We start from the raw sequence: 107,488 nt of genomic DNA on the forward strand, positions 1-107,488 counted from the left end.
TAAGAGCAGCAGTGAACAAGTGCTATAGACAAGTTTCAGGTGTGTAAAGTCTAAGAAGCTAAGCATTAGTAAATTTTTTTGTATTTTTTTTTTTTGAGAGAGTACAGTTAGTGGTATAGCCAGAGAGGCTGTTACAGATTAGGAAGGAAAGTGGAGACTAAACAGTTGAGTTTTTAGTCGTTTCTTGAAGACAGCAAGTGACTCTGCTGTTCTGATGCAGTTAGGGAGTTCATTCCACCAACTGGGCAGATTGAATGCGAGAGTTCGGGAAAGTGATTTCTTCCCTCTTAGGGATGGAACAACGAGGCGACGTTCATTCACAGAACACAAGTTTCTGGAGGGCACATAGATCTGCAGAAGTGAGAGCAGATAAGAAGGAGCAAAGCCAGAGGTCGCTTTGTAAGCAAACATCACAGCTTTGAATTTGATGCGAGCAGCAACTGGCAGCCAGTGCAAACAGGTGAGTAGCGGAGTGACATGTGCTCTTTTGGGTTCATCAAAGACCACTCGTGCTGCTGCGTTCTGAAGCTGAAGCTTAGCATAGGCATTCTAGTAAATTGAAGCTGTGTCAGTCTTCAGAGTTGAAGTTCAGTTTAGTTCAGTTCAGTGTGGTTTCATTTTTACTGCTGAAAGTCCAAACACTGAAGAAGCAAATCCATCGAAGTGCAGCTCCACAAATCCCAAACCAAGCAAGCCAATGGTGACAGTGGTGAGAAACAAACTTCACCAATTGACGAAAGTGAAGGAAAAAACCTAGAGAGAAGCCAGGCTCAGATGGAACGATCATTTCTCCTCTGGCCAAACTTTCTGTGCAGAGCTGCAGTCTAGGGGCCAGAGGCTGGAAAACGCTGGACGTCCATCGTGGAGAAGCTGCAGGTGAGTACTGTAGGTCACCTGTGAGTGATCATACTGGCCCACAGGATCAATGCTAAGACTCATCTGTCACTAGGGTCTTTCAGGAATCAGTCTCATGCTCTCCACTCCTCCGTGACCACCACAGCATCTGCTCAGGATACGGCCAGGTCCAGGATTATGGGTATCTTGGCATCATTTCTTCACAGATCTTAGATCACATCAATAGCGCTGCACAATCTCTAGATGCCTCGGGATGAGTGTCCCCAGGTGAAAATGGAGATAAATAGAAAATAATTAGCGTAGCTGCTGTTTATAGTGTATTTAAACAAGAGATATTAAATATCAATGCAAAAATGAAGTGCTATAAATGAAAATGGTAGCTATATAAACAAACATGTAAAGCATATGAGTATTTATAACAAAATCTCTGATGCATTAAGACAGGAGGAGTGTGTCCTACAGGTGTTTTGTGAAAGGGAAAATTCAATTCATTTTGTCTTAAGCTTTTAGTTGTCTAGAAATGCTTCTTGATTTAAGAATTTTTATTATTTGGACTAGAAACAACACCAAAACTCTAAGAAAGTTGAGTACATGCAGACATGTTATGAGAAATCTTCTATCATCTTGCTATAACTGAACATTATTAGCAATATTAATCATGTACTACATGTAAATATCTTAATAATCTCTGTAATTTTGTCAAATACAATCTTATATACTAAATTCCCTCTGCTGTGTCATTTCCAGGTTGAGCGGCCAGTACGCTGTGGCATTCAGAGTTGGGAAGGAAAAATGTGAAGACCCCAACTATGGAGGACAGGAATTAATAACCGAGCAAGTGAAAGCAAAACTTCAGAACAATGAGGTTTATGTAAGTGATAACCTCATTGCTGCAAAGCCTATTAAAGAGGCACAAGATCATTCAGAGTTTCGCCTGAAGAATTACCTGAAGAACATCTTGAATGTGGAAAATCAGTGTGTGGTTTATTTCACTGTGAATTCACCCTGCTTAGATAAATGCATTTCAGAATCGGACAGGTTCAGCATTAAAGGCAACCTTAAAACATTGCAGAACTATAATGGGGTCAAAGCATTTGCGTTCAAATTGATCTGGAGAAAGGATGGAAAGCAGGAGGTGATAAACAAACTGAAGAAAACAGCACCTACTTTGCCTTATTACCAGTGTGAAAGAAACAAAGCTTCATGTGATCGCCTGTAAGAAGAGTAATGCTTATGCTGACAAGCAGCGCTTTCCTTATATAGTTGTTTAAGCTGAGGATTTTAAAAATTATCATAACATAATCTAAAAATGCATATACTGTCATGTTGCATACTTGTTTAAATGATGATCATTGTTAAACTAATGACTGCATGTGTGCTTACTGCTGAAGCTAATAAAGGACTTATTGAGCATCATTTGGGATTCAAATATGATCTCATTCAAAGCACTTTCATATGCTTTATGTATGTATCTGTCTAGCAAAGAATTAGACTAGATAATAAGATAAGTATGATTGTCTAGTTATCATGAACAATAATCATATTAATATTATTATGTTTTGTTACTATTTTTATTACTAATAATAACAATAATGGTATTAAATAAGACATATGCATGCATACAGTGCTCAGCATATTAATCATCCCCCCTCCCCCCACGAATTTCTTATTTAATTTAATATTTTCCATAGAGTGCTTTACAATATTGTATTTGTGCATGTACATTAGTTTAGTCAGTACTAAAGCCAAATCTGGAGCTTATCTAACAAATAACTTACAATAATATTTCAAAATGTATTATATAAATATGCTAAACTATTTGTTTTTATATAAAATTATACTAACCTAAACTATTGCATGTTTACACAGGATTTTACTCCTAACAATATACTAATTTAAAAAGGAATTATTACAATTTGTATAAAGTATTTCTATTAAATTTTTATATCCACGTATCTAGTTCAATAAGTATTATTTAAAATATATTACAAGTGTATTTTTCAACAAAACAGATCAAATGATGACTATATATATTCCCAGCAGCAAAGCAAATAGTGTTTTTATGATTATTATTATCATTCAAATGTAATATAATTATTTATATACATTTATCATTATCATCATTATTATTATTATTAATATTATAAATAATCTAATTAACATGCATGTATGTGTTTATAATAATTATTATTATCAAAACATTATTATTATTATTATTATTATTATTATTATTATTATTATTATTATTATTATTATTATTGTTAATATTATTATTATTATTAACAAACATTATTATTATTTTTTATTATTATTATTTTTATACAAATGTAATGTAATTAATATGCATGCATGTATTGTTTATTAATATTATTTATTATTATTCTACAATATAGTTAATTATTAACAAATAAATATTATTAATAATTTATCTCACTGACTCCAATGACCTTCAATATTATTTTAATTTGATAAACTTTTAATTAAAAATCCTTTAAGTTGCTGAGAAAACACCATTACCGAAAGCAGCATATCTTCACCTCTCATAGATATATACAATAGATATATACAGATATATACAGTTGAAGTCAATACAGTTATTAGCCTCCGTTGGAATGTTTAACAGAGCAAGAATATGTCTGGTAATAATTTTTCTTCTGGAGAAAGTCTTATTTGTTTTATTTCAGCTAGAATAAAATCAGTTTTTAATTTTTAAACACCATTTTAAGGTCATAATTATTAGCCCCTTTAAGCTATATATATTTTTTCGATAGTCTACAGAACAAACTATGGTTATACTATAATTTCCCTAATTAAACTAACCTGCCTAGTTAACCTAATCAACCTAATTAAGCCTTTAAATGTCACTTAAGCAGTTTAGAAGTGTCTTGATATCTTGATAAATATACAATAGATATAAATATCTATGTTCACCTCTCAGCTGTTATCGGTCTGGTTCTGTTCACTGTATTTTCTCCAGGTTGAGGCTGTCAATCAGAGCTGAACACATTGGTTTGAGCCAGTGTTGGATTCAGCTGCTGTTCATCCACACCTGCAGTGAGTCTCAATGCAGGTCAGGACCTCATTCATGGAGAATATTGGCTTCAAACAGCTGAAGAACAAACATTTCCCTGCAGCGTTTACTGTATTACCCCGAGGATAAGAGACTATGAAGGAGAGGAGTCAGGAATTCAGTCGATGGGTATAATTTACTTCACGGTGAGATGAGGACAAAATGGAAAAATGAGCGTGGAGTGCCGCAGGTGACTGTATTGAGCCGAGCCCCCTCTAAAATATGTCGATTCACTTCCCAAACAGCCTAATATCGACACATTGATTTTTAATTTTGTCTTATCTTCAATCATAAGAGTTTGGATGACAGAGATATAAGACCAAGCGAATACGTCACGGAGAATTTGGCGGCTTGTGAGCGCATGTATGCCGTATATGTTGCCTGTTGTATTGGGGAGTGAGCACAAGATGGCGGTAAACGATAGTTTATAATTCATTAGTCGTTAGGATTTACCTCTTCTATTAGTGTTAATATATTTTAAAACATTACTTGGAATGATCCCATATTAACTTTGTTAATATATTTAGCCTATTATATTTCTAATTTATTATCAAATTATTATGGATAGCCTATACATACTGTATATAGGCTTAGGTCTCAGAGCATTAATTATTATAATTCACATTATAATAGATTTTTTAGAGTGCATTACAATACTTTTTAATATAGTAATATGTTTTCTTTGTATTTTTTATATAATTTTTATTACTTATTTAAACAATATTTAAAATGGCCAAAACAAAGATGTTATATTCGTATATATTAGATATATAACGTCTCTATTTTAACAGTGTTAAATATTTTAATATATATAAAATCTTTATTTTAACCATTTTAATTACTGAATAAATACATATAAAAACAATCATGAAAATGTAATAATGTAGTGACATATGATATAATTTGTATATTTATTATCATGGACAATAAATCAATATATGTATTATATAACACAGTTATGTTGCCTTATATGAGGTATTGTGTTGAAATTTGGGGGAATACATATAAATCTAACTTACGATCCTTATGTACAGAAGAAAGTAATTAGAATGAAAGAAAATGTGGGGTATTTGGAGCGTACAAATTATTTATTTTTTAAATTGAAGATACTTAAGGTCAATGATTTGGTTAAATTTAAAACAGCACAATTTATGTTTAGAGCCAGGAATAAATTACTAGTTTTTTGAAGAAAGACAAGGGGGACATAATCTGAGAGAAGAACAGCATTTTAGGAGGTTGAAAACAAGGACAACTGTATGTGGTGTGAAATTATGGAACAGTCTACAACAGATTCTCAAACAATGTCAGGATATTAATCAATTTAAAAAGTTGTATAATAGATATAGTATTAAAGGAATATAATGAGGAAGGTGATTGATAAAGGATAAAATGAGGAAGGTATGATGAAATTTCAATTAATAGCTGTTTGCAATACTATGTTTTTATTTTGGGTCTATAATATAAAATGTAAATGTACAAATGGAACCAAACATATAATATGTCAAAGATGCCAAAAAGATAAAATATGTCTCATGCAAAGCTCATATGTCTCATGTAAAAAGAGATAAGTGAAAGAAATAGTTAAAATAGAGTTAAAATAATAGTTGAATGATGTGTGTAGTAATAGGATGGGGAAATAATAAGCTTGTGCTTCATTCCACTTCATTTTCGACCATGTTGAAATGTATTTTTTGTTAAAGAATGTTCATTTATGATATTTCTGTTTTTACCAAATAAATAAACAAAATCAAATCAAATATATGGATATAATAAAAATTATATCATATGTTACTATATTATTATATAATCTGTTTGGAATTTGTAAATAATACACAGAAATATTAATTAATTATTGAATTTATTAAATAAATATAAAATACGAAAAAAAAAAAAAAAAAAAAAAAAATAAAATATATATATATATATATATATATATATATATATATATATACACACACACATGTATGTATGTAAAGTTCAAACCTCTAAATGCCGTCTGAAATTTCTGAACAATTATCTCAGCCTCTTTTGTTTATGTTGAGATATTTCACCTTAAAAACCAGGAAAGGGACTTACTCTTTGCCATAAAAGTAATATTACTGAACATACACACAAGAGCCTGATAAAACTGCTCATTTTAGGGGAAAATTTCAGACGGCATTTAGAGGTTTTTGCATCTAAACTTTCATACAAATATATATATAATATATATAATATACAAATGATATCACATGTCACTATATTATTATACAATCTGTATGGAATTTGTAAATAATAAACATAAATATTAATCAAATAATGTATTTAATAATAATATTTGCAATTGTATTGAGCAATACGCAATTTTAAGCTATTTTAACACCTGCAAACACAACAAAAACATGACCAGTAATAATTTGAATCAATCCATCGACCGCTTCTAGCTTGATTGACCGTGACGTCAGTCCAGAATACCACGCCCCCTCCAGCAGTGCTCGCCGCCGTTGAGTGCGCGTCTCGTCAAGAGATCATCATCAGTCGCGCGGAGCAGCACGAGGAATAAACAGGAATAACGGAGACACAGTTATTTTACAGGACGAATGGCGCTCATGGCCGGGATTATTTACGCTATCACCTCGCTTTTCCTGGGGATTTGTGCAGGTCTGTCCGCTCCGAGGAGTCCTCCGGTGAATGAAGGTAAGAGGGCTTTGAATAAAGTGGAAAAGTTTAGGACGCAAAGTTAAACTCGGGCGCGCGCGTCCGTCTGTCCGTCCATGTGTTTATAACCATAACAAACACAATGTGTTAACAAAACACATACTTAAGTTATACTTGTAAGTAGTTTTTGTAATAAGGTTTTGGATAAAGTGGGTTTTGTAATAATAAGTTTGCTGCACCTGACGTGTAGGCTACTATTGAGGTAAAGTTGGTTTTATATTCGCACATTCTGACTTTCTCCTTAACTAAAGTTAACTTAATATAACTTAAAATAAATAAATCTTTGCTAATTATAAATAGGGAAATCATATGATCAAAGCACATTGTTCACAGTCAAATAAATAGTGCTAATGTTGTTTTCAAGTCATACTTAGATGAGATTTCAGACCCAATATTCAAAGTACCATGGTAAACAATACAGGGACCATGTCACAAGTTGTCACTGAACGAATGTGTGAATATAAAACCAACTTTACCTCAATTAGGCTACTCTCAGTCAGACAATTTCCAATTAACAACGTATAGCTAATTACTCTTCATACTTAACATGGAGATTGAGGTAAAGTTGGTTTTATATTTGCACATTTGCACTTTCTTCCTAATAATAATAATAATAATAATTCACAAAAATATTCTTAGCAAATTTAAATAGTGAAATCATACGATCAGCCAATGACTATCAATGTACAGCATTGTTTACAGTCATGTAAACACGGCAATGTTGTTTATTTACATGTGATTTTAGAATGAATATTCAAAGTACCATGGTAAACAATATAAATATTGTATCACTGAATGTGTAAATATAAAACCAAATTTACCCTTATTAAACAATATAGGGATAGAGGTAAAGTTGCTAATATATTCACACATTTGATCAGTGACACACTCCGTAGATTGTTTACCATGGTACTTTGAATATTCATTCTGAAATCACATGTAAGTCTGACTTCAAAACAACATTAGCACTTTTTAATTGACTGTAAACAGCATTTTACTTTGATAGACATTGGCTGATAATATGATTTCACTATGTAGAATTAGCAAACAATACTTTACTGAAATTATATTATCAAGGAGAAAGTCTGAATGTGTGAATCTAAAACCAAGTTTACCCCAGTAACACGGAGCATGTCACAAGTTGTCACTGAATGAAGGTGCGAATATAAAACCAACTTTACCTCAATAACACAGAAATACTCTAGATTTATTCACATTTTATTTTTTTGATATGTTATTAATTTACTCACTCTTCTTTTTTGTGTTTAATTAGTATTTATAATGTCAGATGTCTTTTTTACCTAAATGTGATCTGGATTCTGGACCCTAATAATTATTTTGCTTTCATAAAATTGCTAATTGTTGTTTTAATTTAGAAATATACACAAACTATGTATGATATTAAACATCATAACAAAGACTGATGGTGGTTTAGAATTAAGTTGAGCTTTTTTTTGGTCATTTAGACTACTTGAAGACAGCGTTTACCTAATTTTTTTGTATAAGCAGTGGGATTTTGCTTACATTTTGAGGTATTTGATAGTTCGCAAAGTATTTTTATTAATTAGCCATAGCTATTTTATTAATTAGCTATATTCCTATTCAGATAATGTTGTGTCAGCACTGTAAAAAGTGCTGGGATCCACACAATCAATCTGTGTTGGGGCAACATGAGGGAATTAAGTTAACTTATATTAGTTTATACAAATTTAAGTGGATTGAAGATAAAAAATTAAGTTGTCCCTAAAAAACTCAAGAATTGTGTCGTGTTCAGGTTATTTTAAATAAGTAGTTTGAACAAACAGCAAATGTGTTTTTTTTTTTTTTTGAGTGAGCTTTTGGCCACGGCTGCATCTGTTGTCATTATTTGTTTGAGAAAAGATGAGTTTTATCCATATGGTTGAGACTGTCAGGCTTTGGTGATCTCATTCACAAGTCCTCTGTGTTTTTCTCCTTCAGTCACGCTGCTGGATTCCAGATCAGTGCAAGGAGAGCTGGCATGGGTCGCCAGCCCGACTGAAGGAGGGGTGAGTCTCTGCGTCCCGCTTTCTCTAAACTGACCTCATTATTTTTCATGTATAGTTCTTCTAGCACAGTTTCATACTTTTAGAGAGATAGTGATAGAGCTGCACAATATGTTATTTCAGCATTGATATCGCAATGTGATCATTCGCAATAGTCACATCGCAGGATATGTAGTGTTAAAATTGTACCATTTTTACTTTTTAATACTGATTCATTTTATTGAGTTATTTTTACAACGACGACTACACAGTATTATTCACATTGGGTTATTCAATGACTGATTCTTGGAAAACAGTATAGCATTCTGTATTTAATTGTGTATCTTTCTGTTTATTGTATATATCTCTATTTGTAAATTTTATTATGCATTATGCAGACTAAAATGCTATGAGATATTCAAGTCTTCTGGTGAAATTGTATTCATATCGCAGTATATATCGCAAAACAGCTAAATATTGCAATGCTAGATTTTTCTGATATCATGCAGCCCTAGATAGTGATACAGTATCTATACAGTTACTAAAAAGTAGTAATGTTTACATATTATTTCAGGTTCATATAACTCATTGTCTTAATTATATTGTGTTTCTATGAAATGACAATATAAAAAAACATCACGTTTATTTAATGCAGATGTTTATTTAATTATACTTTTTAATAGGTTGTTTTCTGCTTTGATGGTGAGTTAGCCACACAAAGAGTGTAGGTGACTATTTGTTTTAATCTATTTTAATAATAACCTCATTAATACGTTTTTTATAGTTGTTATTTAATGAGTAATGCCATGTTTTTGCTCAGTGGGTTGTGTTTCAGCATTAAACTACAGTGGTACACTATTAAAAATGAAGAGTCTCTATTGGCGTTAATAGAAAAAAAACATGAAAAAACTTAGATGCATGATTTGCATTGAACAAAACTTGTTTTTTTTAAGAAAAAAAGTGGTTTAAAGTGTTCTTCACTCTTAAGATAAATAAAACTGAATAAAAAACTGTATAGAATACTGTATAGGTATAGAAGCTTGATGGGTGAAATTTGATAATTGTGACATAATCTCATAATTTATTTTTTCTTGAAATGTTAAGATTATATATCACTATATATTTAATTCAAGTTTATTTGTATAGCGCTTTTCACAATAATTATTGTTTCGAAGCAGCTTTACAAAAGGTGCACATTATTGCATTACAGTCAAAATCAGAAAACTTAAGGTTATTAGTAACCATAACTTTATTAGTTACTAGTAGGGCCAGACAGAATCTGCGGACATTTTTTTGCTATTTCTGCGGAGAATTTTGTAAAAAAATCTGCGGATTTATGCGGAATGATTTTGGGAGAATCATAACTAAAACTTTAATATATTACATAAGAAACATTAGCTTTTTACCTTTTAATGTTTGCAATGCAAATCCAATTAGATCCAATTTATTTGGTAAACAAAGCAAGTCTATCATATAATATATCTAGTAAAAGACAGAAAATATGACTTTACAAACTGTATTGTAACTAAATCATATGAACATTTTCATATTAGTCAATAATTTTACTTATTAATTTTACAAATTAATTGAAAAACTATAAATTTACACACATTTACATATGTAAATAAACAGAGTCAATGATGGGCTAAAAATCTGCAGAAATCTGCGGAATTCTGCGCGCGCAGATTCCGTGTGGGCCTAGTTACTAGTAATTTAAACTGGTCACGCTTTTAACGGTTAAAGTTATTATATATAAACGTAATTATCCTGCAGTTATATAGTATATAGGTTTTGTGGACGTTCAAGTGTAATATATACTGTATATGTAGACTACATAAATGTAACTAAACTGTAAATCTACAGTTGAAGTCAGAATTATTAGCCTCCCTGAATTATTAGCCCCCCTGTTTATTTTTTTCCCCAATTTCTGTTTAACGGAGAGAAGATTTTTACATTATAGTTTTAATAACTCATTTCTAATAACTAATTTATTTTATTTTTGCCATGATGACAGTAAATACTATTTGACTAGATATTTTTAAAGACACTTCTATACAGCTGAAGTGACATTTAAAGGCTTAATTAGGTTAATTAGGTTAACTAGGCAGGTTAGAGTAATTAGGCAAGTTATTGTATATCGATAGTTTGTTCTGTAGACTATCGAGAAAAAATATATAACTTAAAGGGGCTAATAATTTTGAATTTAAAATGTTTTTAAAAAAATTAAAAATAGCTTTGATTCTAGCAGAAATAAAACACATAAGACTTACTCCAGAAGAAAAAATATTATCAGACATACTGTGAAAATTTCCTTGCTCTGTTAAACATCATTTGGGAAATATTTAAAAAAGAAAAAATAAATCAAAGGGGGGCTAATAATTCTGACTTCAACTGTATGTACACTTGCAATCATTAATAAAAATAAATAAATTGCATACTTTAAACTAAGAATATGTGGGAAAAAGTCCACATACATTTTTTATATATATAAATACAAAGTTGATTAGTAAAGTAGTAGTAGTGAAATAGATTTTTATTTTACAATTTTTAGGGGAGCGCGGGGCACAAAGTAACTCTGGGTAAAATGTAACACAGAGTTTTAAGGTATTTGCTCAGGGTTGACTATGGCAGGCTTCCAAGGTTTTCACTTCAGTGTCGGCAGATGTCTTTCTGCCAATTATTGAAAAGGTTCGGCAAAATTTGGATGAAAAACACTAGAGAAACCATTTTTGCAGCATAAAGGTATTTTTTATTATAGTCAAAATAATTTTAATTAGAAAAATTTGTGAAAGTACATATGTAAAATCGTATATATTATGCATTATTCTAGGCTAAAAGATGAAACCATTTTGAAAGATGCAGAAAACACACAGTGACTGCCAGTTTTGAGGAAAACACAATTAAGCCACATTATTGGACACCAACTAAACTAACAAAATAATTTTTGAATTTTGAGTGAAATGTTTAATTTTTTTTAATAAAATGTTTTTTAATAGAAAATATTTTTTTTAATTGACAAAGATATATATATTTTATTGCTAATACTACAAATAAATGCATTGTACAATATTGGATAATAATCCAAATAAATCCAAATGTGTTTATCCAATAAATAAATAAACACACTGTGCTATGTAGAATAAAAATAAAGTCAAGTACTGAGGAAATATAGCGACTATTTAAAGTAAACTGGATTTAGATTAATTATCTGCCTTTTTAAGCACGTGTTACCACTAACCCTCTGTCTGTTACAACTTGCCCCGCAGGTGGGGTAAATAGTAAAATTTATACTCCTGGCATTTTTGGCAATACTGCACAGAAACCATAAGTCCAGCGAGCACACAACCAGTGCTCATTCGTAGGAGAGGCTTGTGTGTTGTTGGTAAAAAACAAATAGTTTGTCTAACCCCATTACTTTGTTCATTATTTAGCCAAAACCAAAAAGTGTTACTTTGTGCCCAGCTCTCCTCTGCTTTTTTCACAGAACTGTATGGAAAAAAAAATAACAACTGTGAAGGCCAGAATTGTGTGTCTTTGTCTCAAAATGATGATGAAAAAAGTCAGAATTGTAAGATGTAAACTGTTAAAAGTATGATGTAAAATTGAGTTTAAAGCTGCACAGAATTATTCGTTTATGTCTCTATTTTATTTTATTTATTTATTTTTTTAATGAGGAAAGTCACCATTACCTTTTTTCTTTCTTTCATTTTTTCCCCAACAGGCTAAGTTTCCTTCACATTTTAAGTTCAACTTTAATCAATTTTCAGAGTATTTCTATATATATATATATATGTTTTTCACCCCACATATGAAATCGTTTACATTGTCGATGCTGCCAGTGTTTTGATATTATAAGTTCAGCGTCCAAAAAGCTTCAAGTCACGTCTGAATACTCAACAAATGCGAATGAGATCACCCTGCCGCTCTCCACTTCTCTGGGATGTAAATTCGCAAAAGCTAGGTTACAGCGACGGGCGTCAAATTTCCTAAATAGTGCAGGGAGACAGAAATGCCCTTTGTTAGGAAACTCTATCCCTTTTCTCTCAAAAGAGGTAGGGGGGGAGAGACTTGGCAACCCGGAGGCAGAGAAAAGGTCTGTTTGAGTCTGTGTGTGTGTGAGAGGTCTTAGATGGAGAGGGTCAGCGGGTTCTGTCCGATAATGTATGCTCTCCTGCAGTGTTTTCGAGCCCCTCATCACCAATTAGCCGTTTAACATCTTCAGATCAGGTGGATCCAAATGACCACATCGGCGATTCAATAAAACGCACAGAATTCCCTTTCATTCTGGAGCAGCTCGGCTTCCTTTCGCATCCATCCAAGTCTCATTGAGCTCCTGAGTTCCTCTCCCTCTGTGATCTTCTCCGTGATGGACAGGCCTTTGGCACGGACGCTGGCCGGTTATTCAGGCTTTAATACGGCCAATTAGCTCTTTTCTCCTCTCGTCCCGCTATCGGTTGCTCCGGCGTCTTATCTCTGCTCTGCTCCGCTGGGCCTCTGCAGTTACACAGATGAAGGGACGAGCCCGAAACGGAGACAATCCCGATCCCTGATGGACGCCAGATCGCTGTCAGTCTTATTATCTCTCAAATGCTCAATTAGTTTTAGCGCACGGCCAATAATTCCTGGAGATTATTTAAAATAAATGGGTTTTGTGGGAGCGTGGATGCTTATATCAGAGGATCATTTTCTACTAGTCTATTAACATTGTATGTATGTGTTAATATTCTGAATTTGGGGTGGCATGGTGGCTCAGTGGTTAGCACTGTCGCCTCACAACAACAAGGTCGCTGGTTCAAGTCCCGGCTGGGTCAGTTGGCATTTCTGTCTGGAGTTTGCATATTCTCGCCGTGTTAGCGTGGGTTTTCTCCGGGTCCTCCGGTTTCGCCGACAGTCCAAACACATGCGCTATAGGTGAATTTAATTAACTAAATTGGGCATAGTTTGTGAGTGTATGGGTGTTTCCCAGTACTGGGTTGCACCTGGAAGGGCATCCGCTGCATAAAACACATGCTGGATCAGTTGGAGGTTCCTTCCGTCTGATAAATAAAGGCACTAAGCTGAAGGAAAATGAATGAATATTCAGAATTTACATGGCTGTGATTCTTGTGAGATTCTTAAAAGCTGTCAGAATGGGCTGTGTGGGAGCGTGCCTGCTGATATCAGAGGATAGACGTGGGACATATTACAATGGGATTATGCATGATTTTAGCGGACATCATTTAATACATGATAGATTTTTCTTTTTTTTTGCTCTCAGAAATTAAATTAACTTTTTTTTTTATGAATCGGTAGTTGAGATGTTCACATTTGTGAGTAACTTGATCTGGTAATTTATTCATTGTACATGCAGTTCAAGGACAAAGGACAAATTATTAAGGCAACGTTTGGAAGACATTTATTTATTCATTCATTTTCTTTTCGGCTTAGTCACATAATTTATCAGGGGTCGCCACAGCGGAATGAACCGCCAACTTATCCAGCATATGTTTTATGCAGTGGATGTCATTACAGCTGCAACCCATAACTAGGAGTGCGTTTGGAAGAATTAGCTGTTAATGTTTTTATAATGCTCACCAAGAAGACATTTTAATTTAATTTGAAAAGAGCAGATAAAAAAAGTAATTTGTTTGCGAACCAATTTGACTAAAAAACCCACAAAAACCCCACAAAAACTGTAATATTCTGAAATGTTATTAAAATTTAAACAAAACATTCCACTCTTTGCATACTATTTACTGGCAATCAAATAAACAAGAACAGATTTGTTTGTCATTAGACCTGATGAAAATGTTAAAGCAAATTATTCAAATAATATGATTAGAAGCTAATTATTTAAATGTTATTCAAATATTATAATGGTTCTGAAGGATGACGTGTCGCTGAAGCAAAAATTCAGTGTTGCATTGCAGGAATAAATTACATTTTAAAATATATTCAACAGTAACTCAATATATTCAACAATTTTTTTTCGACATACTGTTTTCAAATAACTGAGCGTAAATTGCTTCTTTGAGAAACATGTTAAAAACAAATCATTATTATTCTAAACTTTTATATTAAGGCTTTTTTTAAATATAGGCTCATTAAAAATATGTACTTCAGCCTACATTTTTGCAAAAACGTAAAGTAACGTAACACAACAAATTTTTGAATCCAGTTTTAAGGTAAAAGGAACACTAGGGGGCAGTATGACGCCAACAACATGTTATCGACAAAATATATATGTACAATTCTATGCACAACAACAAAAAAAGTATAAAAACAACTCAACTGTGTCTAGATTTGTAATCGAATATGTTTACTTCACCTATATGGTTGTGGTCAGTTTGCTAGGGAGCTCACCTTGTATTGTGGTTTACATGCTGTTTTTCCCAAACAAACAGCTTTCAAATAAATGCAACTATGGTAACCATAAAATGCTTCTTTTACAAACATGTTAAAAGCAAACCATTATTATTCTAAACTTTTATATTAAGGCTTTTTTAAAATAAAAGCTCATAAGAATTACGTTCAAAAACGTACTTCAATTAACATTGGACTGTGCTTTCAAGGTAAAAAGAACAGTAGGGGGCAGTGTGATGCCAACAACTTGTGTTCCTTTTCACACTAATGATACTTACAGGGATATGTTATTGACAAAATATGTGTGTGGAATTCTATGCACAACAACAAACAAAAATATATATCAAAACAACTCAACAGTGTCTAGATTTGTAATCACACATGTTTACGTCACCTAAATAGTCAACTTTTCTGACGTGGTCAGTTTGCTCGGTAACTCACCTTGTACTGTGGTTTACTTGTAATGCAGAGAGTTTTGGTTTGAGGCTGTTAAAACTTGGCTCCACAAAAAATATAATAATAATGTAAAATCAAGGTAAAACCATGTGGTCGCACTGCATTTTTCTCTTTTATTTGGTTTTGAAAACACTATTGGTTGGGTTCAGGGAAGGGTTTAGGCCAGTCGCTAGGGGATCTGTATGACAAGCCCCGCCTTCTGGTGAACATGTAAAAGAAGAATGTGTATCTAAAACGTAGTACAAAACATAAGCAAAGTAATGCATTTCACATTCGCAAAATGTAGACTGTGCCCTCTAATGGATTTGTCATCTGAAACGTGCAATAAAACTTAAACAGAGTAACGTATTTCAGGTTTTGGAGAAATGTTAGACTATTGGGCATGTAATTAAAACTTGCAAGTTGTTTTTATCTGCTTTAATAAAAGTCATCAGAGTTGATTAGAGGATGAGAACTCCAATCCAGTCCTATTAATTGCAATGCTGGTTTAGCAGACACTGAGACGTGTTGAGCTGTTCAACATTAATGACTGTATAGAGCTGTTATTGTATCTGAGGCATATAGGAGAAGAATAATGCTTAGTCTGGGGAAACTTCTACTCAAGCCCAGAAGAATGAGACAGATGTTATGCTTTAGATCTGCATTCACTCTACAGCTTCCCATTTTCACTCTGGATGACCTCATGTTTGTTTAGTTAAATGATTGATCGATTATTTTCAGCTTCTTAGGAGTCTGATGAGCTTCACGTTTTGTCATCCAGATGCCATCAGTTTTTATTTGGGACGCTCTGATGATGATTTTTCCAGCCAATTACTGTTTTCGAGTCATCCTAATTGCCTGAAAACATAGTGTTTTCATCACAATGCTTTCAAGATGTGATGTAATTGATTAAATGTGGTTAAGTTTACTTGCAATCACATAAACGAGCACAGTTGTGCTAATTTTAAAACAAACATTTTCATTAGACCTTATAAAAAATGTATACTGTGCACACTTGTACAAAACATCCATGTTAGGATACATGAGGTGATCCAAAGCTTTTAAGTGCCTCTTTAATATTTCCAATAACTTTTCGGCAATTCAAGTTACAAAAAAAAACAAAATATGGGTGAAATACTGTCTCATTGTCATTCAGCACAACAGATGTATTGATTTAGAAATTAAGCAAAGTAGTTATTATGACCTGTGCTTACAAATAATATGTAACATAATACGTTATCACATTAAATATGGTCAATAATGTCAAACTATAAAGATTTTAAATGACAATTAACTAATTAGTCAAATCATTTTTGTTTTCAGCAAACTTTATTACACTGTATAACATTTTAATGCTATTCCTTCTATATTCAATGCATTTTATAAAAACTATAGACATTTTACTGCTCAGAAAAAATTATAATTTCATTAAAAAAATTCATTCATGTTGTCCCAACACAAATCGATTAAGTTAACTTAACAAATTTAAGTTTATTGAACATAAAACAATTAAGTTGTGCCAAAAAAAATTAAAGAAGTGTGTTTTAGCTCATTTAAAATTGTTTTTAAATGTTTTGAAAGAGCTAATATATGCACATACTGCATCATTCAGTTTTTCCATTTGCATTTTTCATAGTCTTAGGGCCGCTTGATTATGGGAAAAATCATAATAACGTTTATTTTGGTCAAAATTGTAATCATGATTATTTAAAATGATTATCAGTGTCATATGATGCACACTTTCAATTTACGGTTACACATGCCTTTTCATTCTGAACTCTTTATGTTTGTTTATTACACAACAAGCACGTGTTTATGAAACATTATTATTTCATATTTGAGTAGGGCTACACAGTACTGGGAAAACATATTATATATTTAAGTGTTACGTTAATAATATTTCTTCCTATATAACTAACTTGCAATACGCGTTTTTATCAGCATTTAAAAAATAATAATTCATGTAATGAAACTAAAATAAACAGCTAATAGATATTGTTCTAAACTAATTAAATAAAAAAAAAACTATGTCAAGGTGCAAACATTTAAACCAGGGGTGTCCAAACTCTGTCGAGGGCCGGTGTTCTGCTAAGCTTAGTTCCAACCCCATTCGGACACACCTGGGCTAACTAATCAAGCTCTTACTAGGCTTTTCTAGAAACATCCTTGCAGGTGTGTTGAGGCAAGTTGATGCTAAAATCTGCTGGACACTGGATCTCCAGGACTGAGTTTGGACTCCCCTGCTTTAGACTTTGCAGCACCAGTGAATGACTGAAAACCTCAGCAGATATTCTGATTATTATTGGATTTTTATTTTTCACTCTTGTCTCATAGCATTAGTTTGTATTTTTGGCTCTAGGCTCACCTAACAACACCTACTGGAGAGATGGGGATAAACATAGTAAATGCCCCATATGATTGGTCAGATATGAATAAACAACCTATGAATGCAAATGCAGTACACAAATGCACTTACTTGCGATATAGATATTGATCACGATATGTTACGATCCCTAATTTAAATACAACTCGTAAACCGAAGACCGCGTAAAATAAATAAAGTGATCCAGCTAAATTATTTATTAACATTACAAAACCAGCAAAACAATCCAAAAGGACAAAAGATGGGGAGCCCAACAACATAATAAACAACAACCAAACAAACTTAAAGCAGGTTGGATCTCCCCACTCAAAACAAATATCAAGAGAAAAGCATAAAGGAGAACACAACAATAAAGCCATCAAAAACTGTGGTGACGTGGAGGAATGAGGGATCGCGAGGAGTCCGCTTCCATCTGTTTTAAAGGCCTGACACCACCAAATCATCCAATAGAAAACTGAAAAGGTCAATTGATCAATTGAAAGTAATAATTATGGGCAGGAGGGAACGCAACACGATAATAATCATTTTTCGATGTGCTGTGCAACCAAATATTTGATCCCATGTCAGTACCTGGATTGGAGAACACATGGGGAAAACTAGGTTGCTGCCAGACCAGCAGGGGGTGCTCAATCTGCAGTATGTGTCAGTCCTAACGCCCCAGTATATTGATGGGTACTCTATTCCGCTCAGTTAGTCTTTTGGATGAGACATTAAACCGAGGTACTGACTCTCTGTCGTTAAAATTCTCATCCTGACCAAGTTTGCCCACTGGCCTTTGTCCATCATGGCCTCCTAACCATCCCCATATGACAATTGGGTTAATCACTGTCTCCTCTCCACCAATCAGCTGGTGTGTGGTGTGCGTTCTGGCGCAATATGCTGTCATCCAGGTGGATACTGCACATTGGTGGTGGACGAGAAGGTTCCACCTCTAAAATGTTTAAAGCACTTTGAACATCCAGAAAAGTGCTATAGAAATGAATGGAATTATTATTATTATTATTATTATTATCGTTTAGACATGCAAATTCAGCATAAAGATGAATTTAAATGTCCTCATTTTGCTCGTCAATTATTTGCACACCCCTAGAAGGTCTTAAAATTCTTCCTGCTCATATCTTACGTTATTCTTTGTATCGTCTCATGCAGTGGGAAGAGGTGAGCATCATGGACGAGAAGAACATCCCCATCAGAACCTACCAGGTGTGCAACGTGATGGAGCCTAGTCAAAACAACTGGCTCAGGACTCACTGGATACAACGCGGAGCAGCCCAGCGAATCTACATTGAGATTAAATTCACCCTACGGGACTGCAACAGCCTTCCTGGTGTCATCGGCACATGCAAAGAGACCTTTAATCTCTACTACCTGGAGTCCGACTCCGATAATGAACGATATGCTCATGAGAGCCGTTTTTCCAAGATCGATACTGTGGCAGCGGACGAAAGCTTCACGCAGGTGGATATCGGCGATCGAATTATGAAACTGAACACTGAAGTTCGGGATGTTGGAGTTTTGAGCCGTGCTGGGTTTTATCTGGCCTTTCAGGATGTAGGAGCTTGCATCGCGCTGGTTTCAGTTCACGTCTTTTATAAAAAGTGTCCATTAGCCGTTAGGAACTTGGCGCAGTTTCCTGATACCGTGACTGGAGCGGATACGTCATCCCTGGTGGAGGTGCGAGGTTCATGTGTGGATCATTCGGAAGAGCAGGAGGTGCCCAAAATGTACTGTGGTGCAGATGGAGAGTGGCTGGTGCCCATTGGGAATTGTCTGTGTAACCCTGGATATGAGGAGCGGAACGAGCAGTGTCAAGGTAAGATGCTTTTGCTGATCTTGGGATAGTTTTAGTATAGTTTTTTCAGTTCTTGAGTTAGAATTTTACATTTAATTGTTGCTAATATTTGGTTTTTAAACTTACGAGACCTAAACATAAGTATTAATGTTTGTGACTTTTTTAACATTTAAAGGGCACGTATGATGATAATCATCTTTTGTAAGCTGTTTGGACAGAACTGTGTGTAGGTATAGTGTGTCCGCAGTCATATTGGGTTAATAGAAACACAAAGTCTCTTTTTTAAAAATTTCCTGATGTTAACATAGCATCCAAATCTCTCCCATTTTGAGGCCCACTGCAACGTGATGTAGGAGTGCGGTTTCCCCGCCCACCAAAATGATTGACAGTCGCGTATTAACATGTCTCTGTAGTAAGCGTGTAATCATATTAACAAGACAGGATGTGCGCAAAGCAACTGGGATTAAAAGATCTGTTCGGCTCTCTGTGATCATCAATCATCATTAAAGGTGATCAAGGAATGAGTTTTACAAGTATAAAACATTTTAAAACTGCATGTTTGTACTGAATTACAGTGATTTTACCGTCTTCATCACCACATCCGCGTGTCAGAACATTTATAAAAGAAGATGCTTCAATCCCGGTTTGTGGACATTAAATCAAGTTTATTTTGTACATCAACATAACGGATATCCATACAGCAGTGGATATTAATGTGTATCCTGTTATATTTGCCGTGCATAAACACAGTGCAAAGTTAAACACACAAATTGTGTGCTGTATGTGTGCCTGAATTTTGTAACGACATGTGACTCATCATTGCAGAAAGGCTTGAATTAACCCCACAACAAATACATACAATACTCATTGGTAAATTTCTTACTGTAGTATTTCTCACAAACGTTACGTGAGATCTGCTTCCTTCAAGTTTGTCACTGCGCTGTTTTTCTGACGCAGCCGGAGATTGAGCCATAACTCTAACAGGCACGTGGGAATGGTGGGTGGGGAAAACTATAATAAATAATCTGATGGGTGTTGAGCTGTAACTTTACAGACACATTCTGGAGACGCAAAAGACTTGTCTTAAATCTTGAAAAAAAGTGTAAAATAGGTGCTCTTTAATTTAATGTTTAATATTAAATTCGAATATTTGAATTGGGTGAAATTTTAGACCGGTATTGCTGAGCTGTAAAACTAGACTTTTTTTTTTTACAGATATATTTTTTTAATCAATATATATTTATTATTTTTCATATTTTTGCAATATGCAGAATCAAATCAATGCACAAGTAAACATTATTTTTTAACCACCCTTTCACCCCACTCCTTCCTGGACAGACCTTATTGCATTGAGCTATAACATTCAACATGGCAAAACAACAAACAAACAAACAGGGCAATAAAAACAGAACAATAATAAACAACAAATACTTAAATCAGTGACTACAGATTCAAAGTTACAGATAACTACAGATTCAGAACCCAAAGATTGAGTTCAGTTTAGAACTCTCCATACGACAAATGTGTTTAAATGGTTATATATTTAATAATAGAAGTATATAATAAATATGAATAGTATATTTATAAAAAATTCAATATTTGACCACAAGTAAAAGATAAAAAGAGCTAGTCTAACACACTTTTGTCATTTTCCCCCAATATTTTAGAGTATGTCCTTGTTAGTTTTTTAATATAAATATATACTTTATTAAAAATAATAATAATACCAATAATAATAATATAAATAATAATAACTATATGAAATAAATTTAGCTGGTTTCATTTGATGCACATTCCAGAATGAGACATCACATTGAACAAAAATATGAATATTTATATGAATGCATATGGCAATAATGGCAGAATAGTTCTGAAATTTTTTTTAATACTTTATAATATTTTTTGTTTTTCATTCATTCAATTGTACAAAGCAGTAAGAACAGTTTAACAAACTTAAAGCAGCGAGAACTAGTAAAAAATTTAATCTCTAATATTTGCTACTCATAGAAAAACTGTTTAATGTTTACAATGTACACCTTTTCCCATCACTAGACAAAAAGAAATAAAATGTCAAATATGTAATTAGTAAATAAATAAGTTTTGTCTTACAAAATCTTACTGCAACCTCATTTTGAGATATAAACTTTGAATTTAGCATATAGTTTTTTCAATCTTTGATGTTTTTTTTCTGTCAATTTTTGGCTAAAACGGGTTTGTAAAATACATATTTTATGTAATGAAGTAAAAGTTATTGGTTTATTATTTTCATAAACTTAAATGCGCATGAATTTTTCTTTTATTTTTCCTTCTGAATTTTTTTTACTTCATTCCAAGTGTTTTTTTTTTAAATGAGATCAAGCTTAAATAAATGAACCAAAACATTGAAGTTGAACATATCACTTTCACGTGGGGCCAACACTAAGGGATTATAAATGGTTCACTTAAGGGGATAGTTCACACAAATGTTCATTCAACGTTTATGAGTTTCTTATGTTGAACACAGAATTAAATATTCTGATGAGAGCTGCAAACCTGTAACCATTAACTTCCAGAGTATTTGTTTTTCTATTATGGTAGGAAATTGTTACAGGTTTTCAACATTCTTCACAACATCTTCTTTTCTGCTCAACAACAAGTAACAGGCCCATAGCCAGGGAGGGGGTTCAGGTGGTTCGAAATTCCCACCCCTTACTGACACAGATCCAGAATTCGTCCCACACATGAGCTTGTTTGTCCTATTTTGACTGCTATTTCATCATAAACAGTGAAAATAACCCATCGAAAAAAGTTTTAAGACCAAGTGGAATCCTCTGTTGGGTGTTGCTTTGTGACTTCATCTAATCAGATTTGGCCGGTGCACATAATTATTTTTCAACATCCACGTGTGCAAGAAAACATACAATCTGATGTAAGATAAGTCATCTTTCGCTACTGTATTGTTTTTAAATAGAGAAAACATTGTACAAGGGACTTTTATTCTAAATCTTGGACCTTATTCATGAAACAATAAATGACTAAAAAGGTGTGAAACACCAAAAGTGGCCCATATTAAAATGAATTTGAGTACTATTTTGGCTATTGTTGTTATCCATGAATTTTCAAATGTACTTTATTTGGTTATGATTACCATCCGACGATCTATTGCAGCTAAAATTGTGCTTAAACTGTCACTACAATGCAGTATTTAAATCTCATAATTAAAATACTAGCCTAAATGAGGCCTATAACATCAAAAACGTTCACTTTTTGAGAAAAAAAGAGCCACCCCTTTCACGAGGCTGGATACGGTCCTGAGAAAAGGGTGCGTAAATAAAGACGCATTTTCCATATTGAACTATCGCTTTAACTGAATGCTACACAACACTGTCCATCCATCAATCCATTCATCCATCTATTCATCCAATAGTCTTTCTTTTCTCACACAACCCTCTATCATCAGCTGCTAATAAGTGATTGGCTGATCACTGTTTGTGATTGTGTAATAAGAGGAGCTGCGATCGCTCGTCCCGTGAGAAACGTCACATAAGAAGCTGCTGATTACAAACACAGACCGAAGAAGTGGCTGTAAATCCACCAGTGCTTTCCTCAAAACTTCATCACAACCATACCAGTCGAGCTCTGGACTTTGTAATTAACAAATTTTTGGCAACTTCATGCCACATAATGGGACGTGACTCACTGCGAGGGAGAGAAAGAATGAGTCGAGGCATGTTATCAAGAGGCTAAAAATGGCAGAGTGTGATGAATGGAGCCGCGGAGGGGGGAGAAATGTAATTATCTTTAAAACTGACATCTCGGTTCTGTCGTAGATCAAGCCAAATAAGAGCCTGTGACAATAATAAATAGACGTCACGCAGATGTGTTGATGGAGGAAAGGGAAAGTTGGACTTCTGCTGTGTTGAGTGACTTCTGGACATGTGCTGCTATTTGTGGATGAGACGCTGTTCGAACACTCGATAGCGATGATGAGGGAAAAGCCGGTGCCACCCTTGACCTTTGGCCCGAGAGGTCACAGGTCAGAGGTCACGCTCTCGCTCAGGACTCAAGTGCAGTCATATGGAGCTGTTTCAGGTTTCTGATAGGTTTGCGATGAGTTGAGTTTGTTTTTTTTGAAGGAGAATTATGTTGCAGGAGGATTATTAGTTGGGCTTTCATGAATATTGATGGGATTTGAATCTGAATTCATTTAGACTGGAAACTGAATACTATGAATAGCATTTTTTGTGTGCGGCCTAGACAAATGTTGAGTGTTTGAAAGAACAGATACTGTACTTTAGGGCTGTACAATATATCATTCCAGCATTAATATCGCAATGTGTGCATTCTAGGCATGGGCCGGTATAAGATTCTGGTAGTATGATAACCTTGGATAAAAATATGGTTTCACGGTAACACGGTATTGTGATTACTAACCTTTTCCCCCACTGAACACAATATATTTTATTTTAAGAAACAGTTAAAATATTTTGGAACAGTAGTTTTTAATGTAGAGGGTCTTTTTCTGCTGGTGGTACTGTTTCCCTGAAAAAACAAACAAATAAAATAGTTGCAAAAAACATGTAAAACTAGGACTAACAAAAGTAGGTTTCGGACAAAGCTTGATGTAGCTGAAAATGTAGAGATGTAGAGAAAATCTGAGTGATTCACTTTTGTTCAGGCTGACCCAAGGATTCCAAAAATGTAAAGTGTTTGAGTCTACGAGAAACTGTGTTCGAATGGGGGCCAAAATGCAAAAATTTGTTTGTTTTTAGCGCTGTAGTGCCACCTATGGGCCGGAGTCTTTGGATCGGATTAGCAGTGAGGACTACTACCATCTGGCTATGTTTGAAGCCTCCAGGCCTTACGGTTTGGCCTGGTCAATAGCAATTATGGCAGAAGTTTCTCACTTGAACCCCTAAAAAAAAAAAAAAAACTTGCAGTATACCTTAGGAAAGGTATAACAGAAAATTCTGGCAGTTTTAAAACCATGACTTTTCCAATCCAAGGTAAACCTTGAAACCGGTTATCGCCCCATGCCTAGTGCATTCACAATAGTCACATCGAAAGATATACAATATTGTGTCTGGATTATAGTTGACCAGGAGCTGCAGAATTGCATTTAATTACTGTATTTATAACAGAATTTATACTATTTATTTAAAAAAAAAAGCAATTGTCTTGTTTCTAATCCTAATATATACATTTCAAACTTTAAACATTTACACTTTGACCTTCAATTACATAAAATAATGTAAACCTTTCAATTACTGAGATGCAAGACTTATGTATACTACACAAAACCTAGTCATAATCTAACACCAAAGATCTCACAAAGTCTGTTGGTCTGCTTAGATGGCTACTTGTCATAAAACACAAAAATTAGGCACAAAACATTGTTTTGAGCTATAATAATAATGCTTTAATTAAATGCAAAGCTGCCAGAAACAAAACAGCTGATATAGTATAGACAAACCTGTGCATTATTCAGTCACAAGATGGCGCCAAACAGTCAAAAATGCAAAGCTGACGGAAACGAAAACAGCTGATATAGTATAGACGAACCTGTACGTTATTCAGTCACAAGATGGCGCCAAACAGTCAAAAATGCAAAGCTGCAGAAAAGAAAACAGCTGATATAGTATAGACGAACCTGTGCGTTATTCAGTCACAAGATGGTGCCAAACAGTCAAAAATGCAAAGCTGACGGAAACGAAAACAGCTGATGGAGTATACACCAACCTGCACATTATTCAGACACAAGATGGCGTCAAACATTTAAAAACACAAAGCTGACAGAAACGAAAACAGCTGATATAGTATAGACGAACCTGTGCGTTATTCAGTCACATGATGGTGCCAAACAGTCAAAAATGCAAAGCTGACGGAAACAAAAACAGCTGATATAGTATAGACGAACCTGTACGTTATTCAGTCACAAGATGGCGCTAAACAGTCAAAAATGCAAAGCTGACAGAAACGAAAAAAGCTGATGGAGTATACACTAACCTGCACATTGTTCAGACACAAGATGGCGCCAAACATTAAAAAACACAAAGCTGACAGAAACAAAAACAGCTGATGGAGTATACTCTAACCTGCACATTATTCAGTCACAAGATGGCAACAAACATTAAAAAACACAAAGCTGACAGAAACAAAAACAGCTGATAGAGTATACACTAACCTGCGCACATAGTATATGGGTTTGAACATATTCAGTGACATTCAAGGGAACTCCCGGATAAGCCTGTGATATTTAGAGGTTGTTATCTGGGAATAACATACCTTTAAATATCACAACTGACCAATCAGAAGCGAATATAGACAGCTGTAAAAGTGACTTTAACATTATATGTTATTTATTTGTATGAATGCAGTGTTAAAGACTGCAATGCATAGTTTGTGTTGCATTACGTGTGAACAGTGTGTGTGTCTGTGCTGCAGTGGACACTATTGTTGAGCTGCGCTGGAGTCTCGGGGCTCTGTGAGAGTTTTGGGGCTTCACAGGGGTTTAGTGAAGAAAAGGTCTGAGCGGGTCAGAGGTCTGTGGCTCTTTCATCCATCTCTGACGCTCTGCTGACAGCTGGAGAGGAGAAATTTATGAAGACATCAACTCTCCTGACAGCTGGGCTTCCTCTCGCCTGCAGACTCTGATGCGTTCCTGCTCTCGGGACGGTGGACTGGAGAGAAGCTGCTGTTTGTGAAGGGGAGTTTATAACAGCATGTGCTTATAACAACACGCAGACACGTACAGAGAGAAAGAGAGGGAGCTTTACAGACTGAACTGTTTTAGACAAAAAAAAAATTAAGAATAAAGTTTAGCTCTCTACTTGGAAATTATAGTTTATTTTGAGGAAAACTGTGATCTGATTGAGTGTGATAGAATGCAACTAATCAACTAGGGAAAATAATAAAAATGTATATATTTGTCAATTCAACCTTTCAAAACAATTTCAGTACATTTTTGTTCTTGAGTATTCATAGAAAATTTAAAATCTTGATATTTTATGGCTGTTAGACTACAGAGAGCAAATAGAGATAGAGATTTCTTTTTATTTAATCTCCTTTTATTTAATCACCTTTTATTTCATCTATATCTCAGGTTCTTTATTGTGAAAACAGCACTAATACAAGTTTTTTCATCAAACTCATCCAAAACAAATGTGTTCTGTTAACTTTTAAAAAGTTACAAATTAATTTTAATTTATTCAATTATTATTATTTTTTTTTTTTACAAATGAAAATCTCTCAATAAATATTTATATATTTTATTCCATCCTATTCTATTTAGTTTTATTAATTTTAATTTCTCCAAAGGAGTTTTAGATTAGTTTTTAATAAAAAAAAAATTTAAAACTATTGTATTTTTAAATTTAATATTTTATTTTGTTTTATTTTATTTTGAGTTCTTATTGTAGTTTTCCCAGGTGTTTCCCGGTGTTCTCCTAAAATTGCTCAAATAAATGGTTTACTTAATGAAGAACGCGTGAATTTGTTTGCTGTCTTTTATTTTCTTTTAAAATTATTTTAACAGCAGTGCATATATGTTATGAAGCGGACAGGAGACAGAGGTAAGGAAACGTTAGGGTGTTTATTGAATGACAACAAGGAGCACATGAAGGATAGCCAGGAGGATCAGGAATGATGTTGGGGTCTTTTCCTCCGTGGCTGGGTAACAGGAATACACGAGGATGGACAGCACACACCAGATACAGCTGACAGAGGATGACACAGACTTGGAAGGACTGGAAGACAGGACGATTCGGGAGGACCAGGAAGACTAGGAGGAATACAAAGAGAACAGGTAAGTAAATCGTTTGTTTAGCTGAGGATGACTACGCTGAGTGGTCGCTCAGTTGTCCGCTTTCGTCGAGACGAGCCCGGACAATGAGCGACTGGAGTGCTGTGCTTTTATCTGGTGCTCGTGAATGTGATGCAGCTGTGTGCTCATTAGAAGTCAGGTGATGGTGATCTTCGTGAGTGGGGGTCGTGAGAGCCTGACCAATCCATGACAGTACCCCCCTCCCAGGGCCCGCTCCTGAGGGCCGACACCGCCGGCGCCGTGGTGGTCTCCCTCTGCCTCTAGGCGCTGGGAACTCAGGGTGGCTCTCATGAAACTCCACCATGAGACTAGGATCGAGAATATCAGCTCTGGGAACCCATGTCCTTTCTTCGGGGCCGTACCCTTCCCAGTCCACCAGGTACTCCAACTGGCCACCACGACGTCGGGAACGCAAGATCTCCTTCACTGCGTAGACGGCTCCTTCTTCTAGGAGCAGTGGAGGAGGGGGTTCCTCTTCGTGGTCAGGCTCTGTGGAGGGAAGAACAGGATCGTGATAGGGTTTCAGGAGTGATACGTGGAATGTAGGGTGAATACGGTAGTGAGAGGGTAATTGTAGTTTGTAGGTGACGGGGTTAACCTGTTCCACGATGGTGAAGGGACCAACAAATCGGGGACTTAACTTGCGAGAGGGCAGTCGCATGCGTATGTCCCGGGTGGATAGCCACACCTTTTGTCCGGGTGTGTATCTGGGTTCTTCAGACCTTCTCCTATCGGCGGTTACCTTGCTTCGACGGACTGCCCTCTGCAGATGTTGATGAGCCTCGTCCCAGACTCTCTCGCTCTCCCGGAACCAGTGATCCACTGCGGGGACATCAGATGGTTCGCCATCCCAGGGAAAGAGCGGTGGTTGGAAGCCCAGGACGCACTGGAATGGCGTGAGTCCGGTGGAGGGTTGCCGCAGTGAATTTTGGGCATATTCTGCCCAGCCCAAATACTGGCTCCAGGAGTTCTGGTGACCACTGCAGAAGGTCCTCAGGAACCGTCCCACCTCCTGAATCTTCCTCTCTGTCTGCCCGTTGGTTTGGGGATGATATCCAGAAGAGAGGCTGACGGCCACACCTAGGAGCTTGAAGAAGGCTTTCCATAGACGTGAGATGAACTGTGGACCTCTGTCCGACACAATATCTTCTGGAATACCAAATGACCTGAAGACTTGATTAAAGATATTGTCGGCAGTTTCAAAGGCTGTGGGAAGACCTTTCAGAGGGATTAGTTTGACAAACTTTGAGAATCTATCTACTATGACTAGAATACAGGTATTACCTTCTGACGAAGGGAGGTCAGTGATAAAGTCCACTCCTAGGTGTGACCAGGGACGGTTCGGAATCGGCAAGGGATGGAGCTTTCCAGCGGGTAGATGACGTGGGCTCTTGGATTGGGCACAGTCCTTACAGCCCTGAACATATTGCCTCACATCCCTTGCCATGTTTGGCCACCAGAATCGTTGGGATACTAGCGAGAGAGTATTGTTGATCCCTGGATGTCCAGTGCCTAGCGAGGTATGTAAGGAGTGGATCAGATCTACCCGGTGTTCAGGTGGTATGAACTGCCGATGAGGAGGGCATCCCGGCGGAGCAGGGGCTTCCGGAGTGGCAACGACTGGAGGAGCGTTCCAGGTGATCGGACAAATGGAGATGTGTTCGGGAAGAATCTTCGTTGGGAGTTCTTCATGATCGTGATGCTCGTGTAAACGAGAGAGAGCGTCTGCTCTTAGATTCTTGGGTCCTGGACGATAGGAAATGGAGAAATCAAAACGTGAGAAGAAAAGTGACCATCTGGCTTGACGTGGACATAGTCTCTTGGCCTCTTTGATGTATTGGAGGTTTTTGTGATCTGTGATCACCTGGAACGGATGTTTGGCTCCCTCCAACCAGTGACGCCACTCCTCCAAGGCTAGCTTGATTGCTAGAAGCTCCCTGTCTCCTATGCTGTAATTCTGCTCCGCCGGGCTCAACTTCCGAGAGAAATAGGCACAGGGATGCAGTCGGGGCGGTGTATCATGATGTTGAGATAATACTGCCCCGACGCCGGTGGTGGATGCGTCCACTTCCACCACGAAAGGAAGATTTGGGTCAGGATGAGTCAGGAGTGGGGCCCTTGTGAACTCCTTCTTAAGAAGGCGGAAGGCTGCGGCTGCTTCTTTGGTCCACTCCAGTCCTTTGGGTTTACCCTTGAGGAGATTAGTGAGAGGTGATGTAATCCTGCTGTAGTCCTTGATAAACCGTCTATAAAAGTTAGCAAACCCAAGAAACCTCTGGAGCTCCTTAATGGAAGTGGGTTCTGACCAGGATAGAACAGCCTCAATTTTCTTCCCATCCATACGTATACCGGTTTGGTCAATGATGTATCCCAAGAAATGAATCGACTTCTGGTGGAATGAGCATTTCTCCGCTTTGAGGTAGAGGTGATGTTCTCTCAATGTGTGTAGGACCTCCGCAACGTGTTGGCGATGTTCGGCCTCACTCCGGGAGTAAATGAGGATGTCATCTATGTACACTATTACACAGTGGTGAAGAAACTCCCGGAGGACTTCATGAATGAAGTTTTGGAATACGGAGGGGGCGTTGACCAGACCGTAAGGCATGACCTCATATTCATAGTGGCCAGTAGGGGTCACGAATGCTGTCTTCCATTGGTCCCCCTCACGTATTCTTATCAGATTATACGCGCTGCGGAGGTCCAATTTAGTGAAGACTTTAGCTTCTCGGAGCTGTTCCAAAGCGGCTGGTACCAGAGGAAGGGGATATCGGTATTTTACTGTACCGTTATTTAGGACCCTGTAGTCGATGCATGGACGCAGCCCTCCGTCCTTCTTGGCCACAAAGAAGAAGCTTGAGGCGGCTGGTGATTTTGAGTGACGTATGTACCCCTGACTCAGAGCCTCCCTTATGTAATCTTCCATTGCCTGATTCTCTGGAAGCGAGAGCGGGTAGATCCTACCTCTTGGCAACTGGGCATCTGGAACTAGGTCGATCGCGCAGTCCCATGGCCGATGCGGCGGTAGCTGGGAAGCTCTCTTGGGGCAGAAGACATCATGAAAGGAGCTGTACTCCTTAGGAATGTGGATAGACTGCTTCTCAGGAGGGCTCTCGACCGATGTTGCAAACAAAGAAATGGGGTTCCGACCTTGAAGAGGGAGATTTGGAAAACAGGCAGGTGTACATCCAGATCCCCATTTCTTTATCTCTCCTGTGCCCCAAGAGATGATGGGATCGTGCTTCACCAGCCACGGGCGCCCTAGAATGATGTCCATATTTGCACCCTCCAGAACCAGAAATTGAATCCTCTCTTGATGTAACAACCCCACTTGAAGAAGGATGTCTTCGCATTGTCGATGGATACGGGTCGAAGATCGAGTGCACTGGGTTATCGGTTGTATCTGGTATATATGCGAGGACGCCTCAGTACGGAGGTGGAGTTGACGACAGAGGGATTGGGAGATGAAGTTCCCTGCTGACCCGGAGTCGATGAGGGCTGTGACAAGGAGAGAAATAGAGGCAGTAGTTATTTGTACGGTGGTAGTAAGTGGTTTACATTGTTCAATATTCGTACTGAATACACTCACTGAAGTCCGAATGGGACGAAGGGGACACTCCATACGGGTGTGTCCACTGACACCGCAGTATAGACACAGACCCCGGGTCAGCCTCCTCTGTCGTTCCGCTGATGTCAGTCTTCCAGACTCTATTATCATGGGTTCTGGTTCTGGAGAGGCTGTTGACTCAGGCGATTGGAGGAGTGCAGACGAGGGGGTGATGGTGTCCTGTTGATAGGAACGGAGACGATCGGAACATCGGAGAGAATGTTGGATGAATCTCTCCAGACCCATTGTATCATCTAATGTGGCCAGTTGGATTCGGAGAGTGGGTTCCAAGCCGAGCCGGTACGTGGTCAACAACGATCTCTCATTCCATCCACTTGCAGCTGCTAGAGTGCGAAACCGGAGAGCATATTCCTGTGTAGATAGAGTACCTTGCTTTAGATGATACAGCTGCTCTCCAGCGGCTACTTCCCCATCAGAACGTCCAAACACCTCTTTGAAATACTCCGTGAAGGTAGTGATGGAATTCATGACCGGCCCGGCTTGGTTCCAGATCGTCTCAGCCCATTTAAGTGCAGGTCCAGAGAGTAGAGATACGATGTAGGCGATCTTCGACTTATCTGTGGGATATAGAGAAGGTTGCATTTCGAATATGAGGGAACATTGTAACAGAAAACCATTGCACTCCCCCGCTCCGCCTGAGTAGGGCGCTGGTCGGGCCATGGGACTGGAAGGAAGGGCCGAAGAAGAAACTGTGGAGGCGGAAGTGCTCGGTGCTGGTGGTGCGTTGGAAAGTGGAGCTGGTGGCTGTAGAATCCGCTTCAACTGGTCCACCAGCTCTTGAAGGTGATCGGGGGTGCTCATGTTGTCGTCGTTATGGGTCCGGGCTTCTGTTATGAAGCGGACAGGAGACAGAGGTAAGGAAACGTTAGGGTGTTTATTGAATGACAACAAGGAGCACATGAAGGATAGCCAGGAGGATCAGGAATGATGTTGGGGTCTTTTCCTCCGTGGCTGGGTAACAGGAATACACGAGGATGGACAGCACACACCAGATACAGCTGACAGAGGATGACACAGACTTGGAAGGACTGGAAGACAGGACGATTCGGGAGGACCAGGAAGACTAGGAGGAATACAAAGAGAACAGGTAAGTAAATCGTTTGTTTAGCTGAGGATGACTACGCTGAGTGGTCGCTCAGTTGTCCGCTTTCGTCGAGACGAGCCCGGACAATGAGCGACTGGAGTGCTGTGCTTTTATCTGGTGCTCGTGAATGTGATGCAGCTGTGTGCTCATTAGAAGTCAGGTGATGGTGATCTTCGTGAGTGGGGGTCGTGAGAGCCTGACCAATCCATGACAATATAATAAACCAATAATATTTTAATAAACTTTTGTTAATGTTAGTAAACATTGTTTGTTAATGTTTTATTGTCATTTTTAGGTACAATGAATATATATATAAAATATTTTATTTATTATTTTATTTACTATTATTATTTTATTTATTATTATTATTACAAAACTACAATAATAGTTGCAGTTAGGGCTGCAAAAGTAATCGAAAAAAGATCACAATCTCAATTCGACCCTACACACGAACTTAATTCAGCTTTTCTTGATATTCAGCCAATTATATTCTCAATGTCAGTAAAGAACCATGATGGCGATTGGACAAGTCTTCACATTGTTTTATATACAATGCTCAGCAACATGGACATCTCCAAATGGTGTGAAAAGTGTCACATACTGTATTTATAAGGTGTAATTCACAGAAAAATGTAATTTGTGTTTTCATGTATTGATGAAATAACACATGAGCTGACGCAGAGTCTGTTTACTACTGAGAGGATGCGTGAGTGCACACTCACTTTAGTGTCTACTTTAGTGTACAGAACCTGCATAGGCTGTGAATAACAGTAATAAAGTTGTAAATAATGTTCAGTTTGTTGCAAACCGAACTCAAAGTGACGGCAGCCATGACATGTGCTGCACTCGGCAGTAAAAGTGAAACCGAAAGCGTGCAAATCATTTAAATAATCATATCGCATTTTAGACTTATGATTACGACAAGCATTTAATATGTTTTTTTTCATCATGAACACAAAGTGCTGTGCATATTAATAAATGTTTAAACGTGTAAGTATAACTATTCTAGCCTATATAATTCAAGAGGGAATCTGATGTTGATAAATGTTTCATTTTCAAAGTGAAAATAGTCTAATAATGTTGTCAATGACAAATAACAAGCATGTGTCTCAAATATAACCATTCTACTCCATAATTAGGAATAGTATTCTGATGCTGTCAATTTGCTATGAATCAACAACCAGGATGTATTTAAAGTCTATACAAAATGTAGTACTTTAACTAACAGTAGACCCATACATAGGCCTAATATTAATGTTGTTTTACCATATGTTTGAGAAAAACAATAATAATAGGAGCATACTCTCATATTAATCTTTATTTTGCATCTACGGAATCGTGAGAGAATCGTGATCTTGATTTTTTAAGCAAAAAAAATTGAGATTCTCATTTTAGCCAGAATCGTGCAGCTCTAGTTTTAGTTCCTGTGTCCATTGACTTTAGCTCCTTTTTAAGTTTGAAGGCTCTAGTACACATTTTTGTTTGATCTTTTCCTCCAAAACTGTGAATGAGCAATCTATGAGCCATAAAATCTCCTCAAGGAAATGAAGGGACGGACAGCAGAGGAAGGAATCAATCTCTCTCACCTTTCCTTCATCGCTTTTCTTTTTTCTCTGGCCTTTTATTTGAGCTCAGGGAAAGTCAGACCTGTTTGGTGCTCCAGTTTTTCTGTGTCCTCTTTTTTTTTTTTCTCCCCTCTCTCTTTCTCCGACATGCTCGAATGGTTTAACCGCACACCAGGCTAAAAGGAGCGGGTCAGAGTTTACCAGAGGAAACACAGATAGAAAGAGTCCAGTGTGAGCGAGTGAACATCATTACTGAGGTGTTGAGAGCTGTTTCTGGTCTGGATGGTGTTCAGTTCCCTCCGTTCTTTATCTGCGATGCTTTCTCTCATCGCCAGCTCTCCCTTCTCTAAAAAGAGCGTGACAGAAGCGCGAGCGACGGCACCACCGTAACATTCATATAATGTTGCAGCTCGCTGACAGTGCCTTATATTAAGCAGACTTAATGGACTTTCTGGAAGTCTTACAGGGGAACGACAGGAGACGTATTGCCTCAGATGACCTGAGTTTTCCTCTCTCATTTCAGGCTGATTCTGCTCTCTTAAAGAGACAGTCCTGCCAAACATCGCATATTCATGAAGCTTGAAACAGGAGCACTGTTTAAAGTACTCAATCAAAACTAGCCATATTGATTTTGTTAGCTCACATTGCTAGTTTTGAGGTGAGCAATTCATCTGTGCATGTCATTACGGAAAAAAATAATAGTTTGCTCCTGTAATCTTTAATTGAAATCTGAATATGCAATTCCAGTTTGTTTTCAGTTAAATTCTCAGATAAGGGCTGTTTCTCAATATGCGTTCTTCAGCGGTCTTGCGTCCTCGTGTTCTCTTGTAACGTCATCATCAGCTGCCAAAGTTCAGTTCCAATACTCCAGACCGCAAGTAAGGAGGACACGTGAAACTTCCCGGATGTGTTCTTGATATCGAGGACGCATCGATGCAGATTTGAGCACAGATCTCGCTCTAGAAGTCCCAGAAGTCATTGCGACTAGAGGTGGGAAGCGCAGCATTTTATTTAGATTTATTATTAAAGTCCAGAGACATCACTTATTTACCTCAGGTAAACATTACCATAGACATCTTAATAAAGGAATAAACACATTAAGGGTGTTTGTTTGCTGAAATTCTGATAAAATCTGTCTTATTTATGTTTTGCAACGTATATTTATGTTTTTATGCATAGTATATATTTTGAAATGGGAAAAAACAATAAATCGTTGTATGAATGCTGTAATGTTTAATTAAGTTTCCATTAAAAAACACGTAAAGGTCACGTGACCATCAGGAAGAACGCAGCATCTCATTTTTCAAAGGACGCGTTCTCTGTCCTCGCGGTCTCCCGAGTTTATTCTTCTGAGGACACCTGGCAAGACCGGTCTCCACAAGAACGCAAGTCCGTTCTCTGCGTTCTTGGAATTGAGAAACAGCCATGGTCTGTCTGAGGTGCTGGGTGTGGCTAACATACTTAACCACGCCCCTCCTGCTATCAGTGTTGACAACAAACAAATGTTGAGCGGGAGGTGTCTGTTAGGTTGTAATAACTCTCCCCAAACTCTTTTCCACATCTTTCTGATTGAAACGCCTACTTTACTACATCCAATCAGCTCACAGTAGAAACAACAAGCCACGCCCACTGTTTTCTCATTTAATATTCCATTATAATCTAAATATTCCTTTTCTCTAGGAGCTGCATCACAATAGAAAAAATATTGCAGCTTCCAGTTCATGTGGACTTTAAAGGCCACCTAGGTTAGCTCTTTTTTCAGATTTAATATAAGTGTTTTGCGTCTCCAGAATGTGTCTGTAAAGTTTCAGCTCAAAACACCCATCAGATTTTTTATTATACCTTTTATTAAATTCCTTTTTATAAATTTTTGCACTGGGTGGCGGTTTTGGTGTACTGCTCCTTTAAGGCTAGTCCTCCCTGCCCACCGTTTCTACGTGCCTTTCTGCGTGCCTTAATCTCCTCCCTCGGCTGCGTCAGACAACAGACAGACTTAAAGGAAGCAGATCTCACGCAGCGTTTGTGAGAAATACTACAGTAAGAACTTTACCAATGAGCATTTGTTGTGCAGTTGCATCGATGAGTCATACAAATTTCATGCGCACGCACACACACACACACACAGACAGAGCGCTCGTTTAGCTTTGCACTCTTTTTGCATGCAAATGTGACAGGATACAGGTTAATCTCCACTGCTGTATGAATATCTGTTATATTAATGTACAAAATAAACCTGATTTAACGTCCACAAACCGGGATTGAAGCGTCTTCCTTAATAATTGTTCTGACACGCGGCTGTGCTGATGAAGTAAAGCTAAGCTAAATCGCTGTAATTCATTACACACATGCTCTGTTTTAAAACATTTTAAACATGTGAAACTCACTCTTGATCATATTTGATGATGATTGATGATCCTAGCGAACTGAACAGAACTTTTATTCTCAGTTGCTTTGCGCACGTCTGGCCTTGTGGATATGATTATACATGTGACTACCGGGACATGTTAATATGCGCAGCTGTCAATCAATTCGGTGTGCGGGGGGACCGCGCTCCTACGTCAAGTTGCGGTCGGTCTGATAACCGCTCCAATTGGTCCATCCTTTTTATGTTGCTAAATTGAAAGAAAAGGACTGGGTGTGTTTATATCACCCCAATATGACGGTCTATACACCATACATGCACATATGTCTGTCCAAACAGCTTGAAAAGTAGATTTTTACCATAGGTGCCCTTTAAAGTGCAAATTTTCAGTTTTTATTTGTATATAAAATATTGTAGTGATTATAAACTATTTATCTGTGCATATGCAGGCAACCTTTGTATATTCATGAAGCTCAAAATGGGGAATGTTTTGCAGTTTAAAGTCAACTTGAAATCTAAATGTTCAGTTCTTATTTGTATATAGAATATATTAGTGGTGGATTGTTGGGGTGGAATTCTGGGAGTTTTCAGGGAGACAGAACAATACGGGAGGTGGGCGGGAGATGGGTCTGAAACACAGGAGACTCCCGGGAAAAACGGGAGTGTTGGCAGGTATGGTCACAATACGAAAAAAACAAACAAAAAACGTTGCAGCTTCCAGTTCTTGTGGACTTAAAAATCGACTTGAAATCTACATTTTCAGGTCTTTTTGTTTATAAAATTTATTAGTGGTGTATTGTAAACAATTCATTTGCGCATTTTTGGCCAAATTTGCATATTCATGAAGCTCGAAACAGGGAATATTTTATACAGTTTAAAGTCGACTCAATACAAATTTTCAATTCTTATTTGTATATAAAATATTGTAGTGATTATTAAACGAATCATCTGCGCATGTGCGGCCAAACATCGCTTATTCATGAAGCTCAAAACAGGGAATGTTAATTTAAATTTACAAAGATGCCATAGGATGAAAATCTAGATATACCTAGGAATAGCTCAATAATAAGAATACATGGAAATGATATACAGTGAGTCTCAAACACCATTGTTCTCATGTAATTCCTGAGTGAATACCAGATAAATACAAAACTTATAATGTTTTATAACTCTTTGAAACTGACCCTTTTAGAATTTGATCCATTTATCCATTATTGTGCCATTTTGATGACTGTCGCTTTAAATTGAAATTTAAATATTGTGCTCTTTTCAAAAGAGGGCGGAGCTACAAATGCCTGTGTGTCAGCATAGTGGGAGATCCAAAATCAAGACTAACGTTCTATGCTAACGAGGGAGAGATGGTCACTAATGGGCGGGGCTTTCCCCTTCTGATGACACGTACAAATGGAGAATGTCAATCAAAGTGTTTCTTTATCAAGTGTGATTATAATAAATAAAATAAATCAATGTTTGCAATTAGAAGCTGCTTATATTCACACACTGCTGCCACACAACTGCGTTTAAACCCCTTATAAAAGTGATTTTTTGCATAATAGGTCCCCTTTAAAACTTATCGTAATCATCTGGCTTCAGAGAACTTGATATTTCATGCACAGCTCATTTCATGAGCACTTTTTTAGAGCACATTTGCATCTTTTTCCTCTCACCACCGGTGATTGGGATGTTTTGGAAAAAGTCTCTACAGCCATCACTACTCCAGTCATTTCCTATAATGTGGTTTTTGGCGTTGGGAGGACCAGTTGTAGTATTTTAACCATCAATCTGGAAGTTGCTGCATTGTTTTCTCTCACTCACTTTCCCTCTGCCTTTTGAATCGCTCTTTTATTTTCCATCAAGAGGGGGTTAAAAAAGACAGAGCGAGAGATAGACGTGCGCTAAGAGGAAGGAGGAACAACAAAAGACAGAAAGACAGCGAGAATAAAGGAGGCGAACGCAGAGAAAAACACATTTGTCAGCACACAGGGAAGGTCAGCGGCCTCTTCTCAGTCGACGGGCTGATGTCTAGAGAAAGAGAGAGCTTTTTTAGGTGCTCTTTGATTTCTTTTTCCCTCATCATTCACTTCACGTTCTCTTTAAACATGGCTTTGATGTGCTGACAGACGCCGTCTCTCTCTGTCTCTTCTTCTCTGTCTCTCGCCCTCCTCTAACAATGGACTGTGATTGCGAGGTTTTGAGTTGTAATCTTAAGCTCATCAAGCTGTAGGAGGAGTGTAGGTGGTCTTTTCTCAGTTTTAGGCCTCTTTGTGATGGAATGATGGGTGTGAAGAGGTGTTAAGAAAATAATGCATTGTGGGAAAGATGGATACTCATTTTCATACAATGCTTTTTTTTAATGGTGTCATAACTGAAACAGTGCAATGCATATGTTACAGTTTTTTTTTTTCCAACCGCTAACATTCATTCATTCATATTCTTTTCGGCTTAGTCCCTTAATAATCTAGGGTCGCCACAGCGGAATGAACCGCCAACTCATCCCGCACGTTTAACGCAGCGTATGCCCTTCCAGCTGCACCCATCTCTGGGAAACATCTATACACACTCATTCACACTCATACACTATGGACAATTTGGCTTACCCAATTCACCTGTACTGCATGTCTTTGGACTGTGGGGGAAACCGGAGCACCCGGAGAAAACCCATGCAGGGAGAACATGCAAACTCCAAATTGGAGCACAGAAACGCCAACTGACCCAGCCGAGGGTCGAACCAGCGACCTTTTTGCTATGAGGTGACAGCACTTCCTACTGCGCCACTGCGTTGCCCAACCGCTAACATGCTATGTGTAATACCAAAACCACAAATGTACACACAGTCAGCTAAACAGAAGTCTACACTGCACAAAATGCTTTGCTTATTTAGTCCAAATATCTAAACATTCTTAAATCAAGAAGCATTTCCTAGTCAAACAAAAAATGCTGTCTTGTTTTAAGAAATAATATGCCAAAATTAAGTCAGTTTTCCTTAAAACAAGCAAAATAATCTGCTAATGGGGTAAGGAAAATAATCTTGTTTTCCATTTGACATACTGTACATTTATTTTGCTTAGCCCATTGACAGATTATTCTGCTTGTTAGGTAAAATGTACTTAATTTTGGCATATTATGTCTTAAAACAAGACGATATGCTTGGCTTGTCTGGAAAATGCTGCTTGATTTAAGAAATTGTGGATATTTGGGCTAAAAACAAGACAAAACAAGCATTTTTGCAGTGTACTGTATGCGGTGCAAACACTGAATAATTTTTTTTGTAATTTTTGACAAACTCTTTTGTCATTTAAACTGTACAACAGCCAAAAAAAAACATTTTCAGCACTTATTTGCAGACTAACAAACTTGTAACAGACTTATATTCAATTTTTCAATTCACCTTTATTTGTATAGCGCTTTTACAATGTAGATTGTGTCAAAGCAGCTTCACATAAAAGGTCACAGTAAATTGGAACAGTGTAGTTCAGTTTGTAGTGTTTAAGTTCAGTTCAGTTTAGCTCAGTTCAGTGTGGTTTAATAATCACTACTGAGAGTCCAAACACTGAAGAGCAAATCCAACGATTCGCAGCTCTATAGATCCCGAACCATGCAAGCCAGTGGCGACAGCGGAGAGGGTACAACCACCTTTATGCTTCTCTATTGACCTTGAAAATATAATTGTAGAAATGCTAGATTAAGATTTTGTGGGGGGGTCGAATCGAGATTGTGATCTTTTTTCAATCAATCGTGCAGCATGTTTTGGCCAAAAAATGATAGCTTAGAACTGATTTTGTTAAGAAATATGTAAAGTACAACATTTGCAAAAAATTACACATACATCACAAATCATTTGCACATGTAAGACAGTGAAAATGTGTTCAATGTTAAATTACATACTGAGAAATTCTAAAACTAAGTGTCAAATCAACAATGTGCATTGGTTAAAACAACAGTACATTTGCTATCTCACATGCATAGTTATCTCTAATGCACGGGCATGAATGCTTGAGAACATACTGAATTCTGTAATTGTCTTCTGTTGTTGCGGTGAAATGGGATGTAAAACACACATAAATTCATTCCTGAACATGAAAACGAAGTAGCAAAGTTTCAAATTCAAAATAAGAGTTTAACATCATCATCATCATCATCACCATCATCATCATCATCATCATCATGTTCATGTGTTTGTGTTTGTACTGAAGGTGTGTGCATTTGTTTTCACAACAAACTGATAGAAATGTACTCAATTCTCTACTGTTCTCCCACTTCCTATTAACACGCACACACACAAGCACATACACGAGCACACACACATGCACAATGGAAGGTGTTGCAGCTCCAGACAGTCTGTCGTCCTGCATTTCCAGAGCTTTAGAAAAACAAACTAAAAATATACACTATTTTTCTTTTACCTTGACCCTAAAAGTCAAATGCAAACTTCATCAGCAATCATGTCTATGTATGAATGAACAGTTTGTGCAGTTTGTCAGAAATGGTTGTACTTGTAGAGCTGTGTGTTTATAGGTTTACCTGAGCTCTGTGCTTGTGTGTGTGTGTGAGTGTGCCTGGTATTCATCTCATTATAGTATAGCAATATCAGTCAGTTTTGACCTTGTGGGGACATTTTTTTGGTCCAAATTGCACAGAATGAAGTATTTTGTAAATGTCAAAATGCAGATTTATTTTCAGTGTGGGTTTAGGGGGACAAATATACAGTTTGTTTATAACTATATAACGTTGTATATAGTAATATACCTGTACATACACTTGTCAATTTGTATATTTGCATTCACTACTTACTTCTATTTTTTATAATATATTTATTATCTGTTTTTTGTCCTGTCTCTGTAATCCTGTTGCACTGTAGAAGCTCTGTCACCAAAACAAATTCCTTGTATGTGTGAATATACCTGGCAATAAAGCTCTGATAATTTAATATGTCTATGAGAAGTCCCCATAAAGATAGCTCTACAATTTTGTGTGTGCGCGCGTGTGTGTGTGTGTGTGTGTGTGTGTGTGTGTGTGTGTGCACCTGGTATTCATCACATTGTGGGGACCAAATTTCTCCTCAAGAGTTGTAATACCAGTCATTTTTCATCTTGTTTGGGACATTTTTCGGACCCCATGAGAAAAGCAGTGGATAAATTATTCAGAATTAAGTATTTTGAAAATGTAAAAGTACAGATTGTTTCCTGATTGTTGGGTTTAGAGTTTGGTTTGGGTTAAAGGGGAACAAAATACAGTTTGTACAGTATACAAATCAGTATGTATATGGGAAATCCCCATAAAGATAGCTTTGAGCAATTCCATGCAAATGTCAACCTTGCCATGAAAAAAATTAAGTTTTCAACAAAATACTGAAACCTTTCTCTGTTTTTTGTGTAAGCAAGTATTTTACAGTGCTTTAGACATACTCAATGTCTGTCAATGTTTTTAAACTATTTAATTTGATTTACCAAAGTCACACGGATGGCAATTTCACATCGGTCACATCTATAATGCAGAGATGTCCCATCCATAACAAAGCTTTTCCCCCTTAAATGCAAAAATATCAAATAAAATCAAATCAATCATGTTTGTTTTATAGAGAGCCAACTCTTATCCTGTTGATTAGCATTATTTTTGAGACACTGCTCGCTGCAGAGCCATTTGAGCTCCAGCGAGAGGGAGCTTGAGCTTTTGCTCCTCCTCCTGTAAGCTGTTTAATGCGTACACCCACCCCTAACCCCAACCCCCAGTGACATCACTCATAGAAGAAGTACTAGGAAGGAGGAGCTGGAGCTCAAGCTCCCCCTTGCTGGAGCTCAGCTCTGCCCAAGTGGCTCTGCAGTGAGCACCACTTGTTATTTTTTTGGGGTTGTGCAGTTTAATTAACAGAATTTTTACTAAGCGTGTTGTATACTGCAAACTCACAGACTGTTGTAGTCGCATCCATAACGCATGTTTATTTTCCTCATTTAAAGTACAAAACATATTTACAGATTGATATTTTTCTGATCTTATAACTCTGTGGTCAGTAGTTTTGGAAAATATAAACAAATGTTTCAATATAGGCGACGCAGTGGCACAGTAGGTAGTGCTGTTGCCCCACAGCAAGAGGGTCGCTGGTTCGAGCCTCAGCTGGGTCAGTTGGCGTTTCTGTGTGGAGTTTGTATGTTCTCCCTGCATTCGCGTGGGTTTCCTCCGGGTGCTCCGGTTTCCCCCACAGTCTAAAGACATGCGGTACAGGTGAATTGGGAGGGCTAAATTGTCCTTAGTGTTTGAGTGTGAGTGAGTGTGGATGTATGTTTCCCAGAGATGGGTTGTGGCTGGAAGGGCATCCACTGCGTAAAAAAGGGCATCCGCTGCGTAATCCGCTGGATAAATTGGCGGTTCATTCCGCTGTGGCGACCCCGGATTAATGAAGGGACTAAGCCGAAAAGAAAATGAATGAATGAATGAATGTTTCAATGTAATGTTAATATAAACTTTTTATATGAATTTATGTTTTGAGTTTTTACTGCAAATGTCACATCCATAACACTGGAACTGCTCCTCTACAATTGTGTGTGTGTGTGTGTGTGTGTGTGTGTGTGTGTATCTGGTATTCATCACGTTGTGGGCACCAAATGCCTCAAGTGTTGTAATACGTCTCATTTTTTACCTTTGTTTGGGACATTTTTAAGACCCCATGAGAAAAACAATGGATAAATCATTCAGAATTAAGTATTTGTGAAAGTACAGGTTGTTTGCTGTGATGGTTGGGTTTAGAGTTAGAGTTAGAATTGTGGTACAGGGGGACAGAATGTACAGTTTGTACAGTATATAAATCAATACCTCTATGGGACGTCCACTTTATAATAGCTCTACAATTGTGTGTGTGTAAGCGCACCTGGTATTTATCATGTTGTGGGGCCCAAATTTCTCATCAACTGTTGTAATACCAGTCATTCTTGACCTTGTTTGGGACGTTTATCGGACGCCATGAAAAACAAAATGACTCATAAAACCAGAATTAAGCATTTTGAAAATATAAAAGTATAGATTGTTTCCTTCGAGGATTGGGTTTAGGATTAGGATTTGAGTATAGTCGGCGCAATGGCATAGTGGTTAGCGCACTGACATATGGTGCAGTTGCACTTTAGGGCATCCCGAGTTCGAATCTGAGGACATTTCCCATCCCTACCCCCACACACATACTTCACTTCCTGTCTGAAATACTGTCTTATCAACTTATTAAAGGCAAAAAGGCCAAAAATATATATAAAAAAAAAAGGATTGGAGTATAAGGGGACAGAATATACAGTTTGTACAGTGTATAATTCAGTATGTCTATGAAAAGTCCCCATAAAGATAGCTCTACAATTGTGTGTGTGTGTGTGCGTGCACCTGGTATTCATCACGTTGTGGGGACCAAATTTTTCCTCAAGTCTTGTAATTCCAGTCTTTTTTGATCATCCAGAATTAAGTACTTTGAAAATGTAGAAGTACATATAGTTTCCTGTTAGTGTTGGGGTTAGGGGTAGGGTTGGTTGAAAAGGACACAATATACAGTATAAAAGTCATTGTCTATGGGAAGTCCCCATAAAAAACCCAATGTGTGTGTGCGTGCACTTGGTATTTATGACCTTGTGGGGACCAAGTCTCCAACTATTAAAATATATGGTAATTTTTACTTTGTTTGTGATATTTTATTGGACCCCATGAAGAAAACTGGATGTAAGAGGACAGAATATACAGTCTGACAAAATTATTATGTCCATGGGATGTCCTAATAAAACATGAAAACCCAACATGTGTGTGTTTGTGTGTACGTGCATGTTTGTCACTACAATCTCAACAAATCCACCATAAAATAAATGTGCGCATGGAACTCATTTGCATATCCTCCTGTGCCAAAACTTCCTGTATTAGAAAACACAGCCTCAACTTTTCACATTCAACAATACACGCAGACCTTGCCAAACACACACACTCGTCTCTCCAATCTCTCCATTCTTTTATACTCCACAGTGGTTGCCATTAAAACCCTGCGGTTTTATTAATTGCGTTTAGATTTTAAAGAGCCTACAGGGTGTATGTGATCCTGCCATTGATAAACGCACTGTAAACTTTGGGAAATTCCTCTCCCCGAATGGAGGAAGTCGGTGTACGTGTTCAGGAGAGCATGAAGTTCAGCTCGTTTCAGGAAGTCTTGCATCAATTCTTTTAAAAAGCTGGCAAATCTGTTATATTAAAACAACACACTTTGACACAATGATGCCATGACACGGTGGTTGCATAATGTATATTAATAAATAATTCAGCCGCAGCTTTGATGAAGTGAGCGATGTGTTCCTGTTGAGCAGTGCTGAGGAAAGGTCAAGCTCAGGTGACCTGGGTAATAATTCTCCCAAATTATATATGTTACATTGGGCTTGTGTTTGAAAGAGAACAGAATGTTGTTACTCACTGATAGTCTGTTATATTTTGGGGTGAAGTATTTATTGAGAATTTGACATTTGAAATTCTCTGGTTGTAGTAGTTGTAGTAGCAGAAGTTATTGTTGTTGTTGTTGTTGTAGTAGTAGTAGTAATATTCGTCATAATAATAATTATAATAATAGGTGACACGGTGGCTCAGTGGTTAGCACTGTCGCCTCACAGCAAGTAGGTCGCTGGTTCGAGTGCTAGCTGAGTCAGTTGGCATTTCTGTGTGGAGTTTGCATGTTCTGCGTTGGTGTGGGTTTCCTCCGGGTGCTCCGGTTTCCCCCACAGTCCAAAGACATGCGCTATAGGTGAATTGAATAAACTAAAATGTCCATAGTGTATGGATGTGTGTGAATAAGTGTTTGTGGATGTTTCCCAGTGATGGGTTGCAGCTGGAAGGGCATACGCGGATAAGTTGGCGGATCATTCCGCTGTGGTGGCTCCAGATTAATAAAGCAGTGTTTCCTCTACCATCATATTAGGGGGCGCCCCGCCCTTCCAACGGCTTTCCCCGCCCCCCTTGAAGTAAAGTTAATTGTATTTTATATATAGCGCCAGATCACAACTTATTTTAATAAACAAACTAAATAGCCATATGTAATATCTTATTTACACAACAGCGTGTCATTTCTGTCTCTACATTGTCGCACGATTAGAAATTTCTGCTCTTCGTGCATGGTGGAGTTCACAAAGACACTCTCAGCTGTATGGGAATGAGAGTGCACGCGCCACATCTCACGGGACCGAAGATGCACGTGCGCTCCCGTATATTATGCATAGCCTACAGCAGCCACAAAACAGGTAAATGGTGCACAGTAGCTAAAATAAATACAGATGCAGTGCGACCTGTTTAGTTTATTGGTGCGACTCGCGCAAGTGATGCTCTCTTGGTCACAAGTGCAGCCATTGTATCTAAAGTGTTTTGAGCTGCTGTGACGCGAGCGGAGCGTTCGCCCCTTTCTAGCGTCTTATTAGATTAGATTCAACTTTATTGTCATTACACATGTACAAGTACAAGGCAACGAAATGCGGTTTCGGTCTAACCAGCAGTGCAATAGCAGCAAGTGCAGGATACAGGTATAAGTTATAAAGTGCAGTTATAGAAAAACTATGGTAATATTTACAGATGGATGTACTATCAACATTATATACAGGTTGTATTAGCTATGAACAGATTTACAATAAATGAATATATGTACAGGTTGCTATTAGTAATCAGAAGTGTGCAGATAGATAAACATAATTACAAATGTATATGTACAGTGGGTGTGTACATAATTAGAAATGTCCATGTGCAGTGGGTATGTACAGTTCAAATAAGTGAATCAGTGCAATGTAGTGCAATGAATATGTGCAAATTTAAATGTGCAAATGTTAAATAGTGCAGTGATTGTGAGGAGTATAAATTAGAGGAGAGTGGGGGTGTATTACGGGGGTAAAAGAGTCAGTAGCCACATTTCCACTATCGGGCCAGTGTGACCCAATAGCCTGGGAGGTTGAGAAATGAGGCCGAAATTATGTCGCGTTTCCACTGTCGGGCTAGTTGCTCGCAGCGTGTCACGCAAACACCGCCCCCAAAACGTCCTCCGAATCAAACGTCACACAACCCGTCTCACAACCCGCCCACTTCAGCGGGAACAAAAAACTCAAATTATAACCACAAACACAACCTGGCATCACTACGAGAGCTGGAAGATGGAGAACACCGAAGCGATTGCTTTTTTACTGTTTGTGGTCTGTTGGTGTAAGGCCAGACAGCGATCCCTGGATAAGGACATTCGAGTTCGGTGGCATTTACTTCCAACACAGATTTTGGCTGCAAGGCGCAAAAGAGCAGCCGAGCGATGAGAACGACGTATACAATGACAACTTCTTCTTAGTTAGTTGATCAAGCGCGATAGCAAAACAAATGTAAGGGAAGAAAGCATCTTGTCTCCTCTTTACCTGACAGGAAAACTCCACCTTTGTACGTAACCCCGCCCCGAAGCCCCAGTTGGCCCTCCTTGGCCCAAGGTATTCGGCGGGCAGAAAAAGGCCGGACGCTGGCCCCAAGGAAGCCCCGCTTTGGCCTGATTACGCCCCGGAAGTGATAGTGGAAACGCGACTGGCCTTGGCTCGCCCTGGCTCGCTCGCTTTAGGCGCGATAGTGGAAACGCGGCTAGTGAGGTGCAGAGTTAAAAAGGGAGACCGCTCTGGGGAAAAAGCTGTTCCTTATCCAACCTTTTCTCCCGGAAGCTCTGCAAGTCTGCGAATTATACCGGCCCCATGATCCCCAAAAATGAGTTAAAATACTCGGAAATCATGGCGACGAGAGTGAATTAGCAACAGAACAGATCGCGAGAGGCACAGTGATGGTCTAAACATTACATTTGTTAGGTTAAATGAATTGAGCAGTAAAGATATCGCGAGTACAAATCCCGCACTCATTGAGAGATCTGCTGTCAAGAGTTGGAGATGAGCAGTATATTTGAATGGCCCTGCATGTATTTAGGCCTTTTTACATATAACAACTGAAAGTTCTGTGTTGATAATATTGCAAGTTCACTAAAAGCTGGTTGGAATTATTAGATGAATAAAACTTTTTGTGTTGGTGTCAGTCTGAACAGTCACGCTGCTCCGTCAACACCCCCACCCAAAAGCTGTAAACCTATGGGAAACACTGTAAAAGGACTAAGCCAAAAAGAAAATGAATGAATAAATGAATGTATAGTAAAGTCCACTTAAGGCAAGTCATTTCACTCGGCGGCCATCTTTGAAACGCCTCTCAGGCAGCATGCTCTGGTATTCTGTCTATGGAGAGAGGGGAAATTCTCCAAAATAGCTTGTCAAGCTTACGATTAGATTTCATTTTAGAAAACAACAATAAAATTAAACAACAACTGTCTCTTTAGTTTCATTTCGAAATGTTTGTATCACCAAATCTGCAGAAATTTTCATCTGGTCCGAGCCCCTCCCTCGGAGACTCGTCAGTCAATAGCGATTGCTGATTGGCTCTTGGACTAGAAGGCGGGGCTTCATTCGCCATGTTGACTGTTACACATTTCCCCATTCAAAACTATGCGAGTGACCCATGTCTTGTGTGTTCTATAGTCTTTGGTATAGTTAAAGTGATAGTTCACCCCATAATGAAAATACTGCCATCGTTTATTCACTCGACACTTGTTCTAAACCAATTTGACTTTCTTTTTTTTTTCTGTTGAACATAGAATAAGATATTTTGAAGAATGTTGGAGACCTGTAGTCACTGACTTCTATAGTAATTTTTTTACCTACTATGGAAGTCAATGTTTACATGTCAACAACATTATTCTAACAAACTTATGATGACAGTATTTGTGACGCAACAAATGATGAAGGAATTAGACTGTAAGTTTGTTAGAAGAATGTTGGAAACCTGTAACCATTGACTTCCATAGTACTACTGTATGTTTTACCTACTATGGAAGTCAATGGCTACATGTCAACAGTGTTCTTATAACAAACTCATGATGACAGAATTTGTGACGCAACAAATGAGGACAGAATTGGACTGTAAGTTTGTTAGAAGAATGTTGGAAACCTGTTGTCATTGACTTCCATAGTACTACTGTATGTTTTACCTACTATGGAAGTCAATGGCTACATGTCAACAACATTCTTCTAACAAACTCAGTCCAATTCTGTCATCATTTACTATTTACGAAAGCATCAAAATGATTAAAATAGCTTCAATCGTGGTCTGAAGATAAACCGAAGTCTGAGTCTTTAGATCAACATTAGTAAATGATTACAGGATTTCAATATTGAGTTAGACTAACACTTCTGGACACCATATGAGAACCCAAGCATCCAACATGACCATCAGGAGTTGAATGAGATTTGTTTTTGTCCAGGTTAATATTATTACTAGCTCGGAGGAGATGGACGGCTTCCTCTGAGAATGAGAGTGGAGTTAGTTAAGGTGAAGCGGGTTGGTTTTGAATGGGTTAGTGTTGTCGGCCTCAGGGTGGGTCAAGGTCAACATGTGGAGCGAGTGAGTGATCAATCAATGCGATCCGCCGCCCTCCGCATGTTTGTCATCAATCACACTGATGGAGCCGTCCTGTGTAATTGTTAATTAGTGACTGAAGCATGTAGAACAACAGATGCCAGACCGTGAGACAAGAAGCCAATTGATGTTTCTTTCGTTTGTGTGTGTGTGTGTGTTAGTGAAATCTTCCATGCCCTCAGGAGAGGAAACTGATCTTGATGTTTCTGTCTTAAATAAATCCTGGTCTTTTGCAAACTGTCATTAGCACGCACGCACACACGCACATTTATCTTGCTATTTCTTTTAAAGGAAGTCTTCCTATTGAGTTCTGTTATTCTGACAAGGATAGTGCTGTTACAGTAATACAGTATATACATGAATGTCCTTTTGTAGAGTAAAAAGCATTTGTTGCTTCATATTAGGGCTGCACAATATATCGTTTCAGCATCGATATCGCAATGTGCATCCGCAATTGTCGCATCACAGGACATGCAATGCTGCATTGGGATTATAGTTGATTACAGTGCATTTCGATAGTATTCATAGCGCTTCACTTTTTCCACATTTTTTTTATGTTACAGATTATGTGACTTATTCCAAAATGGATTATATTTGTTAAATTTTAAACCTGAGAAATCACATGTACATCAGTATTCACAGCCTTTGCCCAATACTTTGTTGATGCACATTTGGCAGCAATTACAGCCTCAAGTCTTTTTGAATATGATGCCACAAGCTTGGTACAGCTGTCTTTGGGAATTTTTGCCCATTCCTCTTTGCAGTACCTCTCAAGCTCTATCAGGTTGGATGGAAAGCAACGGTGTACAGCCATTTTCAGATCTCTCAGAGATGTTAAATAGGATTTGGGTCTGGGCTCTGGCTGGGCCACTTAAGGACATTCACTGAGTTGTTGTGAAGCCACTCCATTGATATTTTGGCGGTGTGCTTTGGGTCATTGTCCTGCTGGAAGATGAACCGTCATTCTAGTCTGAGGTCAAGAGTAGTCTGAAGCAGGTTTTCATTCAGAATGTATCTACATTGCTGCATTTATCTTCCCCTCTATCCTGACTAGTCTTCCAGTTCCTGCTGCTGAAAAACATCCCACACCATGATGCTACCACCACTTTTTTTAGTATAGTATTATCCTGGTGATGAGCGGTGCCTGGTTTTCTCCAAACGTAACGCCTGGCATTCACTCCAAAGAGTTCAATTTTAGTCTTATCAAACCAGAGAATTTAGTTTCTTTTGGTCTGAGAGTCCTTCAGATGCCTTTTAGCAAATTCCAGGCAGGGAGAGGCTTCCGTCTGGCCACTCTACCATACAGGCCTGATTGGTGGATTGGTTGTCCTTCTGTAAGGTTCTCCTCTCTCCGCAGAAGAATGCTGGAGCTCAGACAGAGTGACCATCAGGTTATTGATCACCTCCCTGACTAAGGCCCTTCTCCCCTGATCACTCAGCTTAGATAGCTGGCCAGCTTTAGGAAGAGTCCCGGTGTTTCCAAACTTCCACTTCCGGATGATGGAGGCCGCTGTGCTCATTGGAAGACAGGTGTATGCCTTTTCGAATCATGTCCAATCAGCTGAATTTACCTCAGGTGAACTCCAATTAAGCTGCTGAAATATCTCAAGTATGATCAGTGGAAACAGAATGTACCTGAGCTCAATTTTAAGCTCCACGGCAAAGGCTGTGAATACTTTTACATGTGATTTATTTATTTATAGGTTTTTTATTTTTAATAAATTAGCAACAATTTTAAATAATCTTTTTTCACATTGTCATTATGGGTATTGTGTGTAGAATGTTAAGGAAATAAATTTATTTAATTCATCTTGGAATAAGGCTGTTACATAAAAAACTGTGGAAAAAGTGAAGCGATATGAATACTTTCTGGATGCACTGAATAACCAACGCAGAGTTTAATCATAAAAGAGTAAAATATATATCTACTGCATGCATTTGTAAAGAGATAGTTCTCCCCAAAAATAACTTTTAAACCATTTTCATTTCACCCTTCACTTGTTTCAATCATCACAAGAAGATATTTTTATAACTCATAAATGTTTGAAACCAGTTAAGGGTGAGTAAATAGTGAGTAAGTCTTCATTTTTGGGTGAACTATCCCTTTAAGGCATGTGAACATTTCAATATTTAAGAGTTTAAATCATTTGGCTACAAGAAATTATAATGTTGTAACTTGCATAATGATTACATGATGCAGTGTTGATTATTCAATATCTGCACCTCACTATTGTTAGACTTAGGAGTCAGATTTTGATACAACTTCTGAGAATTGAGCACAGATGACTTTATGACAAACAAACACAGTGCATAATATAAAGACAAAATATGGCGGACGGTTGAGAACCCCTATGCTGGATTCAGTGACTGGCTCACGTCTCCCCTGCTGCTGTGAAGGATCTGTTGGCTTAGTGTGTGTGTGTGTGTGTGTGTGTGTGTGCGCAGTGATAGCCATCACGTACGCTCATTATAGTCATTATAAATATGCCAATCAAACGCAATACAATCTTACATCAACAACAAATGGCAAGCAAAACGTTGATAAGAACAAATAATCATCGTAGTTTACAAACAACCCAATGAGTTGTTTAGCACGTGTGCATTGCTGCTATTATGTTTACACATTTAAACACATTTCACACGTTTCCTGAGGCCATTTAAGCCAAAATACACAATGGCACTCTATCAAACATATCTACAATGATAAGAATATGGTTACTTACTGGGTTATTAACACACAGCAATACCTTACAAAGAAAGGATGAACTTTGAAGGAATAAACAATGTGAGAAAAGCTCTGTTATAGTTGACTGGACAAAAGTTCAACCCCAGCATGCTAAGTCAGGCAGTTCTGTAGAATTACGTAATCTATCGGCTTAAAGATATCGGCCTAATTTTGATATCGCACTGATAACGATAACATTAAAAATAGCATTTATCGGCCGATATCAATATGGCCGCCGATATATCGTGCATCCCTAATTGTTTTGCTTACTCCATTGGCAGATTATTGTGCTTGTTCTAGGTTAAGCTCACTTAGTTTTGGCATATTATTTCTGAAAAAATTACAATCTTTTTGCCTGTCTAGAAAATGCTTCTTGATTTAAGAACTTTTAGATATTTGGACTAGAAACAAGACCAAAAATCTAAGTAAGAAAAGCATTTTTTTTCGCCGTCTGCTGTAGAGTAGATCAAAGCAGAAAAGAAGAGAAAAGGCAGAGATGTTCAGGATGTTGTTTAATAAAACTACAAGATCCTCTGGAAGCATCTTCTGGCTGTCTCTCAGTGTGTGTTTGAAGGATTTCAGAAATGATCTGGCCACCCACTGATGCGACTCCTCCGTCTCTCAGCATCTCGCTAATGGAAAGACGTTGATTTGAGGGTCAGAAATGTGAGTGAAAAACCTGCTCTTCGTCCTGCGGATATCAGGCAATGCTGGAATGTGTGCTGGAAACCAAAGACACTTTTCTTTGTCTCCTTATCTGAGAGGCTCTTGTCACAGAGTCAGTGTCTGGACGTCTGTGCAGGGTTTTGTCCCTGTCGAGTTAAGATTAAATCCAGTGGGGAGAGTGAATGAGAGAGGTTTTCTTTTTCCTCTTTTTTCCGGCTATCTTCTGCACGTCTGGATCAATCTGAAGCCGAGATTAGAGTTTGATGCTGATAATCTGTTCGAGGGTCTGTTCGCATCTTTAGGATTAGCAGAGGAGCATCTGACAGACCAGTGAGGGTTTATTTTTCTGTCTGCTTTCTTGGGTTTTACTTTACTCTAGCAACATTTAACACTGCAAAACCTACTGTGTTGAGTTATAGAAGACTACTATAGTGGATGGAGTCTTTTGTGAAAGACTGAAATGCCATTTTTACTGGAAAAATCAAAAGCATTTGACAAACGGACTTTAAGGTGCCATATAGTGCATAGATTCAGTAAGTTCTGTTGTACATTGTACATAGAAGATACAGTAGATACAGTTGAAGTCAGAATTATTAGCCCCCCTTTTGATTTTATTCTTCTTTGCCCAGAAAATGGGTAACAAAATAAACAGGGAGGCTAATAATTCTGACTTCTATTGTATCTGGCTTATAGTCCAGAAATTCTCCAGAAAAACAACAACTTTATATGCTCATTTATTACACCATAAAATACCCCTATAGAATCAGAAGCTATAACTTGACCATATTTGGAAGGGTCATGAATAATAATGAGCTCTGTTCTGACACTGGTAGCTTAGTGCCTGCTCCCTCTCTCTCTCACACACCTCTGCACACACACACACACACTTACATAGACCTCCATTGTTTTTATATTAGGCTAATGTTTTTTATGGCCTCACAGAAACAAGTGCCAATACTAATAAAACATCTTCTGGCTTATTTCGAAGCATTTTAAATTATGTTTTTAAATGATTATTGTCTTCTTCTGTATATATGTGAGGACAACTGAGCCCACACAGCTAAACCTGTACACACATACACACACACACTAACACTGTGTGATGTTTTCTGAAATAAACTAAATGCTAAGTAATCATACTTCAAAAACAAAATATATATATATATATATATATATATATATATATATATATATATATATATATATATATATATATATATATATATATATATATATATATATATATATATATATTTATATATATATATATATATATATATTTATATATATATATTTATATATATATATATTTATATATATATATATATATATATATATATATATATATATATATATTTATATATATATATTTATATATATATATATATATATATATATATATATATATATATATATATATTTTTTTTTTTTTATTTATTTATTTAATTATTGTTATTATTATTATTATTTTTTTTTTGTGTATTTATTTATTATTATTTTTCAGCTTAAGGATCCTCCACATCAAAAGCTATTCCCTCACATCTAAGCATGCTATAGAGCTGAACAGTGCAGTGGCTTACTGTATAGCCAAAGAAAAGAAAGATAATTATGCCATTTCATGTTGTAAAGAAATCTGTATTTTTGAAACTATTTGTTACAACTCTTGATGGAAATATGTATGGGAAATTAAAAGGAGTAACATTGAGATGACCAAAAGAATAAACTAGTGGTAAAGGTGGCAAGCGAAACACAAAACAAGTTAGCATCACAGGAGATTTAATGCTCCCTCAAACCATATTTACAATATACACAAACAATAATAATATAATGATTATTTTGAAAAACCAAGACAAACGGGAGAGGGAACTGAATGTTGCGCTTGTAAATCAAAGAAATAATTCTAACAAGAACATTCCCCTAATCTCCTCCCAATCCTCTAAATAAGAAAATAACAATATGAAAAGAAAAGTCTTCATCGCAGATGCGCTCTGAACTTACTCTAGTTAAAAAACTAAATCACAAATTAGCACACTTCGCTAACTAGTGTGTCGACACATCAATAATCTTGTAGGCAAAGTATTTATGTCATGTGACTTACTATGCTGTTCCAGGTCTCCCTTATCTGCAAGTCATCGTGAATTTTGAGTGGAGCATTAGTAGGCTAAAAATGTGCAAGACATACGACATCTGTCGTGAACTCCGATATTACAAAACGACAGGACTTTAACAACAGACAATTCAAACAGGTCAGCATTAGTTAGTGATGTGACGTTGTGCGCCGAGGCTTCGAAGCATCAAAAAAAACGATACATCTGGCAGTGAAGCAGTGTACTGGAGCTTCATTCGTTTTGCCATCATCACATGATCAGTGACGTCCGAAGCTTCATTTTCACCTATACCCACGTGACCGCGTCGAATTTTTATTCAAAGGTTTAAAACCCCCATGGGTTAGTAAAGTGTATAGAGAGAGATTAGGCGTCTATAAGATACATTTCTACTGTTTCAAAGCACTGCACCGGTTCCATACACCAGTAATTAAACTAAAATACCATAGTAATTTATAGTAAAAAGGTTTTGAAGCATACTAAAGTGTATTAGCATATTTTTTACAACTATCTTTAAAAAAACACTGCATATCGTAGTATAGTGTTTAACGGAGGGCAGCTGGCAAGTGTAACCCAAAAGCATCACTCACATAGCTTCCTCTTTAGAGCAGGAATTGCAGGTTCAATCCCTGCTTAGAATGGGACTAGTTGGAATACGATAAATGTAAATACTTTTGAATACCTTGGTGTTTACTACAGTCATCAGTGGTGTAAAGTAATATACCTTATGTGTAAAAACTACAGTAATTGAGTAATTTTTTTATATTACTGTTGTTGTATTACTACATGAATGAGTTGGTCAGTTGTGAACATTTGACATTATTGCAACACAGTGCTTTCCCACACTTTAACCAGAAGAGGTCCTCATCGAGCACTGATTTAAAAAGCTTTGAGTAACGAATCTTTTTCCGATACAATTGAGTTGAGCGCTTCACTGGTTCAGAAAGCTTCGTTTCACCATCACTAGCATTAGTATCAGCTAAAAACATACGGACACCACCAAACAGACAACACGCCAAACGTCAAACAACAACAGCTGATCTCTTCTCGTTGACGCTTCAGATTTAAAGCTCTCTGCGCCGATCGTGATTAGCAAAGAGAATACAAATCATCATAGAGTTCATTATGATTGCCAGTCCTAACAGCCAATAGTACTCCAAATGTAGGCGGTACCTGTGAATATGACGGGTCGGGGAGAAAGAGAGAGAGATTCAGAGAGACAAAAAGAACAAACAGTGTACGGTTCGTAACACTATTGAAGACAGCAGGAGTTAATGATTTATTTTAATTATTTAGCCTGACATTTTTACTAGTGGTAATCATGAAATCGTGAAATTTATAGCCCATTTGTGGTGAATTAATGCTTTAATGGTGGAAATAAGTTATCAAAATGGCAAAATAAAGGTTTCATGGATGCTCATGAATGCACATCAAGTAATGAATTGGTCACACTTTACAATAAAGTTTCATTAGTTAACGTATTTACTAAAGTGAACTAATTCTGAACAATAATTGTACAGCATTTATTAATGAAATAAATGAATCAAAATTAATAAATGTCACTATAATACACTGTATTTATTACATATACCAGCAGGACAGTGACCTCATGTTCCCATCCTTTCTGTTTGCTCTCTGGAGTCTGATAGACGTTTATAGTAAAGTCTGAGGCATCTTTCATCCTCCTAGTTTTCATCCATACGCACACAGACGTCTAAACAGAGCAGGAGAGCTCTCCACGCATGCTTGTGTTTGCACGTAAATGAGTGATAAGGAAGATGGAAAACAGAGATGTGTTTCAGGAGTAGGAGGACACCGCTCTCCAGATTATTTAAACATCGCGCATTCTTTATTTATGATGCCAAAACATGTTTTACTCAGATGTGTGAGGCGGATCCTTAAGACATATGGACGGGAGAATAAAAGGTGACTGGTGCATGCTGGGAAAACACCCAGTATGCCTTATTCATCATCTTCGGGTTTCGCCTCCCTTTCCTGGCTCGGCTCTCTCTCCGTCATAAATGCATCAGTACATGGAAAACTGGAGGATTATCATATTCAATCATTGTCTGCTTATGCACTTTATAATCATTTCATAATGGAACCGTTTAATAATGTTTTATGATGGTTTGATTCATGCACATGGGGTTTCATAGGTATTTTGTTATCTCCATAACATATTCACTGCTTTACACAGAACTTAAAGGGAAAGCTCACCCAAAAATGAAGATGCACTCACTATTTATTTTAACCTTTATGAGTTTCCTTCTACTTTTTAAATACAGCCATGTCGCCCTGCAGTTCAAGACCAGTTACTAAATGAAGCTAAGCAGGGCTGAGCCTGGTCAGTACTTAGATGGGAGACCACATGGGAAAACTAGGTTGCTGTTGGAACTGGTGGAGACCTTCGGTCTGTGTGAGTCCTAATGCCCCACTAAAGTGAAGGGGACACCATACTGTCAGTGAGCGCCGTCTTTCGGATGAGATGTTAAACCGCGGTCCTGACTAGGGATGCAACGATTATAGATTTTGGTTGTACGATTATAGTCTAAGGAATAATCATGGTTTCACTATTATTATGCATTTCTTTGATTTTCTAAATTAGTAGTGATTGAAATCAATGATTTAAAAAATCCTTATATTTTACACTGAAAATGAATAAATAAAAATAAGAATAAATAAAAAATTGAAAAATTCTCTTTGTCTAATGCAGGACTTGAAATTAACTTTTTTTTTACTTGGTAGCACCGGTGCTCCCAACTTCAAAAGTTTAGGAGCACCATAAAAAATTTAGGAGCACCCAGCAAAAATGAATAAGCACCACTGCAACTTGCACATTAATGGATTTATTGTATTTAAAAAACATCATCAATCAGGACTAACATAAAACAGAAACAACTTACTAATTTTAATAACTTATAAAATAATAATTATAAAATATTAATGATGACGAAGATGACAATAATATCAGCAGTGAATTACATTTCTCATTATCATGCTGCCTTGAATGCGAGTTATCTGCTGTAAAAAGTCCTACTGTTACATTATAAAAACTAAAATTATGGTTTGCATCAAACTAAAATGAAGCATAAGAAATATATTTTTGCACTATTGTTTTAATATGCATGTCAATTTAATAAATAATATTTCTGCTACAAAACATAAACGTAAGACTATAATAAATCATTCAACTCAAGGCTGAAAGCTGCAAAGCAGTCATTATCAGTAACTAAATAGAAAAATAAAAATAAAAAACGGACAAAAGAAAGGAAGAAAAGTCTCACTTCTGTCACACTTTAAAGGTTTTGATTTAGGTTTGTGTCATTGTAAATGCTCAGTCTCGTTATGCGCTGATTTACATTTTTCCTTGTTTGTGGAAAAGCACGCGAGACTCAGCCGGCCCAATATATGAATGGGGCACAGCAGGATTCTCGCGATGACCACCGCCGCAGTACCGTTTCGTCGAGCTGCAGTTTCAGTTTAAACTTAGTAAAGTTGAGCTTCTTTGGCAATGATGTGTAAAGTGTTAGATTTTACATTTAGCGGCCATTTGCGCTGAACACACAGTGAATGCAACGCATCTAGATTCAGGCCATTAAACAACTGATCCACTACGAGTCTTTCAGTACTTCGAAAACACTCTCTCGGCTGGCGGATCAACATTCACCACATGATCGCGCTCATCAGCGCCATTAACTATAGGTAGATTTGCAAACCTGTGTACTTTTCATTGCGTCTTCCTCAAACTTCAGCTGTTTGCATTTCCTGCGGTCACAGAAGCTCCCGCTCCCTATGTGCGCCTGGAAATCATGAGCACGTTGCGTCGCGTCCCTCCCTTGGAAATGCAATAATCCAGTGAACGTTGTTACTAGTCTGGGTGTACAAACTAGCGCACAGTTGGCATAACTGTTGCCGCAGTTTTGTTCCGTGCAGAAACACGGTGTTGAGAAGCCTTTACGGTTAACTAACCGTGACAAATAAAAGCGCGGTTAATAGTGAAACCGGATAATCGTTGCATCCCTAGTCCTGACTCTTTGTGGTCATTAAAAATCCCATGGATTTTTCTTCTCTTCTTTTCTCTTCTTGTAAAGAGTAGGTGTATAACCCTGGTGTCCTGGCCAAATTTCCTCCATCGGCGCTTACGATCATGGCCTTTCAATCATCCCCATCCACTGAATTGGCTCTATCACCTATAGCTAGTGTGGTGAACGTTCTGGTTCCGTTGTCCTGCCGGCTGCCGTCGTATCATCCAAGTTGATGTTGCACATTTGTGGTGGTATGGAGAGAACACCCCTTATGATTGTGAAGCGCTTTGGGTGCATAGCCATACACAATAAATGCACTATATAAATTCACATTACATTACATTACAAAAGATGATATTTTGAAGAAAGCTTGAAACATGTAGCCATTAACTTCCATAACAAAAACTAATGCTATTGAAGTCTTACAAATGATGATACAATGATGAGTTGAGGGTTTACAATCTGATAAGAACCTTATAGCACCATGATAGACAGCATCTTTAGGTGCCATGAAATTTAGGGTGCTTTCACACCTTTAGATCGATTGTTTTGTTCTGAAACAGGGATTAAAATTGTTACAATGTTGCTCTTTGTTCTTGGTGTGGTTCGCTTTTACACGGCAAAGTTTGACCGAGTCCCACTCATCTGTCATGCATCCTTATTTTAATTTATGACAATGAGCAATAAGACATAAGCAAAAAGCTGCACTTTAATTTTGAATGGTGACACCCACAGACATAGTCACCAAATATATATCAGAGGTAAGACCTACATTTTGGCTAGAACTATGCACTATAGGCATTACGTTATAGAGAGAAATAACAGATAAACCAAGACTGCAGTTCGGTCAATTTTCTTAACGGATAAACAGCTCTCTGCTTTCTCTTTTGTATTTAAGATGAAATGCACATTTACTGGTAGAAATGATAACATCCCGCTCTACTCATCATTCTCTCTTCATAAAGTCATATATGCCTATTACATGTCCATAATACACTGATATAGCCTGGTTCGTTGGATCGTTTTGCTTTCTCACTACAATCGATCTGCTCCAGGGTTCATTTTAATTGAGCCGAGACCACCTCATTTAGGTGATCTCGGGCCGATTGTTTTGGCATGGTCCTAGTGCGATTGCTGAATTTACATATGCCAAATGAACTGCGCTAACAGGGGAAGCGCACCAGGTTCCAAAACAAAAGTTTAGGCATGAAAGCACCCTAAAATAAAATGTTTTAGATGTTAGTTTCAGTCTGTTAGTTTTAAGCTTATATATTAACTTGTGCTCTCAAAACAGTGACAAAATTCATGTTTAAAAGATGCAAAAGTAATATAAACATCTAATGCTTTTAGTTTGTTACTTCCGCCTAAATCGATCAACATTTTTTTTCATGTCACCTCATACCTTCAGTTTCTCATCAAATCTTCTGACCAATCGAATGCTCTCTAGTATCTTCATGTCCCGCCCCCTTGAAGACACTTGTCATTCGCTTTTCATTTGATGCACTTGATCTCAACCCTGCTCTCACTGGCAGAGCTGTGATAAAAAACAATGCTATTGGCTGTTATTGTGAAAGGGGAGGAGCTACTCTGTCCCACCCTCTCTTAACTTTTTCAGTTGAGATCACATCAAACATTGAATAAAAATGCACATTTCAAAGCACCACAGAACCTTTAAGAAGAAAAAAAGTGCAAATTGATTCAATGTTTTACCATAATCAAGTACAAATAATAAAATATAGCAGATTTTTGCCATCATTTACTCCCCTTTAACTTCCAAACCAGTTTGAGAAAATATTTTAAAGAATGCTGGAAACCTGTAACCATTGACATCCATAGTATGAAAAACAAATACTATTGAAGTTAATGGTTACAGGTTTCCAACATTCTTCAAAATGTCTTCTTTTCTGTTCAACAGAGAAGAGAAATCAGTTTGAAACAAGCCAAATGTAAAAAATAACATATTTCATTTTTGTGTGAACTATCCCTTTAAAATGACTTCTATTAAGTACTACAGTCTTCAGTAAAGCAATACAAATGTTAATTTCACTGTGACTCGTGTCTTTTCTCTGCTGCAGTGTGTAAGGTGGGCTACTACAGGTCTCTTTCCTCAGACGTGGGCTGTCGTAAATGTCCACTGCACAGTTACTCGGTGAAAGAAGGAGCCACTTCCTGCGATTGTGACAAAGGATATTACAGATCAGAGACGGATCCTGCTGCCATGCCTTGCACACGTGAGTTCAACACAAACACATGCGCCAATTTGAAGTGTGTGCATGTGCCAGTATAAGATTCTGATTGTATGATAACATAGCGTAAAAATGTCACGGTTTCACTTAATCACAGTATTATGATCACTGCTCTAAAATATGTCAATCTTTTTTAAATGTCTGGGTAAAAACTAATTTTTACCCATTGAACACTATATATTTTATACTAAGGTACATTGATAATATATTGGAACAGTAAAGATCTCAGGTTAAATAATTAAAGTAAATCACTGACTTCTGCGGTCTTCATTAGTTTCAGAAACACAGATTTCTTTACAACTTGGAAAGGCGTCTTTGGATATCTTTCTTTTCTGTGGATATAAAGTAAAGCCACTGCTCTGTTCAGCTCTGTAGCGTGCTTGGATGTTGTTCTATAAGTGATTTGTTTTTCAGATGTTTATTGAATCATGGACTGACCAGTAGCTTTTGATGTGGAGATACTGTTGCCCTAAAAAAACTAAATAAAATAGTCATAAAACATGTAAAAGAAAATGTAGGAATGGTATAACAGACACTGGACACTGCTACGATGATGGTTTTGCATCGGTGTTTAAAAAAATGATTCAATTACATTCCTTAATGTGGCCAGATATTGGGGTTTCTATTTAATGAGCAGATTTTTTTAAGTAAACAAATATTCATTTATTCATTCATTCATTTTCCTTCGGCTTAGTCTCTTTATTCATCAGGGGTCGCCACAGCGGAATGAACCGCCAACTTATCCAGCATATGTTTCACACAGTGGATGCTCTTCTAGCTGCCACCCAGTACTGAGAAACACCCATACACGCTCGTATTCACACACACACACACACACACACACACACACACACACACACACACACACACACACACACACACACACACACACACACACACACACACACACTACGGCTAATTTAGTTTATTCAATTCACCTGTAGCGCATGTGTTTGGACTGTGAAACTATCTGTAGTGTATGAGTGTAAATTAGTGTGTGTTTGGATGTTTCCCAGTGATGGGTTGCGGCTGGAAGGGCATCTGCTGCGTAAAACGTGCTGGATAAGTTGGCGGTTCATTCAACTGTGGCGACCCCGGATTAATAAAGGGACTAAGCCGATGGAACATGAATGAATGAATGAATGAATGAATGAATGAATGAATGAATGAATGCAAAAATCCTAATGATATGCAGTGCATGAGCATGTAATTATTTCTGTTTACGTCCTTGTATACGCAGCAGATGTTCCTCACATCAAATAAATGAATTTAAATGAGACAGTATCAGTCTTACTCTACCAGCTGTCTGTCTGTCCTCTCTCTTTCTCTCTCTCTCTCTCTCTCTCTCTCTCTCTCTCTTTTCCATACTAATGACCGGCTCTATCTCTTCACAGAACAGACGCTGTTTGTCCTCTCCTTCTGTTCTAGTTTTTTCTCTCCGTTCTTCTATCTCTTTCCTTCCATTCAACGAGGATGGAAAGTTTTAGAGTACATATAATACTACTAGCATAAGTACACAAACCAAGAAGAAAGAAAAGTAAATGTAATCATATAACACCCATACACACTCATTTACACACACTACGGCCAATTTAGTTTATTCAGTTCACCTATAGCATATGTGTTTGGACTGTGGGGGAAACTGGAGCACCTGGAGGAAACCAACACCAACACCGGGAGAACATGCAAACTCCACACAGAAATGCCAACTGAGCCAACAGGGACTTGAACCAGCATCCTTCTTGCTGTGAGGCAACAGTGCTAAACACTGAGCCACCGTGTCACCATACTGTCATCATGGCAAAGATAAAATAAATCAGTTATTAAAACTATTGTTTATAGATGTGTTGAAAAAAAGATCTTTCCATTAAACAGAGATTGGGGGAAAATATGCAGGAGGGCTAATAATTCAGGAGGGCTAATCATATATATGTTTACAGTATGCCCATCAAGGCTGCATTTATTTGGTCAAAAATCAAATAAATAAACAAATAAAAGTAAAAAAAAACAAATAATAAAAGATAAAACAAATTATATCTCAATTATTAATGTATTCTGTGTTAAATGATCCGTAAGAAACCTTTCTAATTTGCAAATTGGCTACTCAAGAAACATGTATTATCAATTTGGTTAACAGTTGTAATATTAAATCTAAACATTGAGTACGTTTACATGGACGCCAATAATCTGATATTAATGCGATTAAGACAATACTTTGATTAAGAGTCTACAATGTAAACAGCGATTTTTGATTAATTGAAACCGATTAAGATCAGAATCGAACTAAATAGAAATCGAATTAAGACATGTGGAGTAAGCCGATTTAGTCGCATTATTGAAGTGCAGTACAGACATGTAAACACCGCAATCATACTATTACCGTCATGTAGTACTTTTCGCCGCATTTTGTAACAGGATAGCCCATTCACACACGGCTGTTGGACACTATTCTCTGCACCTACCGAGTCAGTGCAGACCACAAACACCTGCATCGAGAAATGCGGAAGGTTTTTTTTCTCCCATTCAGCGTGCGGTATGAAATTCCATTAAAACTACACTCTTCCAGCAGTTCATAGTGGCATCCAATATCTCGTTTGTCACAGGGGGCATGCATGAAATGTTCCCGAATGAAAGCGAAAGTGCCAAACTACAGTTAAAGTTGACAAATTAAAAATTAAACTTGCTTAAAACTCCGGAGGAAATGTGGACAGCGTGGTGACAGCGTGGTCAAAAAGCAACTCTTATAAGCACCTTAATCTTATTATTGTCTTAATTAGATTGAGGCAAATAATTCGATTACTGATGTCCATGTAAACGTAGTCATTGATTTTTAGAGGTATGGTCACCCAAAAATGAGAATTCACCATATTCTTGCTATTAAGAGGTTTCAACTCTTTCCGGGCTTTATTTTGTTTGTTGAACACTAAATATTTTCAGGAATTCTGAGAAATGGTGCTCACTTAAAACAGTTGGGTTAATAATAACCCAACAGGTAACCCATAGATGGGTCAATTTGGCACCGACCTTCTGTTGGGTTATTTCAACCCAATCCATTGGGTTTATAAGGTTAACCCAACAATTTGGGTTATAAAAATAACTAATTTGTTGGGTTATTTTGCCAAAAAGTGGCTTAACCACTATATTATAATAAATTATTATTATAGTAGTAATCTTTATATGTAAATAAAAAACACACCGCTTTTATTACATTGGCAAAGCTTTATTTAAATCCATGAATTTAGTGCCACTTCATTCACAATAACAAACGACTGAGAGCAGTTTAGTTCATCCCCAAGCAGCAGGACAAGAGGGTTCTGTCTCTGTTGCTCCTCCTCCTCTAAGTACTGACCGAAATACAAGTATACACACAACTTAAATAATGTCCAAAGTTTGTTGTCATAAATAATGCACCTAGAAGTCGCAAATAAACAAATTCTTGTTTTGCCTCCTGGTATGAGGGCCGAACCATCTTGCTGCACAATCTGTATGGCAGTGGAGAAAGGATAGCTGGCTGACTTGTTAAAGCACCATCTCCAAAGCTGGATCTCCAAGGCTGTCTTTATATTAAAACAGAAAATACACAATTAAACTCAAAACAAGCCCCTCATATCAAAGGAGAAATGCTACAAATTGGGATTAAAACAGAGCTGGTTTGCAGGATTCTCACCAGATGAAATCTCTTTTTTTTTTTTTTGCAATACGAGAGGATCTTGATTTGCTTTGTCTTTTAAAAGTTATCATTTGTGGTCAGCAAAAAAAAAAAAAAAAAAAACAACAACTTGAGGGTGAGTAAATGATGAATACACCTAAAAATCAGTGAAACATCCATACACTACGGCCAATTTAGTTTATTAAATGTACCTATACTGCATGCGTTTGGACAGTGAGGGACATTCTTCACACAGCAATGCCAACTGACCCAGCTCCAGGACATGGATTCGCCTCTGCTGCTGAATGAGGGTGTATTCATCATTTACTCACCCTCAAGCTGTAGATTTATTATTTTTTTTTGCTGACCATAAATGATAACTTAAAAGACAAAGCAAATCAAAAACTTGATCGTCCCCACTGACTGAAAAAAATGCTATGGAATTTCACACCAAGAATGGTTTAGTTACCTACAATTCCATATACCAAATGATGTTCGCTCCAACCTTAAAACAGAAATGTTAAATTTGCACATGTACGCCGGACCAAATAACAACAAAAATCATGTATTTACCCAGTTTAGCAATGGAGAAAAGATAACTGGAAGTGGTCATCTCCAGGGGTACCTTAAACAGATAAAGAGGAAAAAAAAAACTATGAAAATGCACACTTTTAACTGCAGGATTAGTCTTTTATGGGAGTTGTTAAGGTGCATCACATTTGCAAATTTGGTGGGCAAATAATGTCCATTTTACATGGTTAATTGTGCACTGATGTTCATCAGTGTGCTTAATTCCCATGATCAGAAACTTCCAAAAGAGTCAAACTCTTGATCACAGATTTCTACTGAAATAACTGCAACCTGTCTGTAAATTGTCATAACCCAATAATTAATATAAATAGGTTAATGTCTGTAATATCTCAATTTATTTGGTCAAATGTTCCAGGAGTAGAGTTCTGAAATGTCTGAACTGTGCTTAGACTCTATATCAGTCATCTGTAATTACCTGTGGCCTCATGCCTGAAGCAGAGTCTAATACCAAATTCACACTCAAAAAAGGTACAGAAACACTTCTGAAAGAGACATTTGTGTCTTTATACACTACCAGTGCTGTTCAGAGAAGTACAAATGCATTTACAGAAGAATTACAAATGTATAATTTGATTTTAAGACATATCGTGATGTAAAGACACCTTTACAGTATATGATACTGCTTAAGTGTGTGTATCGGTGCATTTTTACATCATGTAAATATTACAAAATACAGAGCTGTTGTTTTCTCACCTCTCAACAAGATTATCAAGGAGGTCCAAAGCTCGCTCTTTCCAGAACAACCTACAATGAACAAACAAAAAATAAAATAATCCATAAATTAACATGAGCTGACAGGCAACATTCATCAGTTGAGTGGTCACAGCATCACCTGAATTGAAAACTGGGCAAGGACAATGTATGTTTAAGGGTTTTGCAATATTGTTTATTAGCATATATTACTACTATTATTATACAAAGCTAGCAGATGTTACAATTCTTATGTATAGAATTTTTTTAAGCTTATAAATGCCATACAGCAAATATAACCGATTAAACATTTATATTAGCATCTAACATTATCATGGTGTGGTTTCATCCCTGTAGGTTAGTATAAGATGTAGGGAAAATGCCATTTTCAGGGCCTTCAATATAGTACACACAAACAGTAATAATAACATTTACCTTTCAATAGATAACAATCAAGTACCTTGAAATGGATAATGAATCCTCTTCTGGTAAAAGATGATGTAGCAAGCTTCTGCTCTGCTCTTGTCCAGGGTAACTCTCTCACGTTGCGGTCCATTCAGCGCCCTCTAGAGGCGAATAATAACCAATAGTAATATATTTCTCGGATTCCGTACTTCTTGGGAAAAGTAGCAACTTCCTGAACAAAATGTAGCACATAAATGTGTCTATATTAGCATTTAGTTGTTACAATATATGTTCCTAGCGAAAGGACAGTGTTTTTTAAGACAACATAACATACCTTCAACAAGACTGGACGCGACTCCTGTTTGATGTCTCTGCTGGGTCCTAAAGACGATATTAACGGCGGAATATCTCAAATACGTGTATCATTTCCTCCAAAACAACTGTAGAGATAACCACGGAGATAGAGAAAGCGTTTTTATCTGCATATAGATCGGCTATTAAGCGCTCACGTTTGTATCATCAATAATTAAGAGTCCAGGTGAAACAGATATAAAACACGACACGAAGAGGCAATTTGATTGAAATAATAACAACATTACTGCATTAGAGCTTGCATAAGCTTTATAACGCAAGAGCAACATCACGTACGCATATTAATACAGCGGTTCTGTGTCAGTTCAATCAGTTGACTGTTGAAATTCAAAAATTGTAACCCAACTGGTTGAGTTATAAAATAAATAACCCAATAAAAGGTTCAAAATAACCCAACAAAGCACCAAATATTTTTAACTCAACCATTGGGTTAAATAAATAACCCAACGTTTTTTAGAGTGTGGCTATTTGAAATACATGGTATGGTAAAATCATGGAAATCAATGGCATCTAGTGTCTAACATTTTTCAAAATATCTTCTTTAAAATCATGGTTTTAATGATATTGACCATGTCAAACGGTAATACTTACCATTGGAAAATTTCTGTTGATCACAGGTCCTCCATCTGCTCCACACAATCTGATCTCGAATGTGAACGAGACATCAGTGTTGTTGGACTGGAGTCCTCCTCTGTCCTCTGGCGGCCGTCAGGATCTCACCTATAATGTGGTGTGTAAGCAGTGTGTGCGGGACACGCAGAGATGCACGCCGTGCGGAGACGACGTGCGATACTCTCCGCAGCGCCTCAGTCTGCGCTCCACGCGGGTGTCCGTTCACCAGCTGCAGGCCCACACCAACTACACCTTCCAGATCTGGGCCATCAACGGGGTGTCCAAACACAACCCCAGCCCAGAGCAGTCTGTGTCTGTCACTCTCACCACCAACCAGGCCGGTGAGTGTCTTTTTATTTTATTTATTTATTTTTTTTTACAATAAATCGTTCGCAAAGCACTAATCAGTTATGAGGAAATCCAGAAAAGGTTGCCAGACAGTTTGAAATTGGTGTTGAGATTTTGGTTCCAAGGAGAGTATCAACTCGAGCTAAATAATTTGTCAACAATTCAGCCATCCTCGCTTTGAAACATGGAGGATCGGAAGTTTTCCAGTTTAAAGGTATTATTTTCTTCACAAGAGTTAGGCCCCGATGAGTGTTTAAACATGCTCAAGTTTCATCAAGCATTATGTTCGCTTGTGACACACACACACACACTGTCAGGCGGAAAGTTTAGAGTAAATTTAATTAGGGGGTCAAGCATGCAGCGCTGAAACCTGATCACACAGTAATTGTTAGGATTTTCAAAGATCGTTCTGCCTTGAAAGTGATCAAACAGACTAAATCTGAAGTCATAGACACTTGAAATTGAGATGGAATTTTAGTTTTCACCTCGTCTATAATGTCACAAAGGATTAGCCAGATTGGCCTGATTGTGGCGCTAAAAAGAGATCAAAAATAACTCCACAATGGTTCATCGCAGATTTTAGTGTTTTATTTGTGTTTTAATTATTTAGGTATTTATTAGGTATTAGGTAAGACAATACTCTGATTAAGAGTCTACAATGTAAACAGAGATTTTTGATTAATTTAATCTGATTAAGATCATAATCGAACTAAATAGAAATCGAATTAAGACATGTGGAGTATGCCGATTTAGTCACATTATTGAAGTGCAGTAGAGACATGTAAACACCACAATCAAACTATTACTGTCGTGTAGGATTTTAGCCGCATTTTGCGTCAGGATAGTCCATTCACACACGGCTGTTTGACACTATTCTCTGCACCTACCGAGTCAGTGCAGACCACAGACACCTGCATCAAGAAATGCGGAAGGTTTTTTCTAATATTGATAATAATAATTGATATTTGCGATATCAATTTCCATTAAAACAACACTCTTCCAGCAGTTCGTACTCTCATCTCATTTGTCACAGGGGGCATGCATGAAAGGTTCCTGAATGAAAGTGAAACTACCGAACTGCAGTTAAAGTCGAAATATTAAAAATGAAACACCCGAAATTACATGAAACTCTGGATGAAATGTAGATAGCGATGGCGTTAATCGAATTATGTGCTATAACATGTAAAACAGGATCATGAATGTAACATTCAACATTCAACTCATGTTAACGCCTTAATCATATCACTGTCTTATTCAGATTAAGGGAAATAATTTGTATGCTGATGTCCAAGTAGACGTAGTCACTGATAAGAAAGCTTGCTAATAAGTTTTTTATCATTTATGAAGGAATTAAAATGCTTTGTTTCATTATTTCATCTTTATTTACAAGTAACAGGGTCAGGGTGTTCACAGCTACGGTATATTTCTGTTCATTTGCATCTCGTCCCTGTGTATGCGCCCCCTGGTGGCATAGGCGAAGCTTGTGGAAGGCTGGGGAAGGCTTAGCCTCCCCCTGGCCAGAGACCACGGAGATAGCAGCAAAGAAAAATGCATTGAAAACATGTAACAGGTGTAAGGCGTAATATGAATGTAATTTAATGTTGATGATTGACACAACACTTTAGCTGTTGTAAGTTTGTCAATCAAATTTAAAGTCCCCCTTCACACAAAAATGAAACTGTCCAACCCTGCACGTTGCACTGATGAGCGCTGTTTATTACTGGAGTTCACAACAGCTCTGAAAACCAAACCAAAAGTGCTGGCCAGTGGACTATTTTGTTTTGCTGGTCAAGGATATAAGTAATAAAACGACAAATGAGTATTACGAGAGAGGTATAATAAAATATTATTCTGGTTTAATTTGTTTTCAGCATTAAATTGGTAGTTTCCTTGTAACGTAGTCAGGCCTATAGTGTAGTAATCTTGTTTAGGCAATGGCTTGGAGTTTTATATTTTAAAGGTCAAATATTTATTGCTGAATTACAAGTTCGGTTTTCAATTGGCCTCGTGAAAAAAATATTAATTTCATATTTTCTGGGCCAGCGCGTCCAGAGGCGACCTAGGCGGCCGCCTAGGGTGGCAGAATAGTGAGGGCTGCGTCCGCGATGATGAATTTTCAGATAATTTACTTCCGTCTTCAGAGTCACACGATCCTTCAGAAATCGCTTTTATTAAGAGTAATAAAGTTATTACTGGTAATAGTAATAAAAGCAACCAGTAGTAATAATTTAATTTGAAACCGCACACAGTAAGTAATAAATAAATATTTAATAAATAAGTATTTAACAATTTTTAAATATTTAATAAATGTTGTCTTGATGAACAGAATAATTTTAATTAGATTTTTAAATAAAAGTAATAATAATAATAAAAAAATAAACTGACCCCAAACTTTTGACAGGTAGATCAGTGGATAAGTTTAATAAAATAATTTAATAAGCATGTTGAATATAATAGACGTTTGTTGATATAGGCGGTGCTTTTGTTAAAACCTCTTCTTGGTCGGTCGCAAGTCTTTTTAAATGCATTAAAGGGCAGCGCATATATTAGCCTTACCCTGGAGTTTGTTCACCCTCCGCCTATGCCTGGTGGCATTGTCGCACACCGCTGTTACACCTAAACACATTTTCCTAATCTATTTGTCCTGCGGCGGCATCACATGTGGCGGCAGTGGTCATATTGAACTGGCACCCACTGTACATCGGAAAAAGCAGAATTATTCAAAACTTTTGCACAGTATCATACATGAATTTCTCACCTAATCTTGGGTTAAAGCATGTCATGAGGTTACATTTCACTCACCTAAACACCTACAGGGAACTTCTGTGTGACCTTTCTGCTCCATTACACACACATGCACACACACACACACACACATGTAGAGCGTCAAATACACTCTATTTTAATTCCTGTCGGTGTGTGTGTGTAATTGCTGACGTGTGATCTGCGGCCTGTGCTCTTGATGCCGTCTTGGGTTTCCATCAGAATAGAGCGTTCGCAGGAGATCCGGAAATTTCCCTGACAGCTCAAGCCTGTAAATCAGCCTGCGGGACGGCAGTGTGGAGTTTAGGGTGTAGGGTGTAGGGCGTAGTGGGCAGGGTGGGGTTTTGTCATGCATTGACGTGCCTTTGGATGTAGAACAGAGGACTTGAATACTTGTGTCCTACTTGGACGTGTGCTGGGGGGTGATTTGTGTGTGTGTGTGTGTGTATATTTAGAATAATTATCAAGATGCTACTGATATAATGGTTAGTACTCATGGATAAAACACAATATATGCTGTCAGAGTAAATATGGTGAGCCAGATAAAGAGCTTTCAGAAGGGAAAGGGAAACACTAGTGTATAAAACCTCCTTAACTGGGGTCATATTAATATAGCATGCTGCATTTATTAAGCTTTGGCATCAAAAAATGTTGGCATATAATAAGAAACCAACATGTTTTGCATTTATTTTGATCTACTCTTGAGATTTTTGCATTGAATCAATATAAAGAAAACTAAAATATTAATATTTAATTGGTGAAATGTGTATTTGAGCACTAAAGTCATGCATCACTAGCCTGTTGGATGTTTTTTTTTTACATTTCTCAGACTTTGTTGAAATTAAAACTTATTCAAAGAATATTATGGTTGTTTTAACGATAAAGACGCTGCTAAAAAGGCCTTAAGTTTTTAAGTTGTCAAATTATAAGTTGCCTTTTCATTGCATTTAATGTGAAATAACTGAAATCACTCTCTTTAGCCATCCTAAATGTGAAATAGCAGGAGTTTTTAGTCATCAGTGTTTTATCCATGAAATATAATCATCTGCTTGTTCCTAAAATTTAAAAGGCATACTGTATATCCACCAAATAAAGCAGGAAACTCTAGCTTTAGCATTTAGGATAGGTAAAGAGAGGTCAATGATAAATGTGTGCATGATTATAAGGGAAAATTGTGTGTATGAAGAGTTCAGATTAAAAACCCGAACTTCTAAAATAAGCACTTTTTTGTAATTTACAAGACTTTTAAACTTGATTTACATTAAACTGAGTTGAGAGATCAAGTTAAATCTTATAAAACTTTTAATTATTTTTGATCAAGTTGAAAAATGATTAAGTATAATCATAAAAGCATGTTGTCATGACTTATTAGTTATACAATTTACTGTAATTTTACCGTGTTTATATATTTGTTTGGAATGCATTTTTGAAATAAAATTGCATTAATATATGATTACGGCTACAAATATTTTATTTAATATGTAAAAATAGTTTTAAAAAGCTTTATTCTTTGGTTCAGAGTTTTAATTGCTTTATTTTATTTTATTTTATTTTATTTTATTTTATTTTATTTTATTTTATTTTATTTTATTTTATTTTATTTTATTTTATTTTATTTTATTTTATTTTATTTTATTTTATTTTATTTTATCACATCCAATCAAATTATACAATTTTTATTGTTTGTGTGCCTGTGTATGTGTATTAGTTTGGAATGCATTTTCAAAATCAAAATTGCATTAATATATTATTACAATTACAAATATTTGATTTTAATATATTAAAAAAAGTAAACGCAAACATTAAGTTTATTATTTTATTTTATTTTATTTTATTTTATTTTATTTTATTTTATTTTATTTTATTTTATTTTATTTTATTTTAACACATCCAATTGGATTGCAGAGGCAGATGTGTCCATTTAATAGATTTTGAATACTGTTTATGTGTTTGATTTGTTTAGAATGCTTTTTTGAAATCACAATCGCATTAAAATATTATTAAAATGTTATGTTCTAATTAATAGATTACAAAAAACAAAAGCAAATATTTTATTTTATTAATTATTTAATAATTTTTTATTTTTTTATTTTATTTCATTAATTTTTTATTTTATTTGTGTGTGTGCATGCGTGCGTGCGTGTTAGTTTGGAATGCATTTTCAAAATCAAAATGAAATTAATATATTATTACAATTACAATTTTTTTTTTAGTATATTAAAATAAGTAAAAGCAAACATTTTATTTTATTTATTTTTTTATTTTATTTTAACACGTTCAATTGGATTATGCAATTTTTACTGTATATTATTACAATTACAAATATTTTATTTAATGTATTAAAAAAGGTGAAAGTAAACATTTTTCTTAATTAATTCATTTTATTTATTTATTTTATTTTACACATCCAATCAAATTATACAATTTTTATTGTTTGTGTGCCTGTGTATGTGTATTAGTTTTGAATGCATTTTCAGAACCAATATATATTATTACAATTACAAATATTTTATTATATTAAAGTAAAAGCAAACCTTTTTATTTTATTTTGCACATCCAATTTGATTTTAGTGTCAGATCTGTCCATTTTAATAAATTTGGCATATTCACTCAAATCTGCATATTCATTGACATTAAAATAACCCTTAAAAACAGTACTTCTTGGCAGTTTTCACACAGAGACATTTCACAGCAGTGGCACAAAAAGATATCCCAGCATGCACTAAAGGCGTTACCAAATGAACCACATAATACGATGGCCCTTAATCAGTTTTGTGATAAATGAGCGCAGATTCTCATCTTTCCTTTTATGTAATCTCCGGCAGACACACACATACCCAAACCTCCATTACAGCCCATATCTGTCAGAGCAGACGGCGTGATGGATGTGTGTTAGAGATGAGTGTGTTAGCTGGGTGAAGGGGCCCGTGACCCCTGTGTTTTGGGCTGGAGGGGGTCGTCTCTTGGGCCCCTGGGGGACGGCCCTAAATCACGTTTAGTCTGAGGGGTCTGGCAGAGGAAGACGGATCTGTGAGGGCCGCCGGTGAACTGCTGCTGTGAAAACTGGAGATGACTTTTTAAGTTAAACACACACACACACACACACACACACACACACACACACACACACACACACACACACACACACACATACAGCTGAAGTTGAAATTATTCACCCTCTTGTATTCTTTTTCAAATATTTTCGAAAGGATGTTTAACAGATTCAGGAATTTTTCACAGTATTTTCTATAATATTTTCTCGCCTGGAGAGTTTTATTTGTTATATTTTGGCTAGAATAAAAGCAGTTTTTAATTTTTGAAAAACATTTAAGGTCAATATTATTACCAATATTATTTTTTGATTGTCTACAGAACAAACCATCATTATTCAGTGATTTACCTAATTGCCCTTACTTGCCTAATTAACCTAATTACGCCTTTAAGGGCCCTTTCGTTATACACCTGGCACAGTAAGACGTAAGACGTGTTTGCCACGACGTGTTGGTATTTTCAGACCAGCGTAATCCTAATTTTCCTGTTTTGCGCCACGCTGTTTAAATAGCAAATTCATTCGCGCCACTTTGTGTGCTCATGGGTGTTCCGGTCTAGAAAAGAGGTGTGTTAAGGCGCATTGTTGGTGTGTTGCTATTTTGAGGAACTAAAATAGACTGTGCAATAGACCAGCTGAGAGCAGGTCTAAAGTCCAGCACAGAGTGCGTTAGTTGTGCGTCTTAATGCTTACACATTGCTTAATACACACAGGATGTACAGCAATACGCAAATATCTTTACAAATAAAAAAGAATTAGAGGATTTAAATATTGCAAAAATTATTACTTTCTACATAAATATAAAAACTTTTTTTAGTTTGTTCATGACAACTTGCTTTTGTATAATGTAGTTATTATTATTATTAATATTAGTAGTAGTAGTAGTAGTAGTAGTAGTAGTAGTAAGAGTAGTATTTATTAAATGCATATTTATATTTGTTTTTATTAAAAACAAGCTTAGATTTGTCCACCTGTCAGGTTTTGGACATGTGTTTGGATATAACTCTTGGTTACACACTTGGTTATTATTGTTCATTTATTTATTTGCTGGAAATTAGAACTGAATTTAGAAATAGTTTTGAAACAAATCTTTGTGCTTAACAAAAAAATGTAAAAATGTAGGCTAATGGATGTCTTCAGTGGAGTGCTTAAAACACGGTTTCCTTATCCACGAAAGAGGGAAAGAGAAAGTAAAGAGGCCGATTGGAGGAGGCTCGTTCTTTATCCTCGCACTGCAGGTGCTCTGTTTAACTGTTTTCTCGCTAACGAAGCGGTCAGTTTTCCACTTACATTGTCCGCCATGTAAATAGCAAATGGGCCATGTCGCAACGCAACTGACTCTTAAAAGGAATGGGAAATGAGACTCTGATTAGTTTATTTTCAAAACACATACCCATAACTCATTAAGAGAATAAGCTCAACCCTGTTAGACCATGCGCCATGGCGCAGAACGTATTTTTTCATCCTTAAAATAGCAAAAGTGGATTCAGACATGCCATTAATGCTTTTGCGCCATGCGCTTTATACTTTGCACCTAGATCATTAAAATAAAGCCTGAAAAATATCTAGTAAAATATTATGTACTGTCATCTTGACAAAGATCAAAGAAATCAGTTACTAGAAATGAGTTATTAAAATTATTATGTTTAGAAATGTGCTGAAAATAAATTTATTTTTGTTAAACAGAAATTTAGGAAAAAATATACTGAAGGGCTAATAATTCAGGAGGGTTAATAATGCTGACTTCAACTGTATACACACGAATGCAGGAAACTCTAGCTTTAGCATTTAGGATGGGTTAAGAGAAAATTGTGTTTATGAAGAGTTCTGGTACAAAAGCCTGCTATTTTAAAGTGCTGTTTAAAAATTTCTTCTAAAATAAGCATTTTTTCTTAGTTTCTTGTGTTTGGTCTAGTCATTGTATTTTAATGGTGATTAATTGGTTCTTTTCATTGCCTTTAATGTGAGAAAACTGAACAAAAATATAGGAGGCTGAGAAAAATGCTCATTCTAGAAGACAATTTTAGCATCTGAACTCTGTGTTTTAGTGATCTATTGTTAATTGAAATTAAATGTATAGCATGTTTATGAATTAGAGCAGGGGTTTTAGTCGTCCGTTTTTGATCAAAGAAAGATAATCATCTGCTTGTAAATTTTAAAGGCATAATGTGTTTTAACCCAAATGATGGGTTAAAAATTTGGGGGAAAAAACGATGTTAGGTAATTGTTTAAATTAAATTTTAATTACATTTTAAATGCACCCAATGTTTTATTAAAACAACCTAGCATTGTTTAGAGGAAGTTTCTTGTGGAAAAAATAATGAAAGGATCTAAATTATTATTCAGAAAATAATTCATTTCATGATAATTTAGATAAAAATTGTATATCTCTTTAATTGTGTTTACTCTGTATTTGTCCTTGTGTTTGTTTTTACATCTCATTATTATATTTATTCTCTATTTATATTTTTATTTGCAGTTTTTTGCCATTTTTATGATTATTTTTTAATCTAATCTGTAATTTTATCTCTCTTAATTGTGTTTATTCTGTATTTATCCTTTTGTTTGTTTTTAAATCTCATTATTATATTCATTCTGTATTTATATTTTTATTTGCAGTTTTTTGCCATTTTTATGTTTATTTTTTAATCTAATCTGTAATTTTATATCTCTTAATTGTGTTTATTCTGTATTTATCCTTTTGTTTGTTTTTAAATCTCATTATTATATTTATTCGGTATTTATCGTTTTTATTTGCAGTTTTTTTTTGCCATTTTTAATGATTATTTTTTAATCTAATCTGTACTTTTATATCTCTTAATTGTGTTTACTCTGTATTTATCCTTTTGTTTGTTTTTAAATCGCATTATTATATTTATTCTGTATTTATATTTTTATTTGCAGTTTTTTTGCCATTTTTATGTTTATTTTTTATCTAATCTGTAATTTTATATCTCTTAATTGTGTTTATTCTGAATTTATCTTTTTATTTGCAGTTTTTTGCCATTTTTATGATTATTTTTTTTATCTAATCTGTACTTTTATATCTCTTAATTGTGTTTATTCTGTATTCATCCTTTTGTTTGTTTTTAAATCTCATTATTATATTTATTCTCTATTTATCTTATTATTTGCAGTTTTTTTTTGCCATTTTTAATGATTATTTTTTAATCTAATCTGTAATTTTATATCTCTTAATTGTGTTTATTTGCTGTATTTATCCTTTTGTTTGTTTTTAAATCTCATTATTATATTTATTCTGTATTTATCTTTTTATTTGCAGTTTTTTTTGCCATTTTTATCATTATTTTTTAATCTAATCTGTAATTTTATATCTCTTAATTGTGTTTATTCTGTATTTATAATTTTGTTTGTTTTTAAATCTCATTATTATATTTATTCTCTATTTATCTTTTTATTTGCAGTTTTTCTTTTGGCCATTTTTATGATTATTTTTTAATCTAATCTGTAATTTTATATCTCTTAATTGTGTTTATTTGCTGTATTTATCCTTTTGTTTGTTTTTAAATCTCATTATTATATTTATTCTGTATTTATATTTTTATTTGCAGTTTTTTTTGCCATTTTTATGATAATTTTTTAATCTAATCTGTAATTTTATATCTCTTAATTGTGTTTATTTGCTGTATTTATCCTTTTGTTTGTTTTTAAATCTCATTATTATATTTATTCTGTATTTATCTTTTTATTTGCAGTTTTTTTTGCCATTTTTATCATTATTTTTTAATCTAATCTGTAATTTTATATCTCTTAATTGTGTTTATTCTGTATTTATAATTTTGTTTGTTTTTAAATCTCATTATTATATTTATTCTCTATTTATCTTTTTATTTGCAGTTTTTCTTTTGGCCATTTTTATGATTATTTTTTAATCTAATCTGTAATTTTATATCTCTTAATTGTGTTTATTTGCTGTATTTATCCTTTTGTTTGTTGTTAAATCTCATTATTATATTTATTCTGTATTTATATTTTTATTTGCAGTTTTTTTTGCCATTTTATCATTATTTTTTAATCTAATCTGTAATTTTATATCTCTTAATTGTGTTTATTCTGTATTTATCCTTTTATTTGTTTTTAAATCTCATTATTATATTTATTCTCTATTTATATTTTTATTTGCAGTTTTTTTTGTGCCATTTTTATGATTATTTTTTAATCTAATCTGTAATTTATTTTATATTTCAGTCAAATTTAGTTTTCCTATTATTCGTATTAACACTTTCGCACAAGTCCAAAACCACCTCAAGAAGTTTTTGGAAAAGTAAGGGATTTTATATTAGAAATTTGGCATCTCATCACTCGTTTCTCTTGCAATACTTTAAATGAATACAGGGTGATCGAAAAGCAGCCAGCAACTTCAGCAAAAGACTGAATTCAGTGGAAATAATTGAGCTTCCTGTGGTTTTCACATCTAGAAATGTTCTGTTTATTAGGAGAAGCTAATACATGGAAATGTTTTCCTCTCCTTTTGCATCCCTCAGATGTGTTTTCACTTTTCTTTTGCTGTGTTCTTTTCCCCTTTTTGTGTGATGTGTCACAGCTTTGTTGTGTCTGATTCTGTCTGTTTGACTTTCTCACCCTCAACAAAAACAGCTTCAGGGAGGAAAAAAAAAACAAGCAAGCAGACAATAGCGGTCTTAACTCCAAATCCACAGTCCTAGAAGGAGAAACTGCTCTCCTTGTCCTCTGGGTTTACCCTCTCTCTCTCTCTGTTTGTTTGTGATGTGATAAAAGAAAGACAGATGTGTCAGCAAATTCTGACTTAGGTACAGATTTAGTAAACACCAAGCTTTTATTTAATATGTGAACTGTTGCTTTTGTGTTTTCAGCTCCCTCTATGGTCATGTCTGTTCAGAGTAAGGACATCACGCGGCACACGCTCACTCTGTTCTGGGATCAGCCTGAAAAACCCAACGGCGTCATTCTGGAGTATGAGGTCAAATACTACGAGAAGGTGAATGATGGGGGACTTTAAAGGGATAGTTCACGCTAAAGATGACAGGGTTGTAATTTTGCGCTCACTGTTACTTTAAGGCAAGACACTGCAAGCAAAATACTTAGCAGTTTTTATGCACCTGTGCATTTAAGATTTTGGGCATTTTGGCTTTTTCCAAGGTCAGTTTATGAAATATGTGTAAAAATATATAAAATCTATTAAAATTACAATATACAGTTGAAGTCAGACTTATTAGCCCCCTTTGAATTTTTTCTCTTTTTTAAATATTTCCCAAATAATGTTTAACAGAGCAAGGAAATTTTCACAGTATGTCTGATAATTTTTTTTCTTCTGGAGAAAGTCTTATTTGTTTTATTTCAGCTAAAATTAAATCAGTTTTACATTTTTTATTAACCATTTTAAGGTCAAAATTATTAGCCCCTTTAAGCTAATTTGTTTTCGATAGTCTACAGAACAAACCATCGTTATACAATAACTTGCCTAATTACCCTAACCTGCCTAGTTAACCTAATTAACCTAGTTAAGCCTTTAAATGACACTTTAAGCTGTATAGAAGTGTCTTAAAATATCTAGTCAAATATTATTTACTGTCATCATGGCAAAGATAAAATAAATCAGTTATTAGAGATGAGTTTATAAAACTATTATGTTTATAAATGTATTCTCTAATCTTCTCTCCGTTAAACAGAAATTGGGGAAAAAATAAACTGGGGGGTTAATAATTCAGGGGGCTAATAATTCTGACTTCAACTGTAGGCTGTTTTTTTTCCCTTATGTTTTACTCTCCTGCATTGAGCCATAAATCTCCACTTGACCAGCACTTGCACCAAATTTCTCAGTTTTAATAATATCTATATTTGCATTTACATTTAGCAGATGCCTTTGTCTAAAGAACCTTACAATTTAGGAGGCATTCAGTGATTCAACAAGAAGAGGATGTTTTAGATGTTAGATGTTGGAAGGATCCAAAGAAAATCGGCACTCTGCCACTTTAATTTTTTTGAGAGCTAAAGTGGCAGTGTGCCGATTTTCTTTGGATCTTTTTCTACAAATGTTTGTTTTTGATCGAGCACCTGTCTTTGAGATTTTCTGATGTGCGCACACTTCTGTTTTTTGCTAGATGTTGGAAGGATGTTAGAGGATATATATGTTTGAATGTTTTGTACAGAGAGATCTGTCAGCCGATTCGAATGTTATCACTCGATTGAGTGGGCGTTATCAGTGGTTATCAGCTGATAGATATGGGCCAGTAGGAACCTTCTGCTTCTAATGGCTCTGAAGGCTGTTTTCATCCATCCGTATAGTTAATCAGAACACATATGGCTGTGGCTGGAAGTTGAAAAGAATTATGTTATTAAATTTCCCATTAATTGTATTTTATTAACGTCTACCCCCACCCTTAACCCAACTGTCACAGTAATGTAAAAACAGATCTGGATATGGAGTCTTCTCTATTAGTATATTTGATCAACTATGTGGATGGATGATTACAACTTTCTGAACCTACTAGTAGGCGCAGAAGGCCCCTACTGGCCCATATCTATCGGCTGATAACCACTGATAACGCCCATTCAATCGAGTGATAACATTTGAAGCGGGTGAATCTGTTCATATACCTTATAATATAATATGCCTGATTATATACGTTTTATTCTACTACATTTTTTTGCATTAGTTGTTCACAGTTTTGCTGATTTTTGGAGTGATGAATATATTTTCATACTCTCATCTGTTTAACTTTTACTCTACTATGTTAAAATACATAAATGAAATAAGAATTTTTAACCTGACTACATCCAGTGTTAAGATTTTTGTGCTAGACGTGTATTAAATTAATGCACATGTCATTAAACAATTCTTATTTGCATATTTAATCCTTTTTTTTATTAATACAAAAATATGTGCAATTCTTAAAGGTGCAGTAGGTGATCTGCGTAAATGTTTGAAACACAATCCCTGCAATCACGAAGAGGCAGAGACCCACTAGATCATGTTGTTCACCAGTTAGAAAACTATATAGTACTTTATAATACTGCAATTCTGAATGAAAAACTGTATTATATCTAGCACATTTTCAGTTGTGTAGCAAGCAAAACTTGTCATAATGTGCATTATTTCATGCATGCAAGTATCGCTGGATTAGCTGGATACACTCTCTCACACGCTTTGTCCTAAAGCTACTACTGTATGCTTAGTGGTTGGCCAGTGGCGTGCAGGAATTACACTTATTACTAAGCCATACTGGCATGCTATTTCAAAGTAATATGTTAACCTATATAGGGAGCGCGTCACAGGTTGTCATTGTTGAACCAATGTGAATATAAAACTAACTTCACCTCAGTAAAGCAGGCTAGGTGGAATAGCACAAATTATGTGTTGTTGTTAAACTAAATAAATATCTTCATAATTCTTAAGTAACTAATTAGGAAAGTAATGTCGAAATTGATATTAATTTAGCTTTTTTTAAGATAGGCTAAATAAATTGTTATATTATTATTATTATTATTATTATTATTATTATTATTTATTTATTTATTTATTTATTTATTTATTTATTTATTTATTTATTATTATTATTTATTTTTATTTATTTATTTATTTTTATTTATTTTATTATTTTTTAAACCCAACACTGGTTATTTTTAGCCTGTTCACCTTACTTTGTTAGAAAGATGCTATTGTTTTTAAACTCCTCTGTCCACATTAACTGTCTGAATAAACAGGAAGTGAGTTTTTTTATATTGGAGTTAAAATAGCCCCCAGACGTCCCCTTTGACTGCTTACCTTCCTCTCGTCTTCCGGACTCTGTTGTATTTCAGGATCAGAATGAGCGGAGTTATCGTATTGTGAAGACGACTTCTCGAAATGCTGATATTAAGGATCTGACCCCACTGACCTCATACGTGTTTCACGTACGCGCTCGCACCGCAGCAGGATATGGAGACTTCAGTGCACCCTTTGAGTTCAGCACCAACACTGGTGAGACTTCATTGAGCAATATGTGAACAGTCAATAAGCTTTCTGTTGCAGAAATACTACAGCATGGTGTAGCAATGCATACCTATATTATTTATATTATTATTATTATTTATATATTTAAATATATAACATATAATAATAATAATAATAATAATAATAATAATAATAATAATAATAACAACAGCTATTATTAATAATAATAATAATAATAATATGTAACAAATATATAATAAATAACAAAATAAATATTAATATTCTAAAAATGTTATGTCCAAATAAAAGTTAATATCTAAGAAAATTGATACTTTAATTTGAAGTGCAAATGAATTTTTTTTAATAATTTGGTATATAATAAACATATTTTCTTAATTTCATTAAACAATAAACGTTAAAACATCAGTTTTTATTTTGCCACAAGCCACAGGAATCTCTTAAATCTCTCTTTTGACAATATGAGTGCTTCCCTTATAAAGGTTTAGCAAGATGCACTTAAAAAGATTTAAACTAATTAAATTTAGTAATGTACAACTTCATTTGTTTGCATAAATTTAGCCTAAATAAATAGGCTACAACCACGTAACTTAAAAAAATCCAGGGAATCTTCTTTGAATATATTTTTTCAGTGTTTACTGCATCTTTTAGTTTGAAATGCACAAAATAATGAAGTCAATCTTGAAGCAGATGAAGGAATAATTTTGTCGCACATTTATTTCCAAACGGAATCAATCTGAGACCTTAAAGCATTCAATCATGTGTTGTACTTTTGTAAACGAACAGCTCTGTGCTTCATTATGAAATGTGTAATGCACGTATTTATTATTTAAAGATATACTTCACCCAAAAATGAAAGCTATGCCATCCTTGATTTATTCCAAACCAGTAATTTGTTCTGTTGAAGAAGATGCACATAAGAAGATATCTTGAAGAATGTTGGAAACATGTAACCATTGACTTCCGTAGTGTTTGTTTTTTCTTCTATGGAAGTCAATGGTTACAGGTTTCAAACATTCTTCAAAATATCTTCTTTTGTGTTCAGCAGAACAACCAAACCCAAACTTGTATGGAACAAGTCAAGTCAATTTTTTTGTGTGAACTGTCCCTTTATATAACAGCTCTTGCTGTTTAAAAATCGAATTATTTTAGCATTGTAGTTCTAATTCTAAGTCTGTGTGGTTTAAAGGGTTCTCTGTCATAACAACAGGGCATTTAATCTGTTAAAGGTCTTTCGCATTAAGAAAAAACAGATCTTTCTTGTGGCATTCCTGTGGAAATTCGTATTAAATTCATCCTGGCAGGTTTTTTCCTCTCTGTGAGTGTGTATGATTGAAGTGTTTGTGTTCTGTCAGTGGCAGCTCCTGTTGTTGGAGGAGTCATGAGCTCTGCTGTGCTGCTGCTGCTGGTGGCTGGATGTGTGGTGGTTCTGCTCCTGATCCTCATCATCACCTTCATCATCACTAAAAGGTGATCAGTCAGTCTTATGTTTTTTTGCGATGAGAGAAGGGTGTTGTTATTGTAAGATAGAGTGATTTTTTTAATTCAAATGTTTGTATTATGCTTTAAACAACAGATACATGACAATAGAACAAACAATATAATGCCAGGGTAATGGAAGGTAAATAATAATAATACTATAAAACACTAGTACATAAATAATTAAATAAATTTATTACAATTACAGACAAGCAGACCTTTACATTTAATAAAACATGTTGAAAATAGAACACGGATGGACTACTTTAAAAGCTTTTTTATTTTTACTATGTTGGATAGTAATGTTTTATGGTTCAATTAAGGTCTTTGCACACTGAAGTCCGAAAAGTTTGTATGCAGTTTTTTCGTAATTATATGAGAAAAATTTGTCACATAAACAAACCTTGCAAGTCCGATGGGTATTAATTAATCCATTAGAAGAAAATGCAAAAGATTTCGGAGTAAGTTTAAGCAGTGATAAGTTCTCCTCTCTCTTCTCCAAAGTTAAAACAGAAAGAGGAGTAGGCTGCATATTGTGTTCATCCAGTAGAGAGGAAGGAGAGTTCAGCTCATTATCAAAGAGCTGCGCTGGATTATCCTGAAGTTTATTTTAGGAAATCAGCGGAATTTTGATACATTGCTTGTGATAGTTCACACATTCACGTACGTAATCAAATCCTGAACAGAGACTGGCGTATTATATGACATTATAATAGATGGCGGTCGCGTTGACATATCGAAGCAACAGACCGAAAGTGGACCATGCTTTTTGTTATAATGTCTATGGGCAGTGTGTTGAATGTATGGAGACACACACACACACACACACGCACACACACACACACACACACACACACACACACACACACACACACACACACACCAAGCAGCAGCAGGGGAGAGGTGCGCCTGTCACTGAATCCAGGGGTTCTCAGCTGTCTGCCACATTTTGTCTTTATTTTATGCGCTGTGTTTATCATAAAGTCATGTGTATCTGAAATGACGGCATTTTGTATTTAACTTTTTGCTTGTACAGTGGCTCTGAACTGTCAAAACTCCTTGCAAATTGCTTTTTTGGATGCGAAAAGCGGAAAAAATCAAACCCAGTTTGATTTTTTTTTAGGACAGATGAAAGTTTCGGAGGCGGTGTGTCAGTACGATTCACACAACCTGAGGTCGAATTTATTTTTTAAACGTGATGAAAATTTCGGATTCAGTGAGCAATAACCTTTACTCATAAAATATAATAATTATTATTTTTTGTTTGAAAGTTTACACATATGAATTTGAAATGTAGGCTAGAATGATATGTATGAATGCAATAATCCATGGTTTTTTACATCCCATGATGCTTTGCATGAATTATAAAAAGTGAATTATAAAAATGAATTATGAAAAGTCAAATATTAAAAGGAAAAGGAAGAATTAATAAATTAATTTTAGAGTTTGTGGAGCAATGCTATGTGTTGAATATTGTTGTGCTGTAGGGAATACATTGAGAAAACAAGCAGGGGTTTAAACACAGTTGTGTAGCAACAGTATGTGAATATAACCAGCCTCTAATGGTAAACATTTATTAATTATTAATTTTAGTTTTTATAATCACTCTTCATAAAAACAGTCTGCAGGAACACTTTGATTTTCGTTCTCCCTTTATACATGTCTTCAGAGGGGGAAAGCCCCGCCCCCACCTCCCTCATCAGCATAAACTGTCCTGAGTGAGAAGCAGCTGTGCTCCATTAGAGTTTTGTATCTGCCACTATGCTGACACACAGGCACTTGTAGCTCCGCCCCTTTTTGAAATAAGCACAATCTCATTTGAATTTAAAGCAACAGTCACCAAAATGACACAATTAGCATAAAAGCCTTAAAGGGTCAGTTTCAAAGAGTCATAAAACTTTATTTGTATTGTATTTTGAGCTAAAACTTTGCATACACACTCTAGGGACATCAGATACTTATGTTACTTCTTGTAATAAGAGGCATAATAGGTCTCCTTTAAATCAAATTAAAAACTGAAAATATAAACATCAAAGCTTTATATTATATAAAAAATGCTGTAATAGTGTAGTAATTATACTAAAATATCACTGTGATGGACAAATAGAATAATTAATTATAAAATAATGTGCATATTTGTTACTCAGGAGGAGCAAATACAGCAAAACTAAACAGGGCGAGGATAAAAACGTGCAGCAAGGTAAACAAACACCTTTCATTAGTCCATACCTTAAAATAAAAAGTTTACGTTTTACCTTTTTAAAGCCTCTGTTATTGTGCTATCAGGGGTGAGAATATACGTTGACCCTTTCACCTATGAAGACCCCAACCAGGCCATCAGAGAGTTTGCAAAGGAGATCAACACGTCCTGCATCAAGATCGAGAAGGTGATCGGCATCGGTACGTCACTGACCTGTTTATGTATTTACAGTGTTATAGCAACATCCTAGCAATTGCCTATCAATACTCATGCAACCAGTCCAGTCACCTTAGTAATCGCATTACAACACCCTAGAAAGCATCTAGCTACTACTAAGAAAATCCTAGCAATTTCCTAGTAACTACTCAGATTACCTTAGCAACCATATTGCAAAACCCTAGCAACCAGCTAGAACTAAATTTTAATAAAAATTTGCTTAAGTCTTAAAACTAAAGATGCATGATATATTAGTGTCCATATTGATATCAGCCAACAAATGGCATTTTTAATATTATCGTTATCGGTCAGATAACAAAATTAGGCCGATATCTTTATTAATGATGTATTATTTCAACTGGTTGAACCACTTCACATGTTTGCTACCTGCCACTTTTTTATTACAGTATTTTTTACTAGTGTTTTGATTTTGGTTAATGTTTAGTGACTGGGTTGCTTTATTTATTTATTGCCATGCAGTAAATTTTGTCTATATAAATGAAAGTTGGTCATAGAGAATAATACTTTAGATTGTTAGTAATAGTTTAGATTAATAGTTTAGATTATTAGTAAAGTTACTTTAAAACCTTGACTTCAGAAAGTTTGAATTAATGTCTGAAATGTATTAGCTTAATCAGCTGTTCACTTAATGTGTAATGTGCCTTTTGTTCTTACAGTCATGCAGAACAATGAGAAAAATATATATATTATACACTAACACTCAAAAGTTTGTTTTTTTTCTGTTTTTTTTTCATGTTTTTTTAAGAAAATGATTCTGTTCATCAAGGTGGCATTTATTAAATGTAAAAAAAAAATTAAATTGTTAAATAGTTATTAAAATGTTAAATAACTGCTTTCTTATTGTATGTAATTGTATGTAAAATAATCAAATGAAATCATTACTCCAGTCATTATTGCTTTTATTACTATTACCATTAATAATGATAAAAATAATAATAATAATAATAATAATAATAATAATAATAATAATAATAATAATAATAATAATAATAATAATAGGCAACGCAGTGGCACAGTAGGTAGTGCTGTCGCCTCACAGCAAGAAGGATGTGTGGATGTTTCCCAGAGATGGGTTGCAGCTGGTAAGGCATCCGCTGCGTAAAAATGTGCTGGATAAGTTGGCGGTTCATTCCGCTGTGGTGACCCCAGATAAGTAAAGTGACTAAGCCGAAAAGAAAATGAATGAATGAATGAATGAATAATAACAATAAAATTTAATATTAGAGTGATTTCTGAAGGATCATGTGAATCTGAAGACTGGAGTAATCATCTTTAAAATTATTAAATTATAAACGTGTATATGCAGTTATTTTATAGTGCAATAACATTTGACAATTTGTACTGTGTTTCTGATTAAATAAATGCAGCCTTGGTGAGCAGGATAAGCTTCTTTTAAAACATTTAAAAATCCTACTGACCCCAAACTTTTGACCGGTAGTGTATATATAAATATAAATCTAAAGAAAATATCCAAATCTAACGAGATAACAGTTATCGGTATCGGTTCATTCCTACTTAAAACTATTTCAAACTTAAAACGTTCAAACTTTAAACCAGCTTTTAACTTACAACAACGAGGAAAATGTATATATATATTTACAGTCCAGCCATACCCCTAGCAAATTCTGACTTAAATTTTTTGTTCAAATGTAAATAAATGCTGAGAATTTTTTTTTTTCACAATGATGAATCTTGTACATCGTCTTATTATCTTTTGGGAGAAGGCTTTCCCGTCATTTCCAGTCAAAAACTTGCTGGTTGAATAAAAGTAACCTGGAGTATGAATGATTTTGGGCATGACTGTACATTTATTGGCTAATATATCTGCTACCGGCCTCCAAATCTGAAGAGTTATCGGTTATCACTTCAAAATTCCATATTAATAAAACAAATTCAAACTTAAAACTTTCAAATTTTAAAGCATCTTTTAACATACGAGGAAAATGTGTATGTGTATACATATATATTTACAGTCAAGCCTGAATTTATTCATACTTTTGACAAAATTTGACTTAAAGATTTTGTTCTAATGTAAATAAAAGCTTAGAAATATCTTTGAATCTTGATGAACCTTGTACATTGTCTTATTGTCTTTTGAGAGGAGCCTTTCTAGTCATTTCCAGTCAAAAACTGGCTGGTTAAATAAAAGTAACCTGGAGTATGAATAATTTTGGGCATGACTATATTTATTGCCTAATATATCTGCTATTGGCCTCCAAATCTAAAGAGTTATCGGTCAAAAATTTTATATCGGTTCATCCCAACTTGAAACAATTTCAAACTTAAATCTTTCAAACTTTAAAACATCTTTTAACCTTCAGACTAGGCTCTTTTAAAGCCAACCATAATGTTTTAGACAAATGACAAAATCTACACTGTAAAAAATATCTGTAAATTAACAAGCTCTGTATTTTGTGATTCACAGGTGTTTTCTGTTTATTTACGATTGTGAATTGCATTATGGGTGTTTTATCTCTGCTCTGTCCACTTTTGATGTTGAGAAGCCAACTCTGCAGTTTAACAGAATGACTTTTATTGACATTTAAGTAGTTTGAGTTAATATAATGTATAATAAATAATATAAAGAGAACTAATTCATTCATTTTCTTTTTGGCTTAGTCCCTTTATTGATCAGGGGTCGCCACCGTGGAATGAACCACCAACTTATCCAGCATATGTTTTGCGCAGCACATGTCCTTCCTAGCTGATTGTGCTATCCACTGCGCCACCGTGATGCCCATAAAGAGAACTAAGTTTGTAAAATAACATAAAATGTGCTGGCAGCTTATTACCAGGTTTTTGTACCATAATTTACAACCCCAACCCAGACAATATAGCACTTTAAACTATTAAAAATGTCAATAAAAGTCAATTTTTCAAACTTTTCAACACCAAAAGCTTTTGCCGGAAAGATCAATGTCCTATTATGCAATTCGAAAGTATAAATAAGTGAAATTACGCATGTAAAAGTGTGTTTGGTGTGTGTACAGGTGAGTTTGGCGAGGTGTGCAGTGGCCGTCTGAAGCTGCCAGGAAAGAGAGAGATCTGCGTGGCTATAAAGACACTGAAGGCGGGGTTTACCGAGCAGCAGAGGCTGGACTTCCTGAGCGAGGCCAGTGTGATTGGCCAGTTTGACCATCCCAACATTATTCACCTCGAGGGTGTCGTCACTAAATGTAAGTCTGATGCTGTATCCAAAAACACCCCCCTATATACCACTCATTCACTATTCCCTATATTAGTCCACTAATATAGTCCACTTGACGGTGTGAATGAAATGAGTGCACTAAAGAGATGCTGTTTTGTTTGTGTTTTGCTGGTTGATAAAGCCCTTTTAGATGAATTAGATTTTCAACTTCATGTTCAGACCCTGTGATAGTTATTTAGCATTTAGGATTAGAGCTCAAATCTGATTTTTTTTTTCTTAGATCAGATTTTTTTGCATAGTTTTTTTAATTTTTAGCATGTTATAAATGTGTCCAATACCAGATTTCCTGTGTGAATGGATCATGGTCCTAAACTGACCCCATGCGCAAAAGTACAACTAAATGTGCATACTGTATGAAGTGAATAAAGCATGTTGTCAGATTATGTTTAGTAAGATTATTGCCGTTTTCACAGACAACCACTGTGTTTTTTATGAACTGTAAATGGTTGTTTTTCTGGGTGTGATGTTTATTTCAGTGTTTGAAACCTAAAATAAGTTTATTTGTGATCGAAAACATTGATGATTTGTCATTTATGACAAGTGCGATGCACGTCTCTCTGACCACCATTTTTAGTGAACTCAAGGGTTAATTATTAAAGCCGCAGATTAAACTGTGAAGTAAGGCAGTGTTTCCCAACGCTGTTTCTGGAGGCACACCAACAGTTCATGTTTTGGATGTCTCCCTCATCTGACCCATTAACTTCAGGTGTTGGAGTCTCTTCTAATGTTCTGATGAGTTGTTTCAGGTGTGTTTGATTAGGGAGAGAATGAAAATGTGTACTGTTAGTGTGCCTTCAGGAGCAGGGTTGGGAAACTCTGAAGTAAGGGATCACGGTGTTCATCGGTGTTGTTTGCAGAGTCTGATAACCTAGCCTGCTGTTAATTCATTTTAAGTTGTTATAAACAACACAGACTATATCCAGTCAAAACTCATCAAAGTGAAACTGAAGCGTTGATTACCAGCGTATTGAAGCCTGTTGTCCTCCGGTGTTTTACACTCGTGGAATTTACATGATAACGAGTAAACAGTGGTGTCTGAGGCTCACGGTATGTCCATTTCCATATAGTGATCTCTTATTATTCTACTATGCCAGTTGGTATACCCATTTTCACTATAGGGCAGTGTTTCCTAACCCTGTTCCTGAAGGCACACCAACAGTCCACATTTTCAACCTCTCCCTAATCAAACACACCTGAATCATCTTATCAAAACATCAGAAGAGACTCCAAAACCTGAAATGAATGGGTCAGAAAAGGGAGACATCCAAAATATGTACTGTTGGTGTGCCTCCAGGAACAGGGTTGGGAAACGCTGCTATAGGGCACCTTTAAATAATGTTAACATGGATGAATACTAATAAATAACTATAACTAATGATTTATTACTAACTAATGATTATAATGAATATAAACATAGAATGATTTATAACTAGTGATTTTTTTCATGTTAGTAAATACATTAACTAATGGACTATTATTTCAAAGTGTTACCGTTAAGTTTAATTAAAAGTTAAATTAACAAATAAATGTATAGTTAATGCTTAAACTAACAATTTGATGAACAAACAATTTGCTGATGCCTAATAAATGATTCATAGAGTGAAGTTATCATAATAAAGTGCCATAAAAATGGAAATAGCATTTTCATAACACTTAAATAATCTGTATTTATGCCTTCAAAACGTCTCTTTTTTGCAGCGTGGTTAACAAAATTCTCTTAGTTCATGAAAAATCCTCCAAAGAGTCATTTCACGCTATAACAGCCTGCTTTCAAGCATTAGAGCGCAGAATGCAGGCCGCTCAGAAATCTGGATATTAAGAAGGCCCTGAAGAAACAGGCTGCTGATGGAGCTTGTAGTTTTCCTTTTGATGTGCTAATGGTCGTGTGTGTTTATGTATGCATGTCCAGCGTATCCGTGTGTTTGCTTGCCGAGCATGTCTTGACAAAAACTGCTGTGTGATAGGCACGCACGCACACACACAGGGAGAGTGGTGTTGTGGTCTCCAGATGGAGTGGGTCGCTCTGGAGGGTTAATGTGAGCTAAAAAGCACAGCAGAGTCATTAATCACGTCGTCAGACCTAAATGTGTTTGGGGGTTCGAGTGTCACCCTATATCTCTAACCTACAGACGCTACTGCTGCTGTCTGTGCCTGTGAGAGAGAGAAATTTAGACTCCACGCAATGTATTTAGCATGTTTTTGAGGGGGGAAAAAAGCCTGCTAGAAAGCGATGAGTAAGATTTTATGCAGTTTATTTTGTAAGATTCCTTTTATAACAAACAACACAAAATGTTTTAAGATGTTGGAATATATTTTTGAGCTAAATGTTGATAATTTGATATAAGAGTTCAGTTTTCAGTGTTTAAGTTCAGTTTAGCTCAGTTCAGTGTGGTTTAATAATCTCTACTGAGATTCCAAACACTGAAGAGCAAATCCATCAATGCGCAGCTCTACAGATCCCGAACTATGCAAGCCAGTGGTGACAGCAGCGAGGAAAAAACTTCACCAATTGGCGAAAGTAAAGAATTAAATGTATGTATGCATGTGTGTGTTTCCCAGTGATGGGTTGCAGTTGGAAGGGCATCTGCTGCTTAAGACATATGCTGGATAAGAATCTGGAACCTGATCCTAATATTGAACTTTTAGGAGCAGAGGACAGTTCTTGCAGTAGAAACCAAACACAAGCAATTCTATTTTGTATGTGTATTGCAAAAAAACTCATTTTACAAATGTGGAAATCTGATGCTGTCCCCACCTTTGAAATGTCGGCTATTCCATTCATTCCATCCAACCATTCATATTATTTTTGCAGATAGATTAAACTGATAGAGGTTTACAAGACTATTGTATGTTAATTTATTTATCTTATTTCAATATTCTATAATTATATTAAAATTGTTTTTTAATGTCTCTCTTGGTTTTATTGTCCATGAACACCTTGTTTCAATTTTAAAATTTTTTGTCCCAGCCAGATCCATATATGATTGTAAATGTTATTCATGTATGCTTTGTATTTTATTTTTTATGAACCTTCCACAAATATTTTGATCAATGTTAAATGGGTGGGGTGGGTGGAAGAGTTTTGAGTTCCGTTTTGTAGTAAATTAAATTCACTGTAAGTACTCCAAGAGAATTTTGATATATGATATATCTCCTTGTAAGGATTTAGGCAGTACTGTATGTAATGTATGAAGGTTTTTTCAATGAAAATGAAAATAATGGGTTAAAAAAAAAAACATATGCTGGATAAGTTGGCGGTTCATTCTGCTGTGGTGACTCCAGATTAATAAAGGGACTAAGTCGAAAAGAAAATGAATGTGTGTGTGTGTGTGTGTGTGTGTGTGTGTGTGTGTGTGTGTGTGTGTGTGTGTGTGTGTGCGTGTGTGTGCGTGTGTGCGTGTGCGCGTGTGCGCGTGTGCGTGTGTGCGTGTGTGTGTGTGTGTGTGTGTGTGCGTGCGTGCGTGCGTGCGTGCGTGCGTGCGTGCGTGCGTGCGTGCGTGTGTGTGTACATATATCAACACTTATTTATTTACTTATGCAAACAGTGTTCAGCATAAATGAGTACACCCCTTTTAATAAGTAATCTTTTATTACACCCCTCTCTCTTTTAAATTAATATTTTCTATGGGATGCTATTCAGTAAGATATTTGTTGATGCATTATATTAGTCATCCAAAGCCAACACTGTAACTACGAACAAAATACATAAAGATCACAGTGGAAAGATTAGTATACCCCAATAAATATGTTTGGGGAAAATAATAAATAAAATTAAAACAAAAAGGAAAAATCAAGAGAATTGTAAAAAATAAATTACTTTTAGCTGAGGTTTTTGTAGTGTGTGAATTAGTTTTATTATTACTTTTATTATAACTTTTTATTATTTAAATGTATTATCTGTTTCTAAAGATGTTATCTGGCCACGCTCTTATCTTCATGATTATAACTGTTAAAATGCCTTAAAAACATTGTCTATTTTGATGGATGGATGGATGGATGGACAGATAGACGGACTGGTAGATAGACAAATAGATAGATATATGGATGGATAGATAGACAGATAGATATAGATAGAGATATAGACAGTTGGATGGATGGATTGGATGGTTGGGTAGATAGATAGATAGATAGATAGATAGATAGATAGATAGATAGATAGATAGATAGATGGATGGATGGATGGATGGATGGATGGATGGATGGATGGATGGATGGATGGATGGATGGATGGATGGATGGATGGATGTACAGATAGATTGATAGATTCATGGATAGATGTAGAGATAGATGGTTTGACAAAGACAGATGTATAGATGCATTGACGGATGGATTGCTAGATGGATTGATTGATAGATAGATGGATGGATAGATAGACAGACAGACAGACAGACAGACAGACAGACAGACAGACAGACAGACAGACAGACAGACAGACAGACAGACAGACAGACAGACAGACAGACAGACAGATGGATAGATTCATGGATGGATAGATGGATAGATGTATAGATAGATGGACTGCTAGATAGACAGATATATAGATAGATGAGATGGATGGATGGACAGATAGATTGATAGATGGATAGATTCATGGATGGATGGATAGATGTATAGATAGATGGACTGCTAGATAGACAGATAGATATATAGATAGATGAGATGGATGGATGGATAGATAGACAAATGGATGAATGGATGGATAGACAGATAGACATAGATTGATTGACAGAAAGATATTTTGGATGGAGGGATAGACAGGTGGATGGACAGATGGATAAATGGATGCATTGATAAATGTATAGATGGATAGATGGATAGATAGATAGATAGATAAATAGATAGATAGATAGATAGATAGATAGATAGATAGATAGATAGATAGATAGATAGATAGATAGATAGATAGATAGATAGATAGATAGATAGATAGATAGATAGATAGATAGATATTATACTTACTAAAATTATTACTTATTATTGCACACTATAAACAGTATACATTTAAATATATATATATTTATGTATACAGTATATACAGTATAGATGTATACACACACCATATATTTTACTATTACTTCCGACCGTATATGCTGATAGAAATTGAATGTTTTGAGCAGCAGGTGGCATCTTAATCATTGATTTACGTTTCTGTATTAAATTAAAATGGTTGGAGACAATATCTCAACAGGTTGCTATCAGTCAGCACTGTCAACAGTTAATTTAATTTTAGCTCATAAATGTCCCAGTGAAACTATAAAGCTGTCTTAAGCCTCCTGCATTGTGTTACAGCAGAGCTAATGGAGTTGAATGCCTCATTTGCATAATGTAAATGAGTATGAAGTGAATCTAAATATGTAAATAGGGGTGGTGTGGGATAGCCGGGCCTCTCACCATCTCTCATCAATGATTCAACAGCATTTCGATACAGTTATTATCTTCGTTCATATGCAAGCTTTTTATTAAAGCAAGGAAATTCTCACAGTATTTCCTATAATATTTTTTCTTCTGGAGAAAGTCTTATCTGTTTTATTTTGGCTAAAATAAAAGCAGTTTTAATTTTTTTAATACCATTTTAAGGTCAATATTATTAGCCCGATTGGATACAGAACAAACTATCGTTATACAATGACTTGTCTAATTACCCTAACTTGCCTAATTAACCTAATTAAGCCTTTAAATGTCACTTTAAGCTGAATACTAGTACCTTAAATATATCTAGTAAAATATTATGTACTGTCAACATGGCAAAGATAAAAGAAATCAGTTATTAATGGCTAATAATTCTGACTTTGTTTTGATAGAGGCCATTGTCACATAGAGTTCACCGTCAAATGTAAACACACATGTTGGCTCAACTAAACAGCCAGAAGTCAACGAACACCTCATTTGCATTCTAATAGGGTGGGTGGGAAGGGGGCGGGGCTGGGAAACTCTGACTGCGAAGGGGGCGGTGTCAAAGGTCAGCTGTGCTCCTCAGGCCCTCTGGAGGAGCTGTCAGTCAAACTCGCCTCAAGGTCAGCATAAAGGCCAGTCCAACAAAGATGGCCGACAATACGTCTGGTCCAGCTTTATTTACCGCACTTCCTCTATAGGACAAGAGCATTGGCTGGGTGTCAATCATCCTGGGTGATTTCTCTTTGAATAAATTGTATTATTCATGTTCTGAGCCCAATGTTTACAATGTTGGTCGACTTTTGTGAGAAGATACGGTGTCACATGTGCCCAGTGCAGTCTCTAACATGTAAATACTGTCAGATTGAACATTTTTCAGCATTATTATCCCTCCTGAATTATTATCCCTCCTGAATTGTTAGCCACCCTGTATATTTTTCCCCAGTTTCTGTTTAACGGCGAGATTTTTTCAACCCATTTCTACACGAAATAGTTTTAATAACTTATTTTTAATAACTGATTTCTTTAATCCTTGCCAAGATGACAGGATATAATATATTACTAAATACTTTATCAAGACACTAGTATTCAGCTTAAAGCGACACTTAAAGGCCAAACTTAATTAGGCAAGTTAGGGTAATTAGGCGAGTTACTGTATAACGATGGTTTGTTTTGTAGACAATTGAAAACAAATATAAGAGGGCTGATAATACTGACTTTAACATGAATTGTAAAAAAATTTGAACTGCTTTTATTCTAGCCAAAATAAAACAAATATGACTTTCTCCAGAAGAAAAAATATTATAGGAAATACTGTGAAAAAGTCCTGAATCTGTTAAACATCATTTAGGAAATATTTGAAAAAGAAACAAACATTCACATGAGGGCGAATAATTTAATATTTTATCTAAATGAGACAATAGTTCAAGTTTAAGTTTATTAAATTTATAGTGCACTTTCAAAACAGCTTTGGTGGACCAAAGTGCTGTATAGATGCAAAATAAAACAATAAGAGGTGAAAAACAATGTGAAACGTGCATTAAAATTATATTTGTTCTGGTTAGATTTGTTGCAAAGGGTTGATATAAATTGATTTCTTTTGGTCTTTCTTTGTGTTTGCAGGCAAACCAGTTATGATCATCACTGAATACATGGAGAACGGCTCACTGGACATGTTTCTCAGAGTAAGATTTTATGTCATTTTGTTATTACCAGTCTATCCATCCATCCATCCATCCATCCATCCATCCATCCATCCATCCATCCATCCATCCATCCATCCATCCATCCATCCATCCATCCATCCATCCATCCATCCATCCATCCATCCATCCATCCATCCATCCATCCATCCATCCATCCATCCATCCATCCATCCATCCATCCATCCATCCCTCCCTCCCTCCCTCCCTCCCTCCCTCCCTCCCTCTCTCTCTCTCTCTCTCTCTCTCTCTCTCTCTCTCTCTCTCTATATATATAATTTAGATTTTTAGTGACTTTCAAATATTACAATTTGCTGTTCAAGAGAAATTTCCTAATATTTTCACTACTGGAAATCTTCACAATTTTTACTAATTATTTTTTGCTAAAACTGTGAAACACTACCTTAAGAAATGTGTAAAGCAGGGTAAAAAAAAGCATTAATTTTATTTGCCAATAATAAATTTAATACATTTAAACAGTGACAGTAAAGACATCTTAAAATGTAACATTAGATTTCTATTTAAAAAACTGTTAATGAAATAAACTTTTATTCATCGAATAAGAATCCTGAAAAAATGTTTTTCACAAAAAAGGAAGCAGCACGACTGTTTTTAACATTAATGTAAAAAATCTGAAATGTTTTTTGAGAATCAAATCAGCATGCTAGAATTATTTCTAAGAGTCACGTGTGGTCAAGATGCTGTAGATATTGTAAAATATATTCAGGGACATTTATTGCTTTCATAATTTGAATTTTTCCTTCATTCTGGTTGCATTCTTATAGGCAGTGAATGTGTTAGCAATTTTAAAACATGCTGTTGATTTGTTTGTTTCTTAAATGGTTATTGGGAAAACTGATACACCGCCATTCAAAAACAAATGACATGAAGTAAGATTTAAAAAAAAACATTGCTTTTATTCATCAAGAATAAATTAAATTGATTCAAAAAGTTACAGTAAAGACATCTTCAAGTGTTATTTTAAATCAATCTGAAACATATAAACATAATAATGCAGAGAAAAGGTTTTTCACAAAAATAAGCAGCACAACTGTTTTTAACATTAGTAAAAAAACTACTTTTGTTTTGAGAATCACATAAGCATATTAGAATGATTTTTAAGAGTCGTGTGTAAATTGTAAAAATATTTTATTGACTCTTTCTGGATGCACTCTAACAGACAATAAAAGCATCTGCTATTTTTTTGTTTGTTTTACATGGTTTTGATTTTTTTTTTTTAATGGGTTTTGTAAAGTTTTACTAATTAATGTTTTTGCTGAAACTGTGATATACTGCATTCAAAGTGTATAAAATTAAGCAAGGTTAAAGAAACATTACTTTTATTCCTCAATAATAAATTAAATTAATTTAATTTATAGTAAAGATTATAGTAAAGTTTATATTATATATATATAAATATATATATATATATTATATTATTTAATTTTATGGTATGTTATTTAAATAATTTTGAAACATTAATGATCCAGAGAAAAGGTTTTTCACAAAAAAAATCAAGCAGCAAAACTGTTTTCAACATGAATAAAAAACTACGGTTATTTTGAGTATCAAATCAGCATATTAGACTGCTTTCTAAGAGTCATGTGTGGTTATGACGATGAAAATATTGTAAAATATATTCAGGGACATTTATTGTTTTTTTTATTGGCTCATTTTGGATGTGTTCTAATAGGCGATGAATGCATTCGCAGTCTTCAAGGGCACCTATGGTAAAAACCTATGGTTTTCAAGCTGTTTGGACAGACATATGTGCATGTATGGTGTATAGACCGTCATATTGGGGTGATATAAGCACACCCAGTGCTTTTTTTTTTTCAATTTAACAACATAAAAAACGGTGGACCAATTGGAGCTGTTTTCAAATCGACTGCTACCTGACATAGGAGTGCGGTCCCCCCGCCCACCAATATTGATTGACAGGCGCATCATCATATCCTCAGTTTGTTGATTCACGTCCGCCATTTTCAGCGTGAGTCGAAGCAATATCACTAAAGAAACACCCTTGCTCTATTTTTAGATGCAAGGCTCATTGGGCTCAACACAAGAGCAATATTCTCCACATTATCGCTCTAATCGGAATTATTGGTTGTATCTTTAGGTAGGTTTGCAAACATGTGTACTTCTCATTGAGTCTACCTTATACTTCAGCCGTTTGCATTTCTCGCGATCCTAAAAGCTCCCTGTGATCTTAACTAGCATGCGTTTTATAATTCTAAACATAGGTTTCTATCAGGGTACACTCAAGTCGACCGCTGGGCGCTGCGGACCGCTGCAGAAACCTATGTTTAGAATTCAAAAATGCGTGGCGCGACGATTCGGGACACTTCATGTTTCTGCCGCGCCACAGAGAGTGTCTGGTGTGCCGTGTTGCGGCTTCGAGCGGCGCATCCGGTGCCTCAGTCAGTTAATTCAGTGTGCGTGGTTATTAGTCTCGGTGTACAAGCTCGGCACTTGAAACTAGCACACAGTTGGCTGTAAAACTGTACAAAGACACAAATGATTTTGTACTCTCTGCTTGGTCTGTGTCCGAGTCGTACATGTACGACTGAATGGTGATCCTCTCTCTCCTTCTCCGTCTGCCTGTCAGACTCTGTTGCAAACGCAGAGCGGGTGAGCTCATGGGCCCGCCCCCTTGTTACGTTGGCGGGAAGCCGAATCTAATTTACATGTGAAGCAACACACCCATAAATCAGCGAGCTGTGGACACGCCCCCAACATGACACTTTTTAATACATTATAATAAAACAATCTGAATTGTGTTTTAAACTGAACCTAAACTGGCACACTCAGAAGAACCATATTATTAATACAAAATCATAAAAAATAGGTAAACTATGTGCCCTTTAACATGTATTTTAATTAGTTTTTTTGTTTTGTGTGTTTTTCTGAACAGTCGTTAGTGGTGATGATGCTCAAAATATATTTATTTATATTCAGTAAGATGTATTGCTTTTTTATTGGCTCATCCTGGATGCATTCTTATAGGCAATGAATGTGTTTTGTTTGATTGTTAGTTTTATTATAATTGTGACAATTCGTGAAGTCAGTTTTCATATCATCTACAATAAATATCACACATTACTACTCTCAAAAACAACTTTAATTCTTTTTAAGGTGTCCGTATTCAGGTCTGTTTCTTTTCTCTTTCAGAAGAACGATGGTCGCTTCACCGTCATTCAGCTGGTGGGCATCCTGAGAGGAATCGCCTCCGGTATGAAATATCTCTCCGACATGAGTTACGTCCACAGGGATCTGGCAGCACGAAACATACTGGTGAACAGCAACCTGGTGTGCAAAGTCTCTGATTTTGGCATGTCCAGAGTGCTTGAAGATGAACCAGAAGGAGCGTATACCACCAGGGTAAGAGTGTGTCTATGTGTTTGCATTTATTCATTTATAATCGTACATTAAATGCTTGAATTTGATCGGCTGTTGAACATTTTTAGATGAACGCAGAGCTAATGTAGTTCCAGACAGGTTTTTACCACTTTACAATTGAATGATATCAGTTGTTCTACCAATTCACATTGGGCTGTCCCTCTGTATTTCTGTGTTGAAGTCCATTTTAAATCGATTTTCTCCGGCTTTTAATACTCATTGATTACTGTTTTTATTGCTTTTAAACCTATCATCAGTTATTCCTTATAGAACTTATTATATATTCATTTTCCCCTCATAGAACTGATTTAATTGTGCTCAATCACAGGGAGGGAAGATTCCAATTCGCTGGACGGCTCCAGAAGCCATCACATACAGGAAGTTCACCTCAGCTAGTGATGTGTGGAGTTATGGCATCGTCATGTGGGAAGTGATGTCATATGGTGAAAGACCATACTGGGACATGAGCAACCAGGACGTAAGTGAAACTCTACTACAACTTCAATAAACACTTTGAATCCCACCAGTCACAATTGACCCTTCACTAAGCCCCGCCCTCCTTGGTTACTGTTGCTACACATGTCAAGCTTTCGTGCATGGCACGTCTATTACAATGTGTATGCGCCGGTGGCAGACATTACCACTGATATATTTAGTCATTTTTGGCAAACAGGTGAGATATCCGAGAAAGGCAGACAAAAAAGAACTGCAGTATACATTACAGGGGGATATTCACCACATAATAGGCAACCGATTAGAGAATAGTTCAATCAAAATTTAAGCTAGCTGAGCCTAGCAGCCTTATACGCTGACCATTGAACAGCTTAGCTTTGAAATCTTAAAATAATCTAATAATAACAAATTAAACCGGGATTTCTCTATTTTTAGCCAAAAAGCCTGATAGACTATTGAAATAGAGCGTTAGTAACCGACAAGAAAACACACATGGACAGTGCTTCTACATAATTTATTCATAGAAAGAACAGCCAGTATGTTTGTGTGTATTTCATCCAGTTTCTATTCTAATTTGCAGTTAAGTGGAAAAAATAAATAAATTGAAATGAAAATCAAAGTATAACTAGCAGAAGTGAACAAATAGATTTTCCCTATCAGCAAATATTAATCAGACACCAAATATAGAAGCAGACTCTAACCCGGTCTAATGACTAAATCTCTAAACAACGAACAAAAACATCAGTGAACTGTAACTCTAACTTGGACATGAGGGATATAAATGACTGAAAAACAGCTGCGGGTGAAGTATATTGATCGCAAGTGCTCAGTTTGTGATCACATCTGGGTTTTGTTCTGTTGATATGTAATTTCAGATATTCGTAGCTTGAAACAGATGGAAATATGACTGCTATTAGTATGACTACTATGGCGAGGGCTTAAACGGAGCAGTGCTCATAATATCGAGCGAAAAAGAAAAAGACAGCTGGGAGACATAACCTGCTTTGTATTTTTGTAGTAAACACAGTTTAGATCTGTTTAGGGTAAGAAGTGTGTGGGTTATTGCCGTCGGTCTATCACTGAATGTGTCAGGAATATTAAAAACAAAACTTAACACAGCTTTTTTAGCACCCCTCACAGAGCTTAATCAACACTGGCAGTTCTCCCTTTGGGTTTTAGGTTTTGAAAAGGGAAAAAAATTCCACCACCCCGTCCAAACTTTTAGGATCCCGGGTGTCAAATTTGCACAATCCATATGCACAGCGCTTTGGCTTGTTTCCCTCGCTCGAAAGCTTGACAGACATCCTGCACGCAGCTAAGGTTGCTAAGCCACGATTGGTATGTGGCGGTTTTCGAGTGTCCCTTAGCGAAGGGTCAATTATGATCATTTCTGGTAACCAATTATGATTATTTCTGAAAGCTCTAAGGCCTAGTCCACATGAACATTTTCAAACATTTCTCTCTACACTGTTTGGCCTTTTGTCCACAAGAAAACTCAGAATCAGGTGACTGAAATCAAAACTTCATGAGAAGTTGGAATCATGACATTAGCGTGTGCTCCATTTTCTCCTTTCTGATTGGCCAACAAGGCATTATTCTAAGGCTTTTTTGTCATTTCCTGTTGATTCGCCATTCTCTTGACAGTTTTTGCATTTTTATGTGGATGGAGATTTTTTAAAAACTAAGGCAGAATAATTTCTTATACTGTTTATAAAAAAATGGATCTATTACCTGAAATAAAATAAATTGCTCTGATTAAAATATAGCAATTTCACAATCCCATCAGATGTAAAGTCCATTTTGTGGTATGTAACGAATCGCAGCAGGAAAAGGACGTCAACATGACGTAAGATTGACATTGCTCCAAACGTCATGGGACATTGCATTTTGGGTGGAAATGAAAATCGGGTAGACATCAGAACTCAATGTCAGACTGACATCAGTTTCCAATGTCGGACAGACACTGTCACTTTCCATTGTAGCCTTAAAAAGAACCCAATACCAACATCTAATGATGTAACAGCTAGACATTGTATGGACGTTACCACTATGACGTCTATCTGACGGATTTTGGTTGCCTTACCTGCCGAATAAATGTCAGTATTTGACGTCAATATGACGTTGGTTTGATATGTTAGCTTGACGTTGGATTTTGGTCACTTAGATTAGATTAGATTAGATAAGATTAGATTTAACTTTATTGTCATTACACATGTACATGTACAAGGCAACGAAATGCAGTTTCGGTCTAACCAGCAGTGCAATAGCAGCAAGTGCAGGATACAGGTATAAGTTATAAAGTGCAGTTACAGAAAAACTATGGTAATATTTACAGATGGATGTACTATGAACATTATATACAGGTTGTATTAGCTATGAACAGATTTACAATAAATGAATATATGTACAGGCTGCTATTAATAATCAGGAGTGGCAGATAGATAAACATAATTACAAATGTTCATGTGCAGTGGGTATGTACAGTTCAAATAAGTGAATCAGTGCAATGTAGTGCAATGAATATGTGCAAACTTTAAATGTGCAAATGTTAAATAGTGCAGTGATTGTGAGGAGTATAACTTACCAACGCAACTTAAAAACAACTAAATATCAACAGCATTTGATGCCGTTGTTGGAATTCAACATAACAGATATTGAATTTTGGCCATATGACATTGTGTGCCTACTGGGATGGTCCTAAGATATTTCCTGTTATACACTTTTAATTTCCATAGCTTCAAAGAATCCAAAAGGGTCCATATATTGATCAATTATACAGTGACAGCTGTTTTAACATTATGATATGATCGAATTGTATCTTGTTACAGTTATAAAACAGTATGACAACAAGCAGGAAATGTTCATGGGCCAATGACATAACCAAACAGATTCTCAGTTGAAAACTAATTGCAATTGCAATGCAGTTCTGATTATTTGGTTTCCCACTGGTCACTATTTGTAAGTAAATCTATAAAACCTAATTCAAACAACAGGATTCAACAATAGTATCTAAATGCAGACTTGGATTTGCAAGCTGAGACTGCATATCTCAGAGATGCAATGTCAGACACAATACACTCAATGGAGCTAGTGATGTCACTGTGAGGGTTGGGGTTAGGTATGCGCATGAAAAAGCATTGCATGCAGCTCAGATTGCAACTGCACCGAGTCTGCATTCAGACCCCTCTCAGATTCAAAGTGTTTATTGACATGTGCTCAAAGAGGAAATATGTTTTCCTGTACAATAAAATGATTTCTTGCTGTCCACAGTGAATGCCAAAACTAGTGCAAAAATATGTAAAAATAATAATAATTAAGACACACAATCATAATTAAATAATTCTTTGCTGCAGAAGCGGACGTAAACTGTAAATATAGCAGTGTATAGTAGTCAACATTTGAAGTGGATCAAAAAATTGTGTGTTGTTCAATAGTTTTAGACAATTTTTAGTCACTTCAAATGTTCGCTACTGTAGACTATGCACATTTGTAAGTGCAAGTGTGAAATATTAAAGAGGTGGCATGCAGTTTGTGTTTGGGAGGTCTCAGGATTAAATGCATGTGCTGAAACGACACGAAAAAATGTGTATGCTTGACATGTCTACAGTTTCAGCATTCTCATGGGACGCTATTTAAAAAATGCATGCAGGGTATTAATACTTTGCTTTATTGTGGTATTGTGTGCTCTGCCAAACGAACTGAATGCAGTAATTCAGAAAGATCCCTCATTTATTTCCTCCCCTGTTTCCTAGGTGATCAAGGCAATAGAGGAAGGCTACCGGTTGCCACCGCCCATGGAGTGTCCGCTGGCTTTGCATCAGCTCATGCTGGAGTGCTGGATGCGGGACCGCGCCGACAGGCCCAAATTCAGCCAGATTGTCAACATGCTGGACAAACTCATACGCAATCCTGCCACGCTCAAGAGGACGACAGGAGACGCCAGCAGGTGCGCATCCACACTAACAGACGGGGAGGTTTAGAGGAGATTTTGGCTTAAATTGTGTTTTACGTTTGTAGATGTTAATTTAATAGCTATTTTGTTCCTTTAATTAGCAGTTGGTTGTGGGGGTTTTTTAATTCTTCAGAGGATATTTTTAGTAAGGAAGCCACTTTTAATAGGTGTAATCTATACCCCTAAAGGTTACAGAATGTCGCTTTTTACATTTTTCCTCAATTAGTTTTTGTGCATTATGCAAATTCTGCATTAAATGGGTTAAAATTAGCTGAAATACATTATTCAAAATATATTCAAATGTTCTTTTGAAATGTTAATATTTATGTATTATGGTTTCACAAAAATATTAAGCAGTTTCTAATTGTTTTTTAGCATCAAATTAATATTTTATGGATTTCTGAAAGACCAGAATTCAGCTTTGTATCACAATTAAATCAAATTAAATCACAATTAAATCAAATCAAAATTGCCTTTGAATATATTTGCATATGATTATTTCTAATGATAACAAGAGAGGATCATTTTTAAAAAGGAAGCTACTTTTATTTGGTGTAATCTGTACTCCTAAAGGTTACACAATGCTGTTTTTTTACTGAATTCATTTTTGTATTTATATTTTATAAAGCATATACTACGGTTTCAATATATTTGAATACGATTATTTGAAGCTACAACAAGGTTTCATAATGTTACTATTTTTACTCTATTAAAAAGATGCATGAAAACAAACTCTGTGAGCAGAAATGACTTTTTCACTGAAACTTATGGAGGTTTATGTTCCGAAATGAATCTCAATTATGGTTTTGAATTAGCACAAATGCACAAAACATAATTTTATCTAGTTCCTCCATTAAATTTAGTAGATTTTGCTGTTGTTTCAGAAATCATATTTAGATGTTTATAATCTCTAACAGACGTTCATGTGTGTGTGAGTGAAAATATAAATATTTCCCAAATGATGTTTAACAGAGCAAAGAATTTTTCACAGTATTTCCTATGATATTTTTTCTTCTGGAGAAAGTTTTATTTGTTTTATTTCGGCTAGAATAAAAGCAGTTTTTAATTTTTTAAAAAACATTTTAAGGTCAAAATTATTAGCCCCCTTAAGCAATTTTTTTGAATTGTCTACAGAACAAACCATCGTTATTCAGTGATTTGCCTAATTACCCTAACTTGCCTAATTAACCTTGTTAAGCCTTTAAAATGTCACTTTAAGCTGAATACTAGTGTCTTGAAAAATATCTAGTCAAATATTATGTGCTGTCATCATGGCAGAAATTAAAGAATTTAGTTATTAGAAATTATTTATTTGTTAGAAATGGGTTGAAAAAACCTTATTTCCGTCAAACAGAAATTGGGGAAAAAAATATACAGGGCGGCTAATAATTCAGGAGGGCTAATAATTCTGACTTCAAATGTTTTAGCAAGTTTTTCACTCTATTCAAGTACTTTTTCATGTTGCCCTTAGGCCACACCCCTCAACAATTAACCACACCCCTTCAGAAGGCTCCGCCCCCTCTTTGGCTTCTGTGGACGAATGGCTGAAACTCATTGGACTAGAGCAATACAGAGAAAACTTCCACACCGCAGGCTACAGCAGCATAGAGAGCGTAATACCCATGAATCACGAGTGAGTATCACATTACACAACAGCACATTACACACCTACCTGTAAACACACGCCCTTGACGTGCTTCGAAATGACCCCAAAAAAACCCTATGCCGCTCTTTTACAGAGATCTGGTCAAAATGGGAATCTCATGCAGCGCACATCAGAGGAAGATCCTGAGCAGCGTGGAGGATTTGTTATCTGGAATGCATCACAGGCAAGACACTAAAGTTCCTGTCTGATCTGTGACGAGGAGTAAAAAAAACAATGCATCATGTTGGTCGACATGAATTACAAGAGGGACGGAGTATTTCACATCACTCTTGCACTTTAATGGAATATGAAAGGTATGGAGATCATAATGAATGAGCTAAACTGCACTTTTCTGGAGCGCTTTGTGCTTTTATGAGGAGTTTTTCTACTTCTCTGGGTGTCTGAGGATTTTGACGCTGGCCTTTGCCGACAATTAAAATGGCTTAATAGGATGGGATGAGATGTTTCTGACCCAAGCGGCGAGGCAGTGTTTTTTCGATGGGAGAACGTTTGGGAAGTGTCCTTCCTTCTGTAAGTAGAAAAAAGGTCAAACGTTTAAAAAGCAAGGGTAAAAATGAACCACAATGCTTTTCTCCTCAGGATTTTTTTCCCCAGGATGGCCGCTTGTCATCAGCAGGAAGGAATTGCTCCCCGTGGATCAGATCTGAACGTTAAATTCAAACAGATCTTTTGCCTCGGGAGATTTTCAGCCTTCGCAAACTAAACTAAAAGACCTTTCGGTGTGTTTGTTTTATGAAGGCCAGATGGAGCTTTCAGAGGCAGTGCTGAATGGAAAATCATATTGCTTTATTTGTTGGGGAGAAAAAGAGAAGTAATGAAATAAAGGGAGTGAGGAGATAGATCCAGATAAGATTTAGTCTTAAGTTACTCATGTTCTGTGTATTCAGTCTTTGCATTTTTGAAGTAGCAAAGTAAATGACTTAATCTGACGGCTCTTCCTTGTTTCTTTCTGTCTTGTTTTTATTCCCTCAGTTTGATTTCATTTACAGCACCTCCATGTCAAAATGTACTTTTTGAATACCATTGATTCTATGACAGGAAATCATCTACACTACCTTACAAACGTTTTGTCTTCGATCTCAGTTGTAAGAGCAACAAATAATAACTTGACTTCTAGTAAATCATTTGGAAAAGTGGCAGAAGGTAGGATTTTCCAATGAATCATTCTGCATCTCAATCATCACAAATACAGCAGAAGATCTACTGGACCCAAGATTCTCATAGAAATCAGTCAAGTTTGGTGAAGGAAAAATCATGGTTTGGGGTTATATTCAGTATGGGGGCGTGTGAGAGATCTGCAGAGGGGATGGCAACATCAACAGCCTGAGATATCAAGACATTTGTGCTGCCCATTACATTACAAACCACAGGAGAGGGCAAATTCTTCAGCGCTCCTCATACTTCAGCCTCCACATCAAAGTTCCTGAAAGCAAAAAAGGTCAATGTGCTCCAGGATTGGCCAGCCCAGTCACCAGACATAAACATTATTGAGTGTGTCTGGGGTGAAATGGAGGAGGCATTGAAGATGAATCCAAAATATCTTGATGAACTCTGGGAGTCCTGCAAGAACGCTTTCTTTGCCATTTCAGATGACTTTATTATTATTTATTTATTTATTTTTGTGGAGTCTCAATATCAACAATATCAATAATTTACATTTTTTTAACAATAACTAAGGGTAAACAAGAACAATTGAAAACCCTCAGTCCCCCATCCCACCCCCAAGGAGAATTAAAAAGAAAAAAATAACCTGCACACAACAACATTAGCACCTACATGAGTTGTCAAAGCAATGAAATAAATATACATAAAATATAAATAACACAATCACAGATTAATAAAAAGGGCAGAGATCTTTCTTAAAAAATAAATAAATAAACAAAAAATATAAATCAGCGAAGAGTTGTGTTGTATTCTTGACTAAATTAATTAGAGGATCCCAGTTGTTATAGATTTTTTCAGTGGAACCTCTTATTGTAAACCTAATTTTTTCAATATATAGAAAAGACATCAAATCTTCTAACCATAATACAGTGGGAGGAGGTTTAGAAGACTTCCAGTCTAATAAAATCCATCTCCTGGCTATAAGTGACGCAAAGGCTAGAACATTAGCATTCTTATTTTCAGATGACTTTATTAATAAGTGATTCGAGTCATTGCAGAGATGTATGGATGCAGTCCTCCAAGATCATGGGAGTCATACCAATATTCATTCTGTTTCCACTGCAGCATGACTTTATATTCTATACTGGACATTATTTCTGTTAAGTGACAAGACTTTTGTCTAAGCAAAGTCAGACCTTACTGTCCTAATTAAATAATTAAAACTCAAGGCATGATCAGATTTTATTGTGGTAAAATAAGCATAGTCTAGAGGCCTTTGTCTTTCATATAAGCCACTTCTGACACCAAATGATCAACTAGAAGTCAAGTTATTATTTGTTGCTTCTCCTTGTCAGGTAGTGTATACATAATTAAATCTGTGTAATTTGATAAAGAGTTTGGAACTGCTGAATGAATCGAATCATTATATTTTTAAAACCTTTTTTCACTGTACATAATCTAGGCTTTTGTATGTACATAAGATAGTTATTATTATTTGTTTATCTTCTTGATGTACATAATACCATCAGTCATTTCCATGTACAGTTTCCTTTATTTTTGTTCTTTTTTTATTTACATGTGCAAGAAGATGTTAATGGAATGTAATAAGTGAGTATAATATTCATCATGGCAGTGCATTTAACATTGTAAAACAGCAGTGGCTTGGTAACAGGTTGAAGAGTCTTTTAATTTCTGTATTTCCATCTTTAGGTGCACCTAACTTATGAGCTTTATTTATGATCTTTTGTATCTAGTTCTAAAAATAAACTGTCAAATAAATTATTTGTAGCTGGAGTTTATATATTGTCAGGTTTAAACATTCACTGGGATGAGAATCAGCACCTCCAAGTCCAAGGCTATGGTGCTCCAACGGAACAAGGTGGTTTGCCATCTCCAGATGGAGGAAAGTCCTTACCCCAGGTGGAGGAGTTCAAGTATCTTGGTGTTTTGTTCACGAGTGAGGGAAGGATGGAACGTGAGATTGACAGGCAGCAGCAGCAGTAATGCGGTCAATGTATCG

At 36.0% G+C, this 107,488-nt stretch overlaps 1 protein-coding gene and 1 long non-coding RNA gene across 2 annotated transcripts; one reads left to right on the forward strand and one right to left on the reverse strand.

Moving 5' to 3' along the window:
• The first annotated feature begins 6,424 nt into the window (after window positions 1-6,424).
• epha4l (eph receptor A4, like) lies at window positions 6,425-106,691 on the forward strand. Its single transcript, XM_056473947.1, has 17 exons — window positions 6,425-6,601; window positions 8,582-8,649; window positions 18,935-19,598; window positions 60,076-60,231; window positions 66,571-66,906; window positions 77,579-77,703; window positions 80,526-80,685; window positions 82,032-82,146; window positions 84,303-84,355; window positions 84,442-84,555; window positions 87,583-87,768; window positions 94,815-94,876; window positions 98,066-98,275; window positions 98,622-98,771; window positions 102,499-102,692; window positions 104,170-104,331; window positions 104,438-106,691. The coding sequence occupies exons 1-17, from the start codon at window positions 6,505-6,507 to the stop codon at window positions 104,550-104,552; spliced, it is 2,967 nt and encodes a 988-aa protein (XP_056329922.1). The 5' UTR covers window positions 6,425-6,504; the 3' UTR covers window positions 104,553-106,691.
• On the reverse strand, window positions 63,481-65,807 carry LOC130241965 (uncharacterized). The gene is made up of 4 exons (XR_008838927.1): window positions 65,637-65,807; window positions 65,180-65,230; window positions 64,469-64,520; window positions 63,481-63,803 (listed from the first exon to the last, which is right to left on the reverse strand). It is a non-coding gene; the product is annotated as an uncharacterized LOC130241965 (long non-coding RNA).
• Window positions 106,692-107,488: the final 797 nt, after the last annotated feature.

Source organism: Danio aesculapii, chromosome 15 (assembly GCF_903798145.1).
Source record: "Danio aesculapii chromosome 15, fDanAes4.1, whole genome shotgun sequence".
In the NCBI taxonomy this organism is placed as follows: domain Eukaryota; kingdom Metazoa; phylum Chordata; class Actinopteri; order Cypriniformes; family Danionidae; genus Danio; species Danio aesculapii.

What these genes read in the sequence shown, in the direction of transcription:
- epha4l (XM_056473947.1), top strand. Translation starts at nt 6,505, where the DNA reads ATGGCGCTCATGGCCGGGATTATTTACGCTATCACCTCGCTTTTCCTG. An exon ending in TCTCACCACCAACCAGGCCG is followed by an intron (nt 66,907 to 77,578) that starts GTGAGTGTCTTT and finishes TTGTGTTTTCAG; the next exon opens with CTCCCTCTATGGTCATGTCT. An exon ending in CACTGGACATGTTTCTCAGA is followed by an intron (nt 94,877 to 98,065) that starts GTAAGATTTTAT and finishes TTTCTCTTTCAG; the next exon opens with AAGAACGATGGTCGCTTCAC.